This window comes from Borostomias antarcticus, assembly GCF_949987555.1.
Source record: "Borostomias antarcticus genome assembly, chromosome: 17".
Taxonomy (NCBI): domain Eukaryota; kingdom Metazoa; phylum Chordata; class Actinopteri; order Stomiiformes; family Stomiidae; genus Borostomias; species Borostomias antarcticus.
In genome coordinates this window covers 4,786,089-4,910,026 of record NC_140250.1, presented here as the reverse complement: position 1 = coordinate 4,910,026, position 123,938 = coordinate 4,786,089, and the positions used below count along the sequence as shown (strand labels likewise).

Below are 123,938 nucleotides of genomic sequence, written 5' to 3'. Positions count from 1 at the left end.
TTTCTGCTATGTTTCCATACTACCACATTTGTGTTTCCATCTATTATTGAATTGTGTGTTTTCATATTATTTTGACAATTGATTAGTATAACTTCAATAAATTGTATACGCTTTGATCACGCCGTTGTAGTGTTATCAACTGGTTTCTAGATCACTTGCTTGAGTTAAGACCTCTTTCAGATTGAGATTGATAAACTAGACTATTGATGAGGTTATCTATTTCCCTGTACAGAACAGTGGTGCCCCTTACGAGTTGATTTAATGTATTAAATACATATTCCTTCATATTTGTGATAACCGCGGTATAATCATAATTTATACCTAGTCATATACGCCCCCTTATTTTTCTGGCTTTGTTTATAATGAACCCAATAAAGACAGCATAATGTGTGGTTTTATATAGCATGCCAGCAATCTGGAATCGAGAGACATGACCCTTGGACACAACATTCACTAGTTGTTAAACAAGTCCATGCACCTGTATGATCAAAAGTCCTATAATGGATGTTGAAATACAGACATATCTAGCGCTCTTAATGTCACATCATGTGTATCAATGATTGACCAAAGTAAGCTCTCTACAAACCATGGTAGAGTGAATAAGAGTACAATAACGTTTCCATCTAGTGGGCAAACAAGTCCATGCAATAAATGTTGAAATACAGACATATCTAGCTCTACTAAACACCTCAAGCTCTACTCTCTGTGGATGTAGAAAGTACATGGTTTCCCGAGTAAACTTGTTTGAGACTATACTGAGACACCATGCATAGTTTTTGATGTAAAAATGTAAATGTACTTGACAATGGAAAAATACATTGGAAAGGCGCCCCTTTTGTGGGGGGACTGACAGACTCACTCACTCTCTGACTCACTCACTCACTCATGCCATGACACCGGCCAACCTAATGTCCCCCCCCCCCCTTCGGCTGTTGCCGGATGGGGGACAATTACATTAAATATTCATACACAAGGCTCTGTATTCCATATGTAACCCCCTTCCTCATCAGCCAACTAGGGGGTCACAATGAGTTCAAAAGTTCACTAAGAGGTCATAAGATATTCTTACGGTCGTTAGACATTCTTATGCTCATTAGATATTATTGTGTCATGGTGGTGCAGCACTGTCACCTCACAGCAAGGTCCCGGGTTCGATTCTCGCTTGGGACGATATTGGCACTGGGGATGTTCTTCCCAGGGTTGTGAGGTACTCAGGTGGGGTATCTCCCAGGCCTTTCTGTGCAGTGTTTGCATGTTCTCCCCATGTTCGCAAGGGTTTCCTCCCAAGCAACCAATATGAAAATCATGCAGAAGAACATAGAACAGATGCTCTACAGTCCTGTCCCTGACCAGGACTTGGACTGAGCACTTGGACTGGGTCCCCGGGTGCGACTGACGAGGCTGCCCACTGCTCCTGGCTGCCCCTGGAGGAGGACAGCTTGGATGGGAAAATGCAGAGGATAATTTCGTTGCATGTGTGTCATTGTGTGATGTGTCGCTGTTCACGCGTGTAATTGTGTGTCACTTGATTAAAGACCCCTCAAGGTCCCGTAATCATAAATTATTATTATAATTATACATTATAAATTACAGTGTTATGTCACTTCAAGCTCAGGTTCGAACTGTCTACCTCAGGGACATCTGTGACTGCGTCACAGCCACAGATGTCCACAGACATAGATATGATGGACTCCATCCATCCATCCATCCATCTTCATCCGCTTCTCCAGGGTCGGGTCGCGGAGGCAGCAGTTCCAGCAGGGGGCCCCAGACATCCCTTTCCCTAGCAGCATCAACCAGCTCTGCCTGGGGAATCTTTAGCCGATCCCAGGCCAGTGCGGAGATGTAATCCCGCCACCTAGTCCTGGGTCTACCCCGCGGCCTCCTCCCAGCTGGACACGCCTGGAACACCTCCCTAGGGAGGCGCCCAGGAGGTATCCTCACTAGATGCCCGAACCACCTCAACTGGCTCCTTTCGACACAAAGGAGCAGCGGCTCTACTCCGAGTCTCTCCCGGATGACTGAACTTCTCACCCAAATATGATGGACTCCTAATGCATAATGGGTTACTGTTCTTCTACCACAGTTGTTTCTAGGCCTCTGTATGACATATTGTTGTCTATCCATTAGTGTTATGCACCAACAGACCACAACGAATTCCTAGTATGTGTAAAAACCACCCTGGCAAAATAAAATCTGATTCTGATTAGTTTTCTTCTAACTTTAAATGTGGCATGCTAAAGTTACATGGCAGCAGGTGAAGGCACGTTTATAGTTTGCTACATTTTGCTAAAGTAGAAGCCATAGCATGTGAGTGACACCACCAGACCATATTTATTGTATTGACTAGCACTGTGACATCAAATTGCAGTAAATGGGATGCCGCCCTTTTTGGATGAAAACGAGGCGGGGCTTGCCGCTCATTTGAACTTGCCACGATTCAATGTTGTTCACTCAAAATGGGGCAGTAATCATCATAGATCATGGTAACCATATCAAAGAGTATGGAATGCATTCCATACTCTTTGCTTTGACGTACCAGTTCAAGTTTAACGGCAGGTGGCAGCAAACACATTCATCTAGCTGGTTAACTGCGAGCAAGAGCGGCAGCTACTTCCTCTGTGGTTTCAGACTACTGCCAGAATGCCTTGCGCGGCTCTCAAGCAAGCAGCTCTGCTCGCAAAAGAAGAAAATACTATTAATATGAGTTAGCTAGCTGACTCGCTTTAAATTACCTACTTATTTTACAAAATAAGTTACTAGCCATCACCTAGTATGGCTAAATTTAGAGAGGTTGAACCTGGTAAGAATATTGTGTCTTTCTGTGTACTGTTTTGTTGGCGAAAAGTTGCAAGCAAGGAAGTTCCTTCTTTACGGAAGCTAGCTATGCTAGGCTATTTAGCACTAGCTGTTATGGTACCCTAGAACAAGGAAGGGAACATGGTTGGGAGGACGTCTGGATTTCTCATGGTTTTGTGCAACTAGCATGCGCTAGTGTCAGCATTCGAAGTAGTTCGCGCTGTTTTCATTATAGTTGATTTGCAATCTTAATTGTGAATAACAGTAGTAGCTACAGTAATGCTAGCAACATCTAGTGGTTATTTAAGTTAGCTTATGTTAGTAGCCTAGCTAACGCGCTATCAAGCAAGCAGTCAGTTCAAGAAAACGCATTTAGCACTAGCTAACCAGGTTTCATGAGGATAATCTGCTAGTGCCCTATTGACCAATGCTCGTTTATTCATGTTTGTTTGTGTCTCTTGCAGAGGAAGGCGACCTCGATATGGTCGTAAGTGCATTTTTAATTGCTGACATTTTCGGGTGTTAGCTAAACGTCACTATAAAAATTCAGTGCCAAACTGTTGCTACGAACCCGGAAAAGTCCCATTCCCCAAAACTAGTAGGAAGTGAAAACTCTCTACTCTAGCTTAATACTTAGTTAATTATTGTTATTATTAATTATTATGGTGGATGGTAACGTTTAGCTAGATGTTGAAAGACACGATAAAACAGCATGCATTGACTAAACTGAGCCATCATAAGACATGTTTTGATTTATTTTTCCGTTGCCTTTCCCAGCAAGCAGTGCTGGATTATGTACAAGTAAAGCACAATGGACGAGACATCCGGATCGGGCTTCTTGGTAAGAATGTACAAAAGAAAATGCAGCACTTCTATTTTTGTTTTATATCTAAGAAAGTACTGAGCACAACTCCATTAATATTAAACTCATTCCTAACAGCAGTGATGAAAGAAAATCACTCAATGATTGTCGCATAATATCAAACATGATTTCAAATGCCCATAGGCCCTTTTCACAGCAGACATTTTGACATGTCAAAGCAGGGTAAACATATATTTGATCCAATCCATTGCGGTCCCATTCTATTTTGTGTCACAGCCATTCCAGTGAGCCAGAATGCACTATAAGGGCCCTGGTCCACATAAATCCTAAATGGTACAGATCCATAATTAATGTTACAGTGTTTACTCTGCTTTGACATATCAAAATGGCTGCTGAGTAAAGGGCCTATTATGTCAGTTTATTTTTTGCTCTCAGATGTTGACATAAGGCTAAAGTTTGATGACGACAGTTATACCAACGAGTCATGGTGTTGGTATAACTGTCATGAGTAAATATGTGTATTTAGTGAGCGTTTAGTACAGTGTAGTCAACTTTGTCGTTCTTGCTCTTCTGGTCTGGTGTCAATGGTCTGTTTTCACGTATCTCATAACATTACCCGGACAAAAACCTGGAGCACTTTGCTTAAAATTCGTACTTCTTGCAGGCTTGGATTCTGCCAACAATTTGTGCTACCTGGATGGTCGTGTTGAATATGACAGAGACGACGACTATGATTCTTCTAGCAACCCTCCGGTACAGTACTGTGGATTTGCCAGGAACTTCTTATCTCCTTCCAAAACTCCGTACAAGCCTAGGCGGCGCCGGAAGCCCCAGGATGACCCCCCTGTGGTCCCCTCCCCACCAGTGTCAACGGAGAATGTGAGTTGTTGTGACACCATCGTTCTCCCAGTGAAGTCTACTTAACGCCTGCCAGCATTTGACTGAACTCAGTCTAAAAGTTTGAATGGATCTCGTTCCTTCCTACAGCATGCTCACTTAAGAGGGTCTTGTTCCTTCCTACAGTACATTATCTTTTTCCTCTCTACAGCATGCAAAATGATCTCTTTCCTTCCTGCAGCATGCAAAAGGATCTCTTTCCTTACTACAGCACGCTAAACAGTTCCCATTCCCTCCCACAGCATGCTAAAAGAGTTTCCAAACTTCTAGAAGAGGAAGAGAAGAGCAAGGAGAAGGCTGAGAGGAAACGGCTTAAGAAATTGGTAAGCTGAAACAAGGTTGGCTGGTGTTATAGAAATGTTATATACTTATACTGTTATTGATAGAAATGTTTAGAAAATGAATATTCCTACATTGTTGTGAGAATGTACTGGGACTCTTTTTGCGAGGTTGACGCTGTTGCTGTGCTTGCAAAATGTGGCTTGAAAAATAGATTGTGGACACAGTGCTTTTGCAAACATGGCTACCTCTGGGTACAACAACATATAGGTCTGCATAATCTGTATGCTATGTGCACAGCTGCAGAGTGCTTGGAGCAGGTCCCACACGCACCAGGAAAACCATAATGGTCCAGCCATCAATACTGTTATTTTATGTTCTTGTTGTGCTACCTGATAGGTACACACACCCCGAGGAGGCATTGAGTCACTCTCTCCTATAGGGTTAGGGTTAGTCACTCTCCCTATAAAAGAAGTTGCTGAGTTGTGACTGAGTTGTGACTAAGAGATCTCACTGAGATCAATGAGAGGCTAGCCATAACCTCCCCCTTCCCTCTCCCTACTCTTCACGTGAATTGAGACTGATCCCTCTAGAGTCCACGCTGTGCTGCGTGCGCATGCAGAGTGGCAGATCACAGACACTTGTTTGAGTTTAATGAGTGGGCGCTGAATATGCGATAATTATCTAAATCGGTAAAACGACGGTGGTGGCGGAAAACAACTGTGTCGGTGTTTAAGTATGACTCGGTGAATACACGGTGTATGCCAGAACACCAAGTAGCATCGGTAACACCGACAACTGTAACAAGCCTAGTTCCAAAATGGGTTCTAGGTTCGCCCATGCTACACCCTTCCACTGAGTTTCATGAAAATCGGTCAGTAGTTTTTACTTAATCCTGCTGACGGATGGATGGACGTACGCGGCACTGAAAACATTACCTCATTGAGCATGCTGCAGGAAGGTAATAGATCCGTGTGCGGGGCTTATTGTCACAGCGCTGTGCAACGACCTGTCTCGTCATTTCACCTGCGGTTTGCAGAGGTCTTTAGTCTCGCCCTTTGCCTAGACATATCAGCTGGAGATTTTTCCAGTACACTGGTCTCTCATCCCACTAACAGCTAATTTTTTTATTTTTTTATTTATTTTAAAGATATATATTTTAAGGCATTTCTGCTTTATTATGATAGGATAGTGTAGGTGACAGACAGGAAAGGTGGGAGAGAGAGAGAGGGGAAGACATGCAGCAAAGGGCGTGGGACGGATTCGAACCCACGCCTCTGCAGAAATGACTAGCCTTTACATTGTAAGCACCCCAGCCCATTAAGCTACCGGGGCACCCCCACTCCCAGCTAATTCACAAGTTTAAAAAAGCTCATCATTTTCTGCCCAACAGCGTCAGAGGGAGAAAAAACGTCTGGCGAAGCTGGAGAAAGAGAAGCAAAACCCAAATAAAAACGTAGAGGTGAGTGGCTGAGGCATCTGACGCCTTGTATGTTTACAGCAAGAGACCCATCATTACCTCTGAACAATGACTGCCTCTGAAGTCTTCTGTCTCCTGGCAGGATACCTGTAGGGCTGGTGGTGAAGGGGTCAATGTCTCCTGTCAGGCTACCTGTAGGGCTGGTGGTGAAAGTGTAAACGGGGAATGGCGGACCTCCAGGGACTCGGACAGTAGTGACGGCAGCAACAGCAGTGACGAGGATTCCAGTGAGGATGAGGAAAGTGACAGGGAGAGCATATCTGGCAATTCTGAGGTAAGAGAGGTAAAAAAAAAAAATTGTAACTGGAGCTTTTAATTGACGTGTTCTATTGTTTATTGTGTGCACTGTTAATCCACAAACTGGGTTTACTTACGAGACAGTTAAGCAGTTTTAAAATGTTTGTAGCTCTAGAATGTGTCTCTGTTCTAAAAATTGAGTCTTCCTGACATGTCAAATGTGTAGAACTGCAGTGTGTCTTTAATCCTGGCCTCACCACATCTCTTGATTTCCTACAGGAGTTGGATCTGACCAGCAGTTTTGTATCTAAAGCTGCGGTCATAGCCAAACGTCAACTCGAACAGATGCCTAAATCAGAGAGGAGGACTGAGAGAAGGAACAGTCCTGCTCCCCCTCCCCCGCCAGCTTTAGCCAGCCGACCCAAGGAGAAGCCAAATGCAGGATATAATGAATTTAAAAAGGTATCTTAATTCAGATCCCCATTAGCTTCCGTCTTCCTGGTGTCCACATGAAATTATACAAACACTGACAATATAGAAAGAAAAACATCGACTGACACCCCGTCAATATAGACAGAAACTACATAGTTTTCAGTTTAAAAGGTTGAGGAAGTTGTTTGCAATTGTCAATTCAAACAGAGACCCAGTGGACCATAACATTTGTGCTTCAACATCTTGTACTGTATGTCTTGGTCATTGTTCACAGACTTCTGACTCCCCCAGCTCAGAAGACGTAGTCAAAATAAGTACAGAACTTGCAGGTGAGTCTGGTCCCAGTGAGATAAAAGCAGTGGTGTAGTTGGGATTATACCCACGTCTTTATCCATGGAAGTATACACACTTCTTTAAACACCACTAATGTAAAAACTGTAACATTTCTGCTACAGCATACCCACTTCTTTATCCATGGACCCACAGTATACCCACTTCTTTAGTCACCACTACACCCCTAGATAACTTAATCAGTATAAGTATGCCCCATACTTTACAGTAATGAAAAGTAACAACCCGCATATTAAAGCTGAACCTCTTCTCCACAGTAACGGGGAATAAGTTTGCCAGTGCCGGACATTTCGCCATGGCCGTGAAGTATTTTACTGATGCAATTAAATACAACCCCAAAGAGTATAGGTAAGTAGCGCTGCAAAAGTGACCTTTCAAACTCTATTTAATGACCTTAATTGGATTAAGGTTTTTGGCCAAATTCGGATTCCAAAACGGATAGCTGGTACTTTGATCCGTAGGGTCTACAGTCTCTATCTGCTCCGAATATCTGAATACTTGATCCACCATGCATTTGTTCCCGCTGTGTCCCAGGCTGTTTGGCAACCGTTCCTTCTGCTTTGAGAAGATGCAGGAGTATGAGCGGTCGCTGACCGACGCCGAGCTCTCCCTCAACATGTGCCCCGGCTGGGTCAAGGGCCTGTACAGGAAGGGCCGAGCTCTGGCCGGCCTGCAGGTGAGGTCACTGGTCACCGCGGACGGCCGCTGTGTTGCTACACTAATGCGCTGGATGCCAGTGGTGTGTAGGGCTGTCCCAAATACCATTTTACAGGCTTCGAATACTCTTTGATATGAACGAACTAGTAGTATTCGTTCTCAACCCCTAGGTGGCAGCATTGCATAGTCTATATCAAGCTGAGAAATACGCCAGACAGTCATATTACCTTGTTGTGCAATTTTCGCCTCCTGCTACTTGTAGATTGTAAGTTGCTAGATTGTTTAGCTTGCTAGCTGAGTATTTGTTCATGATTTAATCATGTGTAGGTTTATTTTATCATGGCTTGTGACTGTCAATTTCCCCAAGTTTAGGTTTCACTTTCATGTTCAGGCTACATCCATAAACTCTTGAAAACCACTTTCAGTTCGGTTTTATAAAAAAATCTGTTTTGTACCACGATAAACTAGAGACAGATAGTAGCCTACCAAAATCAATCAAATCTCTAAATGGCTTAAAAATAGTTTTGGGCTGTTGGCTACCAAACGTAGGCTATGTTATCCTAATCCAGCTTTGCTCACTCCAACTCTCGCCCCACCAGCGTGCTTGTGTTGCGTTTACAAAGGAAAAATTATATTTGCTTGCTAAATAGCAAGCTAGTAGCTGGGTTAGGGCTTTAAGGATCAATTTAAGAAGCATTTTCGCCTGTGTGTGTGTGGCAGCACCACCGGAGTGGAGGAGAGACAGAGGCGAAAATGCTTAAGTTGACGGCCCTAACCAGAGACCTGCAGTGTTTTGAGGGAGAAAACACAAGCATGAAATCCACTTCAGTTCAGTTGCACTTTCGCGAGTCACTCAGCGTAACGGTATGATGACGTTGGTATTGGTTTGGAGTATCGGGACAAAAAAAAAAGAAGAATACTCCGAATACTGAATTGTGCTCCGAATACCAACCTACCAAACAAATGGTGGAATACAGGTAATTACTCGGGCCAGCCCCAGTGGTGTGTGTTTCAGCTTGGCTCAGGTTGTGTTCAGCTTGGCTCGGGTTCCCCTCTGGGCATTGAATGTTCACCTGTCAGTCACACTGTTGGCACCTCCTCCTGACTCATGTGTCCTTGACTACAGCCATGCAGTACTGACGTGTGCTCAAGTTTAACTAGAGATGGATACCCCCTTTCAAAATGACATTAATTAGTCATTTAGCAGAGCCTTTTATCTATAGCAGAGCCTTTTATTTATAATTGCACTTAACTTGGGTAGGCCTAGTCAGTGTACTACTACTTGCCAGAACTCACAAGTGCATCTCCTTTCTAAACAAGTGACTAAGAGCACAATCTAGTGCTAAAGCCAAAGTGCAAGAGTAGCAAAATCTTCAACCTTCATTGCTTTACAGCCTGGATTTAAAACTGATTAAATCAAACAATTTACTTCATTTACACATGCAAACCTACAACTTCCAAGTGAGAAGAAAACTAATTTGAAATCAGTGTGAAAATGAACATGTAGGGCTAGCCTCTTATAAACCAGGCAATACAATTTTTCAATCCTGGATGAATACCGTTGCCTATTATGATCAATGCCATTGCCTATTATGATCAATTGAGTTGCCTTGTATGACATGAGATGAGCATGTTGGTTTTGTCTCCCCCCAGAGGTATGAGGAGGCAGCGCAGGCCTTTAAAGAGGTGCTGCAGCTGGACAGCTCATGTGCAGACGCTGCGCAGGAACTCATGAGGGTCCAGATCACACAGCTAATGGTGAGTAGTAGGACCAACCCTAACCCTAATGGTGAGTAGTAGGACCAACCCTAACCCTAATGGTGAGTAGTAGGACCAACCCTAACCCTAATGGTGAGTAGTAGGAGGACCAGATCACACAGCTAATGGCGAGTAGCAGGATGGCAGCATCCCCTCACCCTCTGCCTGACATAAAGATGAACATGTACTAACAATAGTGGTGTGACGAGATATCATGCCACAAGACATAGATATGCATCGTTGAGATGAAAAATTCTATAAAGTGACTTTGGGTACCCAGAAAAGTGCTATACAAACATTACAAAATTTAACTATTGGGCAAATAACAGCATTGTTTTGCATTTTGTGTTTTTCATATATGCTCTGACTTGAACCTGAACACTTGTGTTCTTCAACAGGAGTTTGGCTTCTCTCGGGAGCAGAGCTCAAATGCCTTAATTATCCATGGGACAGTACAGAAAGCCCTGGAGGCATTGTCTAAGATATCTGGTAAGAGCTGAGCTTGCCAAGGCCAGTCCTTCCTCTGGCTCACATGGGCCACTTGTAACAACCCGTACTTCATGAGTTAACTTGCAGCGAAGGTGTCAAAACCGTATGCTACTTAGCAGAACTAACATCACTTGAATGTATTCAGTGACTCTCAGTACAGTGAGTCTTATCTATTAGAAATAAAGGGTGTTCAGACTAGCTCAGTTATGGGTTATCATAAAGGGTGTTCAGACTAGCTCAGTTGTGGGTTATCATAAAGGGTGTTCAGACAAGCTCAGTTATGGGTTATCATAAAGGGTGTTCAGACAAGCTCAGTTATGGGTTATCATAAAGGGTGTTCAGACTAGCTCAGTTATGGGTTATCATAAAGGGTGTTCAGACTAGCTCAGTTATGGGTTATCATAAAGGGTGTTCAGACTAGCTCAGTTATGGGTCACTGGATTACTGAATTGTAACCGTCAGCTAATACTTGTCCCAGGGGTCCCAGTTCTAAAAAATGGGAGCTACCCAACTGCCAAACCTACCGTACCAGCCCGAACAGTGAGCAGCAATCCTACCGTACCAGCCCGAACAGCGAGCAGCAATCCTACCGTACCAGCCCGAACAGCGAGCGCCTCTAGAACTTCTACAGCTGCGTCCTCACTGCCGCCCAGGTTCCAGGCCCAGGCAGCCCAAGCAGCCAAACCTCAGCAAACTCAGGCCCAGAACGCACCAAAGACCCAGACCCCGACTAAACCCACGCCCAGACAGCCCAACAGTCTCGCCAAGACCAAACCCGACAAACCCCAAGCACAACCGTGAGCGATTAGTGGTATTGGCAGATACTTTTGGCGGTGGAGGGCTGCATGAAAACGCATGTAGGAGGCTTTCATGTCACGCATGACTAAAGTGTTAACTATATTTCAGAATTTATATTCTTGTATATTGACAGACACAATTAATGCCCTACATTTTCCCCTCAGTATTTCATTTAATAATCTTCCATCTTCTTTTGACAGCGCACTGTTTCCTATTTGGGTGGGGAACGTGGTGCAGACGGTATCAGAGCCCATGTTACAGGACCTGTTCAGCAGGTAAGCCACCTCGACCTCGACCACATCCCCACGAGACCTGGCTCCTCCCTCTGAGGCCAGGGTACCTCAGGACACTGACTTGTCTGCAAAGAACATGACTGGACTTTAACTAGACAGTCCTTTATATCCATATGATCAACAGTTCTCGTATGCATTGAAGGTATTAATACTTTTAGATGGGTGAACCATGCATGTATTCATGTCAACTTGCAAAGAGTACGTGTTTTGATTTCAGTGCTCCTTGGCACTTTCTGTTGGAAGGATGCGACCGTCTCGTCTCTCCTGCAGCGTCGTGCGTGTGCGTGCGTGTGCGTGTGTGTGTGTGTGTGTGTGTGTGTGTAGATTGAGAAGAAAGAAGAAATCTTTTATTTGTCATGCAGCACACTCTTTTAACATGTGCAAATGGGTGACACAGGCGAATACACACACACACACACACACACGCATTAGAGTCGCTGATGGAAATGTTCCCCAACCCACCCCAGAGCAGACAGTAATCAGCGTGCATGGGACATGCCCGGGGACCAACCAAGTCCTCCTGTCCGTGTTCTTCTGCATGTTTTTCATATTGGCTTCTATGGGATGGGAGAAACCCTTGCAAACACAGGGAAAACGCGCAAACTGCACAGAAAGGCCCAGAAACCTTGCTGTGAGACGACAGTACTAGGTACTGCACCACCGTGACGCACTTGAGCGATGTTGGGGTTCACTGTCTTGCTCAAGGACAAGTGTGTGTGTGTGTAAAGATTGTTTGTTTGTTTGTTTGTTTGTTCTCTCCTGCAGTATTGGAGAGGTCCACAGTGTGAAGCTCCTTCGGAGCAAAAGATGTGCCTTCGTCAACTTCACCAACAAGCAGCACTGTGATGCCGCCATGCAGAAGTTCCATGTGAGTGTTTTTTATTGGTTAAACGGCAGGTCTGGCTATGAAGGTGGTTCCAGGTAGACAGATTTACATCCACTGGATGTGCTGGCCATTCTAATCACTTAGGCCAATCCCAATACCACCCCTTAGCCATAGCCCTTGGCCCTACCCCTACATTTTGCGCGTTCACACGTAGGGTAGTGTGTCCTATTCCCATATTGAGGGCTAGCGAACGTTCAAACAGCCCTCCAAAACATGGGTTTTCAGATGCTGACTTGAAACCGAGGTAGATAAAAACTCACACCGAACCGAGGCAGTGATGTGAAACATAGCTGCTGGTGCCGTGAAAAAACATGGGAAAGAAGCCCATTATCTTCGCAAATAAACATTAAAAAAATGGCTGGCTGGTGACTTGATTAATCTGTCTTGTTCTGTCCTGAAATTTGGCCAGATTTGTCACTATAATGGTAATCATACTGTAACATCCCAGGGACCCAGTCGAGGGCACTCAGAAACTAGGGGCTAGGGCTAAGGGGGAGTATTGGGATTGGGCCTTAGTGCAAGGTCCTTCACATTGTGCACGTCTGCCCGGCCTCCACAAACACAGAAGCAAGCGTAGTGTAGTTGTTGGTGGCCCCTGTATTGTATATTGCTTATTGTGTATGGTGTATTGTAGTGTTCTGTTGCTTGCTGTGCTGTGTTTGTTGCTCTGGAGCTGTACAGCACTTTGATCAACCTCGGTTGTTTTAAATGTTCTTAATAATTGACTGGCATGTGTTTTGATCCCCAGGGCCACGAGCTGCATGAGGTCAGGATCACGGTGCGCTACCCAGACAGGATCCCCGACCACCTGGGCATATCCAAGTCAGCCCTGCAGGCCGTCGACCCGCCCGAAGACGCCAACGGAAAGTAAGTGGGAACGGCGGAACAGGCACCGATGAGACCTTTTGAATTGTTGCACCGTCGGTTCTGTGGTCGCTACGTTGTGATGGAACTGCTGTTTCCTCTGAGGCTAGCCCTCGGGGTGTTGGTATATAGGCTACTATCCAGGATGTAACATCCAGACTTTCAAGTGTAAGGCCCAAACCCAATACCCCCCTTAGCCCTACCCCCTACACCTTGTGGCTCAGTTTTGAAGGGGCACTACCCAGTTGAGGGCACTCACATGAAGTCACATGGTCATTACAACACTATATGCTGGATACCAGGTAGTAACCTATATGCACAACACTGAAGAAAGCTCAACGTATCATGTGAGATGGTGTCTCCTGAAGTATTTTTTTATATCAGCTAGAGGGATGTAACGCCAATAATATCAAACGTACATGTTAACTGTGACCCCAGCAGTATGAGGGAATGCTTCTTCTGGAGGAACTTGGGCTGCAGCAGGAGGCCAGCCTGTCCCTTCAGACACATCCTGGAACACAAGGGCATCGACAGGCGCAGGACATCTGAACAATGACCACGCGTCCCGCTGTCTGCACCTCACGAGGATCGCCTTCCAGAAAAGCACTCTCCCATGGTATTCAAGCCTGCAAAGAAGGGATAACCATGTACTTTTAATTAATTTAATTAATTAGAGCATTGCATGTAATATTTCCTTTGGAAATATTTAAATGTAGTTGTTGCGCTCATCGAGGTTCCATGATATCAACACAGGTATTCAGAAAATTCCGCCAGTGTCTGTTTCTGGCTCTGACATCGCAATGCCACCTGCATCAACCTGTAGTGATATTGTGGGATATAGATGAACTGTCATTTTATAATGAACACTGAGGCCTTTGGAGTAATTTGCCTTCTGTCTCTCAGTCTGTGAAACAGTATGTAATGATCATGTGACAGGATGGTATTTCTATGAAGTAGCACTGAGGGTGTCGATAGGCCTTTTAATACAGTGATCCCCAACCTGGACTTTTATGTCCTCCTGATACTTTTAATGAATAATTCATATGAAATACAAAATACATCTTGACAATATCAAAATATGTGTTTATTTTTTCTTCATAAATTCACATATCGCACATAAATATACATACATGTATACCTACTGTACATCCACATACCATACTCAATTATTGTCCATACTTGCACAAAGGTGTGCGTGTGTGTGCGTGCGCGCGCGTGCGTGCTTGGCCGGCCATGTGCATGCCCTCGCACTGAGGTTCAAGATTCCTTTTATTTGTCACATGTAATGTACGGTGTACAGTCATAGTGAAATGTTGCTGCCGGCTCGAAGATTGATTCATACAGATCAATTTACAAATTAAAATTTACAAGTTACAAATAACACAAGTATAATTTCTATACAGTATGAGTTAAAGGTAAGATGGGATAGTTACTGGTCTGGATGGTGGATTATGTACGTGCTATATATGGATATGAATAAAAATAACCTGGGGGGCATGGGTGAGTTATGTACATGCTCTAGCTATAATAAATGATACCCAGGGGGGGGTTGAGCTGTATTGACATTTGCGTTGTAAGTGGTTTTGCTATATATCCTGATCCTCTTGGTATGGTCGTACTATACGTTAGATAGTCATTCAGGAGACGGATGACTTGCGGAAAGAAGCTCTTCCTGAGTCTCCGCGCTCGCCATGTGAGTATGGTATCTCTTCCCTGACCATAGCTGAGAGAACAGTCCTTTTCCTGGGTGGCTGGGGTCTTTCAGGATCCTGTTGGCCTTGGTCTTTGGTCTTTGAAACTGTCCACTCTCTTTACAGGGGTCCCATTGATGATTAGAGGGGTGTAGTTCCTCTCCTGCTGCTTCCCAAAGTCCACCAGCATCTCCTTTGTCTTGCCGACGTTCAGAGGGAGGTTGGGTCACTGGATCATTGTTGGTGATCAGGCCTATCACTGCTGTGTCATCAGCAAACTTGGCAATGGTATCGGAATCAAAGGTGGCTGTACAGTCATGCTTGTACAGGGAATACAGTAGTGCGGACAGCACACAGCCCTGAGCGTGATGAGGGATGTGGTGTGGTTGCCTATCTTGAGGCTGTTAATAAGAGCAGCATTTCTCTTTTTCCTCTGCTGTGAGTTTTGAGCTCTTTTCAAGGTGGTCAATATCTGGTTAAAAACAGTATTACAAGAAATTGTATATACTCAAGTTTCGCTAGTACCATGCACATAATCCACGACAATACTTCACTTTTTTCTTAAACATTCTTTCTGTAAAAAATGCCATACTTTATTTTACATTAACTTCAACATCAAAACCCAATTGTTTCCATGCTGGCCCATACAGTACATCTCTAGAGCATCACACTCACGACTGCTGGGTAGCTGTTGGGTGCAGGACATTAAATAGTGGGGACAGTGTTATGTCATCTCAAAGCCTCTAACTGGGAGCTTCATGAGAGATGAAAAAAGCTCCATCTTGCCTTTCAAAAGACGGGTTTCTAGAATAGATGGTTCATGTTTCAAACCCCGCATATACTTTTTCATTAATGTGAGTATAGTTCATTTTGATGGATAATTTTTTTTTTCACCAATCAATCTTCATATTTCCTAATGAAACTAGACTGCACTCGGGCGGGCAAGGTGCCAACTTGTGCCTTATAGCCTAGAGCGCAACAGTGACCGCCCACTTTGGTTTTTGCTTCGGTTCAGGAAATTAATTTTGCCTACATTCACTCCACTTACGTTTCAGAAAATCCTTATAGTTTTAAGCCTGGAACCAAGCTGGGCCGTATTCTTTTGCCTACAATGACGTCACACGCTACTTGCCCATAAATCAATCTGTTGGAGGTGCAAACAAATGTAGGTTGGAGGTGGAAAGTGCTTCTACAATGGATGTCTATGGGGAAAATGCCTGTATGTGTGTCTCAAAGAATGGGTGTGAAATCCTGAATGTGTTTGTTGAGTGCATGCTTGAGGACGATATTGCAGTCAAAAACCAAGAGAAAAGTAATTTGTGGATCTGCCCTGTGATTCAGATCCGCTCCAAAATCGAATCAGGTCCAGGTTACCTTGGGCAGATTATATGTACCAAATATGAACGTCATAGGGTTATTTGTTTTCGAGCTATGGTGCGAACATACCCGCCCACAGACAGCAATCCTACTTAAGCGCCTCTTTTGCCAAGAGGTTGGCCCCCTTACCCAAGCTGCTCTTCTCTGGGTTCCGTTGGCTCTTAACTTCAGATCAAGGTCTGTCACATCAAGACCTCTGTTCTTTTTGCTGCGGGATGGGATATTTCTCTTGGTTATTTCATAGTTGGTTTCCCATATTCATTTTTGTTAAATATTTTTTTTGTGGAGGAAAAGCAGTAGCTAAGAAAATAAGATATTAAATAAATTTTCTCAACTTCTATTTTAGACCTCTACTTAGATGTATATGAACTGTTTCCACCAGAGTATCTATTTCCTCTTGTAGTTTTGAAATTCTCTTCTCCCAGCTTTTGTCTTTATGGTTTATCCTTGCATATATGCACACCCACATTAAGATTTAATCTTTAACTATTACATTTCAATGTTTTATTTTTTTTAGTCTAGACCCATCCGTACTCCCTCAGTTTTATCCTTGTTCAATTTTGCTCCAGCAGCTCCTTCATACAATTGGAAAAAAAAAAATGTTTATAGTATTAATTTCATCTTCAGTTTCTTCATCAGTTTCTTCTTATGAAAGAAAGGTCATCTGCATCGGCTTAAGTCTTTCCCTGTATGTTCACAGCCTCATTCATTCCAACAATGGATTAATAGTGATTACATAGAGAGGTATAGACTGATTCTGATTCAGACTGGACTTCCCACAGTAGCATCGTGGAGATGTTCACTGACTGGGCTTCCTACAATAGTAGTCTGGAGATGTTCACTGACTGAGCTTCCTACAGTAGTAGACTGGAGATGTTCACTGACTGGGCTTCCTACAATAGTAGTCTGGAGATGTTCACTGACTGGGCTTCCTACAGTAGTAGACTGAAGGCGTTCACTGCAACCCAAATATAGCATTTAAGCCTACTTTTCAGCTGGCTTTGAATGCTACCATCACCAGGACCTTGAATGGTAGAATGGGCAGCACTAGAAAGACGACAGCTCTCTGTGAGGAGGGCTGGAGTCTAAGTAAAGTAAGATGTCATGTATTCTTTAAAGTAGTATTTCTCAGACAATAGAAAGACTTGTAGCTAAGGGGGCGTGACAAAATAATTCACCATGGCTTTTAATGCTTGTATTGATTCTATGTAGTTGCTGGGTTGGAGTTTTTTTTTGCTTTTTTTTTTTACACTAGAAAAAATGTTTAGGAACCTCTGCAAAAACAATTCTATAGCTCTCGCAATATATAGGTCATTAGGGAACTACCATTTTCACTTTTAACTGATTTATCTGCTTGCACAAGGCTTGGGTGGGCCATGACCGCTGTAACACCGAAGGAGCATAATCACTGAGTTGTTAAACAACAACACAAGGTAAAGAGATATTGTAGGCCTATGTTGTATAGTTGATATGACTCCCATGTCACTAACATTGTTTAATATGCTGCACTTACCGGACCATGAAGCCATGGCTGTGCTGTCAATGTGCGTGTCAATAAATCAAACAAGATATTTCACTTCCAGAATTGATTCATAGCTACTGTACTTGCAGTCTAAATTGTTGTATAGTAATCTGAATCTTTTTTCTGTATTTGAAAAACCTGCTTTGTTCTTACTGCTGAGAAATGTAATAAAGATTCCTTGTCTCCATCTTGTGGCGTAGACATACCTGGGAATGATGCACGACACATGGTTATGCCCTAAAAATGTAGTAAGCGGACTAGCGTTAGTGTAAAATCGAGTAAAATCACGTTAGTGCATTGCTATTTATGGGTTGTCGCAAAAAACATTTTGGGGGGATTTCATTGTACACAAAATGCTTGCTATTATGTTCAAAGACATTTCATAACAGATTGGACAGTAATAAGAGGCACTGTGCTCATTTGGTAAGGGAGAATAATCTGTCCAATTAGAATAACAGGAAGTACCTAGTCCTTAGATAGTTATCAGACCAGTCCAATGACTCATAATAGAGCCTTGTGTGAGGAGAGCTGGATTCCCTGTCACGGTACTAGAGCCATACACGCACAATAAAGCGAAAGATGAGCTACACAGGTCAGTCATATTTTTTACACTTTTCCCCCCACCCTAATGTGATGCTTATATTTTTCATGTTAGGTTCAGGTGATTTGTAACAAATGTGAATTTGTATATATTATTAGATAAACTATAATCTATCATGTTCAAGTAGTAATTGGATATATTTTTATACTGTCAAATTTCTGCTATTCTTGTGAGATGTCTGCAGCACTCTTTGTTTCGTTGGGTGGAGTGTTTTAATGGAGAAAATGTGAAGTGAAAGAAGAGATGCCACATGACATCAGTGTAGAGGTGTAGAATGTTAAGGCAAAATCTACATTCTACCATGATCAGTCAACCATGAATGTTAACAAGGATTTGGGGAAATTGAAACCTCTAGTTTAAAAAGTGTAAGAAAGCAAAAATGGTACAATATTAGGCTTAAAGCTCAATGAGAACTTTTTATAGATCAATATTCACCTTTACTATTAGTTTATGAATTGGCCTTAGCAAGACCGCAAGGCAAGTTTATTTGTATAGCACATTTCAGCCACAGGGCAATTCAAGATCCTTTACATGAGACATTAAAAGCATTAAAACAAAATGCAAGACATTATAGACATTTAAAACAAAAAGCAGGACAAATAGAGTACAGGAATAAAAGTACTGACTGGTAAATTGTGCAACCTGCAATCAGACCATGGCCATATTTCAGCATGAGCAGATGTACAGTAGATAAGCGTATGAAATATACATTATGATCAAAATGTTAACATCTCATTAATCCACCATGTTTTATAGCTGAGGATCTTCTGATCATCTATGAGGCAGAGGCAGAGCAGTGGGCTACATATCTGCGTTCTATCTTCACTGGTCCTGTCGATGAGGGTGGGATTTGCTGCTATGACATTGCCACTGTGTCCAGCCGGCGAGAGGACTTCCTGTGTTTGGGCAGGTACAAATGCAAGCTCCTGATCCTGTCCAAGGGTATGCTGGAGAGTCTATGTCAGCTCCGTCGTTTCTTCCTGGCCCGTGTTCTGTGTCCAACAGCCAGTGTAGTGGTGCTCCTCTGTGGGGTGGACAGCTTAACTCCTCTCCTTGAGTTGGTGCCCCTACAGGCCAGTGAGTGCCTGCAGATCTCCAGTGAACAGGATACTCAGGAGTATCTGTCTGCTGTAACCAACATTGTGCAGAGAGGTACGCAATAATCACACACATTATCTTTCTTTCATGCAGAACAAACTGATTGAGTCATTGTGTAAACCTCACTGGAACAGGCATCATGTTGCCCTGAATTTTCGTAATTATCTCCCCATGTAGCTTCTTTTCAATTAAACTATCAATTCTCAGCTGGCTGGGGTTGTACAAATAATTCCACCTAGAATCTCAGGGGGGAAAAATTAGTTTGAGCTTATTCTGTGTGACCCATTAAAGTATGTTTAATATAAGGGAATCAGAAAGATAGTTATGGGCCTACACATTGCATTGTAGATAGATTACAGCATTTTATGGCCACCTGATATTTCTGGTATGCTCAAAAGTTTACAGTCAATAAGGACGCGGCAGTAGCACTTTTAAAATGCCCAAATCTGGCCCCATATAACTGCCATCTCGACACAGACCTCGAGAGACTATTTTATATAAATCTGTCAGCTAGTTTTTAGGATACACACCCTTGTTTAGAATAAACCAGATGCAACTGTAAACATGTTGTTCCATACCCATGATGCATGTTCCTTTGTGGCAATGAAGGAGTGGAAATGTGTCATTTCCCTCATGACTGTTGTTCATGACTGTATGAAATGTTTTAAGTGTTATTCATTTTATGTGCATAGTATTTAACTCCCGGAGCTCTACACTCTGTGAAAGGTAGAAATGATCCTGAGCACTTTCTTTAAATTCTGGAAATTGACAAATAATTCTGCAACCAAATCCCATGGCATGACTAATTTTGTCACGGTTGGACACAACTAGCCATACTCTAAAGCGATATGGCACGAGAACCTGTGGTATATCATGAATATTGTTGTGGCTAGGGGGTGTTGTTAGACACGACATGAAGTGGAGTCTGTTGGCATTCTGCAAGTGTGTTTTCATACAGCCCAACTATGTCCAAAGCTGCACACTGCAGCACTAAGCCATGGTCCTCAGAGTCTCACTCATGTGAGGAGAGGGGCCCTGAACCTCGATCTCGATCCCGTGAGAGGGGCCCTGAGAGGCTGTGGGGGCCTGGAGGTTGTAACCTCCCATATCTTTCGACACATGCTTCATTAACTGAAAAAGTAATGCAAGAATCTGAGCAATGAACAATGCTGTTGGGGCATACACCGGTCATACACCTGTAATGAACCCTAGTCTAGGTGTGGGCTAAAGGGCTGCCACCACCTTTTTCCCCGCTATGGTCCGGTGCCAGAGAACTGAGAACGACAGCACACTAGACAACAACATAAGAAAGTACATGTAATTTATTGTGTCAATTCATAAACAGTAGGTCATTTGTGGGCCTGGTGGAAGACTGGCCAGCCTGTAACACACCCCCCTCAGACAGGTCTGTCCACCCAGCTGCCATCCCCAGCATCACTGCAAATCACCCGACTTAGGTGGGCACTCAGTATACTGTATGGCACTCAGTGTGCGGCTACACACACACACACACACACACACACACACACACACACACACTTTTCTGGCTATTCTGACCCACAATCCTATGCTCAGCGGAAATTATGTCACACAGTATGTCGTGCCAGAGGCGTTTTGATGAATCCCAGCTGTGGACAAATGTCGCTTCATGCACAGCGACCGATGCAGTCAAATTTCAAGACGCAATGTTATGACAAGGTAATATGTATGCGATTCGGAACTACTACTACAGTATGATGATGAACGCCTGCAGTAGAGGTCTGGTGCTCTGATGGACTCGGCCGATTTCACCACCATCGGTAGTGCTTTGCCATCATGGGTGAAGCAGTTACCGTACCATACTGTGAGGCACCCTGTCAGTGTCATGGGTTTTGCTGCGTCGCTCGTCAATATCGCTTCCCCCATGCTGGGTTCGATCTCGGGTCCTCTGACTTGCCAACGCACATGGACACCTTACATAAACACCACTTTAGCCAGCTTTGCCACCAAAAAGCTAGCGATTTGATGGCAGGGTGGCCAGTATTTATACTGAGGAGTGAGTTTAACAAATTGAACTTGGTTACATCAGCAATACTCTTCATGGTGTAGACCTGTAGACGTTTGTCAGTATTGTTCCGGACATGCCAACGTTCCCCAGCCATCTGAGGAAGTTTAGAGGCTGGTGGCCTTATTGATGATGGTGATGGTGGTGGTGACCAGGTCAGGTCATTAGTGATATTTGAAGGTGCTGATGATCTCCACTGTTGCCATGTCGATGTGGATGGGGTTGTGCTTACTCCTCTCGTTCCTGAAGTCAACAGTCAGCTCCTTTGTTTTCCTGACATTCAGACAACATACCCCCATGTCTCTCACCTCCTCTCTGTAGAATCTCTTCACCATTTGTTTTTGTGTAATTTGTATAGCACATCTCATACACACAGGCAACAAAATGTGATCTCATGCAAATAGCCACCCTTTCCTTTTTCGTGACTAGTGTTGTTTTTAATCTCTGTTCATGCAAATCTACCTCGCCTGCCTTAACACAGACAGGCAGTTCTCAGGGCTGAGCCATCTTTTCATCTACTGCAAAAAAAGTGTGGGCAACTCAGTGTTGCAGAAGCATTTCATGCTGATGTTAGTCATGTGACTCCAAACAGGTGCCCAGGTTGCAGCAGGGCATGTCAGAGCTATGCCAGGGAGATCAACAGGACCAGAGGAAAAACTAGAGAGAAGGCAGTCCAACAGAGCTCACAGTGTCAAAACCAACATTATGATTGTCCCTTCCAGAGTTGCTTGTGGGGTGAGTCATTAACCCAACAAAGCCACACACAGAATGCTGCACATTCAGATTTTAATCACATTTATTTAACATTCTCATCTGCATAGCGATTTAGGGAAAGAGTTGAGGCAGACACATTAGCTCAGACAGACTAATCCCAAACTCAATATGACCCACAGTTTAGGGCTCCAGTGTCTTCCTTGAAGGCCCAACAGCAGCAATGGAAATGTGTGTTATTGATACCAGCAGCTGTCTAGTAGCCCAGATGACACCTTGACATATTTCCCTGTCAAACCTTGGATTTGAATCAGAAACATTACCCGTCTCAGCAACCATCTCATAATCCCCAAACATTCTATGTGTTACTGCTATTGGCCCTACTAGCCAATGTAACAACATTACTAGCCAACATCTACAAAAGGATATACACATTTTAATCTAAACACATGCCTTTTGACACATGACTGGATCTTCAGAAATGTTTTCAGCCATAGTGGCTTGCACCCCATTTATTGTTGCTTGCAGCTATATAATTTCCTTGATTTATGTGCAGCATACAGTAGCAGTACAGCTCAGTATGTGTTTTAATGGTGTTATACAGTAGGTTGTCCTGTGACCATGACCTGTTCATTTTTGACTCCAGTGTTGAAATGTCCTCTCTGTAGAGTCCTGGAGAGGTGTTCATTCTTCTAAAGGATAATGTACTTAGTAAAGATGTTGAGGTTGAGTTCATTGGAAGTAACCAAAGAGTGAAAGTGAAGCCTCTCCACTGGAATGAGCTAACCCTCTGTGTGAATGCAGCAGGTAGGTAAAACACTTAAGAAATGAAGAAAGTGCCATTTTGACAGGAACAACTGTGCATAAATATGAGCATTATGGTACAGTATACAACTATGTTGTGCAAGTGGTTTGTGTGCTGTACATTTTATTGTGTATTTCATACATTTTGACAAGCATACATTTTACATTTTGTGATTTTATTCAGTCCATCTGTAACTATTCTCTGCTTCAGACTTCCCAGCAGGATGTGTTGACATAACTCTGTATTGTGATGGATTGGCAATGGGGAAGGCTCATTTGCAGTACTACAGCACCTTGGAAGAAATTTCTCACCTTCTGACAAAGGTAGCAGACCCTGTTGACTTCATGTGCCAAGTAGGTATGCCTGCTGCCTAATGCTCTTGATCCTAAGTGGAACAGTACACTTCAGATATAAAAAAAACCTTCTACTTAAGTTATATGTTAGTACCTAATAAGGGTTCTTAATTTTGTCCCTGTAGGACACCAATGTTTGGACAGTGAATAACCTTTTTATACTGGTATAAATGTATACAGTACTGTGGGAAAAGTCTTATGCCCCCTAAGAAAATTGTTTAAAACTATTTATCTCACGTGTTTATTTGCTCGTAAAAATTATATACAGTAACATTACGGGCAATACAAATAAACATTAATAATGATAATAATAAAATATGTAATCCTGCAAGCGTTTACTGTATCACAGGACTAATAAAATGACACAGCAGTGTACCAAAGCATTTTTTGTGTTCTGAGGGACACAAAATACAACAACTAATACCAACTACCAATTCATATTTTGGTCCATGATTCAATAAAGGTTATGTTTTAATTCAGAGTACTTCAGATTGTCTTCAGACTGCCAACCTGTTACGGCACTGTTATTTTTTATGCCTAAGATATTTATTAGGTATTACTTTTTTTAAATTAATGTTTATTTGTGTATATTCCAACTTTTTATATAGTGTTTTTACAAGCAAATAAATACCCCCCAGATAAATAGTTTTAAACATTCTTTTCTTTTTTTAAACATTATTTATATATATATATATATATATATATATATATATTACGCACTGACGTCAGGACAGCAGATTCGCTGCCCATCTTTCACCGCAGGTAGTCTGGTAGTTTTTGCATAATCCTAGTCCAAAAAATGAATGGACGGCCGACCCGACTGTATTTGGGCGGCTAATGGTTCGGCTCTGCTCCAGAATTTAATGGATTTTTAGTAGACCCATGCTACACCCCTCCATTGAGTTTCATGAAAATTGGTCTGGTAAAAAATGTATGGAAGTCCAAAATATGGCCTTGTTGTCAGGCTTTGCAGGTATCGTCAGTGGAAAAGCTAGATCAGAAGCTGGCCTCCATCTTGATGGAAGGCATGCCCTCCAGAGGCTTCCAGGGACTGCAGTTTTATGGCACATCAGAGGGAGAAGGTAAGACATGTTTTATTTTGAGGCAAAAACATACAGGTACTGCAGGTTAATTAAGAACAATGTCTTATTTGCAATGATGACCTGTGCAAAAAGAGGTGTGTATTACAAAAAAGACAGAATACACTACACATTTTAAGTGATATGGCAAACATCCAACAGACTGGAGAGGAAAGATGTCACGCCAGTAGGAGAGCACAGCAGAGAGAGAGAGGTGGTGGTGGGAGGTGGGAGGAAAGGTAGAAGGGGGGGAGGGGGGACGGGACGACAACGATGTGGAAGGGGGAGAGCAGTTGAGGGGGGGGACGGGGGACAGGGGTGGAGGTCTGCACTCTCTGAGTGCAAGCCCCTCTAGTTATTGTTCTAAATTGGATCAACTTCTACAAAGAGGGATATAGATAATCGTGGTCTTATATGGATCATGGTTTTAGCCTACATTGTATTTTGTTATGTAACCTGAAAAAACCTTGAACTCTAGTTTTGTTTCCTTTTGGTTACACAGAGTCTAACCACATGTTTCCATTAGGAGAGCTACATCAAAACATTCCTTCGCTCCTCCACTTTGCTGCAGAAAATGGATTCAAGGATGTGTCCAGTGTACTCCTGCAGTGTCCAGGGGCAAAGAGAGCTTTGTGCACTCCTAACTCTCATGGCCAGACGCCTATTGAGATCGCCCAGAGTAAAGGCTATGCAGAGCTTCACATTCTTTTGAAGGAAACACTGGTAAGTCTCTGTCCTTGTTCACTAATCATGCAACATAATAAATAATAACAACAACAATAACAATAACCAATAATAATAACAATAAAAATAATAACAATAGTAATAATAATAATAATATAATAGCTGCTGCGCAGCTAAGTCAGGGCTGGGCATTTTGAGGATGGAGGAAGACAAATGAGAAGTAACTACTAGTCTACAGAAGCCCCTATGTGTGCATAAAGGCTAATAGTTAAGCTAAATGAACTTATGTGCAGAAAGGACATTACGAGCAGCAAGAGGGAGCCTATTAAGTTTCATGACAGGACTATGTGTTTAGCAATTAAGCCTGAGCAAGTAGACCTCACTTCATTCATGCTCATTGACTAGTCATAAAACGTGGCTATGTACCTTGAGCAGGGGAGCTGTAAGGGGAGGATAAGTTAGGACAATTCCAAGGGCCCGCACTGACATGGGCCCCCATAAACCACTATTATGATAAGGCCTAGGCTTGGGGGGTCCGAATATTTTATTCTTTCATAGGGCCCATAATTTCTAGCGGCACCCCTGACCTTGAGTCTGCTCTGCAGCGAGTCTGCTCATGTCCCCAGGTGTTTGCTGTGAACTGATTGCAACTGCTATTTTTCACTCACTCAAGTACCACTATCATTACCTCCGCCCCAGCGATACCCCAGGTCGGCATGTATTGGTTGGTTGGTTCTTTAGCAGGATTACACCTATAGAATATTACCTATACAATATCACTGGCTTGCTTTTGAATAGGCCTACAGAAAACTGTAAATGGACAAACTGGCCCACCTTTCACCACTACACTGCCTCTCGTTGCTCCACTCTCCCCGTCCACGGTTTCTGAGTTTCGCGCACATCCACATTCACCATTTGTCAATTATTCATATTTCTGTGTACAGCAAGCATAGCCGATGATCAATGACCCCACTAATAACATATTTATACAGTTCCACCTTGTGGGATTTCAATATGATCTAACCCCCCCCCCCCCCAAGAAAAAAAACATCATAGGCTGTCTCATTCTCCCTTCCACTTTCATAGCACCACTAGAGGGCAGGATAGGATAGGCGGGCAGCTATCTGTCCTGTGACAGTATCCTTCAGAATCAGAAACATATTACCATTGTAGTGGCCCCCAAGCACATTGCCTCCGACCTGATGAAAGCATACATTTTTCACTAGGCCTATTAATTTATATAATTTCATTTTGATGTTTATTTTCATGCCATTTTCACCCTAACTAGTACTTATGACCACCTTTATTTGGAGATGTTTTGCATTTCAAGGTTACACACAATTCACATTTTTGCCTCGTAAAGTATTCTCCACATTAAGCATTTTAGTGTGTCCCGGTCTGTAATTGGTCTGTCATTGCAGAATCTGCTCAGTGTCGGGGATGATGACGTCAGTGTGTATGAGATGATGTGCACAGCAGGTGAGTGGAAAAATTATGTAAACAGAATGGAAACAGAAATTTGTAATTGAACTCTTGGAGCAACTAATTTTGTAATGCATTTCAAATTGTTTTTCATACTATACTATTCATTCAATAGGTTAAAGAGATCGATCCCCAGTGAAGGAAAGCTTCCCCTAATTTGAATGTTATTGGCCGGGTTTCCGGAACGAGTTAAGAAGCGACTTAACTCCAAAGTACTTCTTAACTCCCATGCAAAGGGTTGCTTAAGAAGGGTTCCTTAAGAAGGTTCTTTATCGGGAAACCCAGCCATTGTTTCTGGCCATTTGTCTGTCAATTCCCAGGGTTAGTGTGTCTAGAGCTATGGCCAATAACGTTGGCAGAAATCCGGCTGGTGTGACATAGTGCGGGGATAACGCACCTCTCACTACAATGGAAGTTAAAAGGAGAACTGTATTTAGCTTGTGATACTGTAGGTCTGGCTATACGAGTGGAGTGTGAAGTTTACACTGTGCCAGCACTGGAGAAATGTCTGTCTGCATTTATTACCATTCGAGATAGTCTGCTCAGAGGTTGTTGTTGTTTCATGTAGTGAAGTGTAGAGAAAATGGTAGCATGCAGAAAGCAGAAGGGGAGGAGTCTCAATTGAATTGAATCTGATTTGTGAACACTGATTGGGGCCGGAAGCATCTCCCGTCACCACTGATTGGGGCATGGAGATTCTCCCGCCTCCTAATGACAAGGGTTATCTCCAAAACCTACAACCGATCAGACTAGCGGAGGTCCACAACCATCTCCACTGTCTTTATAGCGTTGAGCTCCAGATTGTTTTGGCTGCACCAGGGTATGAGATGGCCAATCTCCCGCCTGTAGGATCCCCATCAGAGATGAGCCCAATGGGTGGCATCATCAGCAAACTTCAGGAGCTTGAATGACTGGAGGTGCGGCTGTTCGTACTGTATACAGGGGGAAGAGTAGAGGGTAAAGGACGCAGACTTGAGGGGAGCTGCCAAATTTCCCCCTGGGGGGATCAATAAAGTATCTATCTATCTGCCTGTCTGTCCATAAGTCAGAGACGTGGTTCCTCAGCTATGCTGCTTCCTGTCAAAGAGGAGGTCGATGATCCACTTCCAGGTGGAGTTGGGCACGTTCACCTGGGAGAGCTTGTCCTCCAGGAGGTGAATGGGTGGCTGTATTTGGCCGGCTCTGTGGCACCTCCCTCAGGTCACTGCCGGTGGGGGGCACTGCAGCGCACTCCAGGCCCTTCCCCCGCATACCCTAGTCCCCTGTGTCTCTAGCACCCCCACACATGGAGCTGGCTTCAATCATAGTCCAAATGAATGGAGATGAATGGCTGGCCGTGTTTGGGTGGCCCGTGGACCCGAGCTGTGCTTCAGATCTGCTCCAAAATGTATGAGTTCTAAGTTGGACCATGCTACACCCTTCCACCGAGTTACGTGAAAATCGGTCCAGTAGTTCTTATGTAATCCTCCTAACAGACAAACGCATGCACCCACACACGCCACCGAAAACATTCGCCCTGCACTGTTGCTGGGGTGGAGGTAATGAACATGAAAACAGAAGACTAGAAATGGTTCTCAGAGAGCACAGACTGCCTATGAATGCATTTCGTGGCTCGGTGCACACACGTGCCTGCGAGCAGGACATATTTGGTATCGCTGCATTCGTTGGGTCGAGAGCTTAATGTCAGTCCACGGCTGTAGCATGGGTCAAGGGGCGGGTCCATGAGCTGCCCAAACACGGCCGGGCCAGTGTTTACCTCCATTGATTATTTGTACTAGGATTACACAAGAACTACCAGACCGCTTTTCACAACTCGGTGGAGTTGTGTAGTATGGGCCGATCCAAATCACAGGGTGTATCCACAAGCTACCCAAACATGGCTGGCCATTCACCTCAAGTCATTTTTTGAGACTTGGGGAGCGAAAATTCTCCCCATTCATTGTTAATAGGGGGAACTGAAACGGCCATATTTTGACATGGCAAGGTCACAGAGACACAGGGTTGTCCCACTGGCTGCCAAATAAGGCTGTAGAAGAACACCCCTTGTCGCTGATTAAATCTCAGTACTCATAGTTTGGTTAGGTGTGACCACGCCTCTGTGGGGCACCGTCACTTCTAAACTGCATTTTTTTCTTTGACCTGACAGAAATTGCAGTAGCAGAGCCGAACAATGGTCGACAAAGATGTTGTTTTGACAGAGGAGATCATTCACTGTTCCCTCTCGATTTATAATAGCAATATAGAAATATTTCAATGCTTAAAATCCCACAGACTGAACTTTTAAATCCCCATTTAGGAAATCGCTCCATCACAGACGCCCAAAGAGAGAATAGGGTGGAGGATGCAGAAAGGGAGGAAGACCCTTACGCTCCACTTAGGGTAAATGATGACGAGTATGACACCATCTTGTCCTCGAGCAGCGCTGTGGTTATTACCAACCGCCCACCCGCACCCACACCCCGGCCCGAGACCATCCCCACTAAAGTGGACCGGACACCCTTCATTGCTCAAGGTAGGACAGGGCAAATTAAAAATTGGGTTGCTGATATTGATATTAACATGTGGTGAGCTATGAGTATCAAATGTCCTATAAGGAACTGTTGGTTTTGTTTTCATTGAACAAAGAATTAGCTATTGGATGGCCCTCTGGCTGTGTTCAGTAGGATCTTTAAACTGTGAAGCTTTAACACATTTGAGTCATGACTGGAAGTGCAACAACCACCAAGAGCACATCTAACAGCAGGTTACTCCAGCCTTCCATTGCCAGCGACTGCGCAGTACTGTAATATTTTGTGGTAATATATGACAGGTGCTGTGGGAGATATTCAGAAGAGCACACATAAGAATAGTCAATTTTGCATTTTGGCACATTTTGAATTAGACAAGCCTCATCATACAAAATACAGTTGCTTTGCCCAGAGCCTTACCTTTTTCATACTGCGAGCCATACCCCCATGAAGCATCCATACCTGTAAGTCATGGCTCAATTGATCCCACTCCTGTCATTATTTACTGCTTTTCAGACCACAACATACTGTAACATAGATGTCACTTCCACCAGTTTCCTGGCTTATTGTTAGCCATGCTTGTTGCTCGTCACCATGGGAACAGCCTACCCTAGGGAGCATTTCTTTTGCACAAGCTCCTGCAGTCATGTTTCCATGACATCCCTGTAAGCACACGCACGCGCGCACACATGTGTGCGTGTCTGTCTGTCTGTCTGTCTGTCTGTCTGTCTGTCTGTCTGTCTGTCTGTCTGTCTGTCTGTATGCCAATCTAACATGCCTTGGGCTGCAGATCACTCCTGAGGTGCTAAACACTTGTCCGAAGGCACAGCAAGATGGCACAAGTGCTTTCTTGCACATTGTGTGAAGGGATGGTAGAGTTCCTACACTTAGCTTCCATTGGTCAAGTGGGGTTTCTTCTGCACCAATCTCCTCCATTTTGGTGTAGATTTCCATCTCTTTTTGTAGCTGCTGTGTATTAGTCTATCTCTGCTCAGCTCTGAGGTCACTGCAGCTTTTTCCTTTTTTCTTTGTTTTGATTTCACGGCTGAGGTGGCAATCGGCTTCAGATGGGGCAAGGCAAGACTCCCACATGACCACCTGAACTGCTGAGAGTGTGGTGTGTTGCTCTCCACTGAGGGCATCCGTGAACCGTCGCAGTGGGCCAAGCACCTCCTTCACAGTTTCAAGGGTGGTGATGTCACTGTCCTTTGGCATCAGATGCCACTTCTTCCTGTCGCTGACCAGGACACCACTCACAGCTTGCTGCTGCTCCTCTCTACTATTTCGTACCCAGAGCTCCAGCGTGCTGGTTCATAATGAAGCAGCTTGTGCTTAGGTAGATCCCCATCTGTCTGCTTTTCAGCCAGCAGCCTGCACAGTTTGATGACCTTGAGAAGGCAGAAATTGTTTTCTGTAGCCTGGACAGGCTGGAGAAAATCCTGCAAAGCAAAATGCACCACAGCTCACTTTTGGGTGTGCACACTTGTATACATATATATTTTACATTTAGATTTTTAATAAATTAACAGAAATGTCTAAAAACCCGTTTTCACTTTGTAATTATGGGCTATTTTGCGTATAGGTTTGAAACAGAAAATGATCTGTTGTTTTCATGTCATCATGTTTTCTGGTCAAGCTTTTATTTTGAAGTCATGTTGGGCTCCTGGTGCACTTCCTGTTTTTGTTCACCCTTCTCTCATCTCCTCCTCAGATGACCATTTCCTGTCAAGTTCCTGCCTGTGTGATTACCTGCCCCGCCCTAGTGCTGTTCACCTGTGTCTCGTTGTCTTCCCTCTCCTCGTGTGTATATACTGTATACCCCACTTTCCCTGCCTCCTGTGCCAGATTGTCTTTGTCTCCATGCAAGCTTTCCTGCCGTTCCCTAGTGTTACCTAGCATTGTTTATTCGGTTCCTACCTTTTCTGCCAGCCTTGAGACTTTGAACTTTGACCTTGCCTCTGCTTGGTCCTGTGTCCCGTATGAGTCTCACCACTGTGCCCAGTCATAACAGTCTGAAGCCGGCCATGCTTTCCTCATGCCTGCCCTCTAGTGCTACAGTAGTGTCCAACGGTATTGGTGACTCCTGATTGGTCTACTGTAAATATCATGCTATGAACGGACATACGGACGGACACACGTCACACATACAGTAGAAGCGGCTGCACCACTTCACTATCACTCCAGATATGGAGAACAGACACAAGTAACACTTAAGAATAAATACCCCTTAGAAATAGTTAATACAGTAGATCATTCACAAACTGTTAATGACTTATTAATGACTTGTTAAAAGTTTGTTAATAGTTGCTTAATGATTTAAAACTATGCATTATACATTGTTATAAGCTGTTGTCAGCTTGGTGTGTTCAAGTGAAACGTCAGCCCTGAAGCATTTGCCCTTGTCAGCCTGTGTGTCTCAGCCTTTAACCTTACCCCCAACATGAAACATGTACTCACAGTTATTTAAACATTTCTCTGACTTGACAGGACTTGAGGGGTACAATATTTCATTAATATCCACCAGAAGGTTATGTTGTTCAGGAGAGAGCTAGAATGTTTTAACAAGCCCATCTATTATTGCCTCAGTTTTTTAAAGTGCAATCCTGAGGCCATGCTCAGCTTTTTGTGAAACAGTATATCGTTAGCAAAAATATAAAACAGCACTACGACACAGCACAACACATCAGACACAAAAAAGGTTATCAAAATAGATGCTCATTTTTATTCAGCCTGTTGATGGCAGGCAATGTCCCGTCCCCCTTCAGTTCATCCCCCTTCTCCTCCAAAACATCTTGCGCAATTTGTCCCCGGCTTTTTTCGAGAGGGAGGACAGCATTAACCTGACTGTGCCCCGATGGTTTGTTTACAGCACCACCACCTGGGGAAGTCCTGATGTAAACTCGTTGAGGAAGGCTTGACAGTTTGGATGAACCATCTAACTCTCACCATCTGTCACAGTGCACGAAGATAAACGAAACTGATGTGGTGTGAGAGCGCCGAAGAGGCTTCTCACTCTCATCACCATGCTCGGAAAAGATACCGAATGCTGATTTGGCCGTCAACATCTGTGACAGTGCCTTTCATATTAAAAATGCGTCTATCAGGTCTTGGCCAAACTGATGTGTTGGAGTGACACAGAATGTGAGCTCGCGACGTCAAGATGATCTCACCAGGCTAGGACAGTCTCTCTTCACCCCAGTTTGGCCCGCACCTCTTTGTAGTCATCCGGGGCCACTGCATTGAGTCCAGAAATGGACGCTGTATCGTTATGATCTTCCTGACGATGCCCACCTCTTTCTAAGGCGTTGACTTGGTCTAGCCTTCGTTGACCACCTTGAGTACATTCTCATACCTGTGTGAGACCTAGTGTTTTCTGGGGTCAACACTTAAACAACATACACTATGTTACGTTTATTATGACAATCTGCTGTTGTCTTGTACACAATGTATGGCACTTCACTGGGGCCAGGTGCTGAGTTGGTTCTAGCTGCTTTGATGACCTCAACCTCTTTCAGGGTTGGCTCCTTGATATTAAACACCGAGGTGGGTTCTGGTGGAGTGATCAAAGTACTGCATGACCCAAGATCTTGCTCCCTTGCGCTGTCACTGTAAGTGGTGCTGAAGTACTTGTTCACCTCATCTTGAGTACAAGCAAGTTGGCCACTTTGGTTCTGTCTGAGGATCTTCTTCGTTAAAGGGGTTGCAATAAAGGATGCACATTTGCTGTCTCTCTCCCTGCCCCTCCTCCTATGCCACTCAGTTCAATGGAGGGTGGTGAGCGTGGGCATTTAGATGTTGCAGAGCTTTGCCAGGCCAACTTTGTCCTCTTCCCTTGCCTGAATATACTGCTGTACTAGCAGTCTAGGCTCCCGCTGGCTGATCTTCACCTCCCTCTGGTTTGGCCCCCCTACACCTCTGGTCGACCGCTGCTGCTTTGTACCAAACCTTTCGATGGCAAATACACATTGTCTGCAACTTCTGGTCAACATGCATGCAGGGAAAACACTTCACCTAATTTAGGCTGTTCTGTCAGAAAGTACCTAGAAATTACTTGGAAAAAATGCAGGATGGACTTACTTTGTGGTCATGAGAAATTACAAAGAAATTACTTGGAAATTATGCAGGAGGGACTCACTATTTTAGGGGGCTGTTGAAGAGAAATTACCAAGAAATTACATGGGAATTATGGAGTAAAACACTTTATTTTGGGGGGCTGTTGATGAGAAATTACCAAGAATTTACATGGAAGTTTTGCAGTAGGCATATGCTTTATTTTAGGGGGCTATTCATGAGAAATTACCAAGAGATTACGCAGTAGAAAGAAAAGCACTTTATTTTAGGGGGCTGTTCATGAGAAATTACTTGGAAATTATCACCTCATTACAAATAAACGTATCATACAGTATGATAAATATCATCAAATTACATGATAAAATACCATCTTATTACTAGGATATTACCACCTTATTTTTAAGAAATTAATTGATTATTACCATCTTATAAATGCCCGGCCCCGACTCACTGCTGCGCAGCAGCTATCATTTTGTTGTTGTTGTTTTTTGTTTGTTTTTTAAGATGGAAAATATTTTTTTTTGTAAGGAAGTATGTCGTGTTTTTGTACTAATGACAAGATACTTTGGCTCTCAATTATAAACTGAAATAAACAATGATTGCCTGTGTAGCCTATACAGAATTGTACTGTGCAAACTGTGCTCAGAGTCACTGAAAGCATGTGTTATGTGTTTGCAGTTTTCCAGAAGAAGATGTCACAGGGCGACACCGAAACTCTTTATTCTCTTCCCACTAGGCAGGGTGAGACCTGTTCACAATAAATTATAGTTAGATTAAGTAGAAAAACATCAATATTCTGTGTAGAGCACAAATTATTTTTTCGCAAAGATGACATGTCTAAATGTTGTGGGGTGGCAGTAGCTCAGGAGGTAGCATAACCATCTGGGAATCGTAAAGTCCCCAGTTTGATTCCAGCTTCCTCCTCTGCTTTGTTGGAATGTTCTTGAGAAAGACACTCAACCCCAAATTGCTCCCAATTAGCAGGCTAACACCATCTGACCGCCATTGGTGTGTGAATTGATGAATGAGACAAACCATTGTAAAGCACTTTGGATAAAAGCATTACTGTATGTAAGTGCACTCCATCTAAATGACCATTTACAGTATAATTTCGCCATTCTATAGCACGGGGGCGAGACAGCATCTCTTCCACATATGACACCTTTGTGCCCAGTCAGCCACCTGGGCTGGAACAACTCATTGAGCTGCAGGAGAAGGTCAAGCGGGGCTCACTGAGCGTGGACGAGGCTCTAGAGCAATTCAGTGATTGGCAGCGAGTTCAAAAGGGCATGGATGCTATTCAGCAGGTAATACTCAGGAAATATGCACCATACTACAAAGTTGTTGACATTCTGGCCTGTTTTCCAGTCTTAACTATGGACTGGAAGCGCCTGTGCCATGTAGTGAAGCATTAAATACAGATATCACTCATTTAATTCTTATCACCCGGTGTGGCGGCAAAGAGTTACATGAGCGTTTCATGACCGTCTTTTTATTAGACATTGCACACTAGCCTCCAGGAAGCATCATTGAGGATGCAACCTCAGGAGGAAGCAGAACACTGTTCAATTTCACCTAGTTGTTCATGCGGGCTTCTCGGTGCAGTGAACACAAGACTGATAACCTAGTGGGGGACTGGTAGCAAGCCCGAACTGTTAACAACTACATGTAGATGCAGAAGATGGGTGCGTTAAGTAGCTGAGCGCTCAGTCAGCGATCAGTGATCAGAATTCACGGGTTGGTCAGTTACGCTCAGACTGATCTGCTTAGAGCACAAGTAAGCAGTTTTGAACTATGATCTGTTTGAGCCAAACACCACGTCATAATCATCATCATCACCTGAGAAAAAAAAAAACAAGGGGCGCGTTTTGGCTTGGGAATCGTTGGCCGCTAACATGTTAGTACATCTGCCCCTTGGTGCGATAAATTACATGAGACATTTACCGATTTAAAATAGCTATCTAATTACACACTGGAAAAAATATGTAGTGAAGTAAATTGTGGGAATGTAGAAATAATGTTAAACAGCTAAAATAAAATATTTCCCCCTTTAAAATCAGCACTGGGGAACACAAGCTTATGGATTACACTGCTCTTGTGGTTTGAGCAACTAGTGATGGGAAGGTCGAGGGTTCAATCTCCCAAATGTCTCATTGCATGTCCCTTAGCATTAAGGAGTTCCACAGTGAGTGAGGGCTGCGATAGATTAGTGTCCTGTCCAGGGGGTGTACTTCATCCTGGCCTCACAATGCAGAAACGAGATATGCCCCTGCTCGGTGGAACATTTATTATATGAACAAGAATTGCTATGAGCTTTGCATAATAGCAGTGAGAGAAAACCAGTGAATAATTGTGGTATTCAACAAATTTCATTTTACAGGAGAAGCTCCGTCAGCTGAGGGCAAGCATTATCAACAACAGAGAAGATGACAACAGCGTCTATGGTAAAATAAGTGACGCTATGCTGTCATAAACTTATTAAAATTATTATTATTGTATATTGCATCTGTTCTGTTGATATTTGTGTCTGTGAACTCGTCAACACTGTAAATGAGAGAAACCTCAGTGCTTTGAGTATAAATGTTTGAAAGGTTTGAAATGAAATGAAAATAAACACAACTCATCAATTATACTGATCCAGGAATCTGATAATGGCACACAACTGTTATTGTTATTTATTTCATTGTTGTTATTGTTATTTATCATCAAGGTACGATAAAGTCCCATTGGATACACATCAAATGATCTATTTGTTAGAGCTACATTTTTGGCCTGTTGCAGATTCACAAGGCTCCTGTCCACTATGGAGTCTTGAAGATTCTGGAAATGTACATTATGATACTGAAAAATATTTTCTGTCCCCAGATAAAATCAACATCGTTCATCATACACCAAGTGAGTTCGTAAAAATGAAGCTTCCTCAAATATAGATATATGCTGTTGTGCTTTTATACCTTCAATTTTATCGCCTCAATTTCTGTTGAAGAGAAACATTCTCCTGGGGGAGCTGTTGAATGAATGGTTACACAACTATTCAGTGTATTGTCACAATTGACAATACACTCTTTCAAATGTGTTTTCAGCCTCAGTCATGGTTCTTGATCTGTCTGCAGGAAGGCTGACGTGATTTGTGACATGTAATCGTTGCTTTCATTGTTGTTCTCTCCTTATTTTTTTCTCTTAGATGTAACTATGAATGAATGTCGAAGAGGAAGTCAGCCTGTGGAAACTGACTTTTACAGCAAGCCACTTAAAGGACAAAATGTAAGTACTGTTCAGATTTTGTTGTATGATTTGACCAATATTTTGCCAATATATATTTCAAATACATAGATTTTTCCCGATACTAATTGCCAAGGCATTTGAATAGAAATGATAAGAGAATTGTATTTCTTCTAACTTGTTTTTCCCAGTCAAATGTCTCCTGCAAAACAGATAAACGGTGAAGGTAAGTACAGTAGTTGTTGTTCTCTTCATCCCACTTGTAAAGGCAAAATCAGTTATGAATGGATATTATGCATTTCATTAAAGGAATAGTAAAGGAAAAATGCATGTTTAGCCCTGTTTTAGGGTTACTTGTGATCATATACAATGATTCAGATCAAAACGTTGAAAAAGCTAGCATTTTCGAGAAAGTTGATAATTGCTCTACCACCGTTTTGGTCATACAATGGATGTGGGTGGGCACCGTGAAAAATCATTCAAAAACATGTTAAACCCTCGATTTCAAAGACAAGAAGCTCACCAAGGGTGTAATTGGTGTCTGTTGGTGTTCTGACATCAAATTCGGCGCAAAGTATGAATCCTGTAGGGTTTTATTGATAATTTCACCTCACCATATATCTCTTGTATATTCCAGCAATTACGTCTCCCAGGGTAAATTCAATGTGCTTCAATCTCATGGTTTTAGGGTTTGGGTATCCAGAAAGCCATAGAAGAATGCCCCAAGTTACTGATTGGATCTCAGAATATGCGCACACTTTGAACCAGCTGTGACCACACCTCCACCTTTTATACCTTTTAATGCTCTGGTGTTGACCCAACACCAAATTCTAATAATTATTAGGTAGCATGTTACAGAACATTGCTTGTAATAAGTGTTAGTTAATAAGTAATAAAGCCCTTAAGATGCATAAGACATTATTACAGTATGTGTTAATAAGTCTATATAAAAACACGTTTATTGTTAGATTATAAGACATTTATAAGCACTTATAAGAAATGTTTTAACAGTTACCTGCTTAAGAAGGTTAATACAATCTTTATGCATTTTTCATAAGTACATTATTATGCATTTATTAGCAATTCATTATGCACTTAACTAGGTTTTTTCCCTGTAACAGATCTAAAACAAGCCAGTGCTTTAAGGTTAATAAAGCCTTTAGTATGCATTTATTAGCAGTTAATTATGTGTTTATTATGCACTTAACTATGCTTTTTGTGGGTAACAGATCTAAAGTGAGTGTAGCGTACGGTATATGACCCACTATTATAAGCTTACATTCATGGGGGGCAATGGAAGGTAATTCAGAGGCATCACCATATTTTTGAACATTCTTGCTGCACGATTTGCCCTTTCTTAAGGCGTTTCTTGCTGGAAATTTCAACCCAGGGTGAGTCAACCCTGAGTTCAACCCTGCATGTGTTAACACTTGTCCTGTGAAATGCAACTTGCGGAATGTACTCAGTTGACTCAGATCATGGACTTCGATCATGGAAGATGATGAAGATGTGGAAATTGAAGCATTATTTGTTTGTTTAGTTGATACAATATACTCATCTATGTGAGAAATAAACTTCAACTGAACTGAACAACTGACTCATCCCAGGGTTGAAGTGACCATTTCTCACTGCATTTTCAACATGGGCTGAACATTTAAACATAGAACGTTTTTTTTTTTTTTTAAAGACTGCAACTGTCTACAAAACTAAATAAAAACCCGCCAAGCAGTAGGCTATGATTAGCGTCAGACAGGGAAAGAGGATTGTGTCACGTTCATAAATCGAGATTCATTGTCAAACCCCCTCGGAGCTACCAGTAGGCTGCATTGTCATTATGGCAGGAGAATAGGTTATCCAGCTAGTAGTCCAGTCCCGAAAGGGGCTACATAATAGGTCTGTGCCAGTGCAGTCGATAAAGTCCCATGATATAGCCTATAAAGAAAAAAGAGAAAACATCTTTGGTGTAGGCTACAGCAGAACGACACATGAAACAAACCCACGTGAAGTTGGCTACAATGTATCCATAGTAACATCTCACTTGGGTTTTCAATCCTGGGCGAGCATTTTAACCCAGTTTGAAAAATCTCAACCCTGGTCTCCAGCAGGACTGACTCAACTTGGGATGAAAGTTTCACCCTGGGTTGTAAAGTGTAGTGATACAAATATACTTTTTGCACTATATTTGTATCACTGCACTTTACAAGCCCTGTCATTCATTGTCCGGTCCTGTTCTTGCACTTGTCCATTGTTGTTTTGTTGTAAGTGCCACAGTCTCGGAAAAAAAGCATATGTATGTGAAAGTACAATTGCAATAAACGTATTCTGGTTCTGATTCTGAAAGTGATAAAGAATATGTCTGTTCACCTCGGGGTCACCCTGGGCTGAAATCGCCAGTAGGAATGTGCCTTTAGTGGGGAAGAGGCCAGGAATGCATTTTCTCACTTAAAGGTGCAGTGTATGATTTTTGGCGGCATCTAGTGGTGAGGCTGTAGATTGCTAACCTGACACACAATGGTTTGTTTCATACAACCTTCTGGGAAAGCTCCGTTGGAAACTGTTTGGTAAAAGGCAAGCACTTTCAAAAAATACAGGCAGGTGATTGGATGAACTATCTCTCTACTGTATGACTGCCCTGTCACACTGACATAATAACGGCTAAACCATGCCTGTAGCTGCCAGTAGTTCTTCAACATAAGACGCTGATTGGCCCGACCAAATTCTATTCGGGCCCAAATTGATCTCTATGGAGCTTGTCCCAACTGATCTGTGGGAAAAAACAGAATGTGATCTCGCGAGATTAGGGTGGTTTTACGAGAGTAGCAGATTGCATCCAACACAATTACATGGTTCAACATGGCGGCCTCCGTGGAAGGACCTGCTCCCTATGCACTGTAGATATAAAGGGCTCATCCTAAGGTAAGGAAAACACAACAATTCTTATTTTCATGGGATTATACACTAATTCAAACACATTAATATTATATTCCATTTCTGCAAATACTGTTCCACAAGATGCCACTACATTCTACACAGTGTACCTTTAAACTGATCTAGATAAGCAAGCCTCAAAACATGAGAATGAGTGTCGCGAATACCATCGCATGAGCCAGCGACGCTCACTAACCTGTGTATAGGCTGGCACCAGAGAGTGGGAGCGAAATAGACCCATGAATGTGTAATAAAATGTATGTCTATATGCCATGCTATTAAAACTGAACCATGTAGTGATGTGTATATGCCTGTTGAATGTGTTGAGGTGAGAACTACATAAACTGAATGGTTGACCTATGTCTAGCTAAAGTACATTCTGTGTTGATTAGCCATTCCATGTGTGGTCTCATTCTGTTGTTACAAAGGTTTTGTCTACAAAGATGAAATGCAAAAATGTGTACAGGATTTTTTTTTTTTTTCAACATTACAGAGGAATGTTTGTCCAGGGGATAATTTCTAATCTCATGGGCGATGCCCTAGACACAATCCAGATGGAGTGGAGGAATGTCCCCACCCCTCTTGTAACCCCAGATTCACCCTCCCAACAATCGGAGGAGAAATCTGGTCCGAGACCTTGGTTTGTACCGATGTACCGATGGCCCAGATTATCTTGTAGTATGAGGGGTTTACAGATCCAATCTTAAACCTTACGATTTGCTCACAGATGCATTGGGGCCGCACTGAGAATATCAAACATGTTATAATAAAATGATAATTACATTATTACATCACCTCTTCACAAGCGAGACGGCGAGACCAGTGGTTCATTGCTCCCTCAGGCACAATAATCTTAATAATATCCTGTAATGCGTGATAAACCGTTATTTTCAAATCTTTTAGTGTGTGCAGGTTTGAGATTCGACTGTGAATCAAGCCCGCCTTCAATTCAGAAATGCAAGTCATGTGGGCCACTATTCCCCTTTTGCGCAAACCCTATCAATTCTTTTTTCTTTTCTGTCAACAATGGACTTTACTCTCATATAAACACAGGTAGGGAAATAGCCTCTCCTAACCAGTGCTCCCTACTGGGTCCTAGCGCCCTACATGTCACATAAATCTAGTATAAGGTTTATCATAAAAATAATTGATGATATACAGTACATCAACATTTAAAAACGTTTGTGATGGAGGATTAGGCCATAATTTTTTTTTTCCCCTTTTCTCTCTTTTCCCCTCTCTTTTAAGCTGTTGCAGTAATAATCTGTAGACCTGGCCTGGGTTCGAATCCAGACCAAGATTTTTTTTTCTCTTCATTACAATGAGTCAAATGATAGATATCAAATATCTTTCTATCCATGCAAAACAAAATAAGATTCTCATTCACTATTAGGAAAAATTAGGCCTACTTTTTGGAGGGGGAGGGACAGGTGGGGAAAAGGTAAAAAGATTGGGAGGGTCAGAGGTGTGAATGATGGGTGGAGGGGAGTATTGTGATGGGGAGAGGGGTGGGAGGGGAATACCAGGTGGGTCCATCTGTCTTGACAGTCTTTAAAGTCCAGGTTAACCCAGTTCAAATTTTTGTTATGAGCTTCACACACCACAGGAAAACATGTCATTAACCACCCAGCCAAATCTGAGTGATTAAAAATGTCGCTAAGTATATAAAATAAGGCTTCAAAATCGGTTAAAAATCAGCAGCATTCTCTGGTCTGAGACTGTGGGGGCGTGTCTGCTGAAGGCACCGAAGCCACACCCAATTGCGTGGGGAGGGGGTGTGGAGGGAAGAACCTGTCAAATAGTACCGTTCTCTGGTCTGCATATTGTCACACTGGCACGCCGTCTCTTTTGTGGTAGGAAGGCACAGCTTTGTGAAAACAGAGAGGAGTTGAAATTACACTTGTCTAATGAGTCAAACGCACAGATGCTTCCTCCTAACCTACCTCCTGACAAACAACACAGGTAAAACTGTAGCTACTCTATACCAACGCGCCAGTGTTACTGCCCTTAGATGCAAAATACAAAAACAGGCAACGAGGAATGTATGAGTCTGTCCCTATTTTCTCCCTGCCACCTCCGGACCCATTCCTATCCCTAACAGGCGATCCTGTCGTCCCTTGGGATCAATGGAAAAAGTTGTTTAAAATGTACCTTTTAGTCACTGGCTTGAACAGCGCTGATAGCGCGAAGAAGCGTACACTACCGGAGTTGATAATCGGGACAGACTCATCCACTCTCGTTGGCAATGTTATGTGTGAGAATAACGAGCACTCGGCTTCAACTTTCCCGCACCATATTCAACAGAACTGGGATGTTCAGCCAGTAGCCGCCGAGCACCGCTTCACTGGGAGAGGGTGCGTCTTTCTCCAGCTGCAGCTGGTCTACCTGGTCTACCTGGTCTACCTGGTCTACCTGGTCTACCTGGTCTACCTGGTCTACCTGGTCTACCTGGTCTACCTGGTCTACCTGGTCTACCTGGTCTACCTAACCATCCCCCTCGCTCCCGCCTCCCGGTCTCCCGCTGGAGAAATATATTGTTACCATTACCGGTGAACCCATACGCATATCAGGTGCCACAAATATGGCAGGCAGTTTCTGTATAGTTAACGCTTATAGTCATAATATATCATCCGTAACGTTATTTGGTGGGTGGTCGCCTGGTCGGTGCTGCTAGCTATGTTAGCTAGACTAAGGTTATATACACACTCCCATTTGCAACAATCTACATAGATAATGTTAGCTATAATTCCTCCTAAGATTACATATAATTAATCATAGCTGACATTACCACATAAATGTCAAGACACATTTTGTAGATTAACGTAGCAGTGTATTTTCCTATTGCTTACGTTACCTAGCTAACGTTATAACGTTAATTAGCTATAAGCACACAAGGCAGCGCTGTCGGCACCAAAGGTTGATGCGACAGGAGGAGAATGGAGGCCGGGGAGGGAGATGGTTGGCTCCGCCGAATTCACCAGGACCAGTCGTGAGTCCGTGAAACCCCAAAGCCTCATATTATAATTGCAGAAGCTTTCGGGAGTGAAATGTTTGCTGCAGAGGCGGGCGCTAGCGGTGACAGACTCCTCTGTAACACCATGGCTCTTCAAAAATGCTAACCCATTTGCTTCTCATTTCAGCTTTACTCGGGAGTGAAAGAAGGAGACCTTATCATCCCATTCCTGCTGGCATCCAGGAAGGATGCATTTTCGTTTAGTTTTATGCATAGGCATTGCTAACTAAGAAAAACTAGCTAATTCTAGACTGTTGGTTAAAACTAGCTAATTCTAGACTCAAGATTGAGCAGAACCGAAGATTCAAATCCGTTCTAGCTTTATATAGTGTTAGGGCGGGGATATGCTAAGAACACCGCTCTACGTCATCCGGTACCGTTTTAAGCCCGCCCAGAAAATCCAGAAATCAAAACTGGTCAAAAACACAAAACTGGTCTAACTTCACAATTCAGTACTACACATGGTTCATCCCATTTTTACATGTTATCAGCAATGCATCACTAACACATAGAATGTGTTTTCAAGCAAATCTCTGATTTTGGTTAACTGGGACTTTAAAGGGGTATACAGTAACCGTACGACCCTGTTTCATTGCCGCTTGCGGCTTTAATTAGGGCCCGAGCACTGGCGGTGCGAGGCCCTATTGAATTTCGAAGGATTATTATTATTAGGGCCCGAGCACTGGCGGTGCGAGGCCCTATTGAAACTCGAAGGATTATTATTCTTCTCCTTCTTCTCCTTCTTCTTCTCCTTTACTCCAAACAAATGCCTTTTAGGCGGCCTGAACATCGATGAAAACGGATGAAACTTTGCAGATACGTCAGTCCCGGTGAAAAATTTGATAATTCATGGGTGACGGAAATGGGCGTGGCAAAACGGCTCAAGAGCGCACCCTGGAAAGTTTAAAATGGCGAGCCCCACCTTTCAGTTTGATGTAGGCTAACGAAATTCGGTGGGCATATGTATTTCATCGAGCCACACTTAAATGTCTCTTGGAGCTATACCCAACATGCAACAGGAAGTCCGCCATTTTGCTCTTAATGTGCCATTTTGTCCTTGTTTTGACCATTTCCATGCCTCGTACTTCGACGAACTCCTCCTACAGATTTCATCCGATCAACTTCATATCGGGTCAGCTTCATCTTAAGACCTTTGTGATCAAAAGTTATCAAAAAAATTGAGTTTTCACCAAACACCCTTGCCGTGGCGCCCTGCCAAAGTTTGACATTTCGCCATAAAACACGAAGTCCTCATAACTCCTCCATACATTATCCAATTTGTCCGATATATCTCACGCTTCATGACGGTTCTGTCCTGAACACATCTATGTGTCAGTATTGCGTCATACTTATAGCGCCACCTATTGGTGAAACAGGAAGTCCTCATAACTCCTCCATACATTATCCAATTTGTCCGATATATCTCACGCTTCATGACGGTTCTGTCCTGAACACATCTATGTGTCAGTATTGCGTCATACTTATAGCGCCACCTATTGGTGAAACAGGAAGTCCTCATAACTCCTCCATACATTATCCAATTTGTCCGATATATCTCACGCTTCATGACGGTTCTGTCCTGAACACATCTATGTGTCAGTATTGCGTCATACTTATAGCGCCACCTATTGGTGAAACAGGAAGTACTCATAACTCCTCCATACATTATCCAATTTGTCCGATATATCTCACGCTTCATGACGGTTCTGTCCTGAACACATCTATGTGTCAGTATTGCGTCATACTTATAGCGCCACCTATTGGTGAAACAGGAAGTCCTCATAACTCCTCCATACATTATCCAATTTGTCCGATATATCTCACGCTTCATGACGGTTCTGTCCTGAACACATCTATGTGTCAGTATTGCGTCATACTTATAGCGCCACCTATTGGTGAAACAGGAAGTCCTCATAACTCCTCCATACATTATCCAATTTGTCCGATATATCTCACGCTTCATGACGGTTCTGTCCTGAACACATCTATGTGTCAGTATTGCGTCATACTTATAGCGCCACCTATTGGTGAAACAGGAAGTACTCATAACTCCTCCATACATTATCCAATTTGTCCGATATATCTCACGCTTCATGACGGTTCTGTCCTGAACACATCTATGTGTCAGTATTGCGTCATACTTATAGCGCCACCTATTGGTGAAACAGGAAGTCCTCATAACTACTACATACATTATCCAATTTGTCTGATATATCTCACGCTTCATGACGGTTCTCTCCTGAACACATCTATGTGTCAGTATTGCGTCATACTTATAGCGCCACCTATTGGTGAAACAGGAAGTCCTCATAACTCCTACATACATTATCCAATTTGTCCGATATATCTCACGCTTCATGACGGTTCTGTTCTGAACACATCTATGTGTCAGTATTGCGTCATACTTATAGCGCCACCTATTGGTGAAACAGGAAGTCCTCATAACTCCTGCATACATCATCCGATTTGCACCAAATTGCTGACGCTTCATGAAGGTGACATTCTGAACACATCTATGCGTCGGTATTGAGTCACACTTACAGCGCCACCTACTGGTGAAACAGGAAGTCCTCATAACTCCTACATACGTTAACCGATTTACTCAACATTTCTCACGCTTCATCAAGGTACCGTCCTGAACACATCTATGCTTCGGTATTGAGTCACGCCTAGAGCGCCACCTACTGGTGACAGGAAGTGTCTCTCAGTACTGCACACCGAAATAGCACACCCTTTAACGGCGCCACACCCCGACACGCGTGGGGTGCGAGGGCCCGCTCACTGCTGCTCGCAGCCCTAGTTATTATTATTCTCCTCCTTCTTCCAAAACAAATGCATTTTTGGCGGCCTAAACATCGATGAAAACGGATGAAACTTTGCATATACGTCAGTCCCGGTGAAAAATTTGATAATTCATGGGTGACGGAAATGGGCGTGGCAAAACGGCTCAAGAGCGCCCCCTGGAAAATTTAAAATGGCGAGCCCCACCTTTCAGTTTGATGTAGGGGAACGAAATTCGGAGGGCACATGTATTTCATCGAGACACACTTAAATGTCTCTTGGAGCTAAACCCAACATGCAACAGGAAGTCCGCCATTTTGCTCTTAATGTGCCATTTTGTCCTTGTTTTGACCATTTCCATGCCTCGTACTTCGACGAACTCCTCCTACAGATTTCATCCGATCAACTTCATATCGGGTCAGCTTTATCTTAAGACCTTTGTGATCAAAAGTTATCAAAAAAATTGAGTTTTCACCAAACACCCTTGCCGTGGCGCCCCGCCAAAGTTTGACATTTCGCCATAAAACACGAAGTCCTCATAACTCCTCCATACATTATCCAATTTGTCCGATATATCTCACGCTTCATGACGGTTCTGTCCTGAACACATCTATGTGTCAGTATTGCGTCATACTTATAGCGCCACCTATTGGTGAAACAGGAAGTCCTCATAACTCCTCCATACATTATCCAATTTGTCCGATATATCTCACGCTTCATGACGGTTCTGTCCTGAACACATCTATGTGTCAGTATTGCGTCATACTTATAGCGCCACCTATTGGTGAAACAGGAAGTCCTCATAACTCCTCCATACATTATCCAATTTGTCCGATATATCTCACGCTTCATGACGGTTCTGTCCTGAACACATCTATGTGTCAGTATTGCATCATACTTATAGCGCCACCTATTGGTGAAACAGGAAGTCCTCATATCTCCTACATACATTATCCGATTTGTCCGATATTTCTCACGCTTCATGACGGTTCTGTCCTGAACACATCTATGTGTCAGTATTGCGTCATACTTATAGCGCCACCTATTGGTGAAACAGGAAGTCCTCATAACTCCTCCATACATTATCCAATTCGTCCGATATATCTCACGCTTCATGAAGGTTCTGTCCTGAACACATCTATGTGTCAGTATTGCGTCATACTTATAGCGCCACCTATTGGTGAAACAGTATGTCCTCATAACTCCTCCATACATTATCCAATTTGTCCTATATATCTCACGCTTCATGACGGTTCTGTCCCGAACACATCTATGTGTCAGTATTGCGTCATACTTATAGCGCCACCTATTGGTGAAACAGGAAGTCCTCATAACTCCTCCATACATTATCCAATTCGTCCGATATATCTCACGCTTCATGACGGTTCTGTCCTGAACACATCTATGTGTCAGTATTGTGTCATACTTATAGCGCCACCTATTGGTGAAACAGGAAGTCCTCATAACTCCTGCATACATCATCCGATTTGCACCAAATTGCTGACGCTTCATGAAGGTCACCTTCTGAACACATCTATGCGTCGGTATTGAGTTACACTTACAGCGCCACCTACTGGTGAAACAGGAAATACTCATAACTCCTACATACATTATCCGATTTACTCCAAATTGCTCATGCTTGATGAAGGTCGCATCTTGAACACATCTGTAGGTCAGTATTGCGTCATACCTACAGCGGCACCTACTGCTTACAGGAAGTCCTCATAACTCCTACATACTTTGTCCGATTTACACAACATTTCTCACGCTTCATCAAGGTACTGTCCTGAACACATCTATGCGTCGGTATTGAGTCACGCTTAGAGCGCCACCTACTGGTGACAGGAAGTTTCTGTCAGTACTGGACACCGAAATAGCACACCCTTTAACGGCGCCACACCCCGACCCGCGTGGGGTGCGAGGGCCCGCTCACTGCTGCTCGTTTGTTTTGTAATTCATATGTAAAAGATAGTTACCACAAAGAAGACCTCAAACAACAATTTGTAGCATAGCTCATTTTATTGTTTAAACAGTTTTGCATAGGAAATATATCCACTTCCAGTAATTGACTGCAGTAAAACAGCTGCTAGCAGTATAGGCTGGATATAACATTAAAAATCACAAAAATGTTGAGCCTTTATTTACACTGATTCTAATCCCATGGCAAATTTAGCCCCTGCACAAAATGTAAGCCGCTTTGAAGGCATTGCCTACAGCTTAAGTTTCTAAATTAATAAAAAGAAGGGATAACAACTGTATACAGTTCTCAATGGATACCTGTGGCTCCGAAACTGTACATAAAAAGATATAAACACAAGATTCCAAAAGTCCTCTAAATGTACATTCAGATACATACCTTGCACACATTTGCTGATAAACTACAATCACTACTGGAGACTGATTACATATTGTTTTGTTGGTGGCGTTGTTATGTTAATTCACCTCTAAAAGATTCATCTTAAGTAATGTTTGCGCAGAGGGAGTAATGGTGCCACAAGACCCAAAAGATAACAAACCTGACAACATTCTGGCATAGTATCTATTACCCTTGCGCTGTTGTACTAAATGTAGCATTGGGAATTCAAAGAACCTCATATTCGATAAAAACTACACACGTCTGTCATAGGGTTGTCGTATGATGTGGGCGCACTCCAGCTGATGAACATATTTCAAATTAACAGAGCACAAAAAAAACATTCTTAAGAAGACATATCAAACCAAACAAAATCATTTTTAGGCCACGTTCACACAGGATTTTTACAAAGCGCTTTCGTGCTCTTTTTCATTGATATCTATCGATCAGAGGCTTGGGGCGCTCTGCTCTGCCAAAGCAATGTGTCTCGCATTTTATGAGTCCCCCCAAGTTGAACATACATGTATGTTATCTTTCGCGCAGAGCGTAGAAGAAGCACTCTGTGATTGTCTAATCAACTTTGTAGGGTGGACACACACCAGGGAACACTGAAGATGGAGAAGTTGATTTTAAACGTATAAAAAACCCTGTGCTTCATATCACTTCAAATAAGGACTGCCACAATCTGCTATGACAAAATGCTGCCAGTTAGCTAACATTAGCTAGCTAGCTCGCAAGCTAACCCCCAAAAGCGTGTCGGCCAGGGGAAAAGCGGTGCGCCTTGCTTGTATAGCAGCTTGCAAAATTGTCTGTGTGAATGTGGCCTTAAGAAGACATATCAAATCAAACAAGCATTCCTAGGAAGACACATATCAACCAAACAAAGTACGTACAAAGAAAGAAACAAAAAAGGGGAGAGGTTGCTTGTTAGCTACATTCTGTTTTGCTGTTACTCTTTTGTTCGACTGGGGAGAGGTCGCCCGTTTACATTACATTCTTTCGTTTCCATACTTCTTGTTACTCTTTTGTCCAGTATGAAAGTCTATCAATAATTTACCATACACTCCACTGAAAAAGTGAGCTCAAACAGGCACTGCATTGATATTTCTAGCCATATTGTATAAATAATAAGTAAAATGTTGTTTTTAATGTTCCTGTTTACAATAACCCAATACAATGTGTACTGCTTAAAAGAAAACTCCTGAAAGCTTCTTTATTATTTGTCTTTTTCTCACTGAACAGCCAGAAAAAAGAACATGAGCACTTTACCTTCAGTTGACTACATGATACCTACTGTATAAGAACATTGTAGGAATGTAGAAATGTCTATGTAATTGCATGGTACTACAAAGTTACAGGAGTAACACAACTTATATCACATCCCCTTACTGCTGGCGAGCCCTCTTCCCCGTGCAAAATAACTTGTTCTACATGTGTAATAACCTGTCACTAAATCATAATACCATGTAATTAGATAGCAGTTACATAGTAACTTACATTGGTAAAGTGTTCCCAAAAAGGGGTACACAGAAATTGTATGAGTGCCATGGGTTCTCCTTGCAGATAATTGTAATAACTATGATAAATACTCTTCCAAGTCTATACTGTCAATTCATGTTTTTCTACTGTATGAAAAGTGTCACCCACGTAATAATGTCTTACATGCTCAAATTAAATGAAGTGTTTGAAAAGGCATTATGTCTTCTAGAGTATATGTAATGTAACACAAAATGGTAAAGCCTAACGATTAGGGTGGAACACTGAAACCAAGTTTTAGGGACTGGTAGGTAGGTAGTTTATTGATCCCAAGTGAAATTGCGGAGGACATTAGAATTAGGGCATTAGAATTGTCTGTGCTTGAAAGGCTGAATCCAGGGGTGTCCATTCATTAAGTAGCCATTCCAAGCTATTTCATATTGTCATATTGCCATGAATACTGAAAGGCAAACCTCATTCAAGACAGGTTATATCAGGGAGACAAGTGAACTTTGATTGTAGAAAGTGCAGAGTCAGTGATGCCTGGAGGTCACTGAGGAACGTGTGGAATACCCTCAGCTCAGTTATGGAGGAATATGTACCCCTAAAATATTTGAGCTGAACAACTAATGGTCCAATCCTAAATTAAAATAATGGGTAGTGCCACTGCAGTGATTGATTTTCCTCAAATTTGAATCTGTATGTACTGTATGTACCGCAGGAGGATTTATCAATCAAACAATACGGCAATTTGCACAATATAATGTATATTACCCTAGTATTCACTGATGACATGGCTATCCCCTACCATCTAGTCTAGAACACAATCAAACCTCTCTTGGACATGAATGTTGAGAACAACAGCACATGCTACGGACACAAAAAAAAACTAAAATTTAAATATTCATGAAATGTTTCCAAAATTGAATTTTAAAGTTCAGATGGGAGATGTGTGAAGCATCGCTAGCTCTGCCTTAGCTCTGTGTATGAGCTGCAGTGGCAGTAGGACTGGACTCCGTACATACTGTATGTTTTCACTCTACAAAGCTGTTCGTAAACAGAGATAACACAGACTTAGCTAGCTGGGGCTGCATCGCACTGTTAAAACATCACAGATCCGGGCTTTAAGCAGCAAACACAATAAAATAAAACACTGAACTTCATTATTCTTGTATGGTTCTGTATAGAACACTTCCCCTTTAATTTTACATACTGTACAGGAATATGCTATACTATATGTCAAGTATCAGATACTTTGATTCTGATATTTTGGGGAAACCTGGAGAGTTGTAACTCAAATCTAGGTTCCAAAACAAAATGTCTTGCTTTTTTCATTGTTAAAATGGAATTGATTCATTCCCTCACGTATTTGAAAGGGTTTACAAACAAGGACAAAATTATTTAAACAGTTTACAGTGTAAAAACTCCTGTCCTAAGGCAGGTTTTTCATTTGAAAGACCCTCAACTTTCTCTCATTGTTTAGTTTCATTCTCTCACACATTCTTGCTTACAGCAAACACAAACAGACACACACACACACACACACACACACACACACACACACACTCAGAAACTCAGCTGCCAAAGCAGATTTAACCCAAAGGACTACTACTATCAATGATGTAATGATATTCACTTTTCTATATAGTCTCCTACCCAAAATATCAACACAACACCACCCTGACACATTTATCACACTCGGGACACTTTTGTGGGGTCTCCAATAGCAAGAGGCTGCAAAGCACTTATGTTTTATCTAAAAAAAAAAACACACAAAAAAAACAACAACAGTGCACATAGAACAGGGTGACTTAGATTTTTCTTTCATGTTTTCATGTCAGAATAGGCATCTTGGATGAATGAGGAGAGATAAAGCTTGACTTAAGTTATTTTATTTATTTATTTTACTTTCTGGTCTCTTTTAAAACATTTGATCGTGTAAGAACATTTGTGATTGTTGGCATAGATTGTAAAACTATTGCAGATATTGTTTATATTATTTCTTTAAGTGTCAAGTTGGGTGATTATTTAACTATTGAATGTACTGTAGAATGTACAGTTTTTTGTTCAAGTCATTTTAATGAATAATATAACTATAATTTTGATAGTTGAAACATGTTTGAGGAAAGCCGGCTGCCTATTACTATATTCTTGTTCTGTATTTGAAGTTCTCATGATCTTCATGAGTTTGAGGAAAGTAGCTTATTCCTCTCTTTTCTGTGCCACAGTTTATAACATAAAATACAAAGGTCCCTACCAACCCACTTCAGAGGGTTGTAATCTCATAAAAATTAACGCAAATTAATCGCATTCATCGATTTTGTCCAGCTGTAGGTGGCACAGTTGCCGCGTTATTGACTGATTTAACATTATTGAAGCGACAAACCTAATTTGGACCTGAATTATACAATTGTATAATTATACTATTGCATTATGATTTCCTTCTGCAATTGCTGTTCTGCTGCATACAGTCTAAATGTATAATTAAGGTGAACATTTTCTTATGAAAAAGAATCTGAAGAATCTTATTAATGATTGTCACACTCAAGTCAAGCCCTCTCTCCTCTGAAAATGAGGTCCTTCAATGTTACATGCTAGCACCCTCAGTGGGAAATTTAAAAGTAAAAGTCCTGGTCACTGTAGACAAAACAGTGACTTTGCAGCCCTGTAAGACCACAGGTGCATCATTTACAGACAGGCTGTAAGTATAGAAAAATACCACCCCCATCTAAGAATCAAAATACATTGAAACATGTCTCTCCATCACTCAGTACACAAAAAGACCTTCTCATACACTGCATAGAAAGCAGTCCCCACTTTGGTCAATTAAAAAAGGAAATAACATTTTCACCATCAACAACAACAACAACAAACAACAACGGTATCAGCAAAATCAATGCATTACAATGTTGTCTATCTCCAAACTAGCTCCTAATAACAAATCTATAAGCACCACCTACATAGGCAAAACTTGGTATTGCATAATTTTAGATCTGAATTCCTCCCTCCTCTTAAGCAAGTGGAAGATGAAATAATGGTAAAATAAAATAAAATAAAAAAGGAAGGAAGGAAGGTTATTAGAAAATCCACCAAAATACTGAAAAAAATGATGTTTTGTGATTATAAACTTTAGAGTGGCGACTATACACAGCCTTGATATGCAAGATAAACTGTGAGATAAAGTAGTACATGAAGTTAAAAATCAACATCACAATTTAATTCGAGTAAAAAAAACAATTATTATAAAAATGTTATTTTTTCTATAATGATAATAAATGCAGCAAAAACAAGTTGTAGTGATGTTTCTATATTCAAAGGCAAGGCACGTAATGCGGACTGTGTCACCGTGCAATTAAAGAGTATTTGAGAGATTTTATTCTATAAATATTTCTGGTCTGGAGAGGCAAAGGCTATGGACCTCCCGTGCACAATTCTAAATTTAAGGGACTGCCACCACAGTGGTCTAGGATTTTAGTGTTCAAGAAGCACAAGTACAACCCCTGCCCCTTGGACATTCAGCACCAAGTGTAATCTAAATATACAAGTACGGTACATTTTCAACAAATATTTCAACATCTTGCATTCCTTTTTTTGTTACTGTAAACATGAGCTTCTTAAGCTGGTGGCCAAATGCATATTCTCTTGACTATTTAATTGTATACACCACTTGTTACATGTATCAACTTTTGCTCTTTTATTTTTCACAATAAATAGAAAAAGCTCCCCAAAAGGAATAGTAGGGCTCAATAGAAGTGCTGGTTTGTATTCAGTTCTGCACTGGAAGCTCATTGTTCACCTTCAATCACATTTCAGCATTTCAGACTTGATATTTTTCCCCATATTCCATAGCGGAAAATGCAACAGATTTTTAAAAAACATTTTACGTTTACTTATAAAACATTTCAGATTCATCCCCCTTCCTTTAGAGTCCTAGGGCTGACAGACTGCAAGCTCCCCTTCAAAAATTTAATTGCACTTGCCTCTTTCGAGATATTTGCTTTTTTCTTACTCTTTTTAATCTTTTTCTAAAGGAGATACAAATTCTTGTGAAAAGGTAAATCCCTAACCTAAAATATAGTGTTTTAAAACTGCATCAAGTGTTCACAACTCCTAGTGCTGCAAATAGCATAGGATGAACAAGTTAAACATTTCTGGGGGGGGGGGGGGGACAACAACAAAAAATTATATTAAAAACTGAAATTGAAGGAACACTGAATTCACAATTTGTTCCTATTTTTATACTGTGAATTGTTTTCCAATGGGAGCATCTTTTCAAGAAGGTTTCTTCCCAGTTGAAGGGCTGACTATCTGGGACCATCCAGCCATTGTGTCTGCAAACCACTCGCCTGCTTCTAAACACAGTTTTAGAACTCCCTTCATCAAATGAAAAGAACCATCACTACAGACTAGAGTGTCATGCAAAAACATTAAGGCATCTGAAATTTGTACATGATGCATCACAGTATAAATGGATTGAAAGGTTCTTCACACACAACATCTGACTAGCCAGGGGAAGGTTAAAGCAGACCTGAAAGGGTTGCTCCACAAACCCCTTTGAGTCTTCAAGGCCAATGTCTCAGGGGAAAAGACTGATGGGAAGGGGAAGGGAGATTGTTTTAAGTGCTGCTTGCTGGTTTTGTCCCAAGTGCTGAGACTTGTGGCACTGCACAGGTCGGAGCCTTCAGTTGCCAGTCTCAGCATGGAGGAGTGGCTCACCAATGATGTTTATGCTGTAGTTCTGGACATTTGTTGGCAGAATCGGAGTCCCGTTCGACACTTGGAATGGAACTAAGCTCGCCCAGGTACCAGGACTGTGGAGAGAGGGAGAGGGGGGAAGAGATGGAGAGAGAGAGAGAGAGAGAGAGAGAGAGAGAGAGAGAGAGAGAGAGAGAGAGAGGGGGGGGGAGGTTCAGGTCAATGATATGAATATAAGCAGCCTTTGGAGGTGACTCTGGAATCTCTATTATTTAAATTTCACTGTTTTCCTTGATGGTTAGGACTAGAAACCAGTGGCGTTTCTAGCTTGTATGCCACCCTGGGCGAACACGGTCTACCCTAAGTTTTCCATCCCACTGATGGAAAACAACATAGCAATTGCTCGACAAAGACCAGGGCATGGATCAGATGCATTTATAACACTCTAAATACCGTTGGAACTCAACCACAGTAGCACATGATATACCTGATGCACATGGTACAGTATAGTGGTCAGAGAGATGGAGGGGAGTGGCAAAGAGGTTAGGGTTCGAACCGTCTCTAGTGAACATAAGATCCAGCTGGTTGCCAGCCTTGTGTGTAAGAGGAGAAGAGGAGAGGTGAAGGTCAAAGGAGAAAAGAGAGAGAGAGTCTCTCACTCTGGATGTTGAAGTCGCCGAGAACGATGAGTGCAGAGCAATCATCAGGGAAGTGCGAGACTAATGTGTCAAGCTCCTACAGGAATTCGCGGTGGGGGGGGGGGCTGGTGGGCGATACACGACAGTAATGGTGACCTTGATTGGATAAGTGACAGTGACAGTGACAGCATGAAAAAAAGGGGCTGGGAACTTGAAAGAGGACGGGGAACTGGAACAGAGAAAAGAGAGTATTTACATTTTAGGGAAATAAACAGGCCAGTACCACAGCCCAAATCTATAAGTACTAAGGCTTTGCTTGACACAATCTTTCGTGACAAAGTCACTCTTGAAGAAGCCACTTTGGTCGCTCTAGATCGTCATTTACCGCCGTAGAGCTGCCACTTAACATGCAAGTGTGTGAGCTCATGCAAAATGCCAAGATGTACATAGAGTACCTATCAAAAGGACTGACATGCAAAGACACATGCAGTTTACAAACACTGCAGCATGATCCACAACCTGACTTTGAACTCAGGTTGTGGATCAACCTCAGTCAGATGATGAGAGATGAGCAGTTTGATGAGTGACAAAGTGTGGTGCTTCTGGACTTGGTTACCCTTGTTAACACCACCATCAAGTACACACAGAGCTTAACAATCCTTAACCTTCACATGTTCCCATCACTAACAATATACTGTAAATGGGATTAAATATCATTGACTAATGATAATGAAATGAAAATGCCTAGTTGAGGACCAAATTACCAGCGGCGGTCACATATGTGAATGTCAATGTTATTTATAATGTTATAATGTTGCTTATACTATTCAAGTGTTGGGGGGGGGGGGCAGATGTACTAACATGTTAGCGCCTGTTTTTTGTGTGTTTGGTGTTTTTGTCACAACATGCACCTGACAACATGGCATAGTATGTATTAACAGACCGCACATGGGCCAAACTGCATTTTCCTGGCGTAGGAGCGCAGAATGGCAAGTTGCACTTTTCCTACTCATGCATATATCCTAGATGCTCAGAAATTGATTTAAATGTGATTTTTTTAACTTAAAAAAACTACTAATTTACAACTACTTTCATTGAATCTTTTTTCTTTTCTTTTCTTCAAATTATTGGGGAGGAGGACCATCCTCCCTGTCCTCTATCGACGAGCCTCCTCTGATATATATATACAGTAAACATATCAAGATGTTTTGTATTATTCAATGCTTGAAACTAATCAATTATAGTGTACAGTATGTTGAGGTGCATTCACTTTTGTGAATGTGAGGTTACGCTACATCTGGGCAGAGAGAAAGGGGGCTTATATAACAGCTCTTATGAATGTGCAGAAAGAGAGGCCCTCCTAGTTGTTAGGGCACATTTTTCCTTTTACCTCCAGTGGTCTATGAGGGGGCCTCTAGAGGGAACTGCTCTGGGACAAAGTGTAGAAAAAAGGCCTGTAACCTCAGAGTAGGCAAAAAAGGCTGTGCCCACACTCACTCACTCACACACACACACACACACACACACACACACACACACACACACACACACACACACACATACAATCCTTACAGAATTTGGCCACAGTAACTTTGTATAGAAAATGAACACATCCTTTTCTTTCTGTAATAATAATTAATAATAATTTGGACCTCTAAGGGGTCTTCAGCCACACCGCACATACAAGTATACACACGTGAGTGGCAACAGCACACAACACACACCAACCCAGTATCACCGCTGTACATGTAATGTACATGTAATAGATGAGTAGAGTCACTTGTGTGAAACGGTTCAGTATCAGGTTTTAGCCATGCTTAAATGTAGAATACAAACGTTTAAAAACGTGTAATAGACCCATTGCTTAAACGTTTAATAGAGCCATTTTACCATGCACATCAGTACTGGACACTGGTGGGGCCAGGCTGATTTACAATACTGGACCCAGGATTGGAGCTACTCGGATGGCACTGAGTGGGCGCGCTCAGCATATCGCAATACCCCTGCTCGGGCACGCTCGCCTGGAGGATTGTAAGCGAGTAAGAGAATTTCTCAATGCTCGCTGCTCACCCGTCTCTTGGCTGCCTAACGATTGCTGTGGTACAGTACAACTATAGCTCTCACAGACAAGTACTGTACCTGTGCTTAAGTTTCTCTGATACAAATATGATTACTTAAACCATCCAACTTATTCCTAAGCCGTAAACAAAAACAAAGTGAAAACAAGTGTTGCACTACACTGTGTGAAAGAAAAAATGGAAAAGAAGAGCAAGAAAGAGGAAGAAGAAAGAGAATAAATAGACAACAAAGACCATTTGTGACCTCTTCCCAAGGAACCACGTCCCCATATGCCCTCATTCCATAGGCCCAATCAGCTGATATTGCTGACAATATCAGCTGATTTCAGCATCTCATTTCTATCTCATCTAATAAAGCTTTTTTTCGATGAGCAGTTACACACCAACCACCAGGGGGCATCCTTGAACACAACTGGCAAACTGCTGTAACTGTCTCTATCTGCCTCTGTCTGCCGACCTATCCCATAATAACAGAGCGAGAAATGTAAACAGTGTTATCCTAAACACAATTTACAGTGATCTATGAACAAGAACAGAGGAAGGAGAGGGATGCAGCGTTCCTCAGATGAAATTCATAGTGAGTGATGAAGGTGCTCTATTGGACTCACTCAGGGGAGGTATCCCATGTATCAGAAAGAAAAAGGCGTCCAAAGCAACTCTTCAAAATAAAAAGCCTTTATTAAAAGTGGCTAGTTCATAGTGGAAAAATCAGACCAACAGGTTCCAGCCAGCTCAGGGCCTTCGTCAGGGTATCGGTATACAGTGATCTATATTGAAAATGTGTTTGTTAACAGTAATTAGACAGGAAGAAAGACAACTTATGTGCTTGCTCCATATAGAACTGTTTTGTGCATTTGTGCTGTTTTAGGTTTTCATCTAATGAAACAGTGTCTTTTATATGTAGTGTTTGTGGTGCTTCAGACAGTGGGAACTGGAGAATAATGAGCAACTAACTGTGAACTTTGAAGTAATTCTCCAAGATATTGTTCAATGCCATACAGAATGTTATGGGGCAGACTACATGCTCTTTCCAGCTATGTTCAAACCTCAAAATCAGTTTTGTAGTCAAAGCGACTGATCTTTTATATCTGGCATTAAAATGTGTCTCATATCATGATTGTATGTAGATATGATTTAACCTGATTACACCTGTATGTCTCCAGTGAGATCCAATTGAGATCAGATCGCTCTATCCAGCTCAAACAACCGAACGTAAGGTACAGTATGTGGATTGAAAACACATTTGCATTTACACTTGTGTTCAACCTGGTCAAAATGTCCCCAAAATAAATTTACTCACAATCATTGTTATTGTTATCACATAGGCCTACGTTTTATTTAGGTGCAGCAAATTCAGAATAAAGAGCAGTGGCACTGGGGCTGATAATGTGCAATTGATGAAACTATTTAGGCTACTTATTACATTTACATCTAAAAGTGGGAGTATGTGTTGTGTAGGCTACTTTTATCTTTTTATTTCATTTGATTTGGGATAGCCTACTGCTACAGTACATACTGCAGGAAACTGACCATAGCATCTTTGATGTTTCATGACTTTTCACCTTCTCCGAGAGATGGCGCATGTCAGTGATTGCCTACCTGTACCTAGTTGTCCATGCGGTGTCCGACTGAGTTTTGTCACGATTTCGCAGAGTTTTTCTGCAATATAGGAAACAGCTACACTGACGGTGATAAAAAATAAAATAAAGGCCTACACACATAATTTAAGCATTTCATCCAAATTAATGACTGAATTGAGTTTGAGTTGCTCTTAACACTAGCCATGTTGAATGTGACTAGCTTGGCACCAGCTGTGTTATTGTAAAGAAGTTAGTGCAAGCACCTCCGGGCCCCATAGAGATTCCTTTACAGGACCTACAGTTTGGGAAAAAATGATATTACATGTAAGTCTGTCAGAACAAGCTGGACGATTTTCAACCAGACTGAAATCGTCCAAATGGGGCGGTTCTCCACAGAATACGACTTGACGCTGATTGGACAAAGATATTCAGAAGCAGGAAAAACTAGAAGCTACTAGCGTAACAACGGTAAAATGGGATAGGAAAAAAATCACTCTCTCTTTTCCCTTTGGTGGAACATACCATGTTCTTGACTGTAATTAGCATGACAGACGAGTGTGCTTGACCCCTGTAGGAGTAACACTACTATTAAGCTATGGGAATATTGGGACGGTAGTATGCCAATGGTTAGAGCATCTGACCAGTGTCTGAATCATCTTGTATTGTTATTCTGTTGTTGCTGCAAGGCTGAGGAGCCAGAACCCAAGCAGTTTACTCCCTTATTTATATGAAGGACAGCACAATAAGGAAATCTTGAATCTTGAAAGGTAGCTGGTTCAAGGCCGTGTAAGGCGCCCACTAGTTCATACTGCAAGACGCTTTGGATAAAAGAGTGTATTTAACAGATAAAGCTTAAAATGGAAATAACTTATTTTCGTATACACAGTAAAATGTGACAAATGTGTTTATCTAACAATTTAGCAATGAGTTCTATTAATACATCCATGGCAGTAACATGGAAACTTATAAGTTACTGTAATATAAACTAAAATATATTTTAACAATATAACAATCTGACCCATGATCTCGAAATTTGCTAATGTAGATATACAGAATATTTTCACCTTCAATCAAGGTAGTGTAAAAAGTGAAGCAAAACAGTGTTGTGTTATTGACATTGTACCTGTATACTAAACCTGCATCTGTATTTGATGATGAAAGTGTGTTTCCCTGGGCATATCCAACACATTTCTATACAGTTGAAGGTGGAGGTTTGGTAGGCACAGTTATATAAAATCATATACAAATAATGTGTGTGTGTGTGTGTGTCTGTGTGTGTGTGTGTGTGAGAGAGAGAGAGAGAGAGAGAGAGAGAGAGAGAGAGAGAGAGAGAGAGAGAGAGAGAGAGGTGCATCCCTGCAGGTGTGTTTCTAGTGATCATAAACAGGTTATAACAAAAGAAGAGAAACGGTTGGAAATAATGAAAACTTTACCTTTGCCAAGCAATCCCCAAAGTATCCTCAGTGGCACTGGTGCCATAATGCCTGCCGTTTTGAGTCATGGTCCAGTCACATATCCTCAGCTGTCAATTGAAACCTAGCAGTCAGATATGGGGCCAGCACCACTTCTACTTATATTTCACTAGACACAATATTGCATGCAAAACAGCCTAAAGCAGCCTTGAAACAAACAACAGATGTCCCTGACCATTATCCATTACAGTTAAGCTTCATCTCAATATGAAAAATGTATGCTGAAATTAAAATGTATAGAAAGATAGAAAATAAAGAACATAGAACATGCTATCACAATACATATAACATTCTCGTTGACTAACCTGGAAGTAAAAAAAAGTGTTAGTTTTACAAAGTGTTAGTTGTGTCAAATGGCTTAATGGTTAGCCTATGGATCCATGCATTCCTTTGGGTTCATGCATCTTCACTCACTATAACTGTTCTCTGTATAATCTTGCTCTTTAAATTGGCTTTTTTTAAGTTCAAGCCAAGGAGAGTGAACCACAAACAGGGAAGTATAAAATCACTGACCCTATTGTCAAATGCTAAGTGTCAGTGAGGCAAATCTCACCCGTGCCATCACGAAGGAGCAGAGACAGCAGGAACTATTTTGTCACAGAGGGTGTGGGAAAATAAATAAATAGCCTACATTAATTAAATAAAACACTCCTGAGAACCTTTGCATTGAGCTCTGTGGCCACTGTTGTTGTTTTAAAGGATAATCTTGAATGCATAATTGTCTCTGGAAGACAATTTCAATGGGATTTTCGGTTACTAGGGCAACTGGTCCAAACAAACTTCCTGTATTGAAAATAAACATTCAATGAAATGGGCTGTGTTCAAATCTAGTGAACAGAGGTAAATGTTTGTGGCAAACATGTTTTCTTTGAACCGTTAAATTTGAACGGAGAGCACTTCTGTGATAAATGATGATTTTCTGGATGATATATTTTGGCTGTAGTCCCGCTAGTACAACCTAATTTAACGCTAGTTAGAAGTAAAAGGGCCTCCGATACTCAATTCATTAATTCGATCACACAATAACATTTCCCTCAGTCCAGCATCCATTTATTCACCGCAAACTGCCTTTTCAGACTGTTTGCTTATGTTTGCAAATGTTCACGGCGAACACAAAGCTGACTGAAAAAAGCTTCCAGCTCAAACTTCCTGTACTCGGCAGCACACTGCTCTAACAAAACTTCAAAGAAAGACCCGGTGGCCGCACCAGCCTCTGCCGTGCTCCCGGTGCTCTGTGCCACCATGCCACCAAGGCCCTGCCATCTGTCCGCTGGTGCTGCCAGATCAGAGAGGCATGGGTAATGGGATGTGAGATGTAGCCCGGGAACATAAGCAAACAGATGCGGGCAGATTGAGGATTAACGTCCTTCTTTAGATAAGACAAAATTACATCTGATCACGGATGGTTCCCACAAGAATTCAATGGATGCATTCCCTGGAGGAGTTAACAGATTCTTTGTCTAATAATTGCTAAGCAGGTGTTTGGGTGTGTGTGTGTGTGTGCACGCGTGCGTCAATGTGAGTGTGAGAGAGAGACAGAATGTGTGTGTATATGTGTGTGTGCCTGTGCGTAACTGTGTGTTTATGCACAGATGCTAGTGTCCGTCTGTGTGTGTGCTTGCATGTTTTATTTTGCTAAAGATGGGAATCAGAACAATTAGGTAAAATGAAAAAATATAATATTGTACTTTTATAATAGATAGAACAGTAAGTTCTCATGTCACCCATTCCATTTTCTACAATATTTTACCTCTGGTCAGATGCTAACATAACCGCAGATCAAACTCTCATTGAAGGCAGTGTAACAACCCTTTCCAGCTCCACACAGACACAGACTCAAGATCCTCTCGCCAGCTGACAGCTGGGATAGCAGTGTCACTGACCGCACTTAGCAGTGCCACTGAAATATGATGCCTTGCGATTAGTGAAATACCTTTGTCTGTTTTCCTACCCATCCACCTCACCTGCCAGCTAGTGAAAGTGTCAATACCTATCATGAAACCACACAATAAATATCCCAATGACATGACATAGTTACAAAAAGAGAGAGTATCTATGACACTGTTTACTCCTGAGGGATTAATCTCAATAACCGCTGGTTTCAAAGGCCCAATCTCTTAATTTAGTCATATACAATACAGACAAAGATAAATGGCAGCATGACAAATGGCTATAGCATTTCCTATTCTGCAGTATTTCTGCTTTAATTTATACTTTGTACTGTAAGGTGTAAGCTTGTAGTATCATTCTATGCCATGAAAGTGGACACATCACAAATTGCAGAATGTAAACAAAATGGACACTCCACCCCTTAAGCCTTTTGTTGCTAGGGGGAAAAGGTGGGAAGGTTGGCCTATTTTCTTTGCTAAATTTCAGCTAAATTAACTGCTTATGGATCCACAATTACAGTATTTACTTAATTACCCACAATTCACTATATTCACTATAAGAGGTAAGGTGTCTCCAGGTTTATATTCTCCAATTTGTGACGTACCACCCTTCACTGTGGATTCTCTTCTGGTTTATTGTCTGATCTGAGATCATTTCTAGCCCCAACTCTAGCCCCAAATTTGTTTTGTTTCCTTTTAGTATTGCCATAATTATACCGCAGACAATTCGATCAACCTCTAATCAGTGAGAACTTGCCAAAGCGCATCAAAAACAAAAGAACACTGATTTGGCCAGTCGAAATACATGTGGCCCAAATCTATTTCAATGAGACATATCATTTAGCTACAGTAGGCTTACAGGATGTTGAGAATTGACTTTGTGTTTATCACATAGAATAAGCAGGACTTCTAGAAAATATAGAATACAAACTCTGCAATACTAGCCAAGAGAGTCCTTGCTGCTCCTTGAAGAAGCACCTCGTCATTACTAAACGCAGCATTTTCCGCTTGCTCTACCTTAAGCCAAACTGGCGAGAGCAACAGAGCAGGGCTTTGTCATTATACTCTACAGGAACGAGGCAGAGAAGAAACCAGTGATTATTATGTAGCCGTGTGCAGATGCTTTCAATTACTTGTGGTTGGAAAAACCTTGGCCCAGACCAGGTGGTTCACCCTGCACAACCACGATCCTCTGCATAGTCTGTTCTGTCACATCTGCCCAGGCTCACTGCAGGGACAGCCACTAGACGCCAGCAACACCCACTTGTGTGCCCATGTACGTGTGTTAGTGAGTGTGTATTTGTGTGTATACGTTTTGCTAAGAAATGCATATTAAAACTCAGCACTGGCTGGTAATGCACTACAGTGATATACAGATCTTTCAGAATGAGTGTACAGTACACAGCCATTTTTGAGGAGAGACACAAGTATGCTACTGTATCCTTGAATAAGTCTTCAACTTCTGACAATCTAATTGATGGTAGTCATACACATAAGTAAAAGGTTAGCGACCTGCCCAAAGACAACAAATTTGATAAAGGGACATGGTAGTCTGTACTGAACATAATATATGGTAGTAATAGCTACTAAACAAATATAAATCATCCATCAGCTACTAAACAAAGATATATCATCCATCATCTACTGTACCTCCATCAACTCCTGTTTACACCAGATTTGAGGTCTGAGAACATGACAAACTTTGAACTGTTCCTTTAAACTACAACCATCTCACACAGTATGGTACGTTAAAATAGTATTATTGATTATGAGATTGATTTCAAAGAGTAATGGCAAGTATAGTGCGTGGTGTATAATGGCATAAGATGAAGTATAAAAATGTGTATGACTCCTGGATTTAAGAGTAGAATCGGGTACTCGGTAGGAGGGATAGTTGAAGTGGTGGAGAATATGCTCATGATGACTTAAGGCCGAAACGCATAACCAGTAAATAAAAATAGTATAATGGCTGTGCTATTTATCATTTGTCTGACTGTATGTACAAGGCATGAGAATATGACCTGATCATGTCTCGAATTGTTGTAGAATTTCTCGTTCAATATGGGTTAAGAAGAACCGTTGAACAGAGTTACCAGAGTTTATTCATCCAAGGAGTGTTCGAGTGTGGCTTCTTGTCAAGCAACCTGCATCAAGGCTGGTCAGTTGAGAGAGTGCGCCAATTTGATCTGTGTCTCTGCTTTTAACCAGAAGCTCTGCAACTCCCCCTTTCCCCTCCATAAATCTGGATGTTGACCCTCCCAGTCCCAGGTGTGAAGTTCTCAGGACACAGACCGAAGGGCTGCCCTTTCCACACCACCCTAAGTGTAAAGATAACCAACTGGCCAAGGCTATTAGCCCCCCTTTCCAAACACACACATCCTCCAAACCTCTCTGTGACCCCAACCCCTTGTCTTCCCATTGTAACATTGTACAGAACTAATTTTTACCCTTACAGAATCCACTGGAGACAGAGGCTAAGGGTGAGAGGGAGAGATGGGTGGAGGGGAAGGTATATAACTTAACCCTAACCCTGACCCTAACCCTGGAGGGAAAGGCACTGCACACGAAACGGAGGGAGAGATGGGTGGAGGGGAAGGCGCTGTACTGTAACAGTAGGAGAGATGGGTGGAGGGGAAGACGCTGTACTGTAACAGGATTTGATGTCTCACCTGTTGCTGATGGAGGAAGGCCGGGTCTCTAGGGCTCAGTCCTACGAAACGATTGCTTGTGGGGGTGCCTGGGGCTGAGTAGCCTGATGAACACAGACGTGTATATGTGAAGACACACACACACACACACACACACACACACACACACACAAAGAAAGAAAGGAACAGTTCAGTGTGGGACACAATTTCCCCCTTAAGTCAGGCATACAATGTGCAATTTTAACAATTGCAATAAACGCTTTCTCTACAGAAAGCCCCCAGTACTCCCCCCCCCCCTGGGGCTAGTCCCTAGAACTCCCTAGTCCCTAGAACTACCTTCACAAAGCTTGTCACCTGCTTATTGCCTGTTATCGCGGGGCAGCTGCGAGAGAGAGAAAATAACTAATCCTCGGATTTCTGTCCATAGGAAAAAAATAATTCCGGTAGATGTCTTAGTTACGTGTTTCGTTTCATGTTACACGTGTGGTATTTATTCAGTTTAAGCTAGAGAATCCCTGATATGTATATATGCATATGTGCGTGCTCACACTGTACACAGTGTCAGCCATGATCGGACCTGACGACGGTGCTCAAACTGTACGATAGTATACGACAGTACGACAGTGTCAACCATGACTGCTAGTGCTGAGACTTGTGCAATCGTAGAACACAATTTTGACCTATGGGCAGTTGTGTTGCAAACACTCAAAAGACGTGTTAGCAATGATTTGGTGTGGCTGTATGTGTGCAGACGCATACTGTAGCTGGTTATAAAGTTACAGCAAGCAAGCGAGCCCCAAACATCTCTGCTGCGAGCCCGCCTGCCACATCGACGACGTGATTGGTCACACAGATACTGTAAATGCTGCAATTTTGAATATACTACAGCTTGTGCTGAAAAAAACAATAAGCAACTCTTAACTCTAGCCAATTTTATTGTTTAAACTCTATTTAGCGGTGTGTAAACACTATTTAGAGGTGGGTAAATGCTATTTCGTGAATGTAGGAGGTGCGTAAACGTGCTTACGTGCATTTAGCCTCCACTACAGCCCTAACTGCAACATCTCACAGCAAGTACAGTATCATGTAAGAAAATAATGTGAGAAAATTATAGGCTAAGTGAATGAGAACTTGCACAGTGAATGAGAACCCGCACACTAATTTGAGCTTAATTCAAAATGATAAACAGGATAAATAACGTGGGTACAAATCTACTTTGCAGTTGATGAACTCTGCCATTTATTGAATGTTGAATGCCCACTGCAGAACAATTGAATGCCCACTGCAGAGCCACTTATAGAGGTGTGTAACCTAAAAAATTAACAAAAAAACAAAACAAAAACAATAGTAGTAACTTTTTCAAATAATAATTTGTCATATATAAAATGACCTGCTTCACTGAATATTAGTAGCCAACTGTATATCCAGGGGATAATGTCAGTAAATTCGAGTAAAATACAGCCTATCCCATGTGAATGCACCAAATTAAACACAGATGTCGGTCTAGAAATTGCAGTGTACAGTATGCCCAGCTTTACTGACAATTGAGGTTATATTATCTTATCTTTCTTGAGTCTAAAGTTGCTCAAATGAAATAGATAATTTTAAGCAAATACATGCAATGAAATATCAGTTGGTAGTAAATTTCTTCTGGTGGGACATGACGAGAGGGGCACGAGCAAGGAAAATCTATGGAGAGATAAGACACTGGAGAGATAACAAGGTCTCTGAAATCAAAGAATACCGCTCTTGGGCAGGAAAGCCTCGGAGATTTATAGTGCTTTACCAACACCTCTGGCTTCAGAGATTTATAGCGCTTTAGCAACACCTATGGCTTCAAAGGTTTTCCCCATCCTCAAGGCTTGGCAATAGGCAGAGGCAGAGGAGGAAAGACAAACCTTCTGTTGATGTGGTGATGGGCTTGGTGTCCGGCATGGAGAGAGAGACGGGTCGCACAGCACCATGGTGTGGAGAGGGGGCCAGGACTGGTGTGAAGTGGCCTGGCACCTTCCCCACCACCTGGCCACTGCTGTTGGGCTGGGAGAGAACAGAAGAAGGCAAGACCCATTATACAACTGTGTATCCCATTTACTGATCACTGATTTAGTTGTTTGTTTTTTTTATGCAAAAAGTATTTATACAGTAGGTAGACTCCGTGAAGTGACACCATGCTCATTGTCAAAGACAAGTACCTACCTAACGAGAAATTAGCTACTGCAACTCTTGAAAGGTTTTAATAACTATTATAATAACAACAACAACAACAACAGTAAAGCTCCCTTTGGTGAGGCAATATAAAATCAATGAATGTGAATCTAGTACAAATATAATTTTATGTCTTTGCAATTAAAGTGCACAAGGGGAGATCTGAGGGGGAAAGAACAAGATCTGTCTTGTTTCAGTTACTGTACATCTGTAACAAAGCTTGTCAGTTACTGTACTTCTGGAACTAAAAGCATGTCAGTTACTGTACTTCTGGAACTAAAAGCTTGTCAGTTACTGTACTTCTGGAACTAAAAGCTTGTCAGTTACTGTACTTCTGGAACTAAAACCATGTCAATTACTGTACTTCTGGAACCAAAACAATGTAAATTACTGAACTAAAACCATGTCAGAAGCATTTATGAACTCTCAGAGTGTGGGACAGTAGAGAAGTAGGAGAAGCTACTTTTGCAGGCAGATTGACTCCCCAGCGCCCTCAGTCCAAATCTCAAATAGGCAAAAAGTATTGTCTACAAGGTTCCTTCAAATGTGAATAGAATGTTTAATTAGAGTGTAATATAATCTGTGTTAAAGCAAGAAAAAAAAAACTTTTGGATCCCATCCATTGGGTTATAAGAACTGTGTTATTTGCCAAGTCCCCCCTTCCCCCCACCCTCTCTGCTTTCACCCCCCTTCCCTCCCCCACCCTAGCACCCCAGCAGAGGACCCGTTAATTTCTGCAAAAGAGCCAAGCCCCGGCAACCGCAAATATTCACAACCTTTATCATTCCCTGTGGTTTTCTCCCGAGTCCTGGAGATCTGGCCATCTATGAATCCTTTGTTTACAGTGAGAACAGTGGGAGTATAAAACTCACATAAATATCTCACGGCGCTCTCATCTAAAAGAGACCGACCCGCTCGTCTGGCCCATAAACACAAGACTCAATTTCAATCCAAATGCATAAAGTCCCATCAGCTCTTGTCCGGCACACCTTGAGAAAGGCTTTATGCCGAAACATGTTGGTGTTTTTAATATTCATATAGCCCAATGAAAATAAGGCTTTTTACTACTTTATCTAATCCATCCTGAGTGCCTGGATCTTTCCTTTTTCAAGTCTACATTCCCCTCTATGAGCACCGGTGGTTAGAGGGACACCAGCAGCGCTCCAGTCACCATTCTCTTTTCAGTCCCATGTTTGATTTATTGTCAATTAGAAATAAATACTGAATTATGCACTACTGTGATTTTATTTATTTATTTACGTAAGTACTTTTACTTTCTTTATAAACACACATTTTCTCTCTCCAATAAAATTCACCATGAAGAAACACAAAATTGGACAAATCAAAACTGTCCAAATATTGCAAAAATATATACTGTCACATTATGAGTGTTGACAGTCACGAATAACCTCTTAAATCATACAAGCACCATCCAAGCATTTGTATAAAAATGGGAAGCCTTGAGCCCACCATATCAACGTGCAACATATTGTCACTGCTTAATTTTAATCTTACTCAAAGTTTACATCAAGAGAAAAATATATATATATATTTTTTACTGAGGGGAATTTAATGACTGAAAATAATTTCTAAATCTTATTTCAGGCTCAGAAAATCAAGTTGTTTTTATTTATTATTGCAAAAAGCAATTATGGCAGATAATGAACTACATAAAAAACAAGGTAGCCATAAACAAAGCGAATCAATACAATAAGATATTTGATAGGCTACATTAAAATATAATTTCATTTCAATTTCATATTTTTACACAGTCTATAGTGCAGTGCCTGTCAAGGTCTGTGCCCTCATAATAAATATCTTATGGTTACTGCGATAATTTTTTTCTTTTTTCTTAAATGCACTAAATAAAATGAATTTACTTATACAATAGACTATTTGAAACAACTCCACTTCCAGAAAGCTGAGAAACTCTGCTTTCCAGTAATATACTGTAGGAAGAATGCAATTCATATTCGGAATGTTGGCACTGTACTTACTGTTTTAACTAGAAAGCAACAGTGAAACGATTTGAATTTGGAATGAAGGACGGAGAAACTATGTCGACTCAAATCTTTCTGCGTTGAGAAAAACCTGCTAAACATGCTACTGACCTGGCTGCTCTGTGGGCTGGACGGGTCGTATGACGGCACGTAGCTCTTGAGGGAGTCGGAAGGGTTTAGGTGGGGTGGGTAGCGGATGGTGGGGTGTGAGAAGTAGGGGGACGGGGCTGGGGGCAGGATGGCAGAGGCAGAGAACTGCAGGGGCGACTGTGGAGGGGGGCTCCGCGTTGAAATAACTGAGAGAAAAAGAGAACAGAGAGTGATAGTGTATACAAGATAATATTGAAGAATGTACTGTAAGCCAACATAAAAACAAAATGTAGGTAAACATACAATAGTGAATTACATCTACTTTTATTTAGTAAGTCCCTCTATGACTGCTGCTGAGGGGAAATTTGTTAGTTAATTAGTTAACCACAAAGTGCTGCTTACCACTGTGTCCTACACCTGTTAGGCCGGGGTGGTGATGCTGGGGGAAAGTGCTGAGTCGTGGCGAGGAGTCCTGCGGGGAGGTGGGGCTAAAGAGCGGCTTCTCCGGCTTCTTCATGGTGGGAGAGGACATGTCAGCTGGAGAGGACAAACGCAAACACCATAAGGGGGAAGTCCTTTCACTGTCCTGAAAACACACTAAGGGCCCAAACACAGAAGCCTCGTCAGACCATCCTGATGTTGCGAGCTCACGTTTTTACTTGCAAATCAGTCTGGATACTCTGCATAGAGAAAATGTTGAGCCTAAAAAGCGATCTCGCCAATCAATGTTGGTTTTGAGGAATTTGAAATACAGTACAAACAGCTACTGTACTCTGGGCGAGTTTATGACAGTGAGGTGTGTTTGAAGTTGAAGATACAGTAGACCTTTCTGATGGTTCACCATCAATCCACCACCAACCAATCACCTGCCAAGTATTATTGAAAGTGCCTGCCCTTTTCCAAACAGTTTCCAACAGAGAGTTCCTAGATGGTTATGTGAACACAGCGGTGCTCTTGTACAAAGGGTATAGGCAAATGCTATGGGCTGTAGGGAATCACATGCCTTGTGGCCAAGACCATTAAAGGACGAGTTTGGTATTTTAGCGTCATAAGCCTTGTTACAGGTATAAGGTCCTATACAACAGTCGATATAAAAATGTTGACAAAAATAGTGTTCAATACTCATGTCACAGCTGGGGGAAAACTTCAAAGAAGGTGTTTCATTACTGTCGTCTCGATGACACTTGTAGGACTATCTCTCAGCCAATATTTGTGTTGTTTTTAGTGTTGTCACGATACTGTGATTTCTAACTTCGGTACAATACCTTTAAAAATATCGATATTCAATACCATTTTCGATATGATAGGGGAAAATTTACTACAGTATGTATACATTCCTTGCATACAATATTTTCTGTAGAGAGAACTGGCTTGTTTATTCCAACTACAATCTGCCAGGAAGAAAATAATAGCAATGCTAATCAAATCCACAGACACATGCTTTGTGAAAGTTCTAAATCATCACTAATAAAAATAAGCACTTCCTTTCACTGGAAGAAGATCGACAATGTGATTCACAGTGTTTGCATAAAGGACATGAAGTGTGATAAAAACTGATTTGGATATAGAGCAAGACAGTTGTGTGTATGATGTGGCCTGAAGCTGTCATGTGATCAAGTACGAAGGCGGAGTTGAATAGGTTTGTGTTGAGAGAACACAAGGATCAACATGGGGTCATAAGGTTTGTCAATTGTAGGTAATTAAAGGCAAAATTGGATATAGGGAGCAGCAAGGACAGTAAAACTGGTAACATAGAAAGCAGATCAGAGCTAAAATTATTGGTATACTCAGAATAGATGGGTAAGAATAATCTTGCATTGTTAACTTTTTTTACTGTATTGATGCAATGCAATGACTAATATCATCTTCAAGGAAATCATGTGAGAGGGATCAATATTATATTTCTAAAGACAGTATTCTGAGTATTCCAGTAACTTCCACTAGCTTCTCCTCACCTTGGTCTCTCTCGTGCCAGGTTCTGCTCCCGCTTGCCGGTGAGCTGGGGGAGGAATAGAAATCAGGTCCAGTGGGACTGGTTTCCATGCTCTCCTCAATGTTTATCGTCTTGGGCCTTTTGCTGAGGGGGATGAATGAGAAAGTAGATGTTAGTAGTGTGACAGGTGTCACTGCATCGCTTGTCAGTATTGCTTCCACGCTCACGCCACGTTCTATTTTACCATATGTGATTTGTTGTGTTTTATTCTCTTATTTTTTATTTTAACTGTTTTTCATTTTTCTGTAAAGCAGTGTGTGCTACATTTGTTTGTTTGAACAGTGCTACAGTATATAAATAAAGTTGACTTTGACTTTGACTGACCTGCCAGGAGGGGAGGAGAGTGATCGATGCAGCCCCACACTGGAGTTCAGATCATGGTAGTACGGCTGACTAGGCATGTCTGTCATGGAGAAGTTCACCCCTGCCCCCTGGGTGATGGGCGCTGCAGATGGAGGAGAGAAAAGGGAAAGATTTTCAATAATTTATTACATGGTTTCGGGTACATTGTTAACATACAGTAGTTCATTGTGCGGTGGTCTACCACATGGTGTATGTTAAAAATGATCGGTTCTGCACACATACCAAACAAGTTAAGAGATTACCATGTGATTGATATTCTATTTCATAATTTCTCAACAGAGCCAAAAATATTAAAAATAAATTTTAAAAAAAAGGAGAAAAAAAAAGAAGTGCTCTATCCAAGCCATTGCAAAGGGTTTGTCATGATAAAAAATACCCCTCACCCCTATCTTTTTTTTTTTTTTTTTACAGTAGATTCCACTGAATTATGATACAATACGATATAATTTACTGTCCATTTGCATGAAAATTCAAATATGATATCATATATATATATATATATATATATATATATAATACTGTAGCAATACATTAAAGCTACATGAGATAACTCGCCATTTTGGCAGCCCCACACTTCCCACAATCCCCTACTCACTCGCTGTAACGATGGGAAAAAAATGATAACAAATGCCCGTGGCGCAGACTGGATTGGAAGATTGTAGCTACTTTCTGGAAGGATGGCTTCAATGCAGGTAAATACCGGTCTTCTTTCTTTTATGTACATGTAGATTTCGTTTCGCGAAGTGTTTGTTGTCTTCCTGATATTGTGACGTGTCACTTCCATTTCCACTACAAGATTTCCCACCAGTGTACTAGCCAGTACAGCGAAATTCTAAAATAATAAATTCACAGGGTCTCATGCAGTCTAATGTCACGAAAATGATTTTTGGGGTCTTGCTAAGGCCAATTCATAAACTAATAGCAAGTAAAGGTGAATAATGAACCGTAAAAAAATGTATCTCATTGAGCTTTAAACACAAACTGTAACATACAGTACTGGGACAGTCACAGAGCAGGTAAACATGAAAACAACACTCAACTAGAAATGGTGCTCAGAGAGCAGACCTCCACCCCTGAATGGATTTTGTGGCCCTGTACATGCCAAAATTGAATGGTTTCTAAATTGGCCTACGCTACATCCCTCCACCGAGTTTCATGAAAAACAGTCTGGTAGTTTTTGTGTAATCCTAGTCCAACCAGGCCAGGTCCAGCCTGGCTTATGTGCGAGGTTGGCTTGTTTCTGTTCAGGACTGGTAGGACGAAAGCTAGTCATGCCACTGAAATAGCTGTGAATTGAAATGACTTGATTCAGCACAATAAGAGCAGGATAGCCAGTTAGCTCATGAGCTCACAACAACTAGCAGCAGCTTCTATAACATTAATGGTAGTGGTCAGTGGCTAAAGCAGTTACACTGATGATAAGTCATCCCCACCGGGAACCCCGGTCTCCTGGGTGGGAGTCCAATTCTCTCACCACTACTCTACTTGTGCAGTGGAGATCGGTGGGTTGGTTTTGGTGTCCTTCTTCCAGTCCCTAGTGTAGGTTGGAGTTAGAATATGGGTTGGGGTTGGGACAGGATCTGATCTATAAGGCAAGGGGTAAAGGTTGGAGTGAAAGGATGAACATGTGGAGGTTTGGGGTATAGTCCCATAAAGTCATCCCCATCTGTTCTTCAACCCCAGTCTCCCGGGTGGGAGTCCAATGCTCTCCTCACTACTCTACTTGTGCAGTGGAGATCGGCGGGTTGATTTTGGTGTTCTTCTTGATTTTGGTGTGCTGGGACTACTGCCTCTTGTGGTGCCAACAGAGAAATGCAGGCCAACATTGTCCGCAGTAACGGAGGAAGGGAGGGAGTGATAACCAGACAAACGCTATACTAGGTGCGCTGGCTTACAGCCATGCACAAAAAAGCATCAATACATTAAGCTCATTCCTCCATCACCACCTAAAGCTGTGCCAGTCAACAGTCAGTCTAATCAACGAAAATAAACCACATGTAGGCGTAGAGCGACTGGTGCATCACATCCCATACAAAAATGAATTACTATAGGATTTGAAGAGTCCTACTCCTATTGTAATGAGGACTGTCTGTCTATAATGCAGTAGCATACTGTGGGGTCTTGCACAGGGTCTTCTCTGACATTGTTATTACTCCCAATGCCACATGCAGATAGGAAGAGAAACTACGCACGTAGGGGTCAGTGGCGTCTGGTGGGTCCTAGAACTGGGTATGCCAGGACCAACGAAGCACGCACACGCAGCACGGGGGTGCGCTTTCAAAGCATGCCCTGATGGGTTTCACAACATCAGAAGGGCGCTGAGCATTGGCATTTTTATGTAAAAACATACAGGAAAACTAAAGTAGCCTAGGCTACTGATGTTTTTTTTCAACTACAAAGCCATTATATGGCCAAGCGCCACGAAGAGGAATGACAGGATAAAATACACCCCCTTAAAATCCACCCCCCTTAGGGCACAGCACTCAATAGCCTACTCCCCTACTTCACTAATCAGTGTTTAGGCTACTATCCTACTAGGCTACTAGGCGTATTAGCCCACCGCTCCAGGTCTTGATTTGGTCTTGACTTCCGTAAGCCAGAATGTTGCAATCCAGGCACTCTCGCTGCACCCACCAGTCAAACCCTTTGTCCCCCCAAACTCCCAAACACACGTCACTGAAAACATAACCTCCTGGCCGGATTGTCATTCTGAGCGGAGGTGACAGCCTGCTGAAAAGTGTTCTGGCCCAAAGCCTGCCAGCATTCTTTGTGTTCAGTTTACAAATCTCTACCAGCAAGATCCGGAGCACCTTCTGAGTTGCTCCACTCATGGGTCCAACCTCGTAAATCTGCCTCCCCCATGTCCACGTGCATGGTGCTTGTGCACGGTGATACTAGCGGCAAGCCACCTACCTAGCTAGAATGGTAGCTAGCAGGCTAGCTCGAATGGTAGCTAGCAGGCTAGCTAGAATGGTAGCTAGTAACAATGCTAGTAAGAATGCTATACTATGTAGCTACTAAGAACAGTAGCTTGCTAGCTAGAAAGAACAGTAGCTATCTAAAGTCTACATTTGCAGTCTTAACTTGCACACGTCGTCACGTCGGATGTGTGGCCCACACAACCCACCCCCAAAACCGCTCATAAATAAATACCCTTCTTGTGTTTCAAGTAAACAACCAACCACAAACTCTTTTGTGTTGGTCTGTAGCCTGGCTGTACGATCGTGAACTTGTGAACAAAATGTTGTCGCTAAAAGTAGCTCACAAGCCAAAAAAGTGTGGGCACACCTGATCTAGGCTATACTATAATAACTAAATGTAATTTGCGGATGATTGAAGGCACGTATATGATTTGGAATCCATGAAGAAATCACAATAAATGAATGATTGTAACATGTATTTTCTGCAAATGTATTCATGGGGGAATTTTAAATAAATATTTTGAGGTACAGAATGGGCCTTGCCACGTTAATACGAAAGGCATAAGAAAATGTAAAGAAGAGTTTAATAGAGCATACCAACAAAACTATAGTTTAAAATTGTACTTTTATGTGTGTCCATGTTGAAATGTACATTGAAATACCATTGTGCCTATACCGCTTTGATAGGTTCGAGGCAAACTTTGCTCAATTTATGCAAACATACCTTTATGTGCAACGAAAAATCCAAAATACCTATTGCACTTGTCTTTGCCAGTGTGTGCGGGGCAGTTGGGTTGCGGCCAAACCCACCAGCTCTTTTTAATTGGTGCTTTGCTCAGCTAACACATCCAAAAGAGCTCTCTCTAATAGTACATCAACAATATAATCATCACCTGCTACTGTAGGTTTTTAACACAACAGTATATAGTCACCATGCATGTCACTTATTTATGGTGTGTGGAAAGATGTTTCTTTTTCCTGTGGTAAGAATTATTTTCAGGGAGAAGAGCAAAGTGTTTTGAGAAGCACTTGTGCAGTTCCTTTCTCTCTTGACTGTGCAGAAAGACTTGCAAAAGAGTACTGGGTGGTTAGTTTGGAGTCGTTGAAAGACTGGAGTGTGTGGTGTTGTCTGTTGTGGTCTGAGGTTCACCACTGGCATGAGCTACGCCAGCCGCTGCATTGGCAATCCACAGCAGCCTTGGCACTGGCAGACCTCAACCCAGGCTTTAGCCACGTGCTTCTGTCCCAGGGGCATTGGAAATGGGGCTGTGTTTTAATGCACTGTCCTCACACAAACACGCCTCCTCACACACACCCATCCTCAGACTGCCAACAACTCTCTTTTGCTGTCTCATTATCATAATTAAATACTGCCAATCATGGCTATGAGAGCAAGAAATATTTTGCATATCAACACAGACAGCTGCATTTTTTCTTGATGATTGTGGCTGTGAGAGCAATAAAGATTTTGCATATCAACACAGACAGGGGTATTTTTTTCTTAATGTATATCCTCACTGAAAGGCACTATTGCTATGCAGCTATGAATAATTGAGTTTCATAGTGTCTCAGAGAAGCCAAGAGAGGTACAGTAAAACTACCCAGGGAATTCATCAGCCTACTTTATTCAACCTATAACCTCAATTATATACTATAGCGCAAGGCGAGAGGTACTGTAATGTTTTTGGTGGTGTGTCTTTGTTCATTTGTTTCATTCAACCAGACTGGATTTCATGAAACTTGGTGGCATGTAGCATGGGCCCACTTAGTACCCATTACACCAACCTCCTCAAACCCCCCAGGACCAAGCTCCGCACTATGGGGGTTCGGGCTTTCTGCTCGGGTGCTCCCAGTCTGTGGAATGCCCTTCCCGACCACCTGAGGGCACCGCAGACTGTGGATGCCTTTAAACGAGGCCTTAAAACGTACCTTTTTAACAGAGCATTTTGTTGATTAATCATTTTAGTTTTCTCTTGTTTTGTACCTTTTTAGCTGCCTGATCAATCTTTCCAGTCAATCAATCAAAGAGTAATCTTTCTGTTGCTTTTAATCCTAGCACCTTTAAGCACATCTGTAGCACTTTGAGATTTTACTGAAATGTAAAGTGCATTACAAATAAAATTGATTATTATTATTATTATTATTATTATTAAATTTTGGAGCAGATCCCAATCACGGGGCGGTTCCACAAATTAAGACAACATTTTCAGCAAAGCCAGCTCCCCGTGTGGAGGCACTAGAGACATGGGGTTTGGACTGGGATGTGCAGGGAGAGAGCCCAGAGTGCACTGCTCTGCCCCCCGCCGGCTATGACCCAAGGAAGGCGCCACACAGCCGGCTATTCACCTCCATTCATTTTTGATTTAGAGCAAAAAATTCCCTGCATTTATTGTCAATGGTTTGAAACGGTCATATCCCAACATGGAAAGGTCATAGAGAAACAGGGTTTGGACTAGCATAAAGCTCTCAACCTAACAAATACAGCACAAAATCGGGAAATGCATTAATGGGCGGAGGTCTGTGCTCTCCGAGCACCATTTCTAGTTTCATTAATATTTTTGGGATCTGGGTTGATGACAAGCTATCATTTCAAGCTCAATATAGCAAGATAGCTCAGCTATCAATAGAGCTATCAATTAGAGTAGACCATACAATTAGACAATCAAAACACAAACAAAAACGAGAAATACATGTCAGAAATGAGGCAACAAAAATATGAAGGAAATTGTCCAGTCAACTTTTCTGTTGGCACTTGACTATGGATACATGCATGCTGCAGCCACCACACTAAAACCACTGGATGTGGTTTACTGTAGCTCCACTTTGTCACAGGTGACCTACTGTATATCCAAACAGGCTGGCCACCCCTGACCACACAGATTGTTCATTTGTTCATCTACAAAGCTATGATAACCAGCTCAGTGGCCTTGTGGTTAGAGTGTCCACCCTGAGATTGGGAGGTTGGGGGTTCAATCACTGCTGAGTCATACTAAAGACTATCAAAAATGGTACCCAATGCCTCCCTGCTTGGCACTCAGCATCAAGGGTTGGATTGGGGGTAAGTCCCTGCGACATACTAGCGTCATGTCCAGGGGGTGGACTTGTACATCAAGCTGCGTTACGCTAAGGAATCAGGAGATAGGCTCCTGCCCTATGGGCCACTAGGCTCGAGAACCACTGGTTCTCACGGCTACTTACTTAAAAAGCTATAATAGATGTGCATAAATACTCTCATCACTTTTAACCTACAGACAAACACGTGTGACGTTCCAGAAGTTCAGGTCAGTATAGTATAACTTAGTGTAGTATAGCTAGCACCCTCATCAAAATGACTGGTGTTAAAGCTACATACCTGTAAAAAAAATTGTTTGGCTTAGAAACCTAATAAAGAAGTGCAAAACATTTGTGTTTTTAGAAGGGCTGTCAATTTTAACACATTAATGAGATCAATTAATTATGCAAAAACTAACACATTAAAAAATAACACAAATTAATTGATTTTTATTTATTTATTATTCAACCGCTTTTTTTCCCAGCGGACCCCATAGGCTACAGAGAGCAGACAGTACAGAATGAATAGGCTATGTGGTAACACTTTACAATAAGGGTGCATTAATAAGCATTAGTTAATGCATTATTAAGCATTAAGTAACAGTTAACTAATGTCTCTATTAACCATTTACTAATGTTATTTATGTCAACTAAGGTTAACTCACCTAACCCTAACCCTAACCTTAACTAAGGTATTAATTAACATTAGTAACCTAACCCTAAATAAGCATTAGTTAACAGTTAACTAATGTTTTTTGTGACCCTTATTGTAAAGTGTGACCGGCTATGTCTACCTCAGATAAACTGAGGACGCAAAATGAATTGCTATGGACTGCAGGTCAATTTTGCTATGGTACAGACAAGGGCTTATGGAAGCCAATTGTTGCAAATTACGACCTCCAATGCAACTACAGTACAAGCCGCCATCAAGAGGCACAATAGATTTGAAAATCCATGGACATATTGGTGCAAGCTGAATATGCTGCTCAGATTGATTAATAGCCTGACAAATAACAAGATATTGCAAATAATAATTTATAAAACAATATTGACTTCTAAAGCCACCTTTTGTAATGTCTATTCAATGCTTTACTTGTCTGCTACAATAATTTCTTTTAATTTAAATATCTTAATTTGGGGGCTTTTCCCAGGAAAAAAAAGTGATTCATTGCAATTGATTCAATTAATTACAGATCATGTAATTAATTAGATTTTTTTTAAATTAATTGATCGCCCTAGTTTTTAGTTTGGCAAAACATTGTGTTGGTTGTATGTCATTGAGTTCAAAGTATTACTCGGCATGTTACAGGTCATCCCACCCTGCAGGTAGTACAGGTAGATCGAGCCTCAGGGAAACATTGTACTCATCTAGATGAAAACAGAGTTTCCTGAAAGAACATCTGTCATCGTCTTTGAGTAGGGCAGGCATGTCTATACAAACACAAACACGCACACGCAGATACAAAGGCACTCATTCTGTGTTCTAATGAGATAGACTTGCAAAACTGGATTTTCTACACCACTATTTCTCACCTCCATTTTTACAGAATCAACAATAAAAGATAGTATGAGGGTGTACATAGTGATGATACTTACTTCTGGATACTCTCACTAGCTCTGAAACACTGAAGACTCCTGACTTGATGAAGCTGTCTTCCAAATAACCTGTAGAGACAAACAGAGAAACGATCAAGAATTCATATGCATTGTACATCAAATATGAAAAGGTACAAATCAAACTTTATTTGTATAGCGCATTTCATACACAGAGGCAACACAATGCGTTTGCTGAAAGCAGGCATAATATGCAGTTTTAGATAGCTTCAATAGTATAGATTTAAAGACTACAGACAACCTTTTTGCTTGAATATATCATTATTAAATAAATATAGAATGCACAGTGTAATGGCTGTAGAAAATGACACAACCGCCATTTCGATAAGTTCATTATTAGCCTTGCTTTCACTATGCAATTCTGTCTGCCACAGGGTATGATCGCCAGGGAGAAAGAAGGCACTATTTACAGAACAAAGGAATCGCGTCATCCATTGTTTGATGACGCGATGACGCTAAATTCCTCAAGAACATACTGTACAATGTAGAAGTTGTTATTTTAGCTCATTAATTAGCTTTAGGTAATCTGATCATGGCTCGATCTATCATAGGTTGAGTTTGATAAACGTTTGTGTTTTTATATATTCTAGGATTGAGTCGTCCAGCCCAGCAGTAGCTAGAGTGATGCAGCACAGAGTGGAGCAGCACAGCATAGGATTGAGAAGCAAAGTGTTAGAACAGTATTTAATCAAGAATACGTTAAATTCAAATATTAGCTATTTATGAGACAGTATTAAGCACCACCATCACTGTTGCCATGGTACGCACCCATAATTGTGCACCCTTGCAAGCCACACTAGCACAGCGCCCCCCCACAAAACAAATCCCAATTTAACCCCTGGCAGTATCCTACATTTCGTTCATGGCTAGCTAGCAATATCAGGTACAGTAGGCTATGGGATTGCTAATGTAATAGATACAGCTTGATAGCCCATTAATTTAGATCAGTGATTAAACTTCAGCCGAACTACGTTTGCATTATACAATTTTAACGCACACCTGCTGGACAATCAGAAAAGAATATTCACCAGGCCATGGTATAATTGCTATATAATAAATTAATATTGCACAGGTAAATCTGATCTGATACACTACTTATATCTGAGTATGCTACATTTTAGTTGCATTGAGTATACTGCCTGAATAAACTTGTCTTGTGATTTCTTCTCATTAACCACGGTAGATAACAGGAAGAAAGGCCTCTAGAAATCTGTTCAAAAGAAAATGCTTGTTGAAACATCAGTCAGCCCTGCAATAAACATGCACACTTTATGAGTGACTGAAAGTACAGTATAATAATTACTGGACGTCAAAGGTAATTTATTTGCCACACGGCAATTACACACCAAGGCAAGGCAAGTTTATTTGTATAGCACATTTCAGCAACAAGACAATTTACAGTGCTTTATATAAGACATTAAAAGCATCAAGACAAAGTGCAAGAAACACATTATAAAAGGACATTTAAAACAAAATGCAAGAAAAATAAAGTACAAGAATACAAGTTACAGTGCAGTGTATGAATGAATAATTATTTGATTTAATGAAAAGCAGAGGCAAAAAGAAAAGTCTTCAGTCTTGAAAGAACTGAGAGTTGAGGCAGAGTTGCAGTTTTCTGGAAGTTTGTTCCAGATATGTGGAGCATAGAAACTTAATGCGGCTTCTCCATGTTTTGTTTTAACTCTGGGGGCAGAAAGCAGACCTGTGCTAGACAACCTGAGAGGTCTGGATGGTTCATAATGTAGCGGCAGGTCAGAAATATATTTTGGCCCTAAACTATTGTGCTTTATAAACCAACAGCAGTATTTTAAAGTTGATTCTTTGACAGACAGGAAGCCAGTGTAAAGACCTCGGAATTGGAGTGATGTGATCCACTTTCTTAGTCTTAGTGAGGACCTGAGCAGCAGCGTACTGAATCAGCTGCAGCTGCCTGATCAATCTTTTTAGAGAGACCTGTAAACACACCGTTACAGGTTACCGTAGATAAACGCACGTTTTTCCAGATCCTGCTGAGACTTAAATCCTTTAATGATTAAAGTTTAAAGTTTAATCCTTGATATATTCTTCGGGTGAGAGTGGGCTGACTTTATAATTGTCTTAAAGTGACTGTTTAAATTCAGGTCTGAGTCCATGACTGCACCAGGATTTCTGGCTTTGTTTGTGTTTTTTAGCATTACTGATTGAAGCTGAGCACTGACTTTTAATTATTCTTCTTTGGCTCCAGTCTACTTCCGTTTTTATCTTTGTTTAGTTTAAGAAAGTTCTGGCACATCAAATCGTTGATTTGTTCAATGCACTTACTCAGTGCTTGTATGGGATTATAGTCCCCTGGTGATATGGTGATATAAATGTCTGTCGTCTGCGTAGCTATGGTAACATATTTTGTAGTTTTCCATAATTTGAGCTAGAGGGAGCATGTAAATGTTGAACAGAAAAGGCCCCAGAATGGAGCCTTGGGGAACTCCACGGGTCATTTTTGTCCACTCAGATTTGTAATTGCCTATAGACACAAAGTAGTTCCTGTCCTTCAATAAGGATTCAAACCAGTCTAGCACTGTGCCAGAAATTCCCAGCCAGTTTTCCAGTTGGCCTAGTACTATTTTGTACCAACCGAGTTGAATGCAGCGCTGAGATCCAGTAATACTAGGACTGAAATTCTGCCATTGTCTGTGTTTAAATGGCTGTCATTGAAGACCTTAACAAGAGCAGTCTCGGTGCTGTGGTGTGGTCGAAATCCTGACTGGAAGACATCAAAACAATTATTTAGTGCCAGGAAGTTGTTCAGCTGTTGAAAAACTGCTTTTTCAATAATTTTACTTAAAAATGGGAGGTTTGAAATGGGCCTTTAGTTGTTCATTTGTGAGGTGTCTTGCTTATTATTGTTTAAGAGTGGCTTGACAACTGCAGTTTTCAGGGTTTGTGGGAACACACCTGAAAGAAGAGATGTGTTTAAAATATGTAGTAAATCAGAGGCCATGCAAGATACATTTTTGAAAAAGCCTGTAGGCAGAATGTCAAGGGAACAGGAGGAGGATTTCAGAAATTTTATATGACCTCCAGGGTTTTATCACTCACCAACATACATGTGAGTGAGCGGCAACATAGAACACACAACACACAACACATGCATTTACAGCGGTCGCCAGTGGAATTAATTCTCTGCATTTTACCCATCCAAGCTGTCCTCCTCCAGGGTCAGTCAGCAGCCTTATCAGTGGCGCCCAGGGACCAGGTCCAAGTGCTCAGTCCAAGTCCTGGCCAGGGACAGGACTGAAGAACATCTTTTCTTCTGCAAGTTTTTTTATATTGGTGTTCTATGTGGAGGGAACCCGAGTGAGCACCGGAAGAACATGCAAACTCGACACAGAAAGGCACGGGAGATAGCCCATGCAGGAATCGAACCCAGGACCTTCTTGCTGTGAGGTGACAGTGTAACACACAAAACAATTTGGGGATCAATCTCTTGCTGCCTCAAAGACACTTTGACACTTCAATCCCCAGCCAGCTGCTCTACCTCCCAAGCTACGTGCCGCCACAATATAGCCTTATTACTAAATAGTCATAAAGAGTATTAACAGTTGACATTGATTATGCATTGTTAGAAAGGCTAAACAAGACTAGGCAGAGTCCACAACTCTCTTCTCAGGTTAAAAGGGCTGCTCTGTCCACATAGCCGTAGTCAGTGTAACCAAGAACGCTATTCCCCCGTAGCAGAAACGGCTGTGCTCAAGAGCAGATGTGATTGAACACACCCAGGTCTGCAACCATGCAGTCTGGGGTCTACCCAGTAAGCTTGGTTGTAACCAAGGCAACCGATAATGATGCTACACTGTAGGGTGGACAATAACACACTAATTTTAAAACTGACCAAGGGCAAAGTAATTCTAGAGTAGCTGGATTGAAGTTTCAGAGAGCATGTTTTGGTCTTGAGTGGAGAATAGAATGTTTTTTGTGTAATCCTAGTCCAAAAAATGACTGGAGGTGAATGGGTGGCTGTATTTGGCCGGTTCTGTGGCGCCCCCCTCAGGTCACAGCTGGTGGGGGCAGTGCGGTGCATGCCGGGCTCTCACCCCATACGCCCCAGTCCAAACCCTGTGTCTCTAGCACCCCCACACAAGCAACTGGCTTCATTCTAAGTTTTGTTTTCATTCATGGATCCGGCCCGTAATTCAGATCTGCTCCAAAATGTAATCAGTGATAAATTGGCCCATGCTAACACCCCTCCACCGAGTTTCATGAAAATTGGTCTGGTATTTTTTGCATAATCCTGGTTCAAAAAATTAATGGAGGTGAATGGCCGGCCGTGTTTGGACTAGGTTACACCATTCCAAGTTTCGTGAAAATCAGTCCAGTATATTCTGCCTAATCCTGCTAACAGACAAACAAATGCACGCACGCACACACTCCACGAAAACATTACCTCTCACCCTGCGCTGTCGCTGGGGCGGAGGTAATGAATGTACACTGTAATGGCTATTAAAAAATGACACCATCGGCATTTAGATTGGTTCCTTATAGCCTCGCAAATTCTGTCTGCTACCGTCTGTACCGGATACGAGTACACAATTTGCATAAGCTATCAACGTAAGTCAGATGTAACTGATGTGCATAGGCACATTTCAGAATCTGCAAAATGGCCGCTGTCTGTCGCAAAACTAAAAGGTTGTCCGTGGCACCCATCACCACAAAATGTATCTTAATGTAAGGGTATTTTCTTCAATAGGCTTATTTATTCGATGAGGACAATGTTACAGAATCTCCTCAATGTACTGTAGCTTGATCTTAGAGTAAATAAACCATGTTCAACATCCTTTGCACTTTTCTCCTTGGCAACAGATTTCTTCCTGGCATTCCGCAAGCATTTTTTCATACAGCCCAAATATCCAAAGCTGACAATGCTAATCGCACGTTGAAAAAAATCTCTGAATAGCTGTACAGTAGTTTGGACATTTTAAGACACGCTTCCAGTTAACAATTGCTCTGTGTGAACCTTGCCACAAAAAACTCATGTCCGGTAGCGTTCTTTCAAGGAATTTCAAAATGAAGGTCAGGCAAAAAAATTCTACTTTTCAGCTGAGACCAGCAGCTCCATCTCTCTCTATTATTATTATTATTATGATTATTATTATCGTTATTATCATTATTATTATTATATTATTATCATTATTGTTATTATTATTATTATTATTACATAGGCCTAATTGATGATTATTTATGTGCGACCGTCGGGGGGTCTATGGTTATTCGTCCGACTTGACAGTGAAATAACTGCAATCGGCCATACAAATTCATGATCGATGCACCCCTACTGGACAACTATGGTGGTGTAATAAATCTTTCAAAGAAGAGAAATTTTAAATTAGCCTGTGGTGCCACAGGGATTGATGCCACAGGGTTTGAACTATTGGCAAGGTACGTACCTGGAGGGTTCTTGCCTGGCTCATTGTTACTGGGACTTCCTGACTGCTGTGAGTCTGCAAATACAATGACAGAAGAAGACTTAGTTTATTGAAGGCCATAAAACATATAGTTCATATAACAAATCCATATAACAAATCCACTATTATTTATAATTATCAAGATATATATTGGTCTGAGTGATCTGCCCATCATTATCATATAATTTACACAAAACAAATTCTGTGTACCAATGTAATCCTATTCTACTCTTTGGGGATAATTACTACTACTACTACTACTACTACTACTACTACTACTACTTCTTTTTGAAATAATGAATAGATAGTGTGACTGCAGCTGACAAGCCAGGCCAGATGACTGAATACATTTGATGTTGTTTGTAAATTGAGAGTTAGACAATGAGAATGGAAGTGAAAATTCAAAAAGCAATGCAGAAAGTAAAAGCAAAGCATTTTCCTATGGCATTCTGTGTAGTTTTGACTGGGCAGGGGAACACGGCGTTCTGGGCCTCGTTCTGCTATGAGAGGCATGTGGATGAACAGTGGGAAGGACGCGCTCTGGAACACCAGGGGAATTCTCCCCATCTGGTACAGTACATGGGGCTGTGGTATGAGGACCTGTAATTTACGATGTTACCTCACAGTACCTCTGGATGTGCCTCTGGCTTTTCACAGGCTAGGTACTTGTTAGTCACAAAGAGGCCATCAAATATAATGTCGCACCAGCCAATGCCAAAGTGTCAACATTAACACTGACTTCACTCCCATACCACACACACACACACACACACACACACACACACACACACACACACATTTTGCTCCTCTACAACTATTGACATTGGCCCCCTCGGAGTGTGTGTGTGGGGGGGGGGGCGTATTTAAAAGCAACAAGTATTGTAAATTGCCATTTTGAGAACCCTTAAATGTCTAGCTGGAATGAGGAACTGATTAGCACTGATTAGATACTATAAGGACAAGTGATTACAAGAGTTCCAATGTACCTGTACCCGTACTTGTTACACATGGCGAATTAACTTTCTATTCTATTCTATTCTATTCTATTCTATTCTATTCTATTCTATTCTATTCTATTCTATTCTATTCTATTCTATTCTATTCCAAAGTCCAGGAAAGGAGCCTTCTCCCATGGAGTCCCTCCACCATACTGGCTAACAAGGAGCATATGAAGGAAGGAGAAAGTGTACTACTGTACAGCAGTGAATGGCTGTGTTTGACCAGACTCTCTTGAATGATGAGGGCCCCACGTGCTCCAAGAGCACAGTCAGAAACACAAGGGAGATATGATCTAGGCCTTTTAACACAGAGAGCGAGGATGAGAACGAGAGGAAGGTGAACTCAGATAGCTCTGCCTTGCAGCAACACTCCTTTTTCAGCAAAGCTCTCATGAGCTCAATTTCAGATGTAAAGGAGAGAGAGAGAGGGAAAAATGTCAGGCAAAAAACCTCGGGAGATTTATTCCCTTTCTTTCTTTCTCGCTCCCCCCACCCCTAAATTTGACCATTAAGCAGTACTGCAAAAACGGAATGTTCTTGGCTACGGCTCAACAATGACAAAGTAGGGAGGGAACAGAGCCATACGTTAAGGGGGGAAAAACCTGGATGTTTAACCCTGAAAGCTCTTTTACGGCATACTGATTTCTTTGTAGAGGTTTTTACACGCTGCTTCCTTAGAGGCAATAACTCCCCTGAATCATGGAACATCCTTTGATTTCGACATGACAGAATGTTTTTCCACAGACTAACAAGTGGCCATTGATCGTGTTTGTAAGATTTGTTTTTGGCGTATCTGGAAGCACAAGTGCCTGTAGGGAGTTATCTCGCTGCCCTGTCTCCTCCCATCCTCATGCTACGCTTGAGACGTAGTCAGTCTAGTTACACCTGGGGAGAGGGAGGGAGAGAGAGAGAGAAGAGGAAGAGAGGGGGAGGAGGTAGAGAAGGAGACGGAGAGAAAGAGAGAGAGAGGGAAAGGGAGAGGTGGGAGCTTGTACGTTGAGCGTTGAACAGATCACGGCTTTCATTAGAACTGAACAGGCACTGTGACAAAGGAGCAGATGGTTCTGACAATTAGAGAGGAGAGGCGGCATCTTCCACTACTAGCCGCAGCGCAGCACCAGAAGGGTTGAGGTGGGATCAGGGCATATGTCATGTCTGTCAGTCACCCTCCCAGGTCTTAGGGAGCTTCACGTTCTAGAGCCAGCGAGCACCTCACCCATCACACTACATTTGACCTTTCACCTACAGGTTGGTTCCGCTCCCAGCTGCAGGTGTTCTGATGCTAAGATAGAGACAGCTACAGTAAACATTTACGAATACCCACAAGGCATTCAGAGCAACCTTGAAATTCACAACATATGAACTTTTGAAATATTTGGAGTTGAATCCATTTAAATGTCCCATCTATGGTAAAAAAATTTTTTATATGAATGTACATGCGAGGAAAAAATACAAGCTGTGCCTAACGGTAGCCTACAGTATCTACGGTAGCCTACAGTATCTGTCCAAATTGCAGGCCAATCTTCAAATAAACGCAAGTAACCTGTAAATAAACAGTTGCGGTCTGCGAGGTTGGACTCTGCTCTGGGAGCTTGGCAGAGCATGATGGCAGCATAGATACCAAAGACACACGGCACTTTTCCAAAAACAGCATTTCTTGGCACCTTCCGTCCTTGCCACTTGTTTAAACAAATAAACTTGGCCCATGAAGAGTAAAAAAGCTAAACACAGGAACCAAGCTCTTCTGTATTTTCAGTGAGTAACAGTTGCAGAAAAAGGATTATGAGAATTCTTATGTGGTCCTTCCATTGAAACAATTATCATTATCATTCCATTGAAACTATCCAGGCAGGTGGAAAGCTAACAGAGTTGCTTTGGACTGCAAATACCCCTTGAACCGTCATTGTGAAATTTAGTCTCTGCCAGTATGTCTGTCTCTTTCTTTCTCTCCCTATAGACATGGCATGCCTATATTTTATACATAGTAATATATGCCCTCCATCTTCTTGTGTTTTGGCATGATATCAATTTCTTCACTTCTACAGCCACACACAAACACACACAAGCATCTTTTGTTTTCTTGCTTTTTTTTTTTACAGGTGCTTCTGTGCACAATCCCAGGTCACAAACACAACACACACACTCATACACATGCTACAGATGCATACCGTCGACATTTCAGGAAAAGGCCGTCTGGCAGCCATTTTAGATGCAGAGCAGGGTTGGAGCACATGTATAGCTGGGCTGCCAGAGGCATGGGTGTACTGCCAAGACGCGACTCAGCAGCCTGGGAGGGAGGGCTTTTAAGGGTTAGGGGCAGAGGGTTGGACTCCTGAAAAACAGAGCTGCAGAAATATCTACCTAATTACGGGATCGCTCCGACCATAATGTTTCAACAATACAGCTGTGCTAGTGTAAATATTTGATGTGGCCACACTTTCTGTCCTCCTCAAGCAGTTTGGCTGAGCTGGCACTGTTAGGAGAGCAAGCTGTCTGACTTTTCCTTGTGCATGTACAGTAAAGCCACACTGCAGTGTGTGTGGTTTGTGTATATGTGAGTGTTATGTTCTATTTTTTTCCTCTGCTTCTGGATTCTATCTTTCATGGCTTTGCCATGATGACCTCACTGTGTAGGCCAGCTTCCAATAACAGCACATTCAACTCTCTTAAATGTTGCTCCTCTGTCTCTTAAAAGTCTCCATCTCTATGGTATAGTTTCTATTATTGCTTGTCTATTTTTCATGCTGTCTATGTGTACAGTATGTGGTATTCTGTGATATCACATCTGCAGTAGTTTTGTACTATCTTTTCTCTCCACCAAATCATTGCCATCATTATCGCTCTCTTTCCATCATTCATATATTTTCTTGTGTCCCCTTCTCTCTTTCTTCTCTTCTCTCTCTGTCTGCTTCTGTCTCTCCCTATCAGCCTGGCTTTGTTGACTAAACAAAGCGGCCTTTATCGGAAAGAGCCATAACTCACACAACCACAACAAAAGACAGTGCACAGAGATAAAAAGAGCTGGTGGGAGGGTTTTATCGTGGTGGTTGAGTGCCAGCCAGCAGATGGGAAGCTCCTGCTTGGCATTGAATAGTTCCTCAAAGGTTGGCACCTGCCATAGGGGGACATGTGGCCATTGCATGGATGGGCACAAAGTACCCTATAATGCCAAAGTGAAAAATAAAAAGGTATTTTTTTAAGCTTTTTTTTTTAAACATTTATTAGAAATAAACTAATTAATTTAGAAATCATCTATAAACAAATAATTGATGATTTTCACCCCATTTGTTATGACTAAATAAGTTTGTGCACAATCAATTTTCTTCAGTAGTTACATAATTAGTTGAATGGAGTCCATCTATGTGCAATTGAGGCATTTCACATGATTTCAGAATAAATGCATTCCCAAAACAAGACTACACCATGAAAACCAAGTAACAATCCAAACAGATCCGGGACACGGTTCTTGAAAAGCACAAAGGATATAAGAAAGGTTCCAAGGCATTGGAATCCCCCGGAGCACAGTTAAGTCCATCATAAAAAATAATAATAAACTGTGAATCAGCCTACAACAGGCCATTGTCAAAAACTAAGTAACCAGGCAAGCGGACCAGAGTCAGAGAGGCCACCAAGAGGCCTATGGTAACTCTGAAGGAATTACAGTCCTCCATGGCTGAGATGGGAGACACTGCATGGGATAGCCTGGACACTTCACAAATCTGGGCTTTATGTACAGTAATCAGGATAACACTGGAGCCTGAAGCCAGAGAGATAGACAGAGACAGCCATGGGAGAGAGAGCCTGGCCATAGGCTACTGTAGGTGAAGTGGAGGATGTGACAAGCGCAATGTCTGGTGCAAGCCTAACACCATATATCAATCTACGAACACCATCCCTATCATGAAGCATGGTGGTGGCAGCATCATGTTATGGGGACGCTTCTCTGCAGCAGAGAGCAAAGATAGAGAGCAAAATGAATGGAGCAAAGTACAGAGAAATTCTGAAGGAAAACTTGCTGCAGTTTGCAAGAGATCTGGGACTTGGGAGAAGATTCATCTTCCACTAGGACGTTGAGTGTGTTTACATGACAATGAGAAACCCGATTATTGGGAATTGTTGGTTTATGCCAATAATACGATTAGTCCGTTCACATGTGTAATTAATAATGTGATTACTCAATAGACGCGTCTACATGATTCTTTGCATTAATCGTATGCTCCACTGACAAGACGTGCACCCTTATGCTTCTGCAACAAAGTGTTGCCATGTGTCTTCCTGTATAGGCCCCAGAGATGCTTGAGTCCCAAATCTCAAGTCCGAGTAGGGACTGGAGTTTTTTGTGCGTGGCTGTGAGCCAACGCAGCATGGAGAGCAAATGTCGGGTTGTCCCTCTCTGTCCCTTCCCTTGTTTGAGCACGAGTCTGAAGTCGAGTCACAAGTTACTGTGAGTGCAACTTAAATGCGACTCCAATCCAAGTCCCCGTCTCCGATAGGCCCTAGCCTACTGTAGCCAGTCTACCAGCTTCTGTCCTGGAGCGGCCAAAACAACCTGGAGCTTAACACTCTCAAGTCAGTGGAGATGGTTGTAGACTTCAGAAAGAATCCAGCACCCCCATAGCAACATGAAACTCCATAGCAACATGATAGTTTTAGGAACTGCTGTTCTTGGCGGAGTTTACTAAAATCAATATAAATGGCACTGAAATAGTTGGTATTTATCCCATAATATTTCCTGATATGACTTGAGGGTTGTTGTATATCGCCAATATACCACGTGACCGCAGCACAACCCGTGGTATATTGGCCACACCCTCTCATGAGTTATTGCTTCATTTTTACTTATTTCTTATTTGATGCTTTGATTTATTACTTTTCACTAAGGTTAATAAACATTCATTCCAGAGCAGGTCCAAAACAATCGGGCAGATCATCAGTGAGCCTGGGCAGGGACAAGGGACCCATAATGCAAATATACAGACACAGAATGGAAGCATACATTTACACATATTACTAATTTACCCAGTAATGCAGCAATACACATCGACACAGACACAACAAGCCCAACACACACAGGGTCCTCCTAGAGTGGAGCAGTGCTGAAAGGTGCACCGTGGTCAATGGCTGTGCTGTTAACAATAAGCTCTTCTGTACTATGAAATATAAGCAGCCAGGGCTTGAGCACACAGCAACCTAGTTATTGTTTCCATGTCCTCTCTGTCACTCGCTCTCTAACAGCTGTACCATACTCACTGACAAAGCTCCAAGTAATTTATGACACTGCCTGCCATTCATATTATTGTTTCATACCGTGTCATAGACATGTGCATACTATTACTCTGTGAGCTTTTAGTAAAGTTGCACATTGACTCTCTCATCCTGCATAGAAAACCAAAACATGGCAATATTTTTGGAGAACTTAACACTTGCTTTGAGACAAGGCGCACATCAGTGGTAAAACTGATGGGGATGAAACAGTGGTCAGAAATAACATTTTCAGTTTCGGTTTGAACGGGACAAAATATTTTCTTTCTTTCTTATTTCTTATATTCCCTTCGCCGTCATTTCATTGACTGACAGAGCGGCGCATTTGCATTCGCCTGCTGCCACCCAGCCATTCAGTGCCGTGGTGGAAGAGCAGGGGGCGTATGGATAGAAAGTTTCCACATCCTCCAGCAAGAACCATCTTTTCAGTGGTGGCAAACATCCAAAAGCCCTTTTTTTTTTTTTGCCTAGACGAAAAAGGGGGGGGCGGGCGAGACTATAGATTAAATTATGCATGCGTGTTTCTCATTCATGGTAGTGGGTACGGGGGGGGGGGCAGGGGGTGCACGAATGACATTCCGTTGTAGTAGCCCCATCTGCCCCCACAGCCCTCCCCCTTCCAGTCTGGGGGGCTAGCCACTAGGCTAATGAGGTGACACTCTCCGTCTGGAGGCCAGCCAAAACAGTCCATTAACTCCTAGCCAGTAGTTAAGAGGAGGGGAAAGAGCGGGGGTGGGGTACAGAGGTGAGTTTGGAAAGGGGGTGTAGTGAAAAAAAAAAAAAGAGAGAGAAAGGCTGAGGTCCACCAGAGGGGTGTTTTGTAGTTGTGAATGAAGCGCTAGGGGGGGGGGGGGGTTGGAGTGGGGGGGTGGTGGGGTGGGATCATGGTTGATGATTATGTGTGGCCATGCTCAATGGAGGCAGCTCTTGAGCAGGACAAGTGGGAGAGAGGAGGTTAGGGTAAGCGCGACGCCAGCAAGACCCAAACCCCAGACAGGCATTCAGCGGAGAGTCTGTGTGATTCGACTCTTTCATCCTGCCCCTCACCCCTCCAGTCTGATAACTATGTGGCAGTGCACGGATCCCCTACTGCTGAGAGCCATGAGAGGCCACAGAGAGACAACTCAAACCTGCAAAGTCTACTCTCCACTAGCTGAACGAGGGATGGAGATGGGGAGAGAGAGAGAGAGAGAGAGAGAGAGAGAGAAATCCTCAGCTCTCCTTGGTACTGGCCTTGGAGATGTTGGCCCACAGAACTTCAGAGACAATCTGGCCTTGATGCCAGGTAAATACTTATCTGTTTTTAAATTATTTTGAATTTCTATATTTACTTTCAATGTTCCTTGAGTGCCAAGAGGACAAATGTCTAAAGTGGTCAAAACATTTCAGAATCATTATAACTCATTGAAAAACGTTTAATAATCACCAAGATGTTCAATTATAAAAATGCAGCCTGCCTTCAGGTCTTGAACATACAAATGTCAGTGGCAAAAACAATTCTTGAGACCAATTGTCACAAAATGACTCAATGCCAATATCATCAATCCAAATGACTTAGCAGTTACTCACTCAGAAGTGCAAACATGGCTAATCCATCAGAAATTCTCACAAGCAATAGAGGCAGGCTGCACCAGGGCCCTGTTCAAAGTTCGCAATTTCAATTGTTTGCTATTGCACCTCCCTTTGGCCAATCGATGTAACATCCATTGTACCTTGGCATGACTCTTTACCATGGTGCAAAGTTTCGTAAAAAGCTGCCAGTCGATTATAGGTGCTGCCATAGACATCCATTGCAGAATAATAATATTAATAATAATAATAATAGGAAAACTACCAATTACAATAGGGTTCCTTGCACTTTCGTTCTTGGCCACCTAATAATAATACATTGTATTTATATAGCACCTTTCCAGATGCTCAAAGCCCACTTGAGTGATACTCAGTTGCCAGTAGGTGCTAAAGCAATCATCATACTGTATGCGGTAACGTTAAAGTAGAGAGATGAATATAATATAGGTTCATTATGCTAGTACCGATTTTGGGTTGCTAAAACAGACTATTACATGAAGTATGAAGGCAAGTTCCTCTTCCCATCTGTACTGTTGATGCCATTTAACTACCAGGCTTATGGTTGGACGTTTTCAAGATAGCAATAGCTCTCATGAAATATACTCTATTAGCTTATCTTATCTGGTAAAGATTCAACTTGCTCTTTCTACTTGAAGAGGGTCATCCATCTTGAAAAAAGTAATCTGCAGTGATAGCTGGCTATATCTTTAGAAAGAATTCCATAGGACCAGATCAAACGGATGAAAAACTACTCATTAAACTGATTATCCATTGAAAATAACCAGACTTATGTGAACAATACATAATAATGTATTAAAAAACCTAACAGATCCATTGTAATAATGGATGAAAAAGTACATACAAATATTTAAAATCGATTGATTACAAAGAAAATTTGAGGAACAGAATTGTCCGGTTGCCATTCTGCACAGCTATGAAGAGATCTTGGTCTGGCATCGTCACAGAAACGAAGCATGTTTTCCAGACAATTACTGATGCTTAGAATGGGATGTGTGGTGACAAAAAAATAGAGGACCAAATTTAATGTGACATTACAACCATAAAAACAGACCGCTGACATTGCTAACAGATGTCGAGGCAGTTTATTTCTGCTATTACAACTCCAATGTACAAGCAGGCACAAATGCACATGAATGAATGTTCCATCAACACAACTGTGCTTCTTCTCCAGTGTTTCTTGTCGATAATTCATAAACTGTATGTACTGTATGGGGGTGAGCCCGTCTACATGTGAGAGATTGTCCATCTGTTGTCCTAGTGCTGCCAAGACAGCCTGGAGCTCAACACTCTTAAGACAGTGGAGATGGACTGTGGACTTCAGAAACAACCCAAGAACTCCAGGACCTGCACACTTCTAGGGCCCTGAAGCAGGCAAGAAAGACTGTGGCCGACCCCTCCCACACTGGACACAAACTCTCTGGCAGGAGGCCAAGGTTCCTCAGGACCAAAACCTCAAGGCACAAAAACAGTTTCTTCCCGACTGCAGCTGGTCTCATCAACAAGGCCTGGGACCCCCACTGACACTTTATTATTTTATACAATATTGTAGATTGTATTGTATATTGTATTGTTTTTACTTGTATTATATAGCATTAATAATGTAAAGATTTGTCTAGGGGAGAATTAGTTGCTGTTTGCGTGAGATATCTCTACAAGGGTGCACTGAAAGAGAAAGCTGTGGGGTTGTTGCAACTGGGAACATGACTGCTAATGGAATCTCTGAAAATGTTTTTTAGGTGTTCACAGCACTAGACCCTGCCTTGTGTGTTGTACTCAGTTTTGATGGGGCCACACTTATGTCTGGTAGTCAACGTGGGGTTCAAGCAATTTTAAAGGAAACCTTCCCCAAAGCAATCTACAAGCATGCAATTCGCAACGCTTAAAGCCCCACTATGTTGTTGATTTCATCTTAAAATATTAGTTCCAAAGTCGATCTATTGGTGTGCTGAATTATTATAGCGAGAACAGCACCTCTTCCATTCCCATAGAGGGGTCTGGCGGCCTACATTTGCACTATGTAACTTTTGACCGCGAGCCGCGGTTTTCTATCGCATGAACGTTCTGCTTTATGGCACAGAAGCTGGAAGAGAAGCCAGTAAACCCACAACAGACATTATGTGACTATGTAGCCTGTCTAGTTAGTGTTATGTACAATGGCTGAGGCTAATTTGTCTCACATTATTTTTTGGGTCTGTCATCATAGTTATCAAAAAGTTAGTTTGTCGGACGACATAGCTCTCCTCTTCGAATTTGCCGGCAGACTCCGTTTTCCTCAGCTTGTCAGTTGTCAACAGATGCATGTGAGAGGCGTAACAGGCGTCTCTCGGCATTTTACGACAATGGTACTGCAGTTGTAATGGCTCTAGTGGCCTTTAGGGGCCGCTAAAGTGCACAAAACTGGACCGCTACATAATGGGGCTTTAAACCTTGTGCTTTGTACGGTGTCAAAGGCATCTTCTGTGTGGCTACTGTGTGTTTTTTAACATTTCAAACAATCTGCATCATTTCATGACTGGCACAAACCAGCACGCCAGACTTTTTGAAATCCAAATGTAACTCCACTGACACCAGATGGAGCTCAAAGTCAGACTTGGTGCAAAAGGTAGCAACCCTGTTTGATGCCATGTTTGAAACTCTCACTGAATTTGCCGAGCGCACAGGCCAGTCTAAAGTTGACGCAGAGTCTCTCTCCTACAGCAAATGCAAACCCCCAAAATAGTTTTCTTATTAGTCACATTTTCCAGGTTATTTGACGCCAAGGATTTCCATACCAACGGCTTACGTTCCCCCTCTCTATCAATCACTGACTGCATTGATCTTATCGAATGACATAGAGTTCCCGTTAAGCTAATCGAGGAATTAATGGCCAAATATGAAATCCATGACTGGGGTATCACCAGTTCCCGAAACAGAAAACTTGTCAGCCAGACTTGGAGTCGTGTGTTATGTCTACACCGGGGAAAGCAGCGTCTATTAGGAGCCACTCTGATCTACAGGCATTATGTAATTAAATATTGAACAGAAAACTTAACGAGCTCAAAAGCTGTTTTCAGGATGACTCCTATAGCATAATGAAGTTATCCAAAAAGCTACTTGAGTACAGTAACAAAGTATGTAATTATCTAAAAAGGCCAACTGCAGACTATAAGACATGTGGCCTAATTTTATAGTGAAGCACACGTGTGTAGCATACTGTACATCAGCCCCAGCTATGGCAAGCCTCGGTCTCTCTCACTATTTGGAACAAGAATGCAAAGGAATTTGTCCATTTTTGGGTTGTTGCCAAAACACTGGAACGATAGAAAGAACAAAACCACCATCTATTTATAATGCACATTAAGTTTTGGAGGGAAGTGTTTCTGTTACGGTTCTGTTAGGTTTTAGTCGGGTTGTGCTCATGATACTGCTTTAACCTTTCCGCGAGGCACCCAAATGATAATCTCTTGAAATATAGACACGGGTAACAGACACCCCCCCGATATATTGACATGGCATGGCAGAAGATATCTTGCAGTCACTTTTTCCATGGTTTGGGTTTGAACGGGAATTCCCCTTTTGCAGCTTTTTCCCTTCCCCCCTCTCCGAGCTCTTTCCTCCACTTCCTCAGCTCGTCCTCTCAGCCGAACCACAGGGGTCTCTGCACCAGCTTCATTGCCAGCCCCCCAAAAGACTTGCTTTCTAGTCATAGTCATCCGAGCATGTTGTTTTCACTTTAGCTGCGATGCTGAAAGTTCAGTGGATGACATGTGGGCAGGATTGGGTGGGGTAAGAGTCTGGATGGAGAGGAAGAGAAAGGCGAGTAGTGTGGGACTGTTAGTTGGGGTTCCACTAGAGACGGTTCTGCACAAGAAGGTAACACCGCAAGCAAGCAGGGTTACTCTGTTTATGTTTCACTGGGGCATGTTTCTCACAGGGCAGGGAACCGTCCAGGATGGAGAGGGGGGGGAAGTAGCACTCTGTGTCCTGAGTGTGACGCGATTCCTTCTCTCTTCACCCCCTCCTCCCAGTAGAAGACTCATATAAGAACAAATTGCGAGTGACACACATACACACATTCCACAGCACTTGCGCTTATACACAGGAATACATTTCCTCTCTCTCTCTCTCTCTCTCACACACACACACACACACACACACACACACACACACTTACACTAACTGTATATGTCAGCTCCATTGTGCTCCTGAAGGCAGCACTGCCTCTTAATGAATCAAGAATGTGGAGGGCTGGACTAGCACACCTTTTTAACAGCCCAGATATGCTAGCATCAAATGCATTACTTATTTCTGCCTCAGGCCTTTTTCCAACTTTGGAGGGAAACCCCCAAACACATTTCACAACCTACCCCCCCCCCCCACCCTCATGGCACAGCAAAACACATACAGGAGGCTTTTACAGTAACAAATGTCAATATGCTGATATGCTGTTTTTCCTTTTCATGACAAGTACAAACATATCAGGTGAATGTGGGGTCTGAACTACTTTCAAGAGAATATAGCTTTTTTTCTTCCCCTTGTCATGTTGTGTACTCTATTGTTTGTTTCCTTTTCAGTCTTGTATTTTTGTTGTATTTTTTATTTGTTTCATATAGTGACTATGTCATGTCACATATAGTGTCTATGTATGTAATTACAGGGAACTTTAAAAAAAAATCCTGATCTCTAAAGCCTCTTTCCTGTATAAATAAAGGATTAAAAAATATCACAGTTTGGCTTTAAGACTGCGCATATTCTGCAACAGCAAAACAGTGGGTCAAATAGTTCAAATTAGCTATTTACTTATGTAAATAAAATTAAATAAAAAGGCTACTACTTTCTGGTGGTTTTAATGTAAGTTTTAATGGAGCTTGTGGTAAAAATATACTGTATTCATCTTGTTAACTATACACTGCATAGCCTACTGTATATGAAATTTATTAAAAGATGACACTACTTGTGCAACTCTAAGACAAATACAAAGTCTATGATAAAAGTAAATGAGATCTTCATGTCATAAATCTTTAATATTAAATATTTTAGGCCAGAGTTGAAGTGATCTTCTCGCCTTTAGAGAAGCTTCTTTCCAAAGGCTGTTAAAGATCATACACACTGAGGAGGGCTGTGGTGTTGCATCATTGGAACTGGGAAAAATATCAAGAGCCACCATTGGATCAGACATGGTAATCCCAAACCTGGCAATTGTTCACAGAATACACAGGGCAAACAATCTTTAAAACTGTTTGGTGAAAATACTCTCTCCACTGACACCAATGGCAGGCCTGCAGTCACAACCTTCGCTGGTTGGCAGCCATGCAACAGCGCTTCCCATTTGTGGTGTGGCGTCTGGTCCAAGCCACTTGAGTTTGGCACAAACTCACCTGCAGCAGCCCAAGACTTCCAGACACATTCCCCAAAGGCCATTCTGGGATGATATAACTCTAACAGCAAACAAACTACTGTAGTCCCAGCCCAGTCTTGTCAATCTGTGTACAAATTACACAATTTAAGAGCGTGAAATGCATACTCCCAAATCAGAGTTGGTTGGATAAAGGTATTTATTTATTCATGCATGGTTCCCACAGTGGGTGCAAATTTAGACTGCAAATGTAGATATTTAGATAGTGTTCTTGCTAGATAGATAGCTACTAGTGTTATGTGTAGACCTGGCTTCGCCAGCCTGATAACGTGAGCTCACATTCAATTTCACTCCATCGATCAGTCTGGTCATCCAACTGTTCAAACTGAGTCCCAGCTGACCTGATATTGGTCGGGCCAATCACAACCATTTATCTAATATGGGGCGGGTTTGATACAACGACTATACCCACTTCATATGACAATACGATAACTGACCCACGTTTCATTGCTCTGATTGGTTATAGATCTCGTGATCTATCCAATTATGTCCAGATGCATTTTGGTCTGACCGTTGATAACGCCCCTTCGATGATCGAAATTCGAAAATCAATGCAGGATTTCCAGACCCATTAGGTCTGGCATACTAGATACATTATTAATTAATTTTTGAGGGGAAAGTATTTTTTATACTTGCACCTTCACCCCATTGCTAAGGGTCCACTTATTAGTATCTATGACGACACTGTTGACACCACATATCAGTAACACACCCGCTCCGCGACAACACCAGTAGTTTTGGGGGGCCTACCACCCCACAGAGCCACGAAATGCATTCATAGCCAGAGGTCTGTGCTCTCCGAGCACCATTTCTACTGTAATTAAACATTGAGTGAGTAGTGTTTAACTGTGCAAATATCCCCACTAACAAGCTAACAAGACTGTCAAATACAACAATACAGAAACTAATTAATAGAGGTTCTTACATAAACCACTCATACCTGCACAAAGAACAGAACAGTGCACACAAAGTGGCTTTTTTGTAATCAATTGAGTTACACAGATCGTATGTCACCATGTGGAATTCTTTGTACACAATATATTTCCTTTGTGCAGACTGTGAACGTCTATGTCTACAGGGAGTCTTCTTTCAGTGGAGAGAAAAAGTATGTATAGGCCTGCTGGGGAAGGGGCGGACGGTTGGGGGTTTTGGTAGGGGCGGTCCAGGCATGCTCAGTGAAAATATGCCTCATGCACTCGTTGAACTTGGGGCCTGCGCGGGCTTCTCTCAAGGTTACAGGAGAGGTCTCTGCAGTGAGCAGTAAAAGAAAGAGCTTGTTCCAAATAAATGTTTAAAAAGCCTTTTTTCGAAACAATTGCATTGCATTAGTAATGTTGACATGGCAAAATGAAGAGTAGTGTAAACACTATACTTGATTATAGCACTTAATTTTCATAGTTCTCCAAATACCCTAAATACTCATGATTCTAGTTCTGAATCATACAGGTTTGGTCTAACCTTAGAGCAAGTGTCTCTTGCCCAGATAACAGGACCAGCCACAGCCTTTGACACCAAACTTCCTTCCTTGCTCTAAACCCGCCGAGACTATGTATCCGCTACCACACCCTTGAGCACTCAACCACACAAAGGTAGGAAGTGGTCGACAGTGCCTGGCCACATTGTGATGAGGCACTAAGTAACCTCTCATTTCATCCACCACTCTTTACGCATGTTTCACCAGAGGAAACCATAAACACAACAACTGCCAGTAAATACATCTGCACTGGCCACTGGAGGAGGAGAGTATAGACTATTGAGCGCAAGCTTAATTACTATCAAGCTTAATATTCTCTGCAGCTCCCTGTGAACCTGTCATTAGGTATCTTCTCTGTATTGATTTCAGCAGATGTGCTGCCAATGCATTTTTTCGACTGGGTCGGCTGCACTTGTTTGATGCCGTTGAAAGGAAGTTTGAATGATCTCCGGCTACAGTCAAAGAATATCTCCCCCTCTTCATACTAGGCGTTTTCAGGCCGTGGTACTGTTTCCCATGAACTAGGAACCTTTGGGGGCACTCACTGTGTTCACACTGCAGGAACCGGGGTCTGCAGGGGAAGTTTGTTGTGAACTAAATTCCCGCCAGAAAGCCCCTGTGGGTGGGGCAGCAGCACTGAACATTTCTGATTGGCTGAATAGGGAGCCTACTATCTAAGTTTTATTACAACAGCACCACGTTTACATTCACTGCGCAAAAAAGCTTCCATGTTTAGCAATCACATTGATTTTCCAAACAGAATAAATCCCACGCACGAAACTGCTTCAATATTGTTGTAACTCAGACATCTGCGTGGACAGATTGGGGTTTATAAGCATGTGATCACAACCAAAACACTTTGGCGTTTGACTGCATCAAGCATTGCGGGGATTTCTCAAACTAAACTGTAATTGCTAACACGAAACTGCTTTCCTAGTTCAACCTTGTAACTAAGACATCTACTAGGTAAAAAATAATTTTCCCCATGAACAGAAATCAGAGGATTAGTTATTTTCTCTCTCGCACGCAGCTACCCCGTGATAGCAGACTACAGTATAAGATGGCGAGTCACTTGTACCGTCCCTCTTTGCGCGGGGGGCGAGGAGCTTTACCCTGCTGTGCGAACAGGTAGTTCTAGGAACTAGGGAGTTCTAGGGGCTAGTTCGTCCGGGTTTGTACTGCTCTTCTGTCCAGAGTAACGTCAGCAATTCCTGCATCACGTTCACTGCCAACATCTAATATCATCATTTTATCAGTTCAGTGATCACACTGTTTGTCTATTATCAAAATAAACCAACTCAACTGGTAATCTTGAAGTGCCTTTACATACAGTAACACAATGCAAGATCACATTAGCTGTGAATGGTACTGTTCTGATCGCTAACTTTTTTAGCATACAGGTATGTCAATGGAGTAGAACACACTGAAAATTAGCATCACAGCTAGCGGACATTTTCTGACTGGGAGAGAAATACATATTTTCGGTTCATCATGAAACTGTTACGGGACGTAAATCTACAAATATTGGACCCCAGATAATTTTACAACTTGTTTGGTTTTACGAAAAAGTACAGGATAGCTTTCATTGTGCTGTGTTGTGTCTCTTGACTATAGGTTAGTGGTTAGAGGTTAGGTGACTTTACGTCACCACCATATGACGTTTTACTCCTCCTACCTTCCCGAGTCGCTTCACAGGTCTGCTATTGATCTAACAGGATGCTAAAGTCTTGGTGGCCACACACAACCAACAAATAAAGTGTATCTGTGTTACTGTCTCTGGTATTTCTTCGACAAAAGTCTACAGAGAGACTTCTATAAATAAATGAACCTATCAGGAAGTGGTGCAGTGGAACACTAATTAAAATAGGGCACAGCTTTTCCCATAAAGACTGGTTGTTCAAGTTAGACTGCCAAGGTTGAACAGCATGTCAAAAAAAGGAGGAAATATCAAACACTAGAAAAGAGTGTCAACGGCATGTAAAAGCCAATATGAGAGAGCATTGGAAGTCACCAGGGGCTGGAGATGAGGAAGCTTATATGCCACTGAAGGATCTCCTCTCATAGAGAAAGCAAGAAACAAAAATTAAGGAAGCGAGTCCACACACACTGTGGATTAGTTTTCAATTGATTGAACTCACTCAGTTGTTCCAAGATGGAAAACTATGGAGGGGAAACTAATTTATAGTTTGCACATTCTAGATGCCCTATTCTCTTGGGAATGGGAATATATGAATATCCTATAACACAGGCTTTCTGAGATTAACATTGAGCTTCATCTCAATGTTCTATTGAGCTTTAGCAACATTTGAGGTTGAGTCAAATTTTAAAAAAACATCTTGTCTAATGTGCATAGTTACTTCATCTAACCGCTGCTGTGGAATCTGTCCTGTAGATGCTGAGTACATACAGTACATGTTAAGACATTTCTCATAACATAATAATAATAATAGTATCATAAAATATGTCTATGTTTAGCGTTGCATACTTTACATTTGCTTATATGTATATTCTATAAGATGTTACAAAATATAATTTTCTTTCAATAACTTGTTCATGCACCCCATTACAATTTTCAAGGACTTACAATCTACAGTCTTCTTTGAAAGGAAAATATTGAACACAGTACAATTTCCAGTTATTGTTACTGTGCACAAGTCTTAAACCACCCAAGTTCATCCATCGATTTTGACCAGATACCCTACTCCGTTGGCTAAAATGCACTGCCAGGCCGTGACAGAGTGCCACCATTCTGCACAGAAGGCCGAAGACACGCACCAGTGTATTTCTTCACCAACTCTTCCTCTCAGATACTGGCGTCTTTGTGTCCCAAAATGTTCAAATTTGGACTCAACGCTCCATAAGACTGACTGTGAACATCACCACCTGGTATGGGAACAGCAGCAGGATCGCAGGGCCCTTCAGAGAGTGGTATGGTCAGCTGAATGTACCTTAGGGGGGGCCACTCCTTCACCTTGATCAGACCAAGGCCAAGAGAATCCTGAAGGACCCCGGCCACCCAGAGAACAGACTGTTCTCTCTGCTACTGACAGGGAAAAGGTACTGCACCCACGGGGCGGGGCACGGAGAGACTCAGGAAGAGTTTCTTTCCCCAGGCCATTCGGTACCTCAATGACACTATCTTGTGTATATATGGCTACTATATCTAGTATACAGTATATAGTCAGTCAATCAATCAAAGCTTTATTTGTATAGCGCATTTCATACCCAGAGGCAACACAATGCGCTTTACAGACGCAGAATCTAAGCGACTTTGATCGTGGTATGATGTGCCAGACGTGGTGGTTCTAGCATCTCAAGAACAGTCTCTAGAGTTTACAGAGAATGGTGCAATAAACTAAAAACATCCAGTGAGCAGCAGTTCTGTGAGCGAAAACACCTTGTTAATGAGAAATGTCCGAGGAGAACAGCCAGAAAGGCCACAGGCTGTATTTATTGTATAAGGATTTAATGAATCGACTACCTCAAAACCAAATTGAATGCTGTTGGCACTTCAAAATTAATACGAATGAATATTTCCATCCTCATTGAGGACAATGATGGGGAAGTACACCTTCCAGAAAAGCAGATGTTGATCTTTAATTACTTAAAGTCTTACTCTGTCCCAAAATGTCTTCACTTCATTTTTGTATTTCTGCTCTCTCCTGTACAAAGCCTAGGAGCCATGCACCTCCAGCTGCTTGTATGTCATGCTCCCTCCCACCACAATAACCGCCATCCTGAGAGAGAACTGAGCCCTCAGTCAGAGTTCTTCGAGCCCGAGCCAAAGTTTTAATATGGGGTCCAATCAAAAGTGATTAAGCATCACGGAGCACAAACAATGCTGGTCCTTAAATCTCTGTGAACCCTCTTTCAGTGGAGCGAATGAAAGAGCACTCTGTCTGCAGCAGACGACAGACGCGTTCTCCCCCCCCCACCCTCCCTGCAACAAATGCAATTCCCTATCTTTGTTTTTGGTGTATGGTTTACATAAGCATCGACAAGGATGTAAGACTGTCGGTAAACGTTCCTTAACAAGGAAACAGGTCTCAAGACGATACTGAAAACCAGCAACACATTTCTGTGCCTACAGTGCCTTTTTGTTATGTGTCTGCGTTAGAATTAGGAAAAGAAATTAGTACAAAATGTTTAGAAAAGCATTAATTACCCGTCAACAAATGCACTCTCATAGTTGCATATTTCTATTGCACATTGCACAGACAAAATGCTAAAATCAAGAATGGCTGGTCAATTAAATAGATATAAAATACTGTGTACCTCATGCTTTGTTTGTTTTGAACAAACTTTGAGGGACAAGAGTTCTTGAGCAGTAGCCATCATGGTTACTCACACATTTTATGTGGCGGACTCAACTCCTCTCTTTGGGTTGAAAGACATTGTGCAGTGAAGACAGGAGAACATCTGCTCCACACCACTCATGTCTCGGCTACAGTACATTCGCAAGTGCAGTATAAAAAAAATGTTGAAGTGACTATGAACACATAACCTTTCCTTAAACATAATGAGCACACACATATTCCACACACAGCCCCGAAACCCCACCCTGTGAGCGCACACATATTCCAAAACTCAACACAGACAGGCAGACAAGTATGGCAGCCGACAAGTGTCACAGCAAGAGGTCAGGAGGTGGAGCTGGTCGAAGACAACGAGCTGCTGACATCACTCCTCTGCCTGCTGGATCCCCGTCAACAACGGCAGTGAGACTGAGTGCTTCCATCTGAGAGGGTTTTCCTACAGGCCTCAACAGTCAGCCAGCACTGCTGGTGCGCTGCCGACTCCTGCTTCCAATTTCACCACTGTGGGCCTAGTAATGGCTTCAGCGTTTTGTGGTCTGCCGACACATATGGTGCGTGTAGTCATCTTGTCCTGTCTCGCAGTGAGAGTATATGGGTGTGGGGGGACACTGAGGGCCCCCAGCCAGTCAGGGTTACGGGGACGGGGCGTGCTTCTCATTATGGCAGCCATGAGAAATTATTCCTCAGACCACCACTGCCTCCATTGCTCCCAGAGAGTGTGGGATAAAGTACACAGTGCTCACTTACTTGTGTCCTTAGCCATGACGCTTAAAGACATCCAACTTCTAAATGTGCTTTATACATCTCAACACACTCATTTCAAACCTTTATTTATACTCATTAAGCAGTAAGGTTTCCCTCATTTACAGTGATGACGAGTTTACACAGAGACACAAATCAAATCAACAAAACAAAGGCAATGTATAATAATAATAATAATAATAATAATAATTGAAGTACATAGGTAGAGCTATGGACTTAAACTCTGTGACTGAAGAAGGACCTCAAACTATGATCACAAAATATGGCCCCCTCATGCAGATGAGTGCATGGAATTTCAGCACAGTATAATTTACGTTTACAGTGTTAAAAATTGTGTTAATAGTTTCCTTAAAGCTCCATGCATGCAAGAAGAGTTTCTCTAATAACATTTACTGAATTACTACTCAATTACTACTACAAATATCAAGAATAGGCCACATTCTCCTTCTCACAACCTTGTTGTACAGTATGACCTTGCAAAGGTTATTTATTCAAGCAGCGGTACTAGTTACTTTGGATCGCCCTTATTCGGTTTCCTTATCTGAGTTTGTCTGAACAAATCTCAGACACAAAGCACCCATTTTGTGCTCCTCCCTGGAGATCCTGTTACAGAGATCCAGACGCAGCTCGCTCGGGCGGCGGTGCCTCTGGGAGCGTGGCGTTGGCGAGGCCGCGCGATTAGCTGCTTCCTTGAGTTCAACCATACGATACATGTGCACTCTTCTTACTTCTCTGAGCACACTTTGTGCCATGCCGCGGTAAACTGATCGGCAAGGGCACATGATGTCATACCAGGAGAATTCAGTCATATCAGCCCCCTGACCACGAACAACGGGTTAGGTGCATTGTGCACTTATAATTAGTGATAGTCATTGTATTTCACAGGATAGAATAGATGATTCTTGTTTAGGTAGTTTGATAATATTGGACAGATTAGACTGGACTAATGATAATGGCTAAGTCTTGTTTTTATCGTACTGTATGTGTACTGTGTATTTTGCTCTGTAAAGCACTTTGTAACTGTGTTTTTGAAAGGTGCTATACAAATAACATTTCTTTAGCAGTAAGTTACTTGTGCATGTCTCAGCTCTGCCAATAAAGCTGGCAGCTCTTAAGTTGAACTTCATTGGTGTGTCAGCACGGCCTTTCAGACCTGCCCACTATAATACAATGACCGGGCTTACTGTGTAAATAAGGTCTGTATTGCTTCTCTCTTGTCTGTCTATTCCCATGTGAAGTGATAGACTGAGCTTGACTTCAAGTTCATAATTCCAAAACTGTAGGCTACTGTGTATCTAAATTAATCAATTTTACACATTATTACTCTAATCTGAAACCTAATCTGGAATTAAGGTTGTATATGACACACTGTATAATACAACCCCTAACTGTAAGAAGAAACAACCGCCCCACACACACACTCCAACGTCTCACTGGCAGGCTACACCACACACACACGGAAAGAGAGAGACTATAGATAACGGTCCAGTAACTCCCAAGTGTGGCACAAGGCCTCTATACAGATATGAGGTCTTTAAGTTCATCAAGTGTCTCATTGTTGTACCTCTCTGAGTGAGAGGGGAGAGATAGAGAAAGAGTGACAGAGAGAGTGAGAGAGATAGAAAGTCGTGTAGAACCCGCTCAGCATTCACTGACCTCATTCCGACAACAAGCCCGGGAAGAGTCTTTCCCTAGAACTCTTTCTCAATACCAGCCATGTTTATACAGGTGGCTGGTGAGCCGAGGAGATATATACAGTAGAAGTTCTGTTTTGAACCACATTATTATTAATACTAAACTAACTGGTGACACAATACAATTACACACACACACACACACACACACACACACACACACACACACACATACGTGCTGGCCTCATTTGGTACTAAGTAAACCAACCTAAAAGCATGAAATATGTCGTTTTAACTGTGGCCTCGCGCATCTACTAGGTTTATATTTCAAACCGTATGGTCCAAAAAGCAGTAAAATCAGTGTTTCCTTTGCTCTCATCTAATAAATGAAACAGAGGCCCCTAATTGGCTCTTGTGTTTGGCTGCAGGGCTTTGAGACTATGGGGCCAGATCCAACAACAATATCTACTTGGCAAGAGTTCAAAACCACCAACAGCTACACTAGCCCAAAGGTGGCTACGCAAACGCTTTGTTTATGCAATAGCACACTGCTGCCAAGCACACAAGGAGTGGGGGAGGGATAGGTTGGACAACCATTTGCTGTGTATTATACATTTCAAATTGTAACCAACTAGAGCTTTGCAGTTGAGTGAATTCATTGTCTATGAAGTTTATTGTTCTCATAATTAAAACTGAATGAGGAACTGTGAAATGCGGGCTAAACAGAGTACAGTTATAAAGAATCCTCATTGTTGTTTCTGCTGTCTGCTCAACTAGGCTGCATGCTATACAGTACAGTGACACATAGTGAAAACTGTTAACAGAAGAGGTAAACCAACATGCCAGAAAATCTTATATATTTCAAGCCTCTAGGACTTGGATACAAAATTCTAGAGACATGCCAATGTAATTGTACCTAGTTTAATAAAATAAAATAAAAAACACAATTTGACTGTTCATCTAACCACAAGTCAGCCTCACTGGGGTAAAAAAAAAACTGTCATTGTTTGAGCAGCTACATTTGGAGAAACAGAAGAGGGAGGTTACAGGAAGGAACTGTTTTATACACAAACAAACCATACACTCGCTTTGGGCCAAGCTTACATATAGGAGTGAGGGAAATGGTTGGTTGGATGAGGCAAGGTCTTCTGAGGTGAATACAAGGAATTTAGGTCACTGCAGCTGAGACATTTAACCAGCTCAAGCCGCAGCTTGGTGAAAATAGCATGGGAGGCCAGTGAGAGGGAAACAGGAGTGGTAGACTTGAGCCCGATTCCCTGATGCAAACAGAGCCATAACCTCTCTAAAGATCACTGCTCACATATAGTACATTTCACCAGTTAGGGAGTGTCCCCCCCCCCATAGCCCAGACCTCACAGTGGGTGTGGCTTATATTTGTTCTAGGTTTATTTTTTTTATTTTTTTAAATTAGGTATTTTAAGTAGTCGATGGAAGTTCTGGGACTTTTAGCCACAGACAGCATTGTTCAAGGCAAAACAATTAGAGTTTCTGTGATTAATCGGTATGCCCGATGTATATACTACACTTAGATAGGGCATAACAGAGCCCTTCCCAACAGAAATATAGACCCTTCCACTTTCTCACCTTCCATCTCACACTCTTTTCTTGCCCAGATTCAGACAAATACACACACTCAATGGCATGCATACACACAAGCACAGACACATACACACACACACACACACACACACACACACACACACACACACACACACACACACACACACACACACACACACACACACACACACACACACACACATTGTAAATAGTCTTTATTGAGACATGAGTGCTTCTATAAACACAGACAAGTCCCATTGAGGGTGTCTCGCCAGACAGAACAATGAAGAGGAAAGTTCCGGGACGTTCCACACAGACGGTGTGTGCAAAATCCAATTATCAGAGCCACGGCGTTAACATTCCAGCAGTCTGGCAGGTGACGGCTCCGTCCCTGCCGCTGCCGGGCCGCCATGAGCCTGGGACAGAGTCACCCTGCCGCACCGTGACAATGCAGCCTCCCGGCCCCCTCCTCACCCTCCACTCCTCACCCTATCAGCTGCCCCCAAGTATAAAGACATACAGACAGAAGAGGCGGGGGGTGTAGGAAGGGGGGAGGGGGGGGGGGTGTAAGAGGGGGGGGGGGGGGAGAGCTCTGGTGTAACGGCAACACTAGTCTTTTCTTTTCTCTCTCAACAAAGCTGGCTGGCACTATCAGTCAATGGTCCATTCTTCTTCCCAGTGTCTCGGGGTGAGAATATGTTGATGGCAGATAACGCTGCTTAGATTGCCACTACAGGGTTAAACTTGGGATAGACGAAGATGAGAGAAATGGCTCGCCGGGACCCTTCTTTCTGATAGAAAACATAATATTGAAAAGTAATGAGACGACAAAGTTTGTTTTTGTAACAACAGAAGGCTGAAGGATGTGGAAACTAGGTATGCCACATCTTCTGAGGACATCACTATGACCATAGCAGTCTACAGTCAAATAAATACATGATGTTTTTGGGAAGTCTACCGCAGATAGAACTATGGTCAATATCATATCACCATTGAAATTGTTAACAGTGTAAACCTACAAATCTGGGGATTAGGACCAGTAGGCTTACATGGACTTCTATAAATTCAGAATTCATATTAAAAAATTCTGGATAAACTTTGATATAGATGTTGTCCCTGTCCCAGTGAGATTCTGTGGTGTACGTGACAGGGCGCATGTGACATGGAACATGTCTGCCAGTGTCCTGCTCTGAACTCTTGTCCGAGGTCCTATATATAAACATGTATCTGGCAGCTAGAGTGCTCTTGCCATCATGTCACCCACTCAGGGAATGCTGTGATACCTATACGATATAAAGAGATATATGAGCCTGCCTCTAACCCCCCCCTCCTCCCCCAGCAGCCAACTGTAAGCTCTGAGTGAACTCACACATGCATGTGCTTATGCATACTGTACTCTGAAGGAAAAACTGTTCTCTTCATCCGTTTGAAAGTAGTTAAAATAATTAGCTATCTCTAAAGAACTCTAAACAAGCTTTTTAACAGGGGCCACTAAATCAAAACAGTCTGTTTTTTTACATGATCTGAGATTGTTGCTTCTGCACAACAAGAAAGAGGATTTTATTGAATATACAGTTTTGTTGATTTTCTCGTTCATTAAACACTGTGTTTGTGTGTGTCGACTACCTCATAGTTGTTTCGTGGTTCATCAGCCAGTGGGGTTGTTTTAATTCATGATTCGGATAGGTTTTATAGGTTCTTCCTTGGCCCATGCTTACTCTGAGTTTCATGAAAACTAGTCTGGTACTCTTTGTGTAATCCTGCTTACTAACAAACTAACCAACGAGCAGAACCACCCAGACACGACCCAAAAGAATAATCAGAGAAATGCCAATGGGCTACAGACAGGAGAGGGATGTTTTACTCGGCTGTCTTAGAGGGACACAGCAAACCAGCAGTTTATCATCACAGAACTACTGGATATGTATCCCCCGGCAGGAAACGTATCGCTCTCACACATAAACAAGCACACAGTGTGTGTACACACACACACACACACACACACACACACACACACACACACACACACACACACACACACACACACACACACACACACACACACACACACACACACACACACACACACACACACACACACACACACACACACAAACCTCCCACGCACCCTGCCAAAGATCAATTTGCTAAATCTACTCTGTTTTCATGCTAACACACAGCATCTATAGTACACTTGGGTGTGGGTGTGTGTGTGTATTTGTGGTACAGTATTTTAGCTTACGGTATAAGTGAAACCCAAGCCTTGAGAACAAAACTAAAAACATAAAAAGAATCATGACCCCCACGTCTAAACTAATAGCATGGCTTTAATCCCCTCCCCCATCACGCTGTGCTGCATTCTCCAGCTCCCCCAGCCTCCTCAGGCAGGCTGGGCAGGCGGAGTGTGGAGGCTCCCTGGGACGCTGGCTCTGTAGGACGAAAGGGTGGCTGCGCCGTGGATTAGAGTACCACAGTGGCCCATTGTTAATTGGGCGCCATGTGTGAAAGCTACAGAGAGATTAGTTTGTACAGCTGCTGCCATTTGTCATAACTGCCCTTAACAAGACACACATGGCAATCTGAGTTCCAGCCAGAGGTTTGTACAGAAACAAAACCTGTCGGCCTTATAGTTTAAGAAACAGATTTGGTGCAGGCGTATGAAGATGTTTTAGAACACTCATTGAAAAGGATTCCCTGCAGAAATGAGACAGCACGGGACTCGAACGTCACTTTGTCCCACACACAAGATACATGATTTGAGTGGGTTTGAGTAGTAGTGAAACACCATCATGATTTACGAGCAGCAACTCCCTAATCAAATCCTCAAATCATGGCTGTTTTCCATAAAAGGTAAAATGACACCCCTGTTGCAATAGTGGCAAGTATTCTCAGGACAACTTATACAGGTAACCCAAACAGCACAGTTACATTACAGTTATTGAGCAAACTTTTATCCAGACAGACACTTTTATCCAAGCGGACACTTTTATCAGACACTTTTATCCAAGCAGTTACTGAGCAGACACTTTAATCCAAAGTCAGTGGGGAGTTCATTCCACCACTCTGGGGCCAGGACAGAAAAGAGCCCTGACCAGGACAACCTGCCGCTGAGGGCTCGAGCGATGGGGCAACAGGTCTTCTTGAGGCATTAGAGCGAAGTGGTCAGGTGGGGGTGTAGGGTTTGGCCATGGCCTGGAGATAGGAAGGAGGTGTTCCTTTCATTGCTCTGTAGGCTAGCGCCAGTCTTAAACTGGAAGCGAGCTGCTACAGGGAGCCAGTGTAGAGAATGGGGAGGGGAAATTGTGTGGGAGAACTTGGGGGCGGTTGAACACCAGGCGAGCTGCAGCTTTCTGGACAAGCTCCAGAGATGACGGCGGGGCGCCAGCAAAGAGAGAGTTGCAGTAGTCCAGGCGGGAGATGACGTGGGCCCGGATGAGCATCTGCGCCATCTCGTCAGTGAGGAAGGAGCAAATCCTCCTGATGCTGTAGAGCAGGAATTTGCAGGAGCATGTAACTGACGCAATGTTTGCCAAGAACGACAGTTGGTCATCCAGGTTCACGGCCCAGATTCCTCGCAGTCCGAGTTGGCGTCACCATGGTACCATCAATGGTGATGGATAGGTCACGGTGCGGGCAGCCCTTTCCCGGGAGGAACAGCAGTTCAGTCTTGTCCAGGTTAAGCTTGAGGTGGTGTCTTACCATCCACGGCGAGATGTCAGCCAAGCGTGTAGCAATACCTGCTTCCACTTGCGTATCAGAAGGGGGAAATGACAGGACCAGCTGGGTTTCATCGGCATGACAGTGGTAGGAGAAGCCATGCGAGAGAATGACAGAACCCAGAGATGTCGTGTAGAGGAAAAATAATATCCTCGATACCATTACATTTTGGCATTGTGTTGTAATTGTGGTTCAGTAATAAGAATATCTTCACGGAAATAATGACATTTTGTTTTAGGGATCAATATTATACACAGACTTGGATTCTGTATAACCATAAACTTTGACCAACCAATTTGACCAATTTGTTCCAGCAAATTTGGGCCTTATGGCACTGATGTCAAAAAGCCTTTATTGGTGTCACAGATGCTACTGTGTCACTCGTCAGTAGGCTTCTATCCTCAGATCCTTTGATTTATAATTTTTTTATTTTTTTTATTTTTTTTAAAGGCAATTGGTGGGCAAAAACTTGGGATGGATCATTCCATTTCTGTGTTAATGGGTCATTAAATTGCTGTGTTGATTGAAAACTAGACTGGGCAGTTATGAGAATCTACATATTGATATACAAGATGAGAAAATAAATCCACCAATCTAGGTGCGGGTTAAAAGACTTACATCTATTATCTAGTTTAATACCAGTTAGTGTGGGAGTAATCTGAGTTCTCACCAATGGGAATGCGTTCGCATTTTGAACACGGGGGATGATTGGCCTGCGGTGGCTGATTGGCCTCTGATTGGTCATTGACCACAGCTTTCCACTTTTCAAGTACTGCTAATGAGTCCTGCACTCGTGCGAGCTGTCGTTAGCATACCTGTTCACACAAGGTGCGATTTTACTTGGATTCCACGTTAACTTTCACTCCACTGAGGTTTTTATTACTCAAACGGCAACCATGTATTACCTAAATGAGTGAATCCTGACTAATACGCTCCTGATGAAATAATGTTCAAATGCAGTTGGACTTGAAAGGTAATGTGCTGGCTCTGTCCCTCTGCCCATGTTTTGTGGTGCTTGATTCCAGGCTAGTGTGGGAGAGGTGCCAACAGGTGACAGTTTGGAGACAATTATTTATTTATTTTTTATTTTTTTGCTGGATGTAATTCAATTTCCTCTCCTGCACTTGGTGGCTCTCTTTTTTAACAGTCGGTGAAAAAAAAAACGAACTTTTTCAAAAACCTAACTTTTTCGTCCATCTGAAGCTAGCTATAGTAGCATAATGTTATGCTACCCAGCTAGGAACATCATTCGTGACTGGATGGCTGACCATATATTGCGACAGGCAGTCAAATAACGTTAATGTAGCAAATAAGCTTAACGTTTATTTGGGAACATTAGCTGTCTTATAGCAAACGTTTTATATTAGCTGCTAGCTTGCTTGCTCTGTTCACATTGTGGCAGTCCAACTGGTGTTAAGTTGCCTATAGCAACGGTAACAACAACTATTTCAGATTGGGGAGGGCTGAAGGCAATTTAGTGAAACGGAACACTGCTAACCTATTTTTTTTAAATATAGGCCTATATATGTTTAACGACAGTGCAGTAGCCTACTGTGGTACAAAAACAATATCACACTCGAGGTCGTGCTGTTATAGTGAATATCAGCATGGCAGTGCTTAGATGCGGTAGTCGGCCTGCGGCCTCGTATAACCGAATCACAGCCATGCTGATATTCAGAATAACAGCACTCCCTCTCTTGTGATGTTGCTTTAATTGAATTTGCTTCCACATTTCTTCCAACATGGAGCTGGGTGTGGTTGCTAGGTGATTTAGCACGTGAATACAAAGCCTCTATTATGGGTTGTAGGCCTAAGCCATGTTTGCAGGGGTAAATTAAATCTTGAGTCTGAAACCAATGAGGGATAGTAAACATTTTGGAGGTTACCATGAAATGCTTCCTCAGACACTGTCCCCCATGATGTGTAGTCATACCATATACCTCACTGTCCTCTCAATCCCCCAACCTGCCTCTCAGATTCTCTTGATTCCCCTCCTTTTCAATCCCTCTTCCTGTAGACTCAACCTCCGAAAATGTGCTGAGTCTCCCTCCTACTTCTCTCCGTCCCTCTCCCTCATTCCCCTCTCTCTCTCTCCCTCTCTCTTTCTCTCTCTCTCTCTAATCCCCTTACACCGTGAAGCTGTGTGAAAACAGGATATGATTATCACAAGGGGGAAAGTAGCCGTCCAGAAACACTTTGACATCTGTCGTTACAGTGATTTAGGATTCGTTTTCGTGTTGCTCTGACCCACAGGATGTAGATGTTTTCCCCTCTGTTGGCCTAAGCAGTATTCCCTCATTTTGTCAAATTTGTATTCCACTTGATCCAATTTCGAAAATAGCAGGTTTGATTAGATGTAATAACATAAATTATGCACCAAATTACCTACTACCCTTCTTCAAATGATTCCATAATGTGCTGGTGTTAACCAATGTGTTAGGAATGCTGCATACTGTAGTCATGTTGGACACATGGTTAAAATCTTTATGTTATGAGAGAGCTTTGAGCGCTGAACCTGACATATGTGAGGGAGGAGCAGAGGCCTGCTCTGCTACTGATTTAAACACCTATTCCCAAAGCCACAGATGCTATATCCCCTCTTTGACCCGCCGGACCGACGTTATATAGAATTCCACTGGGGATTTGCCCTGCAAACAACAACCCACAGTACACTTTGTACGGAGCTGTAATGGTTGCCTTTTCTTTTGCCGTCTCGCTTGGTCCTGGCAAGCCATCACAGTGACAGGCCATACTGTACCGCCAGACAAAGGGAGGTACAACCATCACTCTAGGTCACTGTCTAGACTCAAAAGAGTTTGATGGGGGGAAGAAAATGGGGGAAACAAGTTGGGTGGGTGGGTGGGGGGGGGGGTGGCATCGAAGTTACCATCTCCCGGGCAACCTCCATGATTGTCTGTCCCTTCCCTCCAGCCCCCCCCCCGCCCCAACCCACCTCCATACCCTTTCTCTTTTTCCTCGGCCATCATTCATGGGCTCGTTGCGTGATAGAAGATCGGAAAAGTCACAGTCCGGTTCTGAAAAGCTCAGCCAAGGTCTGTCTGTCTGCCTCTCACAATCCAAAAATAGCAAGTAGAAATGGTGGCCTCCTCTCTTTCTCCATAACCATCCCTCTCTTACAAATCCCTCTCTCTTAGACCCCCCCCACCCTTCACTCTCTACTCTCCTGTCCCCCCCCCCCCCTCTATACATACAACCACCGTACAGAGTTGTCTGGTATGGCCAGTCTGGTAGGCAGGCAGGCTGGCTGGCAGAGGATGGCAGTAGAAATGGCAGCCGTTGGATGGTGCAGTTCAGTGAGGGTCTTTGTACACAAGGACAGTGAGGTACAGTGTGCGGTGTGGGACACGGGTGAATGTACCCATTTGTCTTCATTTGGGAGGTCTGGCAGACGGGGGCCTCGTCGGGATGAGTGGGAGGCACTACTCCTCCTGTCAAGTGGTCTCAGGGGGTCTGAAATGTATTCAAGGGTCCTCCCAAAAGCCTGAGAAACTGATGAAGCAGGATGCATCCTCTGCCTCTGACTCTACCAACTTCTAAAACCATTATACGACACTTCTAAATCTGATCTAAAGATATTTGCCTTCACAAGCAGCAACTTTGTCTCACTTTGATGGAAGCAATAACTGGTTAAGTGATTGTGTCAAAGATTAGAACACTCGTGCCGGAGAGAAACATCCACTAATATGCATGGCCAAAACACTGTGGCTTCTGCACTGAATTGCCCAGTTTCCATGGAGATTTATGTACACAGGGCACACAAAGGAAACACGGTCTGTTTAAGCCTTGAGGTATTTGATTGAGCAAAACCCCACTGCTAATGACATGAGGTTCATACTGAGCCAGGCAAACCTGGCTGGCCAAGGTTGGCTTTGGAAAGGGACTAAGAGGGAAAACATTTCATTTCAAACCTTTATTTATACTGGTGAAGCACTGAGGTTTCCCTCACTTGCAGTGATGACGAGTTCACACAGAGACACTAATCAACAGACAAGTAAAAACAAGAGGGAAACCATAAACAAGCTAAAAACGGGAAAGAAAAAACAAAAGCTAAGAAACAATGAATATAAGCAACAAAAACGAAAGAAGGAACAAAAGACAGAAAGAGAAAGAAAACAAGATAATAGAACAGCTAGCTAAAGGGTTTGAGGGAGGGGTGGTTGGGGGCATTTTGTGGGAAGATGAAATCAATAAAGAGGGCAGGCAGGAGACATTAGAGTGAGTTCTTAGCTAATGGATTAGACTGAAAAGAATGTGTTCAATAGGTTATGGCCCTGAGTGAGATAGTATTCACAACTGCATACTGATGAGGAGGCTACTCTCCGGGGTTTTCATAGAATCCTTACTGTACACGTACTTCAGTTTTACAGCACTGTACTGACCGGAGAGCCACGTGGGAGCTGAATGAACGTCTCTTTTAGATGAACAGAGCCAAAAGATGCAGCTCAGTTAAAGAGCTGAAACTTCCATTACTAACGCTCTGGGGCAGGTGGTGTGAGTGGAGCCAGCCAGCAAGTCACACGTCTGAACAATTTATATTTTTCAACACCTCAGTCAAGAGAATTCAAGCTCAAAATGAAAATGCATTCAGCATAAATCTGGTCATCACAATTATGAGGATGGTCTCCCTTAAATCCAGACCTGCCTTCTGCCTGTGATTGCCAGCTCATACGAGGACTGAGTGGTGCATAAAATTAATTATGATTTTAGGCTGCTTGTAAGCTTGAGTAATAGGTTTATTGATCTAACTACTTAATATAAGATGTCATTGTATATTATTTGTTAAATTACATTTTTAACTATTTTTCCAATAGCATTTCAAGAGGAGGTACTACAGGTAAGGGTTTTAACACATCACTGGCCATTTGAAAAGCAGACAAATGTAGATGTGTACAACGATTACCTGAAATAGGATAAAAAGCGGAGATACAAATAAATAAAAGACAACTACTTCAGACAAGTTAAGAACGACTCGATGATCAATGACTCATAACTCACCAAGTCTGACTGACAGCAAATGTCTGTAATGGCCAAAAAGGTGAGGGACCCTTACTGCTTTACACTAACTATCGGGTTGGTGTGTTTTAGGCTTAAGATTGGTGGTGGGTGGAAGTCTTTGGTACCTTTGCCCCTCACTTAGTGGACTGTCAAGCAGTCAGCTTAGAGGTTCAACGACCATGGCAGTTTGACCTCCTGATTGAATAGGTCAAAAAGGCGGTTTGCAGGTACTGTAGCCGCCTGCCCCAAAGCAAAATGTTTTCCTGCTCCTCCACCGACGGGCCATATGTCCAACTAGGTTTTCACAGATCTGTTTTGCTCAATTAAACTTAAGAGGACACCCTGCTACCCACTTCTCTTTGAGAAGTTCCATGTCCAGGAGATACATCTGGATACCGTAATACAGTACTCTTTCACATGGCAGAGCATATTAGGGGTAATCCATTCACATCCACAGCCCTATCAGGATCATAAAAAATAACTGAAATGAAATTAGCAAGAATGTGGTGGGTTAGAAGGAAATGTTTTATGGCCACGTTAAGCACCAAAATAATGTAAAACAACTTGGCCCTCAGTCCTGGGCTCCTTTTGAAGTTCTACTGATACTTGTCTGTCATTGGCTGGAAGAAATTCCATTTCTGTCTTGCTAAGACAGAAAAAGACAAAAAAACGTAACACACCGATTCCAAGTTCTATCAGTCACATGTCTAAACAGGAAGTGGGAGATCCCTCAGTCAAATATCTCATGAAGAAGCTATCAAACTGGCTATTTTCTACTGTATTTAGGGTGCAGAATTCATTGAGTATGTACCCCCCTCTCTCTCCCACCTTTCCTGTCGATCTCTATACTGTCTGTCCTATAATAAAGCAAAAATGCCCCCCAAAAAACAAAAAATTTAAAGAAAGAGAATGTGAAACTAATAGTGCATACCAGATACACGCAGGAATCCACCTGTCTAATTTATTCCCAAATTTGTCAATACCTCCTCAGCTGATTGCTAACTAGGTTACTTAGTAAGCCAGACTGAAAGGAGGATAGTGAAAACATTTTCAAAAAGATGCTAGTAGTGAATCTTCACGTGCAAAATGATCATCAGTGTGGGAAAAGTAATTAAATCAAAATATGACCCAATTTTTTTTTCAATGAACATAACAAGGTAACTGTTGTGGAGAGGACACAAGCATAGCTAACAGCATTATGCCTGCCTCCATTGAAAAGGACCAATGGGTAGGCACAATAGCTGCCAGAACCCAGAACCCCTACTCCTGCCCCCCCACACACACACACTTCCCAGTGGGCATTCATCTAGGCAGCCACATGGGTGCTATGGCAGGCCCTGCTCAGCTGAATGCATCTGTGCCCAAGAACAAGGGGCTGAGTGCCCTCTCTAATTTCATCCAAAGAAGTCACTGCCAACCCCTAAACCTTTCTCGGCCATCAATTCATCAGGTTTACAAATGAGTGGAGATTTTTATTTAGTAAAATGCTAACCAAAAATTCCACCAAAGAATGCAGCCGAAGGCAAAGTGGATTGAGTGTATTGACGTCTGAAATGGTTTTGAATGCAACCAAATGTACGATTTGCAGTTGTATTACTTGAGATGAGAATGAGAATAGCGTAAATATTATCATCATGAAATGTCCGTTTTATGGTGCAATGGGACACAAATCTTCAAACAAACGGTTAGCCTAACAAAAACGCCAGATTCTGTTATAGAATGGCAGTTTGGTTGTTTCTTTGTGTTTGATTGTTTGTTTCGTTGCAGTAGAACAAAGGCAGCAGCTTCCATTCTGCCACTGTCAAAAACTTTCCAATATGCCCACTGCATTGCGGATGCCAACCAACGAATCAAAGGCACGCTGCAAGCAGACAAAGAGGGTTTGATGCCAACCTCCAAACCTCTAACAACCATTACTGGCAATTTCCCTGCCTCCCTGGCACGATGAAAAACAAAATGGCGCCATGCCGCACACTACCACAATATGGCTGTATTGTCTAGAGATGGGCACTGCCTGGTAACAAAATGGGAAAGAATAGTTGTCTTTACTCAAAGTACCAAAGACATTCGTATCTGTTCTTTTCAACACTGATTTTATATTGAATGATCCATCTCATTACTGCTCAAAGCATGATAAAGCGGGTCAACTCCAGAAATACACTCAAGAATTATTCTTTCATCATTTCGGGAAAATGTTAGAAATATTTTGAATACTAGAATCTAACAACTACAGCAATACGAATATTTACAAAGTGAAGATACAATTTTATTATATTTCCAGAGTATATTTTCGACTAAATGAGCAAAGTCTTGTATTTTGTGAAATTGTATTGCTCACAAAGTGGATGATATTTGAGCTGATACTGAAAATGTGCGCAGCAGATGCAATGAAGAGAATTAGCGGCCTTCTACAAAAGACACAAAGAGGGTCTGATGCCAACCATGGTGCCAATGGCAACCATTATTATCTGTCTGCTATGCCTTCTGCTTTCCCTGGCACAGAACACACTATGACACACACAGATTGATGTTAATGAGCTAGCTATGCTGCTTTTCTTCTCCAACAAAAAATGATTCTACAGTGTACAATACTCAAATACAGTATACACCACCTAATGGAAATAGATATCCTGTAAAAGCAACATTACCAGTTGCAGTAAATGTAGAGGTGATGAAAAGTGGTTTTGTGCCACCTGCCAACAACCTAAAAATACTATTGAGTCATAACAATATATCACTTACTGTAACATTATCTCCAACCCACTAAATGTAAAAATGTTGATTTGTATTCAATATTGATGGGTTGTTTCTAGTCTTCCAATCCACTCCTATTCCAAATCTTCTTCTAAAGTCTGTGCAGTGTAGATGTGGAGCACTCATTGTTACTATATTGTTATTACTGCTTCTGATAAGATACTGTATTATGCCTTTTAAATTGTAATATTTGGCACCTGCTTGCATGTGTGATTGTTAACATGAACAACTTTATAACACAGAGACCCTGACCAGTCTCCCACAGGACTGCCAAAAGGTTAGCAGACATGACCTTTGAGCCTGCCAGCATTAAAATCAATATAGTGAGCGAAACCTACCTTGGTCCTGGACATAGTATGCTAGAAACAAGTCCAGCTCCTTGACCGACACTGTGATGTGGTGCGGCTGGACACAAAGTGCTGGGTTGGTGCAATGTAGTGATTTGACGAGGCGCTCTCCGTCCGTACTTTCCAACGGGATGCCTTTGAAGAGGATGACCATCACCAGGTCCAGACGCCACACTTTGTCAGCCTGCCGCAAACAGTCGATCCTGCGGATCTTCCCCTTCTGGTCTGGGTTGGAGAGCACGCAGCATGGGTGCTTCTTCCCGGTAACACTGAGCACAAAGTCTTCACGGTACTCCTGACGGATGTCTTTGCGGAGTTTTGCCAAGAGCCTGGATGCCCATTTCTGCCTGACCTCAGGCTTCTCGCTCAGGAGCTCGTCCTTGACTGTGCGTTCTTCATCCTTGGACATCCGCTTCTCGTGCTTCTTGAAGTACTTGCGTTTCCTGGCCTGGAGGTTAAACCATGTGTAGGCGATTGCACGAACATGTGGAAGAAGTGCCTCGATAAAGGGATGAAATTCATCCTGTTGTTCAGACAGTGAGACAGGGAGAAGGGGACAGAGAAAAAGAAAAAACAGATAAGTTTCCATTATTTTGATCAGTCAAAGCCATCTTGGCCCCAAGAAAATTGTCAATAAACAGATCTCCTCATTCCAAAAATAAAGCAAATACAATATATTCGTATTGTAAACTATCAAAAATCTCATGGACTACTTAACATCATGGGGTTATAACTTGAAAGGTGAGTTGACGCCAAAGGAATGATCTAGTCAACAGAAACAAATACAGTTTTACCAATCTTAGAGATAGATGTCTGGACTTTACTTGTATAATATTAGGAAAGATATGAAGACTACAATGTTAATTTCAGCACAGTAAAAGTGCAAAGCACACACAGAGTTGACTTGGGGGCTGTTCTAATTTGCAGAGCATGCTGAGTGACAGTACTCCTGCCCTGTTGGCACAGGGAGCAGCTCTCCTCTTACCAAACCATCCACATTCCAACATGAACTTGCCTCTTGCTGAATAAGGAGAGAAGTCTGAAGGGCACTGGAGTGCAGTCAAAAAACTCGCATAAATGAGAGGGAAACTGGAAACCACTGAGCAACCCCCTCACAAACACACACACACATACACACACCCAAACACACATCTTTCTTATTCAAAAGATAAATGTCTATAAGCAACAGATAAGTAGCATAGGGCAAGATACCAAGGCCTCAACGAAGACCTTAGCTAAGAGAACAGTATTTGCACAGGTTCAAGACCAGGTTTGCCGTCCTGCTGAGTCACTTCATGGGTGGCCATAGATGCATGGCATGATGCTCTAATCTGTTCCAAAATCCAAGGTTGAGAATTACAACCAAGGTTAACAATGAAATTACATCTTGGCAGAACATTCTTTGTATTGCCAACAACACTGTAAAGTCATAATCCGCATTAGTGAAACAGTGGCAAGCAACCACACCCGTGTTTCACATAGCTTTGAGAATGAGCGTCCTTGTCAATCGAAGGTACAGTATCTGTTGTTGCTGCACTATCACAATCAACCGACCAGTCATGACCTAAATACTAATGGATTTCAAATGCCTTCAGCTAAGCACATATAAAGGAATCTTAAATGTTAAAGGGATCTTGAATGTTGTACTGTAGATTTATCTACAGAAGCCTATATGTTGTTAATTGGGTGGCACAGAGCAATACATGAATCGTGTCATTAAAAACATATTGAAAGCATTTTTAACATTAAAATTGTACTTCAACTGCAGCAAATACTATCAAATTTGAAGTAATCAATGACCAGTCGAAAGTGTTTCAATAATTTCAAATATTGTAAAATTGTCACCATCTATGATTTTATCATACTGTTCTTTGTATAGGTATATCATACTGTTCATATTGTTCTTTGTATAGGTATATCATACTGTTCATATTGTTTCCTTTCTAGCTGCTGGTGCTCTCTGGAGCAACTGCATTGCTGGTCAAAATTCTTATGTGCAAAACAATGAAGACAGCCTAATGAAAGAAAAAAAACTGCAAAGATTAACATATAATACACTTTCAAATGAATACTGAAAACCATTCTGATATTGATAGTTTATGCAAGACATAGGCTTTATAGCAGAGCTTTTAGTTGTATTTCTGTCACTTCAACATAAAAGCAATACCCAATTAGAGTAAACTAAATAATAGAACATTACATTAAATTGCCAAAACAGACATACTGTTGTGATTCCAGCTGGATAAACTGTATATTAAAAATCAATTAAATTAATGATATTATATTGTCAAAAGGTAGAAAGTAGTTAACGTATTTTATCAACAAAAAGTACGTTTTTGGAAGCACAGCCAAGAATTGTAGCCTAAATATCCTCTGTAAGAAATTAGTTGGGAAAAGCCGTGCATTTCAGTTAAGTAGAACTACAAACAAAACCATCTCTTTCACTTATCTTAGCCTACTTACTTTAAGCCAAGTAACATAAATAGTAAAACTGAGTCAGTCCAAAAAGTCAGCTACTCTGTTTAACCACTGAATCAACCGTAGGCCTATCATTGTTTTCATTTTCATTTAAAAGTGGTTCTACCTCTCATACTTAAGTTTCCAAAACCGTTGCAAAGTTATAAATGGATTTGTAAAACCGGCTAATCCATAAATCAAGTAAGCTATGAATTGTCTTCAATAGTACTCTTGGCACATTAAACATCTAATTAAAAATAAGTCGTTTATATCTTCATGATAATCACGGCAATTCATATAGGCTACACAACTTCACGCATAGGGCCTACATGGCGGGACTCATGCGTGAAAGCATGATTTTACTCCTTACTTTTACCGGCTTCTTTAGCCTACGTGCCCTATATGTTCCAGAAAGTCAACTTAGAAATGATAATAAAAAGCATTGTATATACCTGAGTGAGACAAATTGGAGAATACATCATGAGCCAAGTGGTACACGAAATAGGTAGTTCGAATGATTCCTCTCAGTAGACCAATTGATCACTTATCGCTGCATTCTTCCGTGCTCGAAATGCATCATGCAAAGGTTATGGAAAAGTTATCCGTGTAAGAAAGGGTTTCCAAGAACATCAATTCAATTTTGATGATCCAAATATTGTCATCCCTCCCTTCAAATGAAGAAGACGCAGGATTTCACAAATAGGCACGTCAAGTGCCTCTGTTAATGATGCGGTGCATGAAGGAATCTTGCGCTCCTATTTTGTGACAAAGCTCATTGATAAACACATTGTTAAAAGTGCCGCATCTTTTCACTCCGTCTTTCAAACTTGAAACAAAATTACCCGTGCACCTTACTCTGCGCGTTTCTAACAAATCAGACCAATGATTTTTCCTCACGTAATTAGTCACACACTCCTCCTCCAACAAATGCATTCATCCCACCTTCTCAATTCCCTCTTCAAATACAGCGTTAAAACGACCCCCACCCCTCCCTCCCTCCCTCTCTCTGCCCTATGGTTTTATGAGCGGAAGACTTTGGACCAGCGCCCCGTTCGAAGGAACGGAATGGAAAATCCCCTAACAGATTAACCCATTGACTTACAACCTGAACGCACTATTACAAGTGTATCGATCATGCCATCCCACATAGCCTATCGTTCAACTGAAAATATGTTATCTATGCAACCGTGAATTTATCTGCATTAGCCGACCCGTATCTTATAAATGCCCTGATCTGAGGCCTACATTTTTCAATTAGGCTACAATTAGGTCCTACATTTAAGCCCTCTTAATTGTGATGGGATCACTGTAGATGCACAACTGTCAGACGTTTTGGGTGGCATTTATTATATATTTCAAGAGGGCTAGAGAGAGAGACACAATCACATAGCCTGATAATTGAGAGTGATTTCAAATGGAGGCACAAAATCCAGCAGATTCCGTTCGACCAAGTGTTGCGTTGCACAAAGATTCAATGTAGGCTATCTTATGCCTAACTGACTATAGACCTACGCTTTTAGCGTTTTCATTTTAAAATGTTCATTAGCCTACACATTCAGTGGTAACCAACACATGACAGGTCCGTATGGGAGGAGAACCCCACCTAACTGACCCCTACCCTGCTGTGAGGCCTTTAACGTTGTCATTCCAAATTAAATTAGCCTATTTGTCAATAAAGGGGGCAGAGGTGGTTAAGGCAGATTATGTGCTAAATAGACCTACTGTAGCCTATGTCATCCAGTAAATTAGGCTAACCCTTCTCAACAAAATGATGCCAAAGCCCTCAACAACTGTTCAAACTAGCATAGACCTCTCTTAGCATGGATGTTCTATTCCCGTTCAAATTCAATGAAATAGTGGTGGAGTGAACCGTAACAGGCAATGGTAATGAGTAGCCTAAACTAAACACAGTATAGAATACTCCATGTTCACGTACCATCGCACTGTATTGCATGGATTAAAAAAAGTTGTTCCTGGAACCTGGTGGAACCTGGTTGAAACACAAGCCGATAGCTTCACATTCTCACGTTAAACTTTTCAGGGGCTTTTCTCGCATAGTGCTTCTAAAAAAATTCAACACCGGAAGAAAATTCTTGGCAGACGGCAGCAAAACCAAGTCAGCGCGCACCTCGGGCTCCTCGTTTCGGAAAAAAAAATCTTCCTTCCTCATCAAGTTTTACTTTTGGATCGGTTTTGGGTTGTACAACCCAGTTGAGTTGAACGTGATCCAGAAGAGGCAGAGTTTTGGACCTGCGTAGGTCTCCGCCTTCCCTTTCACTGTCTGCCGCCCTCAGTCAGTGCGCCTCTCAGCAGCTAAAGAGTAGTAGCCTACTTGCATTCTAGCATCTCATTGGCCAGGAGGGTGGCGGCTACAGGATTACACTCGCCCCTCACTTCCGCTGGTCTGTCATTTATGTTGCTTCTAGGCCTACTTATTACTTTCATGGATTGGTAGTCGAGCACTTTGTAATTGTGATTTTGGAAGGTCCTATATGAACGAAGTTATTAACGTATATTACTTTTGTATTATCATAATTATAATAATAATAATAATTATTATTAGTAGTAGTAGTAGTAGTAGTAGTAGGCCTAGTATTAGTTGTAGTAGTAGTAGTAGTAGTAGTAGTAGTAGTAGTATTGTTGTTATTATTATTATTATTATTATTGTTGTTGTTGTTGTTGACACATTCATCCATTTGGTAGGGGTATTGTCTGAGGATTTGTAGCCTGAATCTTGTACTGTAATGGACTTCCCCATTTGGAGCATTGGGTATTACTTTCATCTGTTTTATTCTACTGGTTTGATATAGCCTCTGCCAGATCACACAGTAGGGCAAACAAAATGAAGTCCTATTTTGATGTGTAATCTTTGCCTGGTTATTTTATTCTTAAGAGTTTTGCTTAATATGAATGGTATCAACATCTGAAATGCAATAATTTAACTAGACAAATATAGAAGGAGGATTAGACTTTTGATAACAAAAACATGAACAAGCATGGTATGTTATGGTATTATATATGGTATGCAGTTGAAGACAGGTAGACTCAGCTTCTTTCTCTGTTCATAAAGTTATATAAATGCAGAGGTAAGCTATGTCATGTTGACAAATGAAAATCAC

At 42.1% G+C, this 123,938-nt stretch overlaps 3 protein-coding genes across 9 annotated transcripts; 2 read left to right on the top strand and 1 right to left on the bottom strand.

Annotated features, from left to right (window-relative positions):
* Positions 1-2,658: 2,658 nt before the first annotated feature.
* Positions 2,659-17,304, top strand: LOC311320222 (uncharacterized protein). Of its 4 annotated transcripts, none has more exons than XM_084451931.1 (18): positions 2,659-2,803; positions 3,264-3,286; positions 3,577-3,640; positions 4,287-4,501; positions 4,762-4,842; positions 6,192-6,260; positions 6,406-6,561; positions 6,795-6,977; positions 7,222-7,276; positions 7,556-7,646; positions 7,833-7,974; positions 9,609-9,713; positions 10,112-10,202; positions 10,681-10,999; positions 11,201-11,275; positions 12,059-12,161; positions 12,928-13,046; positions 13,482-17,304. In XM_084451931.1, the coding sequence occupies exons 1-18, from the start codon at positions 2,776-2,778 to the stop codon at positions 13,597-13,599; spliced, it is 2,037 nt and encodes a 678-aa protein (XP_084308057.1). In that variant the 5' UTR covers positions 2,659-2,775; the 3' UTR covers positions 13,600-17,304. The 4 variants fall into 4 exon arrangements, with proteins under 4 accessions (XP_084308057.1, XP_084308056.1, XP_084308055.1 ...); XM_084451930.1 differs by having other exon boundaries at positions 6,361-6,552; XM_084451929.1 differs by having other exon boundaries at positions 6,361-6,561; positions 13,485-17,304.
* Positions 17,305-18,212: 908 nt separating this feature from the next.
* LOC311319989 (B-cell scaffold protein with ankyrin repeats-like) lies at positions 18,213-37,075 on the top strand (the record flags this gene model as incomplete). The annotated part of the gene is made up of 16 exons (XM_084451623.1): positions 18,213-18,225; positions 18,991-19,386; positions 21,969-22,111; positions 22,756-22,894; positions 23,103-23,245; positions 24,210-24,327; positions 24,854-25,047; positions 26,430-26,487; positions 28,787-29,002; positions 33,747-33,809; positions 34,194-34,375; positions 35,449-35,512; positions 35,934-35,963; positions 36,253-36,332; positions 36,482-36,516; positions 36,979-37,075. 15 exons carry the CDS (start codon positions 18,213-18,215, stop codon positions 36,512-36,514), a joined length of 1,872 nt encoding a protein of 623 aa, XP_084307749.1. The 3' UTR covers positions 36,515-36,516; positions 36,979-37,075.
* Positions 37,076-47,059: 9,984 nt separating this feature from the next.
* On the bottom strand, positions 47,060-123,079 carry LOC311320225 (nuclear factor 1 B-type). Of its 4 annotated transcripts, none has more exons than XM_084451936.1 (12): positions 122,756-123,079; positions 118,354-118,885; positions 83,499-83,552; positions 78,061-78,129; positions 70,454-70,574; positions 70,092-70,213; positions 68,539-68,673; positions 68,158-68,342; positions 65,740-65,878; positions 63,863-63,945; positions 59,266-59,354; positions 47,060-53,652 (listed from the first exon to the last, which is right to left on the bottom strand). In XM_084451936.1, exons 1-12 carry the CDS (start codon positions 122,771-122,773, stop codon positions 53,523-53,525), a joined length of 1,677 nt encoding a protein of 558 aa, XP_084308062.1. In that variant the 5' UTR covers positions 122,774-123,079; the 3' UTR covers positions 47,060-53,522. The 4 variants fall into 4 exon arrangements, with proteins under 4 accessions (XP_084308062.1, XP_084308061.1, XP_084308064.1 ...); XM_084451935.1 differs by lacking the exon at positions 122,756-123,079 and adding an exon at positions 121,272-121,412; XM_084451938.1 differs by lacking the exons at positions 59,266-59,354; positions 122,756-123,079 and adding an exon at positions 121,272-121,412.
* Positions 123,080-123,938: the final 859 nt, after the last annotated feature.

Bases quoted from the DNA above. Each gene is read 5' to 3' on its own strand.
- LOC311320222 (XM_084451928.1), top strand. From the start codon at position 2,776: ATGGCTAAATTTAGAGAGGTTGAACCTG. The intron at 6,978-7,221 runs GTATCTTAATTC...CATTGTTCACAG, and splicing joins GATATAATGAATTTAAAAAG to ACTTCTGACTCCCCCAGCTC. The intron at 13,047-13,481 runs GTAAGTGGGAAC...CTGTGACCCCAG, and splicing joins CCCGAAGACGCCAACGGAAA to CAGTATGAGGGAATGCTTCT.
- LOC311320225 (XM_084451935.1), bottom strand. From the start codon at position 121,301: ATGATGTATTCTCCAATTTGTCTCACTCAG. The intron at 70,575-78,060 runs GTAAGTATCATC...CTCCATCTGCAG, and splicing joins GCTAGTGAGAGTATCCAGAA to CGCCCATCACCCAGGGGGCA. The intron at 63,946-65,739 runs GTTTGTCTTTCC...TGTGTTCATCAG, and splicing joins CATCACCACATCAACAGAAG to GCTACTCAGCCCCAGGCACC.